The 137009-nt window shown below is 39.8% G+C and overlaps 36 protein-coding genes across 36 annotated transcripts; 19 read left to right on the top strand and 17 right to left on the bottom strand.

Annotated features, from left to right (window-relative positions):
• Positions 1-14712: 14712 nt before the first annotated feature.
• On the top strand, positions 14713-16397 carry PSV08DRAFT_410763 (Alpha/Beta hydrolase protein; the record flags this gene model as incomplete). The annotated part of the gene is made up of 6 exons (XM_014216999.1): positions 14713-14963; positions 15010-15194; positions 15263-15408; positions 15456-15969; positions 16017-16283; positions 16333-16397. 6 exons carry the CDS (start codon positions 14713-14715, stop codon positions 16395-16397), a joined length of 1428 nt encoding a protein of 475 aa, XP_014072474.1.
• A 22364-nt stretch (positions 16398-38761) lies between these two features.
• On the bottom strand, positions 38762-39309 carry PSV08DRAFT_410762 (uncharacterized protein). Its single transcript, XM_014217298.1, has 2 exons — positions 39152-39309; positions 38762-39091 (listed from the first exon to the last, which is right to left on the bottom strand). Exons 1-2 carry the CDS (start codon positions 39225-39227, stop codon positions 38895-38897), a joined length of 273 nt encoding a protein of 90 aa, XP_014072773.1. The 5' UTR covers positions 39228-39309; the 3' UTR covers positions 38762-38894.
• An 822-nt stretch (positions 39310-40131) lies between these two features.
• Positions 40132-41111, top strand: PSV08DRAFT_353153 (uncharacterized protein; the record flags this gene model as incomplete). Its single annotated transcript, XM_014217303.1, has 2 exons — positions 40132-40237; positions 40285-41111. 2 exons carry the CDS (start codon positions 40132-40134, stop codon positions 41109-41111), a joined length of 933 nt encoding a protein of 310 aa, XP_014072778.1.
• A 269-nt stretch (positions 41112-41380) lies between these two features.
• PSV08DRAFT_248877 (glycosyltransferase) lies at positions 41381-43003 on the bottom strand (the record flags this gene model as incomplete). The annotated part of the gene is made up of 1 exon (XM_014217299.1): positions 41381-43003. The coding sequence occupies one exon, from the start codon at positions 43001-43003 to the stop codon at positions 41381-41383; it is 1623 nt and encodes a 540-aa protein (XP_014072774.1).
• Positions 43004-44920: 1917 nt separating this feature from the next.
• PSV08DRAFT_226104 (uncharacterized protein) lies at positions 44921-45861 on the top strand (the record flags this gene model as incomplete). The annotated part of the gene is made up of 3 exons (XM_014217304.2): positions 44921-45327; positions 45381-45468; positions 45534-45861. The coding sequence occupies exons 1-3, from the start codon at positions 44934-44936 to the stop codon at positions 45859-45861; spliced, it is 810 nt and encodes a 269-aa protein (XP_014072779.1). The 5' UTR covers positions 44921-44933.
• A 437-nt stretch (positions 45862-46298) lies between these two features.
• Positions 46299-48839, top strand: PSV08DRAFT_410758 (peptidase S8/S53 domain-containing protein; the record flags this gene model as incomplete). The annotated part of the gene is made up of 9 exons (XM_014217287.2): positions 46299-46404; positions 46453-46753; positions 46796-47198; positions 47248-47594; positions 47683-47714; positions 47769-47928; positions 47995-48081; positions 48149-48210; positions 48274-48839. Exons 2-9 carry the CDS (start codon positions 46461-46463, stop codon positions 48837-48839), a joined length of 1950 nt encoding a protein of 649 aa, XP_014072762.1. The 5' UTR covers positions 46299-46404; positions 46453-46460.
• A 483-nt stretch (positions 48840-49322) lies between these two features.
• Positions 49323-50043, bottom strand: PSV08DRAFT_183031 (uncharacterized protein; the record flags this gene model as incomplete). The annotated part of the gene is made up of 2 exons (XM_014217305.1): positions 49323-49857; positions 49910-50043. 2 exons carry the CDS (start codon positions 50041-50043, stop codon positions 49323-49325), a joined length of 669 nt encoding a protein of 222 aa, XP_014072780.1.
• Positions 50044-52850: 2807 nt separating this feature from the next.
• PSV08DRAFT_182740 (uncharacterized protein) lies at positions 52851-53423 on the bottom strand (the record flags this gene model as incomplete). The annotated part of the gene is made up of 3 exons (XM_014217306.1): positions 52851-52923; positions 52978-53087; positions 53139-53423. The coding sequence occupies 3 exons, from the start codon at positions 53421-53423 to the stop codon at positions 52851-52853; spliced, it is 468 nt and encodes a 155-aa protein (XP_014072781.1).
• A 4800-nt stretch (positions 53424-58223) lies between these two features.
• PSV08DRAFT_182709 (uncharacterized protein) lies at positions 58224-59266 on the top strand (the record flags this gene model as incomplete). The annotated part of the gene is made up of 4 exons (XM_014217307.1): positions 58224-58304; positions 58401-58508; positions 58563-58936; positions 58990-59266. The coding sequence occupies 4 exons, from the start codon at positions 58224-58226 to the stop codon at positions 59264-59266; spliced, it is 840 nt and encodes a 279-aa protein (XP_014072782.1).
• A 3827-nt stretch (positions 59267-63093) lies between these two features.
• Positions 63094-63761, bottom strand: PSV08DRAFT_248871 (uncharacterized protein; the record flags this gene model as incomplete). Its single annotated transcript, XM_014217308.1, has 3 exons — positions 63094-63232; positions 63305-63577; positions 63643-63761. 3 exons carry the CDS (start codon positions 63759-63761, stop codon positions 63094-63096), a joined length of 531 nt encoding a protein of 176 aa, XP_014072783.1.
• An 889-nt stretch (positions 63762-64650) lies between these two features.
• On the bottom strand, positions 64651-65148 carry PSV08DRAFT_353145 (uncharacterized protein; the record flags this gene model as incomplete). Its single annotated transcript, XM_014217296.1, has 2 exons — positions 64651-65040; positions 65086-65148. The coding sequence occupies 2 exons, from the start codon at positions 65146-65148 to the stop codon at positions 64651-64653; spliced, it is 453 nt and encodes a 150-aa protein (XP_014072771.1).
• Positions 65149-66902: 1754 nt separating this feature from the next.
• PSV08DRAFT_392942 (major facilitator superfamily domain-containing protein) lies at positions 66903-68633 on the bottom strand (the record flags this gene model as incomplete). The annotated part of the gene is made up of 3 exons (XM_014217309.2): positions 68346-68633; positions 68182-68293; positions 66903-68128 (listed from the first exon to the last, which is right to left on the bottom strand). Exons 1-3 carry the CDS (start codon positions 68595-68597, stop codon positions 66903-66905), a joined length of 1590 nt encoding a protein of 529 aa, XP_014072784.2. The 5' UTR covers positions 68598-68633.
• Positions 68634-69433: 800 nt separating this feature from the next.
• On the top strand, positions 69434-71510 carry PSV08DRAFT_226094 (uncharacterized protein). The gene is made up of 4 exons (XM_066092200.1): positions 69434-69810; positions 69866-70494; positions 70547-70783; positions 70843-71510. Exons 1-4 carry the CDS (start codon positions 69687-69689, stop codon positions 71287-71289), a joined length of 1437 nt encoding a protein of 478 aa, XP_065948969.1. The 5' UTR covers positions 69434-69686; the 3' UTR covers positions 71290-71510.
• Positions 71511-72079: 569 nt separating this feature from the next.
• Positions 72080-72607, top strand: PSV08DRAFT_353142 (uncharacterized protein; the record flags this gene model as incomplete). The annotated part of the gene is made up of 1 exon (XM_014217311.1): positions 72080-72607. One exon carries the CDS (start codon positions 72080-72082, stop codon positions 72605-72607), a length of 528 nt encoding a protein of 175 aa, XP_014072786.1.
• A 12-nt stretch (positions 72608-72619) lies between these two features.
• Positions 72620-73678, top strand: PSV08DRAFT_182690 (uncharacterized protein; the record flags this gene model as incomplete). Its single annotated transcript, XM_014217312.1, has 2 exons — positions 72620-72932; positions 73005-73678. The coding sequence occupies 2 exons, from the start codon at positions 72620-72622 to the stop codon at positions 73676-73678; spliced, it is 987 nt and encodes a 328-aa protein (XP_014072787.1).
• Positions 73679-76627: 2949 nt separating this feature from the next.
• On the top strand, positions 76628-80027 carry PSV08DRAFT_410754 (Dynamin family-domain-containing protein; the record flags this gene model as incomplete). Its single annotated transcript, XM_014217313.1, has 4 exons — positions 76628-77383; positions 77439-78718; positions 79156-79598; positions 79659-80027. The coding sequence occupies 4 exons, from the start codon at positions 76628-76630 to the stop codon at positions 79991-79993; spliced, it is 2814 nt and encodes a 937-aa protein (XP_014072788.1). The 3' UTR covers positions 79994-80027.
• Positions 80028-80352: 325 nt separating this feature from the next.
• On the bottom strand, positions 80353-80875 carry PSV08DRAFT_392931 (uncharacterized protein; the record flags this gene model as incomplete). Its single annotated transcript, XM_014217314.2, has 2 exons — positions 80353-80600; positions 80675-80875. 2 exons carry the CDS (start codon positions 80873-80875, stop codon positions 80403-80405), a joined length of 399 nt encoding a protein of 132 aa, XP_014072789.1. The 3' UTR covers positions 80353-80402.
• Positions 80876-81503: 628 nt separating this feature from the next.
• On the bottom strand, positions 81504-84692 carry PSV08DRAFT_410753 (homoisocitrate dehydrogenase). Its single transcript, XM_066093868.1, has 4 exons — positions 84373-84692; positions 83722-84319; positions 82888-82919; positions 81504-82752 (listed from the first exon to the last, which is right to left on the bottom strand). Exons 1-4 carry the CDS (start codon positions 84527-84529, stop codon positions 81704-81706), a joined length of 1836 nt encoding a protein of 611 aa, XP_065948968.1. The 5' UTR covers positions 84530-84692; the 3' UTR covers positions 81504-81703.
• Positions 84693-84885: 193 nt separating this feature from the next.
• On the bottom strand, positions 84886-86541 carry PSV08DRAFT_226080 (uncharacterized protein). Its single transcript, XM_014217316.2, has 2 exons — positions 85117-86541; positions 84886-85063 (listed from the first exon to the last, which is right to left on the bottom strand). Exons 1-2 carry the CDS (start codon positions 86501-86503, stop codon positions 84942-84944), a joined length of 1509 nt encoding a protein of 502 aa, XP_014072791.2. The 5' UTR covers positions 86504-86541; the 3' UTR covers positions 84886-84941.
• Positions 86542-87629: 1088 nt separating this feature from the next.
• PSV08DRAFT_182979 (uncharacterized protein) lies at positions 87630-89711 on the bottom strand (the record flags this gene model as incomplete). The annotated part of the gene is made up of 1 exon (XM_066091894.1): positions 87630-89711. One exon carries the CDS (start codon positions 89709-89711, stop codon positions 87630-87632), a length of 2082 nt encoding a protein of 693 aa, XP_065948967.1.
• A 1225-nt stretch (positions 89712-90936) lies between these two features.
• On the top strand, positions 90937-91941 carry PSV08DRAFT_410751 (uncharacterized protein; the record flags this gene model as incomplete). The annotated part of the gene is made up of 3 exons (XM_014217300.2): positions 90937-90965; positions 91052-91322; positions 91371-91941. 3 exons carry the CDS (start codon positions 90937-90939, stop codon positions 91755-91757), a joined length of 687 nt encoding a protein of 228 aa, XP_014072775.1. The 3' UTR covers positions 91758-91941.
• Positions 91942-92044: 103 nt separating this feature from the next.
• PSV08DRAFT_372292 (uncharacterized protein) lies at positions 92045-94414 on the bottom strand (the record flags this gene model as incomplete). The annotated part of the gene is made up of 2 exons (XM_014217318.1): positions 92045-93090; positions 93382-94414. 2 exons carry the CDS (start codon positions 94412-94414, stop codon positions 92045-92047), a joined length of 2079 nt encoding a protein of 692 aa, XP_014072793.1.
• A 474-nt stretch (positions 94415-94888) lies between these two features.
• On the bottom strand, positions 94889-95603 carry PSV08DRAFT_372291 (uncharacterized protein; the record flags this gene model as incomplete). The annotated part of the gene is made up of 3 exons (XM_066093218.1): positions 94889-94985; positions 95045-95130; positions 95250-95603. 3 exons carry the CDS (start codon positions 95601-95603, stop codon positions 94889-94891), a joined length of 537 nt encoding a protein of 178 aa, XP_065948966.1.
• Positions 95604-97097: 1494 nt separating this feature from the next.
• On the bottom strand, positions 97098-99406 carry PSV08DRAFT_311256 (uncharacterized protein). Its single transcript, XM_014217288.2, has 4 exons — positions 99310-99406; positions 98890-99250; positions 98584-98838; positions 97098-98534 (listed from the first exon to the last, which is right to left on the bottom strand). The coding sequence occupies exons 1-4, from the start codon at positions 99356-99358 to the stop codon at positions 97310-97312; spliced, it is 1890 nt and encodes a 629-aa protein (XP_014072763.1). The 5' UTR covers positions 99359-99406; the 3' UTR covers positions 97098-97309.
• Positions 99407-99789: 383 nt separating this feature from the next.
• PSV08DRAFT_205343 (aspartic peptidase domain-containing protein) lies at positions 99790-101748 on the top strand. Its single transcript, XM_014217319.2, has 2 exons — positions 99790-99961; positions 100026-101748. The coding sequence occupies exons 1-2, from the start codon at positions 99897-99899 to the stop codon at positions 101536-101538; spliced, it is 1578 nt and encodes a 525-aa protein (XP_014072794.1). The 5' UTR covers positions 99790-99896; the 3' UTR covers positions 101539-101748.
• A 25-nt stretch (positions 101749-101773) lies between these two features.
• PSV08DRAFT_205340 (uncharacterized protein) lies at positions 101774-102993 on the top strand (the record flags this gene model as incomplete). Its single annotated transcript, XM_014217301.1, has 2 exons — positions 101774-101818; positions 102073-102993. 2 exons carry the CDS (start codon positions 101774-101776, stop codon positions 102952-102954), a joined length of 927 nt encoding a protein of 308 aa, XP_014072776.1. The 3' UTR covers positions 102955-102993.
• A 48-nt stretch (positions 102994-103041) lies between these two features.
• PSV08DRAFT_363557 (S-adenosyl-L-methionine-dependent methyltransferase) lies at positions 103042-104379 on the bottom strand. Its single transcript, XM_014217294.1, has 2 exons — positions 103255-104379; positions 103042-103202 (listed from the first exon to the last, which is right to left on the bottom strand). The coding sequence occupies exons 1-2, from the start codon at positions 104309-104311 to the stop codon at positions 103048-103050; spliced, it is 1212 nt and encodes a 403-aa protein (XP_014072769.1). The 5' UTR covers positions 104312-104379; the 3' UTR covers positions 103042-103047.
• Positions 104380-104733: 354 nt separating this feature from the next.
• On the top strand, positions 104734-105976 carry PSV08DRAFT_311203 (S-adenosyl-L-methionine-dependent methyltransferase). The gene is made up of 2 exons (XM_014217289.2): positions 104734-104937; positions 105000-105976. Exons 1-2 carry the CDS (start codon positions 104777-104779, stop codon positions 105937-105939), a joined length of 1101 nt encoding a protein of 366 aa, XP_014072764.1. The 5' UTR covers positions 104734-104776; the 3' UTR covers positions 105940-105976.
• A 526-nt stretch (positions 105977-106502) lies between these two features.
• On the top strand, positions 106503-107726 carry PSV08DRAFT_226062 (Manganese/iron superoxide dismutase). The gene is made up of 3 exons (XM_014217295.2): positions 106503-106817; positions 106869-107327; positions 107386-107726. Exons 1-3 carry the CDS (start codon positions 106662-106664, stop codon positions 107530-107532), a joined length of 762 nt encoding a protein of 253 aa, XP_014072770.2. The 5' UTR covers positions 106503-106661; the 3' UTR covers positions 107533-107726.
• A 210-nt stretch (positions 107727-107936) lies between these two features.
• PSV08DRAFT_392921 (uncharacterized protein) lies at positions 107937-108473 on the top strand (the record flags this gene model as incomplete). Its single annotated transcript, XM_014217320.1, has 2 exons — positions 107937-108196; positions 108269-108473. The coding sequence occupies 2 exons, from the start codon at positions 107937-107939 to the stop codon at positions 108471-108473; spliced, it is 465 nt and encodes a 154-aa protein (XP_014072795.1).
• Positions 108474-109264: 791 nt separating this feature from the next.
• PSV08DRAFT_363553 (Sodium/hydrogen exchanger family-domain-containing protein) lies at positions 109265-111107 on the top strand (the record flags this gene model as incomplete). Its single annotated transcript, XM_014217291.1, has 2 exons — positions 109265-109526; positions 109618-111107. 2 exons carry the CDS (start codon positions 109265-109267, stop codon positions 111105-111107), a joined length of 1752 nt encoding a protein of 583 aa, XP_014072766.1.
• A 575-nt stretch (positions 111108-111682) lies between these two features.
• PSV08DRAFT_182160 (glycoside hydrolase) lies at positions 111683-112661 on the top strand (the record flags this gene model as incomplete). Its single annotated transcript, XM_014217321.1, has 3 exons — positions 111683-111996; positions 112089-112301; positions 112382-112661. 3 exons carry the CDS (start codon positions 111683-111685, stop codon positions 112659-112661), a joined length of 807 nt encoding a protein of 268 aa, XP_014072796.1.
• Positions 112662-112892: 231 nt separating this feature from the next.
• On the bottom strand, positions 112893-114273 carry PSV08DRAFT_49014 (Asparaginase/glutaminase). The gene is made up of 2 exons (XM_014217302.2): positions 113994-114273; positions 112893-113944 (listed from the first exon to the last, which is right to left on the bottom strand). Exons 1-2 carry the CDS (start codon positions 114149-114151, stop codon positions 112918-112920), a joined length of 1185 nt encoding a protein of 394 aa, XP_014072777.1. The 5' UTR covers positions 114152-114273; the 3' UTR covers positions 112893-112917.
• A 942-nt stretch (positions 114274-115215) lies between these two features.
• PSV08DRAFT_311158 (uncharacterized protein) lies at positions 115216-116247 on the bottom strand. The gene has a single exon (XM_014217290.1). It carries the CDS (start codon positions 116204-116206, stop codon positions 115277-115279), a length of 930 nt encoding a protein of 309 aa, XP_014072765.1. The 5' UTR covers positions 116207-116247; the 3' UTR covers positions 115216-115276.
• Positions 116248-116368: 121 nt separating this feature from the next.
• On the top strand, positions 116369-118772 carry PSV08DRAFT_226050 (NUC091 domain-containing protein). Its single transcript, XM_014217292.2, has 5 exons — positions 116369-116520; positions 116573-117158; positions 117214-117372; positions 117692-117734; positions 117792-118772. The coding sequence occupies exons 1-5, from the start codon at positions 116423-116425 to the stop codon at positions 118715-118717; spliced, it is 1812 nt and encodes a 603-aa protein (XP_014072767.1). The 5' UTR covers positions 116369-116422; the 3' UTR covers positions 118718-118772.
• Positions 118773-119038: 266 nt separating this feature from the next.
• On the top strand, positions 119039-120837 carry PSV08DRAFT_403082 (S-adenosyl-L-methionine-dependent methyltransferase). Its single transcript, XM_014217323.2, has 2 exons — positions 119039-119167; positions 119226-120837. Exon 2 carries the CDS (start codon positions 119460-119462, stop codon positions 120702-120704), a length of 1245 nt encoding a protein of 414 aa, XP_014072798.1. The 5' UTR covers positions 119039-119167; positions 119226-119459; the 3' UTR covers positions 120705-120837.
• The last annotated feature ends 16172 nt before the right edge of the window (positions 120838-137009 follow it).

Below are 137009 nucleotides of genomic sequence, written 5' to 3'. Positions count from 1 at the left end.
CTACACGACGCAGCAATAGAAATACAACTAGTATAACGCCCAGTGGCGGTGTCTACAAAACAATGAAGATTCTTCTCCTCACAACGCTTACAACAGAAAGTCATTTCATTCCTCTGCTCTTTCACACGGTTAGCACGAGCGCGGCGCTCGGAAGTTGGACCCTAGGCACGAACACGGCGAGAGGACGGGACCTTGGGCATGGTTAGGAAGGCATGAGGGAAAACGAGCGTACGACACGACGGGCGTACCGAGACCTTATATGCAGCCGGCGCTTCAACACGCAGCACGGGAAAACGTTAACCCTAGGTATTAAGATGATAGCCCTAAGGGGGGAGGTGATATTACAAGTAATAAGCAGAAGGATTCACTCCCCGGGTATGACGATGGTTAGTTGGGAAACCACTTGGGATCCTGACGGGAAGGATGGACATCGCGGGGCTAGGTCACGTAATGTGCCATCATGCTAAGACGGTGCCATCAGTGATGGCAGGACCCGTATGTGATGGCAGCCATCAGAAGTGGAGACGACCATTAGTGATAGCAGGTCAATGTTCTGATAGCAGGACTGGAAGCAACGAGGATATAAGGATGGATGGATTTTATTATTTACTCTCGTTGTGGTCAACTCAAATTGTACTTTCTTACTAGTTACTCAACTTCACAAGATTGATACTTGTTAGTCTATTCGATATAGATTAGGAATTGTCAACCTATTGTTACTTTCTATCTAAGCACGCCCACTCCACTGTATCGCCAGACAAATACCTCACGGCGCTCTTCACACCATCTCACTCACCCTAACCCGGATCGAGCTTAGAGAAGTATCAGCACCATACCCCGTGTAACATTTAGCTAGCTAGGTGTAATAATACTACCTTAGTCTTAAGTTAAATCTAGCTATTCCTATATATTATAAGATTATTATCGGCTAATACTACTTATATTAGCACCTTCTTATTCTAATAAGGTATATTATTTCTCTCTATTACTTAGGGTGAGATAATAGTTTATATAGCCTTACTATTTATAAGCGCTATTACCTTATATTTATTTATAAGTACTATAGCCTATAGCTATAAATCTTACGCTCCTAGTTTATATACTTCCTTAAAAGTTATTTTAGGACTACCTTTACTAGTGTAACTCTATTTCTAGTAGCATCCTAGTTTTTTATCTACTTACTTTTTCTTTTCTTAAGAAAGTAGCCTTCGCCTTTCTTAGTAGAATAGTATATTATATACTAGTTATTATAATAGAAGCTTTAATAAGTATTTTAGTATAGTATATCTTTCTTTATAACCTCTCTCTTTAGGCTTAGCTTCTTTATTCTATAAATTAAGTATCTATCTACCTTATAAATATTTACTAATAAAGTGCTATAGAGGTAATTATTTACTCTATAAGTATTCTTAAACTATTATTAGTAGAAGATATATCTCTTTCTATAATACGTCTATAAGAGTCGTTTATAGCTCTTTTCTTTATTAGACCTTTTCTAACTCTACTTAGGTACCCTAGTTATTATAACTCTTAGTCTTATAGCTCTATATATTCTATAGTTCTTTATATTATATTCCTTAGCGGATATTATACTATAGTAGTAGTTATCTACCTTTTAAGCATTCTATTATTATTCTCTATAGAACTAGTAGTTAGTTATATAGTTAATCTAGTATAGCTTCTTATAAGCTTCCTTTTCTTTTAGCTAGTATACTTAGTAGTACTATACTTAACACTTATTATACTATAAGTTAATATAGTAGTAATTATCCTTATTATTCTTAGTTTTTTCTTACTTCCTTAAGTAATAATTATACTATTTTAGGTAGTTAACTTAACGTAGGCGCTTATATTACTCTATTTATTTCTTAAATATCTAAGGCATCTCCTTATTATTAGATTTCTTAAATCTAGGTTATTCTTAGATAGCTTTATAGGTAATCTCTTCTATATAGGGTCTTATAATTATAATTTATCCTTTAATATTATAATTATTAGCTTAGTACCTAGTATTTTTATAAATTTAGTACTATTAGTGTCTTAGACAGCGTAGTACTTCTACCTCTTTAACTTACTAATTTATTAGTAGTAGTTTATTCTACTTAAAGTCTTAGAGTCTTATTACCTTTTATACTAGCTTAAAGGTCTTATTAGTAGCTTATCTTACTTTATTATATAGGTTTAGGTCGCTAAGAGTCTTATCTAGCTCCTTAGTTAGGTATAGTATTACTATCTATAATATCCTAATCTTAACTACTCTTTACTTAACTTTATTCTTTAGGTAGTCTCTATAAAAGTGTCTAACTTTACTATAGTAGAAGTATACTTTACTATTATAACGCTTCTAGCGTTCTTCCTTAAAAAGACTATTATTAAACTTTTCTTAGACTTTATACTTATCCTTAGACTTATTTTATATCTTACTAGTTATATATATATCTCTATTATAATCCTTATTACTCTAATACCTTTAGGTGTTAATAAAGAGTAGCTCTAGTTAATATCCTCTCTAGGCCTCCTTCTTTTCCTATAATTATATATTAATTCTTATTACTAACTTAATTAATAAGTATAAATCCTTTAGCTTATTGTAATATATAAGTTTATCCTTAATATTTTCTTTTAAACTTATTTTATATACTATCTAAAGTACTAAATTATTCTAATTAATTTATACTTATAGTTACTTAAACTCTACTATATAAGCTAAAACTCTTTTAGTCTACTTTAGGTAAGATATAGCCTTCTCTACTTAGCTTTCTACGTCTACCTCTCTAAAGATACGTCTTAATTCCTCCTTAAAGTTAGCTTAACTACTAAATAAAGTACGTATCTTATTCTTTATTCCTTTATTATTAATATCTATTAGAAAGTCTTCTATATAAGGTTATATCTAGCTTACTACTTTTCTTTTTATATAAGTATTAGCTATAAGTATCTTTTCTTTATTATTTAGTATATTATTATAGCTGTAGTATAACTTAATATTAGTAAGGAACGTTTATAACCCTTCTCAGTTACTATTATATTTATCTAGGGTTGCTATCTTAAGTTTCTTAATAGGCTTTTTATTTAGTATAGCTATTAGCTAACTTATAAGCTAATTAATTATTACTTATATTTTAGCTATTTACTATATATAGATCGTAGCCTAGTGCCTAAGATTCCGTAACTCTCGTAAGTTATACGCGTTATTATCTACTTTGTTATTACTTAGGGTTAGTATCTTGTTGTTAATTACTAGATTAGGCCCTTATTTAAGACTCTAAGCTAGTCTATTAGTGCTAGCTTATAACTAAGAGTAATTATAAGATATTCTTAAATCTTAATTAGGCGTTCTAATATTAATCTTCCTAAGTCTACTAAATCTATAGGTAGTTAAAGTATTATATAGAGTTTAGGGTCTATACTACTCTAGTTAGGTCCGCTACTATAGCTAATAAGCCTTACGTTAGTGTTCTATAAAGTTTATCTAGTAAGATAGTAGAGTAGTATACTTAGATAGAAAGGTAATAAAAGGTTAGATAACTTAATCTATATTGCTATAGACTAATAGGTAATAATCTTATTAAGTAAAGATACTAGTAAGAAAGTATAATTTAAGTTAACCACAACGAGAGTAAATAATAAAATCTATCTATTCTTATATCCTTATTACTTCTATTCTAGTGCTCTCTATTCTCTCTTAGAAGCATATTACTATAAGAGTAGTAGGAGTATAATTCTCCTAAGGCCCCCTATACTCCCTTTCTTAGCAAGAGTATAGCTCTTAGTAGAAGCACCTATATCACGTGATCTCCAGCTCTATAATGTCTATTACCTTTTAACGTAGACGTAGTTGGCCTTTAACCTCGTTATCCTGCGTTAAGGAGAGAATCCTTCTTATTACCTGTAATAAGAGTCTTACTAAACTCTAATTTTTACTATACTATAGTTTAAAGCTTTAACTTTTTTAAAATATATAAATAATCTAACTAACTATCTATTTATCTAACTAATAACTTAGCTAACTACTACTACTCTACTTTATTATATTCTATTATAGCGCGTACTAAAAAATAAGCTAAATATTAACCTATAAAAGGTACTATAAGGAAGATAGTACTAGGTAATAAAAAAGCTAGTAAAGATTTAGTAGAACCTACGCGTAAGAAGTAACGCTAGAAACCTAGTAGTAAGTTATTATAGTATCTTATTATAGCACTTAACTAATAAATAGTAGCTATTATACTATATAAAATTAAAAGGTAGTAGATAAGAGGTAATTTATTACTACTAAAGCTACTATTTTTATGTCTTATATAAGAGATTACTAAAAACTTTAAACTATAACTATATTTTTAATAGTATTATTATTATTCTATTATAGTCCTGTATTAGCCGTTGGTAATGTAGGACTTTAGCCGACGGCTGTTCTATCTAACTAGTTATAATTTAATACTTTGTGCTGTATTGCGTAACTATAGTGCTTTAGCCTATATCTAGCTAAGCTGTTGCTAGCTTTCTAGACGCCTAGTGCTTAAGAGCAGTTTAGTAATAGGGAGAGATGTAGGGCAGCTAGGCTTCCTTCTAGCGAGCTCTCTTAGGGAGAAGGAAATAGTGCTAAATATTTTAAATTTTTAACTATTCTTTTTTTTCTTTTTTTTTCCTCTTTTATTATTGTTTTTCTTATTTTTCTTTCTAGCCTTCTTAGCTAAGATACTACTTTCTTATTCCTATCTGCGTGCTAGTAATAAAAGCTAATATAGCTTCTATACCGCCTATAGTATAGAGTAGTTATAGGAGTTTAAGTATTTTTTAGTTTAGAGTCTTTTTAAGCTAGTTTCTTTCTACGCTATAAAAGCTATAGTATTAAAGTAGGTGCTTTATAGTTTGCAGTTTCCTATATCTATAAAGGTTATATTCTCTTCTCTTTACTCTCTTTAAGTAGGAGTTAAAGTATCTATACTCTATCTTAAGAGAGTAGAAGGAGCTTAAAATATCTCTTTTCGTGCCTCTAGGGATTATTAGTTAGTTTTTAAGCTTTAGATTAAAGATAGCTCTATAGCTAGTCTTCTTCTCTCTTACTTTTTCTTTATACTTTCTCTACTCTTCTACCTAGCTAGCTTATTAGAGGAGCTTAATCTTAGTGCCTAGGAAGGCTAGGCTTATTTATAATTTTTTTAGTATTTATTTTATAGCTTCCTTTACTAGAGCGTTTACTCTTTTATTTCCTTCTATATCTATATAGCTTAGTGCCTATTTTAAGAAGATCTTTGCTTTTCTATTAAGGATAGCTTTAGCTACTTTTTAGTACTAAATTACCTATTATTAGCTTAGCTTATCTAATAGACTTTAGAGCCTATAGATAGTAGCTTAGTTATTAGTATAAACGTGGATATTCTAGTCTTTTTAGGCTGTTTTAGTAGTGTATTTCAACGCTACTATAATACTCTTAAGCTCTCTATTATAGACTAGTTATTACTTACCTATATTCTTTATCTCTATATAGATTTCTTCTTAGTTAGGGTTATAGACTACTAGGCCTACTCCTATTTTATTTTTATCTTTAGTTTTAGAGGCGTCTAAGTAGATTACTATAGAGTTATCCTCTATTATTTAGATATAATCTTTATAGGCGGCTACCTCTTCTTCTTTAGATTTCTTTAATATAGAGATATTATAGTTAAGAGAGTTCTATAGTCTAAACTTATATAAGATAATCTCTTCTATCTCTTTAGTAGATAGAATAGAGCTTATAATAGCGCGTAGTTATCTTAGTTTATTTAGCTATTTTAATTACTAAAGGGTTGTTTTTTGTAGCCTTATAATAGCTTTTATAATTAGATAGGTTAGAGCTAGTTATATAGCTTATAGAGCGTATTTTTAATTTATTTAGCTTAGCTATATAGCTAGTAACAGTAAGCTAGCTTTAATACTTATTAGGATAGCTAGAGCTGTTTTAAATACTTCTAGTACCTTTCTATAAGCTATATTATATAGTAGTTAAAGCTAATCTTTAATAAAGCTCTAGTTGCGCTAATAGATTAGCAACTTATAGTCTGCAATACTAGTAACGTATACTAGGTATAGTTATCTAATAGTAAAGGGAGATAGCCTGCGGTTAATGTTAGCTAGTCTCTCTAGTCTATTAAAAGCTATTTTTGCTTAGCTAGCTCTAATAGCTACGTGCTCTCTAAAGAATAGCTTATTATTAAGGTATACTCTTAGCTACTTAATTATATCCTTATAGTATATTTTCTTCTTTCTAAGGAGTTCTAAAAGTATTTCTTTTCTTCTTTTATTTTTTATATAGTAGATTAGCTTTATTTTTACTATATTAAATTTAATTATTAGTTATTTTCCTTTTATAACTAGTTTATTAACCTTACGTTATAGTATCTTTACATTTTTCTTAATAGACGTTAATAAGGTTATAATTAAGATATTGTTAATATAAGATAGCTAGAATCTATCTATTTAAGAGAATAGGTCTCTAATATAAATAAGAAAGAAGATTAGTAAGACTAGGCTGCCTTGAAGAATACCTACGTTAATCTTACTAAACTCTTCTATTTAGCCGCTAAAGGTAAGCTTTAGAGATCTATTAAATAGAAAAGTTTTAGCCTAAGTAATTAGGCTAATAGGTAGGCCTAGTCTTTTTAGTGTATCTAGAAACTAATTATACAAAATATAGTTAAACGCTCCTTTAACGTCTAGAAAGACTATTAATATAGTATAGCCTTATTATTTTTAGTACTAGATCTAATCTATAAGAAGTAGAGCTGCGTCTATAGCTAATTTCTTTAGTCTCTCTTCTATCTACAAGTTATATAGGAGGTTAATAGTCTTAGCTAGGTAGCTAAGTCTTTTAGCTATTATCTATTCTATTACTTTCCCTAGGTAGCTTAGTAGAGTAATTACTCTATAGGCCTTTAGGGTAGAATAGTTAGGCTTAGACGGCTTCTTTAGAATAGCTCTTATAGCTCTTCTCTAGTAGGTTAGATAGTATCTATAGTTAAATAGTAGAGAGTAAGCTTTAAAGAACGTATTTAGCTAAGCTTAGTAGACTACTATAATAATATTCTATAATAAAGCGTCTAGGCCTAGTAAGCTACTTTTAACCTTATTAAAGTAAGCGCGTTCTAGCTTAGTTATTAATAGCGCTAGCTACTTCTACTCTTTCTCTTAGTAGTTATTAAAGCTTAGTAGTGCTATACTTAGTAGTAGTAAGAATAATGCTTTTTAAAAGGCTTTGCACTTTCCTTTAAAAGAGGTTTCTAGCGTCTCTTCTTAAATAGAAGGGATTTTTTCTACTCTCTTTTTCTTTATATAGTCTATAGCTTTAAAGATAAATTATAGGTCTTCTTTTTCTAGAAAGTTACTCTAGTATTCTCTTTTAGCTCTCTTAATTACTATTTAGTACGTTATTCGCGCTAGAAGGAAGTCTCTCTTAAAAAGATAAGCTTCTTCTATAGAGGTAGCTTAAAGTTATTATATAAATATTTTTTAGTAGTAAGATACGTTTCTTCGTAGCTTAGTTAACTCCTAGTTCTACTAGGGCTTTGCTTTTAGCCCTTCTTTTAGTTATAGAATAGCTTTATCTATAGCTTATTAAATTACTAGCGTAATAGCTTCTCTAATTACGTCTAGTTATAGCTTTAGCTTATTATTTTAGCCTAGGAGTAGGTTTCTTAAATCTACTTTTCTTAATTAGTAGATCTAGTCTAGCGATTATAGAGCTACATTACTCTAGATAGCTTTACCTAGCTCTTCTCTAAATAGGTTCTAGTTTACCTTTTTTATATTATATCTTATTTAGTTAGTAAAGCTATTAACTAGGTCCTTTATTATCTAGATTAAGAAGAGTATCCTATAATAGTTAGATCCTATTTTTATTATTATTTACTAGTCTCTTACTTTCGCGGCTAGGTCTAGTATAGTAATAGTTAGATCTAGCGTTGTTTCTCTAGATAAGTATAGTCTAAAGAAAGTAGCTGTTCTTAGCGTATTAAGGAGGCTAAGGTCCTAGTCTTCTATCTAATCTGCTAATAGCTAGCCGTCTTAGCTAGTTTTATAGCCTAGGTCCTACTAAGAGTAGTACTTATTAGTGTCTATTAATAGTAAAGTAGATATTAGTAGCTAAGTATTAGTAAGTAATCTTTAAAAGGTTTTTATATTTTCTACGTTTTTTTAGTTATATACGTTATAAATATTAAACTTTAAGCGTCCTTCTTAAATTATAATAGTAATAGCGTTATAGTTACTTATCTTCTCTTACTAGCTAACCTCTACTATTAGAGATCTAGATATATAAAATAGAGCTCTTATACGAAGGTTTAGGTCTACTTTTAGAAAGATTTAGTAGAAGCTCTAGTAGGCTATTAACCTTAGGGCTTTATAGTTATTACTACTAGAAGGTGCAATCTACGGCTCTTAGATTGCGATAATATCTACTTTAAGTTTAATTACTAGTTATAGCGTTAACTCTGTAGCGTATATACTTTTATTTAGGTTTACTTATAGTACTTTAAGGTTTTCTACTATTATTTAATAGATAGGAATACTTTATAGTCTTTACTATTAGTAAAGTAAGGTTATTTATAGTTTTTATATTTTAGTAGGGTATAGTTATAGGCCTTCTTTTTAGTTTTATAAATACTATAGTTATACTAAGTAGTTAGGTAGTTTTTAGTGTAAAACTAGCAGCTAGCTAGGTTTCTATACCTACTATAGTTGTGTCTAAATCCTTAGCACTTACTATATTATATAGTTAGTAGGATTTAGTGGTATTTCTCTACCTAAAGAGATTAGCTAAGAATTATTATTCTACTACTAATCTTCTTCGCCTCTTCTTTAGATTTAAAGGCAATTATAATAGAGCTTATTTACTTATTCTTCTAGCTTCTAGATAGCTAGTATAAGTTACTAATAATTATTTAGTTCTTATTATATATTAGGATTTCTATATAGAGTAGCTAAAGGTTTTTAGCTTTATTAAAGGTTGTTAGTACTCTATATATAATAAGCTTAGTCTAGGACTCTAGCGGCTAGGCTTTCTTAATTAGAAGCTAGCTTTGCTATATATTAACTTACTTTAGAAGAAATTCTCTTAAGTATCCTTCTATAGTTATTAAGATAAAGTTATTTCTTCTACTTATTAAAACTTACTAGATAACTAGGCTAGCGATGCCTACCTTTTAGAAGGCTTAGTTAATCTTATTTCTAACTAGTAGAGGGCTAATTATTTAGCCGTCTTCTAGTATAACTAGCGTCTAGTAGTAAGATGCTAGTTTTTTAGCCTATTGTGCTTGCTTCTTCCTTAGCTATACTATTATCTAGGCCTAGTTTAAGTTGTTTACTATAATAGCTGCGTATAAGCTTTAGGCTAGTTTTTAGGTAGGTTACGTAGCTATTAGTTGTACCTTATTTAAGGCTGCGATTGTCGCTTATTTAAGCGTCTTTGTTACTTACTATAAGGCGTTTGCGAGCGTGGCTAAGTAGTAAGCTAGTTTAGTAGATAGCTTTTCTATAATTTAGTTAGCTACTCTACCTATTTTAGTATAGTCCCTAAAGACGTCTAGTAGCTCTAGTAGCTTATTTTAGGCTATATAAGATTCTTCTATTATAAAGACCTAGAGAATTAGGTCTCTAGCCTAATAGATTGCCTATTTAGCGTTCTTAGCAATTAGTTTTAGGCTAGAGGTGTTTTAGTATAGGTTTCTACCTCTATAGGTAGTCTCTAGCGAGAAGTTAGCGTATCGCTTATTTAGTAGTAGTATTAGTATTTTAAACACGCTTAGTATTTGTTAGTTTTAGGTAGGGGTGGCTAGTAGAGACTCTACGTCTATTTCTCTATTAATTTAAGCTTCTAGTCCTTAGCTCTCTTACTTATTTTCCTGCATATTTACTATAATAGTATTACTATTAGGCGGCATTTTATTACTAAGCTTTTTCTCTTAGTAAGCTATAGAGTAGTCTATATATTCTTGTTTTCGTGAGTAAGACGTATTTAAATTAGCTACTTTACTAGCTTCTAGCTCTATAGCGCGTGGGCTGCACGACTTAGCACTAGTTGCAATTAATTTCTTAGGATAGATTTATATATATTAAGCTAAAATTATACCTATTCTAGAAAACTTAAAGTTAGTGTGTATTTTTAATAGTAGGCTCTTAATATACTTTAAGAAATAAGTAAATTATTTCTTATTAGTTACTTTAAAGATATTTATTATAAATATTTATTATATTATTATAAAATCTAACTTTAATAAACTATAACTAAAATACTATTTATACTAAGAGAGTTACTATTTAAGTAAAAGACTCTATTCTTACTAAGTACTATCTAAAGAAGTTTACTAGTAATAGAGTTTAATAGTAATATATTAGCTATAGGGTAGTTAGTAACTTAAATAGTAATATACTAGCTATAGAGTAGTTAGTAACTTAAATAGCTCTAATAATAATATATAGACTCTACTTTATAATAAGTATTTATAATAAATAACTCTACTACTTTTAATAACTTAACTATAACCTAACTTAAACTCTTAGTAACCTAACTATAACCTCTACCTAATAATTTTACTAAGAGTTAGGTTAAGTTATAGTTAGGTTGCTAAGAGTTTAGGTTAGATTATAGTTAAGTTACTAAAAGTTTAAGTTAAGTTATAGTTAGGTTACTAAGAGTTTAGGTTAAGGTTAGGTTAGGGTCTTATATAATTATAACCTAAACCTAACTTTAACCTAAACTCTTAGCAACCTAACCACAACCTAACCTTAACCTATTTGCTAGTCTAGGTTAATCTTAGTAAGCTTATACTTATTTATACTTAGACTAAAGAGTTTTTTTATACTTTATTATTTTTTATCTAGCTTAAGTCTAAGTAGTATTCTTAAGTATTTATAAATTCTTCTTTTTTAGCTTTAATCTCTTTTACTTTAGAGATTAGATAATTACTTATAAAGTATCTAAGCTTACTATAGTTATAATAGTTATTATAGTTATCTTTTTTAGAGTTTAATATCTTAGAAGATAGTCTTAGAGTAAAAGAAATAGTATAAGAAAGAGTTAGAACTAAATTATATCTAGTATTATAATAATATAAATAATATTTTAAATTTAGTTAAAGATTTTATTTTATTAAAAAGAGTAACTCTAAATTAGATTAATAGTCTAAGAGTAGCTTAAATAAAGTATTCTTTTATTTTATATTAAAATTAGTTAGGTATTATATTATCTTTTTAAATAAACCTACTTATAAATATATAAATCTTAAATTTAGTATTCTTAATACTAGTATAATCTTTTTCTATAAGTAAAAGAACTATTCTAACCTAGATATAGACTTTTTTATAGCTATACTAATAAATTAAGCCTTAAATTCTAGAAAAGTCTATTTTTGTTCTATTAATAGTTAGTAGAAAGCTACTTAATTCTTTACTTATTTATTACTATATATAAAATACGTTTTAAGAAAGAAAATTATATCTTTAGTAGTTTTAAACTAGTTCTTACCTAATTTAGTAAAGTACTATAGTTCTAAGTATTCTTTAGCTATATCTATAGTATAACTCTATATTAGAGCTATTTTTACGCGTTTACTCTAATAGTAATCTAAGTTAATATCTAGTTAGTCTTATATAGATACTTACTATTAATAAAATATTAAGTTAATTCTATTACTAAGGTTTTTAATAAGTAGAGTATGTTTACTTAGTTTAATACTAAAAGAGTCTAGTATAACTAATAAGAACCTTTCTAATCTAAAAATAGATTATTGAGTTATTATTAGAGAGGTTTTAGTTAAGTAAATAAGAATATCTCTAGCTAGAGTATTTTTATATATTAACTATTTAACTTATATATTTAGTCTAGTAATCTTAGCTTATATAGCTCTTACCTAATTATCTTTTAAATCTTCTTTATTAATCTTAATAACTAGCCTCTTTTTAGTTACCTTCTCTTAAGGGTATAGAGTTTAGTATATAACTTACTTTAAAGGTTCTACTAAACCTAATAGGTTTTAGTTAGTTATAGTAGTTATCTCTTAGGCTAATAGGTTCTTAATAGTCTCTATATCTCTATTTTAGCGTATTTTACGTAACTTTTCTAAAAGTAATCTATTTTATAGAGAGTATAGAAGTTCTAAACTTAAAGGCTTTAGTTAATAGAAGATTTAGAGAATTCTATTTATATAAATATTTAAAGTTACTATAGAAGGAACTATAAGTTAGCTCTAAGAGTTCTTAGTCTTAATAAGGCCTAAATAGACTATTATAATATTATTTAAAATACTATTACTAGTAGTAGTAAGTTTTTTAATATAATATAATAGTGTAGGTAAGATAAATTAGATCTAATTTAGACGTAGGGTCACTTTAGAGGCATATAGAAGTGCGTAGAATATAAGTAATCTAAGATTTAATTTAATACCTATAGGCCTTATACAAAAGGATATTAAAAAACTACTAGATAAGCTATTGTAGACGGCGGGCTTTTATATCTTTGCAGTTCCCACTAATCCCTAAGAGAAACTAGTTCAGACCCTATTCAGATATTAGTCGTGTTGGTAGCTCAGCCGTTACAATACGCTGCTAAGAAAGAGGGCGCTAACTACTTTATAAGGTAAAGTAGAAAGGATTCTACTAGATAACGCTTAAACTAGCAGAACTACTAGAGAATATAAAAGTAGTAGATTGCTAGGAGGTCTTTATAAGTAGCTTTTAGGATGGCGAAAGCCGCCTCCTAAAGAGCTTTTAAAGAGAGAGCGCGGTATTAGCCTAAGAAGAGGGGTATTATAATAGGCTTAACGCCCTTAGATAGCTCCTTAATAGAATCTTAGTTAAAGCTATATACGCGTTATCTAAACTACGTTTAGACGATAAGCAAAGAATCTAGGTGTTACTTTAAATACCTAGATTCTACTTACTGCCTAAGCAGCGCTTAGATAACGCGCTTAGACCCTTTAGTACAACCTTTCTCTAATAAGTAGATAAACATTACGCAAGTAGACGTAGATAGCTCTCTATTGAATATAACCTCTTGTATACTAAGCGATTGCTCCCCAGAGCGTAGCCCCTTACAATTAAGGTTAATTTCGACCTTAATCCCTAACAGGATTAAGAATAGAGATTACTCTTTACTCTAGCCTATATTGTCCCCTTACTAGTAGCCTACTTATATTATTTCTACGATATAGAATAGTAAGCTTACGTTTAAGCGCACCGTGACACCGCCGACGCCGCTGCCGCCTCCTCCCGCTCTCACCCCCACCCCCATCTCCACCACCCTCACTACCCTCGCGGGCATGTCGCGCGCCCTCGCTGCCGCCACACTCGAGCGTCTAGTACTAGGGTACCATAACAAGAGTAATAGCAGCTACGGGCCTATCATAAGAAACGAAGCCAGTTATCTACTAGCCCAAAATGGCGCAAATAAGGTAGTAAGAGGAGCTAAGAAGAACATATATTTGTACGCGGTCATACAGAGTCGAACCAGTCGAAGCCCCCGCCGCAGAACGCCTATAGGCTAGTAGTTATCGCCCATCATAGGTAATAACTACGATTCCCTACCTTCGCACACAATGCATAATTTACTAACTAGACCATAGTAAAGAGGGCCGCTAGCGCCTTTTAGGCGGCGAGCAGGCTAGTTACCGGTGCCACCAACCAACATGTATGCGCGTAGGCGCTGCCGGGGCAAGGACCCTATTATCAAGACGGTGGTGGATGGTGCGCAGTCGGCGTACGATTGTTACCTGCAAAAGATGATCATCCATCGCATGATACTTGCAGCTGTGAGTTATCGATTTCAGGATTCTAGAGCAGGGTGCGCCAACGGAGCGTGGAGGTCCACTCTATCTGGAAGGAGTTTAGCTGGATTGAATTCACTGAAATTTCCATCGATGTCACTCGACCCCTGTAGTATTTCCGCAACGCGCCGAACAAGGCTTTCTAAAGCGTCTACCCCTTGAGCTTGTATTTTATCTCGTAACTGCATCTATCGTCTTCCGATCATAGTTCTAAATTAAGGCAAGTCGTACATGGGCAATGCTGGGATGTCCCTAGAAGACGTTCCGACCTTCTGCTTTTAACCTAGGACAGCAAAGTGTGCGAGTACGATGCGGAAGGTACAGATAAGCTGGAGAACAGGAGCACAAGCTTTCGTCAAGCTTTCGGCCCAGGCGCCATCACGAATACGGAAGGTTTTAAGCTTTCGGTCAAGCTTTCGGCCTTTGCGCTGTCACGAATACGGATGGTAAAGAGATAGGTGTGCCAGGGCAAGGCGCCAATCACGACTCTGGGCGGGCGTTACGAGCAGCGCAACGTGACCACGCAAGTGCCCCCCCCCCCCCCCCTCCTACACAGGCGAAGTTCACTGCTGGCCAGTCTGCGCACACCATTGCGAGCCCTGCAATGCAACCTGCAGCGTTGACAATCATCAGCCACTAAGGGGAGACTGGCCTGCTACTGCGGCATCCTACTCCCACATCAATTTGCCCATACAGCTCGCTAAGCCCATCGCTGCCTTATCCGTGCATTCCGCTGCGTTCAAACCACCAAACATGCATCGACCTTCCCAATTCCTACCTGGTCCCCGGACAAGTGGTAGAAGCCGTAGAGCTCTGTTTGGTAACACCGAGCTATGCGCTGCGATATAAAGTAGCTGGGCGACTGCCTATTCGCAAACATGAAGGTCGTCGGATCCATTGACGTACTAGTACCAAAATGATGGTGTTGAATACCCTCACGACAGTCTCAGCGCTGCTCGCTGGACTTGCCACTGCTGCGCCATCGACCAAAGTGGACAAGCGATACGTGGAGGAGCGCGATGGCGTCGTACACAACGTCTTCGAGCATGCGGCCACCGGCGCCAAGCTATCCTACGTCAAGAACTCTGGTATTTGCGAGACCACCCCAGGCGTAAACCAGTACTCCGGATATCTCTCGGTCGGACCCAACATGAACATGTGGTTTTGGTAAGCCGTTCATATATCGCCGTCGATCAAAACCTAAGACTTGCAGGTTCTTTGAAGCTCGCAACAATGCCTCCACTGCCCCTCTGGCCTCATGGTTCAACGGAGGACCAGGCTGCTCAAGCATGATTGGCCTATTCCAGGAAAATGGACCTTGCCACTTTGTTGACGGTTCGTCGACGCCATCTCTGAATCCTTACAGCTGGAATGAGTATGCAAACATGGTCTATATCGGTACGTAAATTCTGCATGATTGTCCTTTTGCTTGGTTGGTGCACTTGTTCTAACTCGATGTGCTATAGACCAGCCGATCGGAACCGGTTTCAGCTACGGATCTGATCCTGTCACCTCCACCGTTACGGCTGCTCCGTATGTATGGACATTCCTCCAGGCCTTTTACGCGCAATTCCCTCAATATGAAAACCGCGATTTTGGACTTTTTACAGAGGTACTGCCTCTCAAACACTGATCGCGAAACAAGCTAATACGTCTCAGTCATATGGAGGCCACTACGGCCCAGAATTTGCATCCTATCTCCAGCAACAAAATGCCGCCATTGACAGCGGCAGAGTCCAAGGCGAAAAGATCAATCTCGTTGCTCTCGGTATCAACAATGGGTGGACCGATCCTATCATCAGCTACAAGGCCTACCTCGACTACAGCTTGAACAATACCTACAACCAGATCATCACCCAGAGCGAGTATGATTCCTATCTCAACACGTACAACTCCGCTTGCGTGCCAGCGCTGAACAAGTGCGCGAGCTCCGGAACAAACTCCGATTGCTCTTCTGCAGAAGACACTTGCTACGATGACATTGAGGGCCCCATCTCGGAATCAGCCGACTTTGATGTTTACGATGTCCGAGAGCCGTCGAATGACCCATATCCCCCTGAGACATATGCCACATACTTGACAAACTCTGCTGTGGTCAAGGCCATCGGAGCCAAGAGCACGTATACCGAATGTTCCGACCCTGTCGACTACAATTTCTCATCGACCGGTGACGGTAAGTCTCTCGAGTTTTGCATGGAGATGACTGCTAATCACCACTAGACTCCCGAAGTCTGCTCCCTGCACTTTCCAGCGTTGTTCAATCAGGAATCCAAGTGTTGCTATGGGCCGGCGACGCAGATTGGATCTGCAACTGGATGGGCAATCAGGCCGCCGCAGAAGCTGTAACATATTCTGGATCGAGCGCGTTCAAGAGTGCCGCCATGACACCGTTTACTGTTGGTGGTACACAAACTGGAACGTTCAAGACCCAGGGTAATCTATCATTCTTGAGAGTCTTTGCCGCTGGCCACGAAGTTCCATACTATCGTAAGTTCTAGTGATGTTTCTGGATCTCCAATTGCTAATCCCAAGATAGAGCCAGCTACTGCCCTTCAGGTGTTCAAGCAGACTATGCAGAAGAAGGCAATCTCTTCCACGTAAGCCAGTCCTCTAACGGGATCCAATTTGACCTCACAAGTCTTTCCTCTTATGCTAGCGCTTCAGTGCAAGAGTTGTACAGATACACACTAGTCTAGAAATATCAAATTATAATTTCTTACGACAGCAAGCACAGTGTTAATAGGATCTACCGCCTCTAGCCCACTTTTCCCTTAGCTGGGGTTGCGCATCTCCTGCGCGGTGAGTACGCACTGCCTCTGTAGAGGGAGCGGCAAGAATTGTTGTATTTTTCTACTGATACAGAGCTATCTCTTCAATATTCGTCTGTAACGTGAAGCGAATCCAGTTGCCTAGAGTCACCACCTTGCAAATCTCTTTACACTCTACAATGATTATAGCAAAGTCTTTAAATATAGCATCTTTTAATAATATATAAAGCGGGTGTTAATTAGCTGAACTATTGCATGCACTAACTATATATAGTAGTAACTATGCCACTCTATAGACTTAGTATCTTAGCCACATCTGCAAGTCACCCCGTCTCTAGCTAAAGCAGCTAGTGGCAGCTCAACCTTCCTAAATGTCTACTATATAGAGTAATCTCTAACGAATCTATCTAGATTAAGCGCGACGGACTAGATTATACACTACGACGCTGTAACCTATAAAAAAAATAGGTAGTAGAAGAGAGACTGCTTTGCTGCTAAATCTATAGTACTGGCCACCGTTAGAGGCTATTATTTATAGCTTTTAAGCTATTAGCTATATATATAAACTACTAACAACAGACCTTAACATAATTATCTAAACTGTTATAGCTTATAGCAATAAGTATAGTAGAAAGAATTAGCTCTACACTAGGTGGGAAGCAACTAGCTTAGTATATTAGTAATAACCTAGCTAGACTCTAGTACTCTATCTAGTAGTAATTTTAACTTTCCTATGGGAATTAGGAAAGTAAAACTAAAAGGTAATACTAGTAGATCTAGATATTATCTAGGCTTCTATTAAAAGTACTCTTTAGTACCTATTATTACTATATAATATAGTATAATATAGTGATAGATTAGATATAGTTATTATATAGGAAGATAATAAAAACTAAAATTTATATAAGAATTTTCAGCTATATATTTAATAGCCTAGTAAACTAAGAGTAGATACTTAGTATAGAAGTCTAATATAACAATTCGCTACTAAAGATTAGATATTAGGTAGTAAAGGTACTAAAATTAACTTTAAGGTACTACTAGCTACTTAAGATACAATTTCTACTACGTACTTATAGACTACTAAAGTGCTACTAAAACTATCTATATATAATTAAAACTATTACTTTATTAAAGGGAAACACTATAGAATAGAGGTAGACTATTATACTACCTATATAAAACTAGTTCTTATATTTAATACTAATAATAACTCTACTTTAGACGTCTTAAAGTTAAGCTTATATAGGACCCTAAGTAATACCCTAGAATTCTTTAGCATTAATATTAAGATATTAGTTATAAGTATTATTTAGCTATAGAAATAGTAGGTTTATATTACGACTAGCCTTAGAATATAGAGGGCATCTCGCTGTTATATTTGTTTAACGAGTAAACTACGAGAGAACGGGAATGCCGTATAAAAAGAAATCACGTAACAAGTCCTATAGATCCTACTTAGGCTTAGCGTGCTTTATATACTAGAACTTACTAGAACTACGTGACTAGTCCTACTAATCCTTATAGTCCCCTAACTCTTTACTATTACTAGGACTACTAGGACACTAGGACTATATAAGTATATAGTATTAGGTATTAAGCCCTTATAGCTTAATATATTTAACTTAAATTTTAAGTATAAGTATAATATAGAGAGTTATTCTACTTACACGTTACGTCTAATATTGTACCTTACTACTCTATCTATAAAAACTAACTAATAAGAAGCTTAATACTAGAAGTCTTATATTACTTCTACTTAAGCTATACTTTTAATACTTTAAACACTTTTATAATAAGTAATATTATAATAGACACTTTAGCTACTTTCTAAACTAGAGGAACTATAGTTAACGTATATAAACCTAATCTTTACTATAGTAACTATAATAAACTTAAAGCCTAGCTTCTCTAAGTTAACTATTACTTCTACTTAGCTAGAGATAAGATTAATAAAAAAGATAAAGTTGTCTTAGCTACTAGTTACTATAGAGGTGACGTAGAGAAATAGTCTAACCTTATTATTAGATAATATATAGATAACTCTATTAATAATAATAAAAATACTAACCTAGTTAAAGACTAGGATACTTTTAAAACTAAGATATAATAAAACTTTTTACTCTTTAAAGAATCTCTAATTATAAAATAAAAGATTTAGACCCTATACTAAACTAGGTCTACTACTAATTATATAACTTAATTTTAGTAGTATATAATAAATATTAAATAAGATAATAACGCTCTTATATATATATACTAATAAGGCCTTAAGCTAATAGTGCGTAGAGAACTTATAAGAAGTAGAGCTAATATTACTAACCTTAATAAACTTATAGTAGAAGCTATTTAACTTAATAATAAGCTATATAAGCTTATATTAGAAGAATAACTATTTAACTAAAGAACGCGTAACTAAAATAATAAGAATAATTAGCTCTAATAATAGTATTACTAATATTTATAGTCTAACTAGGGATAATAAAGAAGCTATTAGCCTAGAACACCTAGTGTATACGTAACTAATAGATATAAACCTATACACCTTAATAATATAAATTAAAGAAAGGGACCTAGTAAGTCTTACTATAAAAAGAATAAGAATAATAAGAAAAAGATTAACTACTATATATATAGTAAGAAAGGCTATATAGTATATAACTACCTAAGTAAGAATAAGGTTAAATAATACCTTAACGTTCTACACTACAAATTAGAGCTAGATAATAATAAATTATAAAATATCATTATCTAACTAGAGATTATATACTATCTAGATAATATAGAAGTTATTAGTAGATTAGATAATCTAACTCTAACTATATCTAAGAATATATCTAAAGCTAAACTAGCTAGTAATAAAGAATATAAGATACTAAATAAGGAAGAATAACCCCTTATATCTAAATATAAGAAAATAGTATAATTCTAAAAAGAGAATAGACTATTAATACTTTATATAAAGAGGTAAGATAGCGTAATACTAAACTTACTTAAGATCTATCTAAGAGATAACCTAGTAGAAGTAGATAAATAGATTAATATACTATCTACGCTACTTAAATAACCTAATAAGGCCTATAATAATAATAAAACACTACTTAATAAATATAATACACTATAGTTGTAAAGAAAGTATCGTAGGGAGGATATAATACTTTCTTTATTAAAAATAAAGAATAGCTTATATAAGAATTTTATAAGAATAAGATTACGTAATATATTACTAATATAGTAATTACGTAATTGCTTACTAACGATTATAGAAAATCGATTAGTAATAGCTTAGTAATCAAGCTTAGTAAGTGCTTAGTAATCAGACTTATAATTGCTGATTAATAAAGATAATAATAGGTATAAGAAGATATAATTGTAGCTAGGTAACGATATAACTATAGAACTTAAGCTTCTTTTATAGAAAGCTTACGGACTAAAACTTTCAATTTCGTCCGATATAATAAAAACTTAATATAATCGGCAGTTATCTACCGTTAACTACTCCTACCAATGAAATAACAAGTAGTTAACTACCGTTAACAGCTGACTTACCAGTAGTTAACTACTACCAATCAACTATTAAGTAGTTAACTACTACTACTAGCTTATTTGTCGGTAGTTATCAACTACCAATCAACTATCTAGCAGTTAATCAGCTGTTAACTCCTCTTAACAACTTAGTTTGTCGGTAGTTAACTACTACCAATAAGATAACTATCAGCAATCCAGCGTTGATACTAAGAAATCGGTAGTTAACTTCTACCAATTGATTTCTTAGTAGTTATCTTTCATTAACAACAAGGTTATTAGTAGTTAACTACCGTTAAACAGGGTTAACGGTAGTTAAGGAGAGTTATTAAGTAGCTTATTAGTAATTAATAACAAGCTTAAAACAGCTAGTAAGAAATAGCTTAAAAATAATAAATAATAAATAAGTTATAGAAGTAATTACTAAGTTATTTATATAACGCTATACCTATTATAGCTATTATAATAAATATAATAATAGAAAAATTATTCTATAACTTACAATAGTATCTATAATTAAATATTAACTTCTACTAGATTAAGATAACTTAATAACTACTAATATATATATATATATTATAGCTAATATTATAAGATTAGAATAGAGACTTACGCTCTAAGAAGTAATATAAGTATAGAAGATATAAGAATAAAATAACTTTTATAAACTTATAAAGTACTAGTATAATAGAAGGAATCGAAACTATATAAGTATATTATAAACTACGTGTATATATAACTACTACTTAACTTACTACTTAGATAAGAGAGGAGCTAGATAGAGCCTATAGTATACTAAAGGTATACTTAAGTGTAAATAGCTATAGTATAAATATAAGGATAATAGCTACCTATTATATTTATAAGATAAGTATAAGAAAATATACTTTTTTAGTAAAATAAACTACTAAAATATTATTTAGATATAAATAATATATAAAGTATAGTACTTAAATAGTCTCTTAATAAAATATAAGGAAGACTAATAGTATATATACCTTAGTAGTAAATATAAGAAGTATATAGTAGTAAAAGACTACTATAGATATTAATAAGAAGAGTCTTTTTTAGGCTAATAATAGAGTAATAAGGCCCCTCTAAGGAAATTAATATATTAGAACTTCTAGAATTAATAAAGCTTAAGACAAAGCTTAATAGAATATAGATATAGATACTAGTAAATTTAGAATTATAAGTAAACTATATTTTAGCGTATATAGTAGCTTAAGCTAAACTTAAGGTATAATAGAAATAATAGCTATACTTACTATACGTAGCTAATAGTAAGCTAATACTAAATAAAAATAAGATTATATATAAGGTTAGATAAGTAACACTTAGTATCTAGAAGTATATAGAGGAAATTAACCTAGATATTATTAGACTAGCTACCTATAATATTATTTTAAGACTCTTATAGCTTAGGAAATATAACTTATAGATTAACTAGAAATTAAAAGTATTTTAATTTAAGTACTATAAAATAGACGTAACTATAAGCTAGCCTATATATTAGTAGAGTTTAATAGTAGATAAAAGTAAAATTACTAAGTAGTATAATAACGCTAAGAAGAAAGCGTACTTAAAAGGTAGTTCTTAAGATAGGAAGCTATACTCTATAGATACTAAAACTAGACTAATAAATTATAAAGTAAGAGGAAGAGAGAATAATATAACTCTAGAGTTCCTTAAATAATATAAGGAATATAAATATTTATTTTAGAAAGTAGTAGATAAAATAGTATTATTAGAGTATAAACTCTAGGACTATAAGATATTTCTATAGAAAGAAAAGATACTAACTTTTAGGCCTATATATTAACTATTAAAAAGAGAGCTTAAGGTACTAAGAGAGTATATTAATAAGAGTCTAGCTAAGAGATATATATAACTATTAAAGTTACTAGTAAGATATCTAATTATATTTATACTAAAGAAGAATAGTATAAATTAACTATATATTAATTATTAGCGACTTAATAATATTATAGTAAAAAATTAATACTTACTACTAAATATTATAGAGCTTAGAGATTAATTATCTTATATAAAGATCTTTATAGCGCTATATCTTTAAGATAAATACTACTTTATTAGAATAAAAAAAGGTAAAGAATAGAAAATAGTATTTAGAACTTAATATAGATATAATAAGTATTTAGTTATACTATTTAGGCTTATAAACGCTCTAGTAATATTCTAAGAACTTATTAATAATATACTTAAGCTATACCTAAATATATTTATTATTACCTACTTAGATAATATCTTTATTTATTTAGAAGATAAGAAGGATTATATTAAATATATAAAGATAGTACTTAAGGCGCTAAGTAAATATAGCCTTAAACTTAAGCTAAAGAAGTATAAATTCTATAAGACTAAAGTTAACTTCTTAAGCTATATAGTAGAAGTTAATAGAGTATAGATAAGTAAAGAGAAGATTTAAGTTATTAAGAACTAGCTAATACTAACTATAATTATAGAAATTTTATTATTCTTAAGATTTATAAACTTTAACTAGTAATTTATTTAGAACTTCTTAAAGATTATAATATTAATAATATAACTTACGCGTAAGGACACGCTATTTATATAGAGTAAGAAAGTAAATAAAGCCTTTAATAAGCTTAAGATAGTATATATTATACTATTATACTTTAAGATATTTACCCTAGGCGTACTAATAAAGATTAAAATAGATATATTAGATCTAGCTCTAGAAGGCTATACTAGTATACTTATTAATAATAAATAGTACTTAGTAGTATACTATTTAAGAAAGTTCTTAGAACTAGAAGAATAATATAATATATATAATAAAGAACTACTAGCTATTATAGTATATTTATAGTACTAGAGAGTATATATAAAAAGCTACTTAGAACTTATAATCTATATAGATTATAAGAACCTAGTATACTTTATAATAATAAAAGTACTTAACTAAAGATAGACTAGATAGCCTAAACTACTAAGATAATATAAGTTTAAGATTATCTACACACTAGGAAAAGAAAATAGAAGAGTAGACACTCTTAGCTAATAATATAATATTATAAGAACTAAGATAATAGTTAATAAACCTATACTTAAAATTAATAAAGATAGAATATTAAGACTTATATAAGAACTTAATATTATTATAAAGATTAGAAATAACGTATCTAAAAAAGTATAGTAAACTATTATTAAAGAATATTATAATAATCTTATATATAGATATCTAGGAATCGCTAAAATAATAGAACTTATTTAATAGAATTACTAATTTAAGAGTATAAAAGATATTGTTATAGTATATATTACTAAATATATAAAATACTAAAAGAATAACTATAGTATATATACACTATATAAAGAGATATAAGGTTTAGAACTACTATAAAAATTACAAGTAGATATCTCTATCGACTTTATTATAGGATTACTAGCTTTAAAAGATCTAATAACTAAAGTTATTTATAATATAATACTTATTATAGTAGACTACTTTATAAAGTAAGTAGAGTATATACTATTTAAGAATAACTATATAGTAGTAGACCTAGTATATATTATTTATAACTAGATTATTTAATATTATAGAATACTAAAGTTAATTATTAGTAATAGAGATAAACTATTTATATCTAACTTTTAGACGACGCTACTCATAGTAATTAGAACTAAAAGAAAGCTATTAATAGCCTACTACTTACAAACTAATAGATAAATAGAATAAATAAATTAAATAATAAAGATATATCTTAGAATCTACGCTAATTATAAGTAAGATAATTAGGTATAACTATTACCTTTAGTATAAATAGTATATAATAATAAAATATTAAAAGTAATAAGTAAAATACTATTTTTCGCTAACTATAGATAATATTTAAATCTCTTTACTAGAATTTATCTAAGTTTAAAGATAGAAGTAGCTATTATAATAGCTAAATAACTTAAGAAAATTTATAAAGAACTATAAGAGTTACTTAAATAGGCTTAACGCTAAAGTATTTCCTACTAAAATAAAAAAAGAAAAATAGTACCTTAGCTAAAAAAGAGAGATAAAGTATATCTACTTATAAAGAACCTTTATACTTAATATCTAAGTAAGGGACTAGACTACGTTAAAGTTAAACTATTTTTAATTTCTAAATAAAATAGACTAGTTACTTATATACTTAACTTATTAGCTAATATAAAGATATACCTATAATTTTATATATAACTATTAGAACTAGTAAACTCTAAAATACTACTATAAAAAATATTCTATTATAAACTTAAAAAAGAAGATAAATTTAAAGTTAAAAGAATTATTATATACTAAATTAGAAATAATAAAACTAGATACCTAGTTAAATAGTTAGAATACCTAGATAGTAAGAATATATAAGAACGAGAGACGAACCTTATAAACTACTACTAGCGCCTAGTATAGTATTACTAATATCCTATAAGAAGAACTAATCTATAGTAGCTGCGCCTAAAGGAGCCTCTAGGTTTACTAACGTAACTTTAAAGTTAAACTCCTCTAACTTCTTAAAAGCCTCTAACTCCTCTATTATAGCTAAACTATAATTAAATATCTTCTACTTCTTTTAATATAATAATTTCTTTTATTTTTAAAGCTATAAAAGCTTCTTCTATACTTACTACGCGCGTAATAAAGTTACCTTAGCTATATCTTTTTTAATATAGAGATAAGCTTTCTCCTTATCTTCTAACTACTCTAGATAAGATATTTTCTTATTAATTTTTAAAAAATTAGGTAATAGTTAATTCTCTAGTTTATAACTTATATAGTTTATATAAATATAGTTTATATACTTTTAGTTAAAAGAAGATATCTTATAAAGTAACTACTTTTTAGAATAGTAAGAATAAGAAACTATAGTAAGAACTCTAGTAGACTTAATATAGTTAGTAAGATAATAATAAAACTAAGTAGAATAAGAAAGTAGAAAAGAACTTATTAGGAATATAATACGTATCTAGATAATATAGAGTAAGTCTAGTTATAGCGTGCTACTATATTAAAACCTAATAATATTAGTATAACTAATACTATACCTCTAAAGACGCTATACTTACTATACTAAGCCTATTATAGATAGAAGTATCTATCTCTAAGTATTCCTAGAAACTAAGCGTTTTTAGAAACTTAGTATTTTTAAGAATAAAACGCTTATAGAAACCTCTTGCTATTAAGAATATAGCGCTTATATAAACGCTATAATAATAGTAACTTTTATTTATAATAACTTACTTTTCTTAGTAATAATCTATTTCTATAAATACTCTATTTATAGTAAATATAAAATTAGAATAATATACCTCTCTAACTCTAGACTATATATTACTTTAAGGATAAGTTATAAGAGGAGGAGAATAGTATTATAACTAGCCTTAGAATATAGAGAGTATCTTACTATTATATTTATTTAATAAGTAAACTATAAGAGAATAGAAATACTATATAAAAAGGAATTATATAATAAGTCCTATAGATCTTACTTAGGCTTAGTATACTTTATATACTAGAACTTACTAGGACTATATAACTAGTCCTACTAATCTCTATAGTCCTCTAACTCTTTACTATTACTAGGACTACTAGGACACTACAACTATATAAGTATATAGTATTAGGTATTAAGCCCTTATAGCTTAATATATTTAACTTAAGTTTTAAGTATAAGTATAATATAGAGAGTTATTTTACTTGTACGTTACGTCTAATATTACACTCTACCACTCTATCTACGAAAACTAACTAATAAGAAGCTTAATACTAGAAGTCTTATATTACTTCTACTTAAGCTATACTCTTAATAGTTTACTAAGAGATTAACTAATAGTATTTAGACTATAAAGAGTAGGAAGAGATACTTTAATACTATTAAGAGACTTAGTCTATCTTTAAATATAGCTCTTAGCTAATTAAATCCTAGTATAAATATACTACGTTAGGTATAATTAGGCTAGTAAATTAGGTCTCTACCACGGGATTGTTTTTCTTTATTATCTCTCTCAATACTTACCTAATTAGGAAGGTTAGTAGCTTATTTTATAGCCCTTAATTAGAGCTATATTTTTACCTTATATAGTAATAGGCTACCTCTAATAAGTAAGAAGATATTTAGTAACCTGTCGTGCTAAGAGTTAGGTCTCTACATTTTACTCTAATCTTTAATATCTTCTTATCTATTAGAGTTAGTCTAATACTATATAAGATAAAAATATAGCTCTAAACAAGAGCTATAAAATAAGCTACTAACCTTCCTAATTAGGTAAGTATTAAGAGAGATAATAAAGAAAAACGATCTTAAGGTAGAGACCTAATTTACTAGCGTAGTATAGCTAGGCTAGTCCTAAAAGCTATTAGAAACTATTCTATTTTATAGACCTCTTTACCACCTTAGTTTAGGCCAGTCTACTCTAGCCTCTCTTAGTTAGCTCTAATCTAAAGCTACTTATATAAGCTTTTTAAATACTATCTTAGCTTAGTAGCTATTTATCTAAGTAAATATAAACTATTTACTCTTTAATTACTTATACTACTCTCTACTTATATTTATTTTATTTTAATAGTTTTATATTTAAATTGCTCTTTCTAAAGTACAATTAAGAGAAGTAATAAGTACTACTAATAATAGAAGTATACGCTATTATAGTAGACTAGTAATAACTAAATCTCTAGAAGTATAGTTATAACCTTCTATAATAGAACTTACTTAAGCTACTATAGAAGAACTGGATAACTTTAAAGGGACCTAATCTAGCCTAAGTTATACTAAAGAAGCTTAGTCTAAAACCTCTTAAGTAGAAATATACTTTTAACTCTTAAAACTATATAAATAGCGCTAGGGAATACTAGAAAAGTAAGAACTAGCTTATCTTTAGAAGTTAAAGTAAAGAATAGAATAAGAAAACTTTACTACTTTATAAGAAGACTATTAAGAGTATAGCTTAAGTAGAAGTAATATAAGACTTCTAGTGTTAAGCTTCTTATTAATTAGTTTTTATAGATAGAGTAGTAAGGTATAATATTAAACGTAATATATAAGTAGAATAACTCTTTATATTATACTTATACTTAAAGCTTAAGTTAAATATATTAAGCTATAAGAGCTTAATACCTATACTATATACTAGAGATTAAAAGTAATTATATATAATTAATATAGTAATTATAGATAATTAGGTAGAAGGCGTAGCTCTAATTAGCTATTAAAGTAATTATATATAATTAGTAAAGTAATTATTAATAATCGCGCTCTAATTAGCTAGATATATCTAATTATATATAATTAGTTATATAACTATAGTATAGTTAAAGAATTATAGCGTAGTCTATTCTTTAAATCCTCTAAACTAATTACTTATAAGTAGCTTACCTTAGCTTATAATAAAGACTTCTAAGCCTCTCTTTAACTTATTAAATATTATATTACTTTAAATATAAGTATACTAGTACTAGATAAGCTAATATAATTTATAAAGTATAATTAAGCTAAATTTAACTAATAAGAAGGAGAATATAAAGTAACTTTTAGAGAAAACCTCTAAATCTTTATCGCTTGAATTTTTTCCCTCTGTTTGCTATATAGCGTATTAGATTAATTATCTTAGAAAAGAATGGTAGGCTACACCTTAACCTGCTAGAATTAGGTATTAAAAAAATTAGCTTTATAGTTAAAGTACGTAATAAAAGGATTTAGGTAGACCTTTGCGAGACCCTATTAAACTCTGAAAAACAGGTTAGTATTACTACTAAAGCCTCTTAACAGGTATATATTAAATAGATAAATCTCTATTAGGTACGATAACTAAAATGTGGTTACAACGAAGGTAGTAGCCTAGCGAACTATGGTTGCGACGAAGGTAGTAGAACAGCGAACTATAGTTGCGATAAGATAATGAACTATAGTTGTAATAAGAATATATTACGCAAAGCGCTCTTATGCCTATATATTTACTATATTATATCTTATTAAAGGTATAAATCTATTATAACTTAATCTTAACTCCCCTTACTACTATATTAAGCTTCGTTTTGTAGCTACTATCGCGAGTATTTCCCTACGATAAGCTAAATTTATAATACTAATAACTAATTAAGATTACTACTATAGCTCTAAAGGCTATACTAGCTTTCTTTCGCTAGCTATCTTATAACGTTAAATATAAACTTAGCTACTAGATACTAGATAGGCTATATAAGCTGCGTGTTCTTCGGCTAGACTATACTATACCTAGGGATCTAACTAGTATCTATATTATAGATAAGTACGCGTATATAGATAACGTTAACGCTTATACAATCTACTTAGTAGGCACGCGTATTATGCTTAAACGTAGGTTAGGACTATTAGAGGACACTCGCTGTTAGCTTAGTAGTAAAATTAACCTTATTAATGAGGCTATTAACGCTATAGAACTAATAATTAAGTAGAGAGAGTTTTTTAATAAGTTTTAGAATAAAGAGAGTAAGGCATAGATAGGGTTAATCCTATAGTTCTTTAGTCGAGAGCTGGGTGTTTATAGCTAGGTATGAGCAAGGCGTCGCAGGCTTATTGTTTGTGTAGACGCTGCTGGCGTGTGACGATATCGATGGGCGGGTTACCGTGACGGTTTCGATAGGTAGAGCTAAAAATAAGCGCTTACGCGTGGTTACTAATTTAAATATCTATATAACTAGTTCTAATAAATCCTAAAATTTTATTTTATAAAAATTGTTCTTAAAAGGCCGGAGCTAACTAAATCTTTATAATAAAAATAATTAAAGTTAATTTTAAATAATAATTTATCTTACACTCTCTTAAGATAACTTAGAATATATATATTTATAATTACTAAAGAAAGAATCTATATTAGTAGCTCTCTTAGCTATAATTAAAAGTAAATATACTAGAGGCTCTTAGCTCTATAGAATAATATAAGCTTATAGCCTATAAATACTTAAAAAGTATAAAGTAGAAGTAGACTTAGAATCTAAATAACTTTTTATTAAAGTTAGACACTTTATAAATAGAACTAAGATCTTCTTACTTAAAAAAATAAAATATTATAAACTTTATAAGAGTATTAGTCTTTATAGTTATTAAGAGTATAGCTTAAGTAGAAGTAATATAAGACTTCTAGTGTTCAGCTTCTTATTAGTTAGTTTTCGTAGATAGAGCGGTAAGGTGTAATATTAAACGTAACGTGTAAGTAGAATAACTCTCTATATTATACTTATACTTAAAACTTAAGTTAAATATATAAAGCTATAAGAGCTTAATACCTAATACTATATACTTATATAGTTCTAGTATTCTAGTAGTTCTAGTAATAGTAAAGAGTTAGAGGACTATAGAGATTAGTAGAACTAGTTATATAGTCTTAGTAAGTTCTAGTATATAAAGTATACTAAGCCTAAGTAGAATCTATAGGACTTATTACGTAATTCCTTTTTATATAGTATTCTTATTCTCTTATAGTTTACTTATTAAATAAATATAATAGTAAGATACTCTCTATATTTTAAGGCTAGTTATAATACTATTCTTCTTCTTTTATAACTTATTCTTAAGGTAATATATAGCCTAAAGTTAGAGAAGTATATTACTCTAATTTTATATTTACTATAAATAGAGTGTTTATAGAAATAGATTATTACTAGAAAAAGTAAGTTATTATAAATAAAAGTTACTATTATTATAGTATTTATATAAGCGCTATATTTCTAGAAGTAAGAGGTTTCTATAAGCGTTTTATTCTTAAAAGTACTAGATTTCTAGGAACGCTTAGTTTCTAGGAATACTTAAGGATAGATACTTTTATCTATAATAAGCTTAGTATAGTAAGTATAGTGTCTTTAAAAGTGTAGTGTTAGTTATACTAATATTATTAGGTTTTAGCATAGTAGTACGCTATAACTAGGCTTACTCTATATTATCTAGGTGCGTATTATATTTCTAATAAGTTCTCTTCTACTTTCTTATTCTACTTAGTTTTATTATTATTTTACTAACTATATTAAGTCTACTAAAGTCCTCGCTATAGTTTCTTATTCTTACTATTTTAAGAAGTAGTTACCTTATAAGATATCTTCTCTTAACTAAAAGTATATAAACTATATTTATATAAACTATATAAGTTATAAACTAGAGAATTAACTATTACCTAATTTTTTAAAAATTAATAAGAAAATATCTTATCTAGAGTAGTTAGAAGATAAGGAGAAAGCTTATCTCTATATTAAAAAAGATATAGCTAAGGTAACTTTATTACGCGCGTAGTAAGTATAGAAGAAGCTTTTATAGCTTTAAAAATAAAAGAAATTATTATATTAAAAGAAGTAGAAGATATTTAATTATAGTTTAGCTATAATAGAGGAGTTAGAGGCTTTTAAGAAGTTAGAGGAGTTTAACTTTAAAGTTACGTTAGTAAACCTAGAGGCTCCTTTAGGCGCAGCTACTATAGATTAGTTCTTCTTATAGGATATTAGTAATACTATACTAGGCGCTAGTAGTAGTTTATAAGGTTCGTCTCTCGTTCTTATATATTCTTACTATCTAGGTATTCTAACTATTTAACTAGGTATCTAGTTTTATTATTTCTAATTTAGTATATAATAATTCTTTTAACTTTAAATTTATCTTCTTTTTTAAGTTTATAATAGAATATTTTTTATAGTAGTATTTTAGAGTTTACTAGTTCTAATAGTTATATATAAAATTATAGGTATATCTTTATATTAGCTAATAAGTTAAGTATATAAGTAACTAGTCTATTTTATTTAGAAATTAAAAATAGTTTAACTTTAACGTAGTCTAGTCCCTTACTTAGATATTAAGTATAAAGGTTCTTTATAAGTAGATATACTTTATCTCTCTTTTTTAGCTAAGGTACTATTTTTCTTTTTTTATTTTAGTAGGAAATACTTTAGCGTTAAGCCTATTTAAGTAACTCTTATAGTTCTTTATAAATTTTCTTAAGTTATTTAGCTATTATAATAGCTACTTCTATCTTTAAACTTAGATAAATTCTAGTAAAGAGATTTAAATATTATCTATAGTTAGCGAAAAATAGTATTTTACTTATTACTTTTAATATTTTATTATTATATACTATTTATACTAAAGGTAATAGTTATACCTAATTATCTTACTTATAATTAGCGTAGATTCTAAGATATATCTTTATTATTTAATTTATTTATTCTATTTATCTATTAGTTTGTAAGTAGTAGGCTATTAATAGCTTTCTTTTAGTTCTAATTACTATGAGTAGCGTCGTCTAAAAGTTAGATATAAATAGTTTATCTCTATTACTAATAATTAACTTTAGTATTCTATAATATTAAATAATCTAGTTATAAATAATATATACTAGGTCTACTACTATATAGTTATTCTTAAATAGTATATACTCTACTTACTTTATAAAGTAGTCTACTATAATAAGTATTATATTATAAATAACTTTAGTTATTAGATCTTTTAAAGCTAGTAATCCTATAATAAAGTCGATAGAGATATCTACTTGTAATTTTTATAGTAGTTCTAAACCTTATATCTCTTTATATAGTGTATATATACTATAGTTATTCTTTTAGTATTTTATATATTTAGTAATATATACTATAACAATATCTTTTATACTCTTAAATTAGTAATTCTATTAAATAAGTTCTATTATTTTAGCGATTCCTAGATATCTATATATAAGATTATTATAATATTCTTTAATAATAGTTTACTATACTTTTTTAGATACGTTATTTCTAATCTTTATAATAATATTAAGTTCTTATATAAGTCTTAATATTCTATCTTTATTAATTTTAAGTATAGGTTTATTAACTATTATCTTAGTTCTTATAATATTATATTATTAGCTAAGAGTGTCTACTCTTCTATTTTCTTTTCCTAGTGTGTAGATAATCTTAAACTTATATTATCTTAGTAGTTTAGGCTATCTAGTCTATCTTTAGTTAAGTACTTTTATTATTATAAAGTATACTAGGTTCTTATAATCTATATAGATTATAAGTTCTAAGTAGCTTTTTATATATACTCTCTAGTACTATAAATATACTATAATAGCTAGTAGTTCTTTATTATATATATTATATTATTCTTCTAGTTCTAAGAACTTTCTTAAATAGTATACTACTAAGTACTATTTATTATTAATAAGTATACTAGTATATGTTACACGGGGTTTGGTGCTGATACTTCTCTAGGCTCGATCCGGGTTAGGGCGAGTGAGATGGTGTGAAGAGCGCCGTGAGGTATTTGTCTGGCGATGCAGTGGAGTGGGCGTGCTTGGATAGAAAGTAACAATAGGTTGACAATTCCTAATCTATATCGAATAGACTAACAAGTATCAATCTTGTGAAGTTGAGTAACTAGTAAGAAAGTACAATTTGAGTTGACCACAACGAGAGTAAATAATGAAATCCATCCATCCTTATATCCTCATTGCCTCTAGTCCTGTCCTCCCTGTCCTCCTTTCTCGGCGGGAGGTTTGGGAGGACGTTGGCCTCCCTATCCTCAGTGGCCTCCCGGAGGCCATGTCTTGGCGGGATGCCAAGTCACGTGATCTCGCCCCGCGATGATCATCCTTCCCGTCAGGATCCCAAGTGGTTTCCCAACTTTCTATCGTCATACCCGGGGAGTGAATCCTTCTGTTTGTTGCTTGTAACAGTATAGCCTTCTAGAGCTAGATCTAATATATCTATTTTAATCTTTATTAGTACGCCTAGGGTAAATATCTTAAAGTATAATAGTATAATATATACTATCTTAAGCTTATTAAAGGCTTTATTTACTTTCTTACTCTATATAAATAGCGTGTCCTTACGCGTAAGTTATATTATTAATATTATAATCTTTAAGAAGTTCTAAATAAATTACTAGTTAAAGTTTATAAATCTTAAGAATAATAAAATTTCTATAATTATAGTTAGTATTAGCTAGTTCTTAATAACTTAAATCTTCTCTTTACTTATCTATACTCTATTAACTTCTACTATATAGCTTAAGAAGTTAACTTTAGTCTTATAGAATTTATACTTCTTTAGCTTAAGTTTAAGGCTATATTTACTTAGCGCCTTAAGTACTATCTTTATATATTTAATATAATCCTTCTTATCTTCTAAATAAATAAAGATATTATCTAAGTAGGTAATAATAAATATATTTAGGTATAGCTTAAGTATATTATTAATAAGTTCTTAGAATATTACTAGAGCGTTTATAAGCCTAAATAGTATAACTAAATACTTATTATATCTATATTAAGTTCTAAATACTATTTTCTATTCTTTACCTTTTTTTATTCTAATAAAGTAGTATTTATCTTAAAGATATAGCGCTATAAAGATCTTTATATAAGATAATTAATCTCTAAGCTCTATAATATTTAGTAGTAAGTATTAATTTTTTACTATAATATTATTAAGTCGCTAATAATTAATATATAGTTAATTTATACTATTCTTCTTTAGTATAAATATAATTAGATATCTTACTAGTAACTTTAATAGTTATATATATCTCTTAGCTAGACTCTTATTAATATACTCTCTTAGTACCTTAAGCTCTCTTTTTAATAGTTAATATATAGGCCTAAAAGTTAGTATCTTTTCTTTCTATAGAAATATCTTATAGTCCTAGAGTTTATACTCTAATAATACTATTTTATCTATTACTTTCTAAAATAAATATTTATATTCCTTATATTATTTAGAGAACTCTAAAGTTATACTATTCTCTCTTTCTCTTACTTTATAATCTATTAGCCTAGTTTTAGTATCTATAGAGTATAGCTTTCTATCTTAGAAACTACCTTTTAAGTATACTCTTTTCTTAGCGTTATTATACTACTTAGTAATATTACTCTTATCTGCTATTAAACTCTACTAATATATAGGCTAGCTTATAGTTATATTTATTCTATAGTATTTAAATTAAAATACTTTTAACTTCTAGTTAATTTATAAGTTATATTTCCTAAGCTATAGAAGTCCTAAAATAATATTATAAGTAGCTAGTCTAATAATATCTAGGTTAATTTCCTCTATATACTCTTAGATACTAAGTATTACTTATCTAACCTTATATATAATCTTATTTTTATTTAGTATTAGCTTGTTATTAGCTATATATAGTAGGTATAGCTATTATTTCTATTATACTTTAAGTCTAGCTTAGGCTACTACGTGCGTTAAAATATAGTTTACTTATAATCTTAAATCTACTAGTACCTATATCTATATTCTATTAAGCTTTATTTTAAGCTTTATTAATCTTAGAAGTTCTAGTATATTAATTTCTCTAAAGAGGCCTTATTACTCTATTATTAGCCTAAAAAAGACTCTTCTTATTAATATCTATAGTAGTCTTTTACTACTATATACTTCTTATATTTACTACTAAAGTATTTATACTATTAGTCTTCCTTATATTCTATTAAGAGACTATCTAGGTACTATACTTTATATATTATTTATATCTAAATAATGTTTTAGTAGTCTATTCTACTAAGAAAGTATATTTTCTTATACTTATTCTATAAATATAATAAGTAGCTATTATCTTTATATTTATACTATAGCTATTTATACTTAAGTATACTTTTAGTGTACTATAAGCTCTATCTAGCTCCTCTCTTATCTAAGTAGTAAGTTAAGTAGTAATAATATATATATATATAGTTTATAATATACTTATATAGTTTCTATTCTTTATATTATACTAGTACTATATAGGTTTATAAGAGTTATTCTATTCTTATATCTTCTATACTTATATTACCTCTTAGAGTGTAAGTCTCTATTCTAACTTTATAATATTAGCTATAATATATATATATATTAGTAGTTATTAAGTTATCTTAATTTAGTAGAAGTTAATATCTAACTATAGGTACTATAGCGTATTATATTTATTAAGTAGTATCTTATTATTATTATAGGCCTTATTAGGTTGTCTAAGTAGCGTAGATAGTATATTAATTTATTTATTTACTTCTACTAGATTATCTCTTAGATAGGTCTTAAGTAAGTTTAGTATTATACTATCTTACCTTTTTATATAGAGTGTTAATAGTTTATTCTCTTTTTAGAATTATACTATCTTTTTATATTTAGATATAAGAGGTTATTCTTTCTTATTTTATATCTTATATTCCTTATCGCTAGCTAGTTTAGCTTTAAATATATTCTTAGATATAGTTAAGGTTAGGTTATCTAATTTACTAATAACTTCTATATTATTTAGATAGTATATAATCTCTAGTTAGATAATAATATTCTATAATTTATTATTATCTAGCTCTAATTTATAGTATAGGACGTTAAGATATTATTTAACCTTATTTTTACCTAAGTAGTTATATACTATATAGCCTTCTTTACTATATATATAGTAGTTAATCTTTTTCTTATTATCCTTATTCTTCTTATAGTAAGGCTTATTATATCTCTTTCCTTAATTTATATTATTAAGATATATAGGTTTATATCTATTAGTTACGTATATACTAGGTATTCTAAGCTAATAGCTCCTTTATTATCCCTAGTTAGACTATAAATATTAGTAATACTATTATTAGAGCTAATTATTCTTATTATTGTAGTTACGCGTTCTTTAGTTAAATAGTTATTCTTCTAATATAAGCTTATATAGCTTATTATTAAGTTAAATAGCTTCTACTATAAGTTTATTAAGGTTAGTAATATTAGCTCTACTTCTTATAAGTTCTCTACGCACTATTAGCTTAAGGCCTTATTAGTATATATATATAAGAGCGTTATTATCTTATTTAATATTTATTATATACTACTAAAATTAAGTTATATAATTAGTAGTAGACCTATTTTAGTATAGGGTCTAAATCTTTTATTTTATAATTAGAGATTCTTTAAAGAGTAAAAAGTTTTATTATATCTTAGTTTTAAAAGTATCCTAGTCTTTAACTAGGTTAGTATTTTTATTATTATTAATAGAGTTATCTATATATTATCTAATAATAAGGTTAGACTATTTCTCTACGTCACCTCTATAGTAACTAGTAGCTAAGACAACTTTATCTTTTTTATTAATCTTATCTCTAGCTAAGTAGAAGTAATAGTTAACTTAGAGAAGCTAGGCTTTAAGTTTATTATAGTTACTATAGTAAAGATTAGGTTTATATACGTTAACTATAGTTCCTCTAGTTTAGAAAGTAGCTAAAGTGTCTATTATAATATTACTTATTATAAAAGTGTTTAAAGTATTAAAAGTATAGCTTAAGTAGAAGTAATATAAGACTTCTAGTATTAAGCTTCTTATTAGTTAGTTTTTATAGATAGAGTAGTAAGGTACAATATTAGACGTAACGTGTAAGTAGAATAACTCTCTATATTATACTTATACTTAAAACTTAAGTTAAATATATTAAGCTATAAAGGCTTAATACCTAATACTATATACTTATACAGTTCTAGTGTCCTAGTAGTCTTAGTAATAGTAAAGAGTTAGAGGACTATAGAGATTAGTAGAACTAGTTATATAGTCTTAGTAAGTCCTAGTATATAAAGCATACTAAGCCTAAGTAGGATCTATAGAACTTATTATATAATTTCTTTTTATATAGCATTCCTATTCTCCTATAGTTTACTTGTTAAATAAATATAATAGCGAGATACCCTCTATATTCTAAGGCTAGTCGTAACAATAGTTTAGAAGAAGTTATTACTTATTAATCTAAGCCTATATAGTATAGTAAGTAACTTTAATAGCTATACTAGGCTTATCTAGAATAAAAACTATAGAGATAAACTAATATTTATAAAATAGTTTAGAAAGAAGTAGAACTAGAAGAAATTCTTTATAAAAGAAGAGAGAGAAACTTAAAAAACTTAGAAAAAGCCTAAGTAAAATATAATAAAATAAAAGGACCTAAATTAGACTAAATTAGCCTAAGATAAGAGTAAATATTTTACTTTTATCTATTTTAAGTATAGAAAATCTAGATATAAGTAGAAAAACTATAAATAAAATAAGAAGAACGTCTCTAATATAATAGAAAAAAAGATAAGAAAAGGTAAGAAGTAGAAAGTATAATAGCTACACTTTCTACTTATATCTACTAACTAGCTAAAATAAGAAATACCAAGTCTCTAAAAGTAGGCTAGTAAATTAAGTCTCTACCTTAGAATGATTTTTCTTTATTTTCTCTCTTAATACTTACCTAATTAGGAAGGTTAGTAGCTTATTTTATAGCTCTTAATTAGAGCTATATTTTTACTTTATATAGTATTAGACTAACTCTAATAGATAAGAAGATATTAAAGATTAGAGTAAAATATAAAGACCTAACTCTTAGTATAATAAGTTACTAGATATCTTCTTACTTATTATAGTTAGCCTATTACTATATAAAGTAAAAATATAGCTCGAATTATAGGCTATAAAATAAGCTACTAACCTTCCTAATTAGGTAAGTATTGAGAGAGATAATAAAGAAAAACGATCCCGAGGTGGAGACCCGATTTACTAGCCTAGGTTTAGCTAGCCTAAGGTAGCGGAAAAGGTAATGGAAAAGGGTATATCTTGACAACAGCCTTGTTATCGGCTTTCTCGCTATTCTTAGCGTTTATGTTAAAAGCGGCGGCTTCTAGGACCTAATTTTATATATACCTAATATTTTAGCATTTATTAAGCTGGCCTAAATTTAAGTATTATAAAAGGGGATACGTCCTGTTAATAGTAAACTAATTAACTTCCTAGCTAATATAATTAATAAGATTAAAGAACGGTTTATAGTATATAGAAGCTAATCTCTAATAAATTAGATACTTAAGATCTATTCGTATAGCTGCAAAGTCTAGGATAGAACGACTACCTTAGGATATATTATATAGACAGACAACGGCGAATATCTATCTTATAAGAACTTTGAGCTGTCTATAACTACACTTCGTTAGTTTATACGTAACTAGGTCGAGCTAGCCTAGAAGTAACTCCATGATTTCTTACTACTACTACCTAATAGAGACGTAGAAAGTAGAGTAGACGCTGTTCTACTAGTGCGCTTACAAGAGCTAAAATATAACCTAACTATTAACATCTTAGTTTGGAGTTCTCTTCTAGACAAGCGTAACGAGGATTAGCTAGCTAGTTATAATTGCTAGCTATTCCGCCGTATTAGAGATTATATTTAGCTTAGAAAATAGTTCTTAGATAGCTAGCATTTTACTAAGTAGAAAGAGAAATGAGTAAAGAGCTATCCTAATGCTATATAAACCTTCCTACAACGGCTTCTACTCCTTATTCATATAATAGGCGGACAGCCTGCTAGAAGGACATAATTTCTTACACTATAGTGGTGAAACTCGCAACACGGAATTCAGCGAAGTAAAAATCTTAATAATATCCTAATAACATTTATAACTTCCTACTATAAAGGCTATAGAGTTAATAATACTTAAGGTTCAACTCTAATGTAATTCTAGGCTTATATAGCATACACTAATTCTCTGGTATTTTTTATGATTTACTTATTTTATACATCGAGCACCTGCGTAGAAAGAGGTACATAACGCTTCACGACAGCATTATAAGCTACTAAAATGAGTAGCGTTATTGCCGGTGGATCGTTTAACATAGTCATATTATGATATTTATATAATGGTTGTGAAGTTGGTGGGGTCTTAGCGCAGTGAGCGGTTCGCTATACTAAGCGGCTCGCTGTCCAGATATGTTATGCTATTGATTTGACTAGATACAGAGTATATACTAGCTTATTGATGTATTTTCTGTCCAAAGTCTTAGGTTTCCTAGACGAGTTTGTCTTCGTCCGTTGTAGGAAGCTTGGCATCAACATTTAACCCATCCGGGTAACCACCGCGTTTGACAGCAGGACCGCCAACTCGGCGGACCAGTTTATCCTCGTCAGTCGTTGGCAGCTTGGCATCAACATTAAGTCCGTCTGGATAACCGCCACGCTTGACAGCAGGGCCTTCGACTTCATCAACTACACGTTTTGCGTTAGTCTTTGAAAGTTTAGTCCAGATACAATGGGTTGCAAACGAACTGTAGTTTCTTCCCTCACCAGGAGCGGCGAGTGCGCCACTGGCAAGGAGCGCAATGAGATAGAAGTAGGTCTGCATAATGACAATATGTTGCTGCAATGTAAAATTCGAAGTGTAAGTGCGGGATTGATAGAAATTTGAAGTTTGCTGGTACTCCGATGACGAACTACATTGAGATTACCGCCGATTTAAATACTTCGCTATTGTCATGCTAAATTGTGACAGTACGTAATTCACAGTTGCATTTACGATCACATGATATGTAGTATGTAGCAGCGGCATGACCTGCGACCTTATGTGGGGCAAGCAAAGCAATACCCTGGATGGTATGTAAGCACAGACATTCTAATAAGTACCAATATACAACAGGGAGTATACGAATCGCCGACCGGACGGAATGCATGTAGACGATTAAGTTTAACTGCATGTGCAGTATGCATGTGCCGTGATTGTAAGCACCGATCATGCAAGAGAGACATAGATTTCTATTGACTAATGCAATCTGCAAGACAAGCTTCCTGGCTCTTGCACTAGCTATGCATTCAATCACGTACCACACAAGGTAGATGCAGATTTCTACTAGATTATGCGACATGAAGGACACGACACCCAGCACTTCTCCGAACTCAAAGCTCCCGAAAGCGACCGAATGACGTCACCACCTTCACAGAATTAATTGTCAATCGATGTATGCGACAGACCCTTGCGTGCGGAGAAATGTGTCCGCAACTAATATACCTCAGGTCAGCCAAACCATAATACCCTTTCCTCTGCACTTCTCCGTTGCAACTGATGTCTTATCCGTTGGTAACTGATTCGAACAATGTCTGAACCAAAATATTCATATTCACCTGTCGATTCAGAGACGGCCTTTCTTGAATCTGAGAGTAACGATGGAGAGAGTGAGGTACGACCGCGTTTGAGGTACTTGGGCGATTTCCCTCGCAGCCGTGACTTCGCCAAAAGGCTTTTATGGTCCACCATGCCCTACATCAGTGTCATGTTTGTGGGTGTGTTTGCAGGACTTCAGCTGGGGAAAATGGGGATGGAAAAAGAAAGGCTTTGGGGAGCTGAAAACCCTGACTTCCGTGAGTCAACCTTGACGCAGTTGGATAATCTACTAACGATATCATAGTACCTGCACAGGTCAGAGATGAACTTTTGTTCAGCGGCAAGGTTGCACCTATTCCGACTTACAGCTGGACGCCATTCGTGCGCGATGAAGACCGGAATCTCAGTCAACATCCATGGTATCAACCTCATGGTGACCAACAGGAGGAATTCTTCATGACCAAGATCGGGCAAGGCCAAGGTTTCCTAATCACAAAAGAGGATGTTGAGAAATTGGGTAAAGATCCGTCGAAACTCGTCCGGATCCCCGATGATTGGGGATACGGCGACAAGGTTTACCCGGCCTCGTTTGATATTTCCCACCAGCTTCACTGCATACATTCCTTGCAAAGGGCCATTCACCAGAAGCCCCATAATGCAACACACTTACTGGACGTCATCGATACCCAGCACACTGATCACTGCCTCTGGTCTATGTATGACTACATGAGATGCCACGGCAGTTTAGACGTCATGAACCTCAAGTGGGTCGAGGGTGTTCCGAAGCCCGTACAAGATTTGACTCTTCAACGTCAATGTATAGACGTACAGGCAATTCTTGATTTTCAGGAAAACCATGATTTTGGCCATGATGCGCGAATCCGCTATATGGTAGCGACCGAAGATGACTACATACACCCAGTATCGCCTATGCGGAAGAAGGTCAGAGATGCCAATCTGGCGAGGCAGCGTAAGCTGCTCAAGGGCAAGGACTGGCTCACTGAAAGGAAGAAGCGCTTCGACCGAGCCATGGAGGAGTGGAGAGAGACGGGAAGTATCCCCCAAACAGACGCCAACGTAATCTGGACCGGACCCGGAAGCTTACATTATTGGCATGATGATGAGGAGTAGTGGACTAGCCTAAGAGTAGCATTACTATATGACGGGTCGATTTTGAAATACATATGGTAGCCCCCTGAGATTTGCAGGATATACATTGAAAAGGATGCTCATAAGACTGGTCTTGCTCGATGTATTCGCCAAGGCTGCGATTGATTCATATTTTACTGTCGTCCTATGAAATTGCGCCAATGTTCGGAATGAAACATTGAGATTCGAGTTATCCATAACATGATGACTCAGATGTTGTATTTACACATGTGATATCTCGAGAAGTAATGTCATATCTCCAGTAGCCGGGCCCATTCAAGAAGTAGTCTCAAGAGATAAAGCTCCATATCTTCGCGTCTGAGGACCTTCAAACTCCAGGAGCGCGCTGATTGCGCTATTGCCGCTGCTTTGTCTTCGTGTGCCAAGAAGTATTCCATCACGGTCCAAATATCCCTCCCAAAGCCATTGGACAGAGGTACAAAATGAAGCCAAGGAATGATGCGAGAGTCATGCCATTCCTCGTAGATGGTAGCTTTGAGTACTACAGACTCTGAAAGTAAAAGACCATGAAATCGCCCGCTGAAGCTATTTCCGTCGATATCGAAAACGTATCGAAAAGATGTTAACATGTCGTGCAGTGACATCCATGGTACGGACCGGAAATGAGCATCGGTGTATGAACAAGGAAGATTAGCTCCGCGATAGGCATCGTCATGGCAGGTGAGAACACTGAAACCAGTGTCAAAGTAGTTCTTTGCCATTTGGATATGTCTCTGCTCCATTGATGGAAGGTTTAAGAAGCCCGCCCAGTCTTGTGTCTCGTTGCCCGCTACGGACTGCAAGTAGGTGCTGTTAGTCAAAGCAACGAAGCGATGACGATGAAATTCGTGCCAGTTCCCAGCATCATGTCCTCCTCCGGAATTTGTACCCCTCCAGACAGCCTTGTTTTGTTTGGAAGCCCATGTGGCAGCAGCCTCTGTACCAGCGTGATAATCTTGGTCTTGTGTCCAATAGATAGCGTCAGGATACCGAATGCCGCGCTCAATGCCAGCAGTACGAGCTGGTGAGAATACTGGAAGGATAGTCTGCCCAACGATTTTGTTCAACGGTCGAACTAACGCTCCATGCATCTTTGCGAGCCATGGTTGCTCACACACGTTACGCCACGAATCGGGATCCGTAATCACGCCTTGATTGGTCCACTCAGAATTCGACCATATTCCAGAATTTGGTGGACATGCTTTTGGCCAGAAAGCACGCCAGTCGTCCACGACATAGAGATGTTCATTCCCAGGCTCAAGCCTTCTGAGGCCATTGTCTGACCTATTGTTTGCGAAGCCGTGAGGGATCACAATACGGGGTGATGCGTTGCCGTTGACTGGAATGGTCATATCTGGTAAATAGGGTGCAAGTTTGGCAAACATGTCTCGGATATCGAAGCATGGCCAATTGATGTCTTGGCAGTTACACGTCACGCTCCCATTTTTGATAACCAGCGCTCTCAAAATAGGAGACTTTGTTCTAGCAACTGCTTCTGCAGTGGCACGGATCGTTGTAGCGGGAATACCATCGAAGTCGCGCAGGTCATTATAGATTGGATCGAAGAAGTCTTCAATGATCACCGCACTTGACGTTTTGGCAAGCTCGAACCACTGGTCAAATCCTTTCGGAGGGTTTTTGTTGCGACGTATTTTGTATGCTGCTATGGCTTCCTCAAAGCTATCAGTCGCTTGCAGCAAGATATTGTCGAGTTTTGCCTCTGCCTGGCGAATGAGTGTGTCGATCGGATGGTCGGATGTTGCGCGCTCCGGGCTGCATATTCCAGACCAATGTATACACAAGCTGATGGCTACTGCGACAATAGCGATTACTGATCGCAACCAGGAGGTTTTGTGAATAGCCAGGTTTGTCATATTCGGATTGTTCGCGCTTAGCAACCAGTTGCGAAGGCGAGTGCTTGAGGTTCTGATAGCACCAAATGAGTGTTCACGATGAAGGTCGTGTGATCAATTGTGAATAGTCATTATCCGAGAGTAATAGCGCATGTCAGCGACATAGGGCCTATTCTGCGAACTTTACGCACCACAGCTATTACTTCATAGTAGAAGTCAATAATATTGGGAAACGAAGAGTTGCAATATAAGCACGGTGCTGCCTCGGCGAATGCCGTGTTGAGTGATTAGCTGCAACTAGAACCGGTTGCATTGTTGGAAAGAGGTAGTTGATTGTAGATCGCCAGGACATACGCTGCTACTCAACAAGTTACGCAATGACTATGGCCCATTCAAGCTTGTGATTGCAGTGCTAACTGGCCACCGCCATAATGGGGAATAGGCTTTCACAAGCTTTGACTTTCAGGAATGGTGGAGCTCGCGAACTGTATTTTGTTGAGGTCAATCATACTGTGCTACATGGTAGAATTCATGTATGTGGGCCACTAATAAAGGAACAATAAAGGCCAGGGTGAAAAGTAAGCGCTACACTATAAAGAGCCCGATCTTCACCTTCTAAGTCGCGATTATGAAGAATTTCCCTGTAATTAGTCTGCTATGATCATTCGAAGAAGAGCATGATCTTCATTTTAGCGCGTCTCCACACACACATCACTTGTACCATGTAGGACAGTACTACAAGTCGCTCATCACATTACTGTGCTACATGGCACAAGTTATGTGTGTGGGGGCGCGCTCAAATGAAGATCAGGCACTTCTTTGGATAACAAAACTACATTTATCACAGAGATATTCTAAATAACTACAACCCTATAGAGTATAGATAGTACTCTTTATAGTATAGGGCTTACTCTTCACCCTGGCCTGTATTGTCCCCTTGCTAGTGGCCCACTTACATTATTTCTGCCATGTAGCACAGTATGTCGCCGATTGCCCGAGTAACCAACGTAGGTCAGATATCAGTCTGAATACATGTCTGATAGGCGGCTCTCGCGGAACCGAAATGGCCGGACATCTCAGGCAAGCGAAAGGGCCAGTTTCTTAGCGTTTTACCACTTAATCAACCTAACACGGAGCTATACCTTTATATATAAGGTCTAAGTCTCTAAAAATATAGATATCTATTAAAGTTATATAGCGCTTAATTTTATTTGTTATATATATATATTACTAAAAAAATTTGTTTTACTGATATTTAGCGTTCAAAGTGGCTACTTTTGGTGGTGGTTTGGTGTTGTCCGGCTATTTCAGTTCCGCCAGAGGGCGGTTCTGGTCAATAAGACCGCTTCCCTCAGCGTATACATCTGCCGGCAGGGTAATATAGTTAGTGACTGGTGTGAATGCATGAGCACGCATGCATTCTGACTGCATGTTGCGAAACTACTTAATGCATGTTCTTAATTCCAAAGGCTGCAATCGATTCTACAACCTTATGTTACAATGTCAACTCCTGCCGCTAGTAAGCACTAGACTCAATCAACTTCAACGGCAAGTACGTCCCGAGCCGTCCGAAACCTTAATCCTTTACGTCAAAACTTTCATCGAGCCTAAAAGATTTAGCTTGACTTGTGTTACGTATGTGCTTAACCCGATGTAATATAATGGGATTTCCGATGTAGGCCCGCTCACTCCAACACCCAGAAGATGCCTGTCTTCTTCGCTTCCCCACATTGCAACACTCTCCAAACTTACCCCTCCCTCATCTTACGCTCTTTTCGGACTTTACTCACGTCTCCAACCTTGTGCCATTCCCCAACCAACACTTGTCCCTAACCGCACATGCCCCTCTTCTCTTACACCCCTCCCCGACACCACAAATTTATCATTGCGGCAGCTCCCAGACCACATCGCCGGTCAGCCTTGTGATCCTTCAAAAGTGGTGACTGATGAGATGCAGTTCTCAAGGCAGAAGCAAGAGGATCCAAAGCAGGAGGACGAAGTTTCCCTGCTTGGAAACAACGGTGAAGGTCCTTCAAAAGCTGCCCTACAGAAAACTCTCCACAGTCGCACCATCGTATTATGGCGTTTTACCGCAATCAATGTGCTACTGTCAATTGCTTTCAGTTTCCTGAATTTTGCTACTCTCAAGCATTTTGGGACCTTCATCAGGCCCACTGATCTTCATGATGCTCGCTCTTCAATTGAGTACGAAAACAGACACTTCACTGGAGGTTTGATATATGATGTAAAACAACGGCGGACCATACGTGCTCCAGATGGAGATATTGAATACTTTGGTCCACCAAGTCAAAATCTGGAACAGGCCTGGAAAGATTTACTAAGATGTCTGCTGAAAATCCTCTCAAAGTTTCATAACAATTAATTGACACGGGAACAGACGAATTCCCTACGATGACAGAGCACGAGGCTGGACCATTTCTTCCGCAGCTCAAACGCATGCCGCAAGATAACGAATATCATTTTGAGTAAGTGCAAGAGCAATCGTTAATGACTATCGGAAATGTACATACTGACACATGGTCTCTCACAGGCTGACGGTATTTCACTCGCTTCATTGTATCAATGCGATTCGACTTGAATTGAACAGCGTACTCTACAACGTCAGTGCAACGCACCACATGCACAGTCTTGAAGATGCAAGTGATCCCCACTGGAAAGCAACACACATCGAGCATTGCATGGATCAACTTCGACAGACTGTTCAATGCTTCGGCGACCTTACACCCGCTCCTCTCTGGCCTGAGGCCGATGCGCCGCTGGCGTTGGGCAGATCTGGACCTCACACCTGTCGAAAATTTGGGCCCATCCGCGAATGGCTAGATAGAAGAGCTAAGAATGGGAAGTCTTTGGAGCTTTAGTACAGTTTTGGTATCTTCGTCTCGTTCACATGTGCTCTTACATAGAACAGCATGTCTCGTCAAACTTCCCCTATATTGTTTCATGTCATTCAATCAGTCACGAAGTCTCGAATCGTTGTATTGGCGTAACACATGCGGAACAATAGTAGAAAACGATCGTACTCTCTGCAATCTGGAATTTTGGCTGCATCATTGCTTGATCGTGTCGCCGATAGGCATTAAGATATGACGCAAAGAATGGCCACATCTCTTCCGTGGTGGCCGGGGGCCTTGCAATAGTCTAACCTAATTTTCATGCACGGTTAATGATTGCATTCGTGTCCGGTATTGCCGGTGCATGGACAGTGAGACTGGTACCACGTGATTACGGTCCCGCTCTCTGTAAAAGGTCAGGCTACCTGCCGCCTAGATACATTATCCTTCGACCGAACTTGATTACAGCCAATTCATTTCAGTCTTATATATCTGTCCTGCTCGCTCGCCATACTCCAACCTTTTAAGTCGATTCTCGAGAAGCTGCTGGTCAAAAACCATTTACACCATGTAAGCCGCTTGCATGTTGTTCCAAACATAAAGCTCATGCCCCAGAAGCTTTGATAATGAATATGTTAAGCATCGCAATTTTTCTGTTGTCAAATTTAGCGACATTGGCTTCAACATTCGATACATATGTGCTCCACGAACGCAGGAGTGCAAACTTGCCTGAATGGGTGAAGAGACACAGCGCAGAAGATCTCAATCTAGCAAATTCGTCAATTCCGATAAGTATTGCACTTGCGCAGCGCAACTTGGAGGAGGGCGAGAAATGGTTGTTGGAAGTGTCAAATCCAAACTCCGACAGCTATGGCAAGCATTGGTCACCAAAAGATGTTGCGGCTGCTTTTGCACCGAGGTATGTCGTCGTTCACGTTCAGGTTTCTTGCTAATGCCACAGCAGTCACTTCACGCTTGAACCTGTCAAAACCTGGCTTAATTCAGTTGGTATCATTACTGAACGCATTGAGCAGTCCCAGAGTCTTGGCTGGCTTCGATTCAATGCTACGATTGACCAAGCAGAGCGCCTGTTGAAAACTAAATACCACATCTTTACCCATAAAAAGACAAATCAGCTCCTCTTGGCTTGCGATGAGTACAGTATACCCGCTGGTCTTCGTGATAAAATAGACCTTATTACGCCTACAGTGCACTTCGATGTGCAGTCAGAAGCGAGATACGCTCGCATGACTTTTGGTAAACACAGTGGCAACCCATTAAATCTAAGGGGTCATGCGTATTCCTTGCGACACACCACTCATATACCAAATACGAATGAAGATTCGGCTGATTGTTATAAACGAGTATATTGCGATCCAAGTATTGGAAGAAAATAGACTGATTAAATCTCAGATCACGCCTCAATGTCTGCGACAGCTCTATCAATTCCCCAAAGGATCGAGTGCAAATCCGAACAATAGCCTGGGAGTTGTAGAATTCACTCCGGGAGCATATCGACCTTCTGATTTAGATTTGTTCTTCGCGAACTTTTCTCCGTCGCAAATTGGAGCACGTCCAATTTTTCATCCGATTCAAGGTGGGGTGAACCAGCTGAATAAGTCAGGACCCAGGTTCAACGCCGAAAGTGACATGAACCTCGCATATACAATGAGCCTCGTGTACCCTCAGCAGGTGACGCTGTTTCAGGTTGGAGACATTGTGCAAGGTGGTTCAGGTAATAGTTTCCTGGACGGCATTGAGTGTGTATACCCAATTTTCGTTTTGGTCGTTTTCATTTGGGAATGGCTTTCAGAGACGCATGCTTACCTTGAAATCTTTAATTCTCAGTGCTTCGTACTGTCTTTACGAAGGCGGCGATGGTGAGTGATGGCGCGGGCAACATATCGTTCACTGAATACTCATACCACTACTAGATCCCGATCCAAACAAGGATGAACTATATCCAGATCCTGCACTTGGAGGTTACAAGAGCAGAGATTGCGGAATATTCCCTCCTACCAAAGTCATTTCGACTTCATACCACTATGATGAGATCTATTTGGGCCCTGCATACATGCGGCGACAGTGTTATGAGTAAGTACAGTCGCTGCTTGAGAAACCTTAACAATGAACTACTAGAGAAGTTGCTAACTGCTTCAGATACATGAAACTTGGGTTGATGGGTGTGACAATGCTATTCTCTAGCGGCGATGATGGTGTCGCTGGTGGAGGTGGTAGGTGCATTGAGTACGTTGTGAACCAACGCTCTCTCTAACATGCCGTAACACTGCTGACGTTTCGTCACTCCTTCTAGTGAGCTCACAGGAAAGCTGAGTGATGGAAACTTAGGCGGCCGGTTTGTTCCTTCGTTTCCTGGTGAGTTGGGACTCTCTCCGCAACCAAAGTCAAACACTCCCACGCTGATCTGAAGGATTTTAGGCAGTTGCCCCTACGTTACCTCAGTTGGCGCCACAGAACTGATCAAGAGAAATGAAACATCCCCCCTACATGCTATGCGCGAAAAGGCTTGTCAAACCGAGATTATATCCGGAGGTGGCTTTAGTGATGTATTTCCGATACCGCAATATCAAGTCCCGGCAGTCGAGTCGTATCTGACCAACCACATGCCTTCATATACTGCCCATCAGTACAACAGCACCCAGCAATCGCGCGGATATCCAGATCTGTCTGCTAATGGAGCTGATTACGCCATTGCTATAATGGGGAAATGGACCACTATATATGGTACATCTTGTTCTACACCCACAGTTGCCTCGATTATTACATTGATTAACGAAGCGAGATACAACGCAGGGAAAGTATCTGTAGGCTTCATCAATCCTGTACTCTATGCCAATCCTCAAATGTTCAATGACATCAAGGAAGGTCACAATCCTGGATGCAATACTTCTGGCTTTGCCGCAGCGCCAGGGTGGGATCCTCTCACTGGAATGGGTACCCCAATCTTTCCAAAGATGTTGGAGGTTTTCATGGCTTTGCCGTAAATGCTTTTGAAACAAATTCAGGGTTAATGAGAGATAGTCGCATTTCAGATGCTCCATACTCTCGAAGACTTTTTTCCGTGCGTCGACAAACATTGTAACAAGTGGCATCGCGTGACTTTAGCCTTCGCAGCATTCACTATGAGTATATAACTAGAGTTATATGACATATATACGAACATCACATCTGGTTTTTTCTATTTCAACAAAGACAAGTTTCATTCTCCTCTTGTATTGTAGTGACTCGTAGAACAGATCTTCGCTGTGAGATGAGTTATGCTTTTCACAGAAGTCTAAGACATTCGTCAATGACTGTAAGAACATAGTTTCAGGTGGCTGAAGATACGGAGTGGAGACGAAAGTTAATATCAATCTCATTTTCCCTTATTTTTAATTCTCGCATATCCGAATCTGTATGGCCACACCCCAAGAGCCCATCACCTGATCCACTCATAGGAACCATGGTCGATAGAATGCCACTTCCGATTAGACAAGCTTCAGTGTCCAGATGTTCAATCCAATCTTCTTGCCAGATTCTGCCTGCGGGGGGAGGCCACCATGTAGCAGATCTTCGTTTCCCGTCCCATCGGGCAACAAATTGACCCAGAAGGTTGCACTGCCTGGGGTAGGTTTGACAACCAAGTCAGCTGCATCGCAGTCCACTATTCGGCACCATCGTGGGTCCTCATGCGTCCAGTTTGCCTGAATTCGAGGAAATCGTGTGCCACATTCTTCGCAGGTGGCTTCAAGGATTCCGAAGAAAGTTGTCTCTCGGTTATATGTCCCTGGAGAAATCTCATCGTTGTGTTTGAAGTCGTAATGATCGAGAAACAATTGATCCTTAGTATACTTCGTAAGCTGAAGGGTCTCCATCAGTTTCAAATTCATGTATCCTTGAAATTCAGCTGCTCTAGCTTGGATGCAGATACCAATGGGATCATCTGCAGGAATGTAGGCGGTCGAGCTATTGCGTGTATCGGAAACTCCAACACCGATCGTTGACCGGGTGTATCTTGCTTCACTGCGTGCTTATGAGGCCAATCCCAAACATGTGACTACAGCATGAAACTTACGCAACTTGTTTTAGATGCTCGATCTCTTTTGGAGTGATGAAGTTCTCAATGTGCTGAATCAACGGATAATAAGATATCGTGCGCACTGTGTATACAGCACGTTCGCATGCAAAATGCGTAGGACGGCTCCACATGTAATGTGCCAAAAGGTTGTAAGATTCGCGGAGTAATACGCTTAGCAGCAAACCAAGAGCTAGCATGTGTATTATTTCCCTCTTCATCATTTCGCAATATGAGTTTCTTCGTGTCAAAAATTCTGTAGTATCAAAATAATCTGGTCCAACCGATTGCTTTAAACCACTCCCAACTTGGACCTGAGTGAAAGCTTCTGGTAACTGTTCATGTTGTCGTCTCAGAGAAAGTTAAGCGGGCCGAAATTCGCGCGGGGAAGAGCATGACGCATGTACGCGGATCCAATAGGGCCGACATGTCCGCAAGTTGCAGGAATCACACTTTGGCGTTCACCAATGTTATCTTGAAACATCTTCATATGCAGCTGACGGGCGCATGCACCAAATAAACAGGGATCTTGTTCATGGATAGCTGTATGCGTAAACCTTATTTCAAAAGTCCGAATTACTTCCTGTAAGCACGAAATGCTGAAGTTTGCCCCACTGGTAGGTAATGCAGAGTAGTATTCGAGCTTGGGTTTCAGTTAGCCTTGAGTAGCAGCCGATTTGAGGTAGCAGTTATCTTACACTATCCACAATCCCTGACGGAACTAAGGTCGATTCCGACCTTAGTTCCTTGTTTCTTAGCAATGTTACAACCAACAAGCAGAAGGATTCACTCCCCGGGTATGATGATAGTTAGTTAGGAAACCACTTAGGATCCTAACGGGAAGGATAGACATCGCGGGGCTAGGTCACGTAATATTGTTACACGGGGTTTGGTGCTAATACTTCTCTAAGCTCGATCTGGGTTAGGGCGAGTGAGATAGTGTAAAGAGCGCCGTAAGGTATTTATCTAGCGATATAGTAGAGTAGGCGTGCTTATATAGAAAGTAATAATAAGTTAATAATTTCTAATTTATATTAAATAGACTAATAAGTATTAATCTTATAAAGTTAAGTAACTAGTAAGAAAGTATAATTTAAGTTAACTATAATAAGAGTAAATAATAAAATCTATTTATTCTTATATTCTTATTACTTCTAGTTCTATTCTCTCTATTCTCTCTTCTTAGTAGAAGGTTTAGGAGAATATTAGCCTCTCTATCTTTAGTAGCCTTCTAGAGGCTATATCTTAGTAAGATACTAAGTTACGTAATCTTACCCTATAATAATTATTCTTCTTATTAAGATCCTAAGTAGTTTCTTAACTATCTCTTATTATACCTAGGAAGAGGATCCTTCTTACCTTTACTTATAATATTACCTCCCCCTTTAAAGCTATTATCTTAATACTCTAGATTATTATTTTTCTACGCTATATATTAAAGCGTTAGTTGCGTATAAAGTTAGAGCCTACTTACTTATTATAGCTATTTCTTTCTATAGGCCTTCTTAACTATATCTAAAGTTCTCTCTACTAATTATATTTATCTCTAGAACTCTACTAAATATTATTAGGCCTATACTAACTATATTTAATAGTAAGAGAATAAAATAACTTTTTATTATAAGTATTGTAAAAAGAAAAACTTTTATTATTTTATAGATATTATAATTAGCTATTATACTAATTATATTTTTATAAAGGTAGAGTATAGTCTTTATATTTCTAAGAAAGAGTTAAAAAAAGTTAATATAGATAAGCGCTAGACTAGTTAGCTCTTTTATATACTAAAGCTAAGATTATATATTTTTAGTTAGAAGTAGGCTGGTAAATCGGGTCTCCACCTCGGGATCGTTTTTCTTTATTATCTCTCTCAATACTTACCCAATTAGGAAGGTTAGTAGCTCATTTTATAGCCCTTAATTAGAGCTACATTTTCACCTTATATAGTAGTAGGCTAACTCTAATAAGTAAGAAGATATTTAGCAATCTGTCGTGCTAAGAGTTGGGTCTCCACATTTTACTCCAATCTTTAATATCTTCTTATCTATTAGAGTTAGTCTACTACTATATAAGGTGAAAATGTAGCTCTAATTAAGGGCTATAAAATGAGCTACTAACCTTCCTAATTGGGTAAGTATTGAGAGAGATAATAAAGAAAAACGATCCCGAGGTGGAGACCCGATTTACCAGCCTATATAAGACCCAACCTAACCTCAACCCAAACTCTTGGCAACCCAACCACAACCCAACCTCTACCCATTTGCTAGTCTATACTAGAGAGATCTCTTATAACTTAAGATCTAAGCCTAGATTAAGTAAATCCTTATATATATTTAAAAGATTATTAAGCTATCATATAGTAATAGATATATAGAGGGGAGAGATAAGCCTTAGCTAAGGCGGCCGTATATTAGCTAGATTATTCTTAGCAGACAATACTTTTGAAAGGCACCTCCGTATACATACCTACTTTATCTTAGCTTAGTAGAAGTATAAATACTATAAATAGGCACTTAATCTCTACTATACTATATAGACCTAAGTAATATAATAACTCTTAGCTTCTAATAGTACTCTACAAGGTCTAGCCTATAACAATTAGTTGTTAGAGAGAGCTCCTAGCAGAGCCGAGCACGCAGCTACACGCGCCTACCACGCTACTAAAAAGGCAAGCACAAGACAACAAAGCTCCGTATTGTCTGCGTAACTAATACTTAAGCTTACGTTTAGAGTGTACGGACCCGCACTAAAATATATATATATAAGCTTAACACTAGAAGTCTTATATCACTTACACTCGAGCTATACTCTTAACAGGTCCTTGTTCGATAACATCAAATTCAATACAATTACCTAATACCCAACCAACCGCTCCACTAAGCACAGCCCTTACAGAGACCTAACCTCGAGAGTTTGGATTAACAGTTGATAATTAAGTATCCTAACGCCTATTCCGTGGCGCCTGGAGCTCGCACAATCCGCCGCTTGGGTCGTACATAGCGCAAAAGGTGGATCTTCGTAAAAGTTAGAAAGAGAGTTTCCTCTTATAATTCTTGCTATAAACTTACGTAGTTGGGTTAGGATCAGCGGTGTAGCAATTGCCTACTTCTGGGTTCGGCGTGTCACAAGTAGTAAATACAGCAGCGTACATAGTTTGGTTGTTCCTTGATTGCAATTTCTAATCGTGGTTAGCATACATAACATTCGCATCACATAAGAAAACACTTACGAAAAGTTGAGCGTCCGGACCAGGTACAAAACCATTCACGCACGTCTTAGGGAATTCCTCTTTGCTAACAGGAACACCATTTCCATTGCCGAAGCCGTCCTGGTCTTCCGCAAACTCATAGCGGCTTAGGCCACTGCCATCAGGGCAAACAAAATTGTCACTGGTACTCCAGGTGGGGAAAAAATAGCAGCCTCCGGCCCCATTGCATACATTGAAGTTCCAACCACCTGCTACTAGTACAGGAAAAGCAGTGGCGAAAAGAGCGATGAGAAGATTGGCGTGCATCTTGAGTGAGATACTATGCGATTATGTGGCGAGAGGTAATTGTTGAGAGATGTAGAAGGGGAGATGATAACTACTTCACTTGTGCGAACTGGGTCCTCTTATAGCAACTCTACTGTAAGCGTAGTACAAGAGACCTAAAATGAATACAATAAGCAAATGCATGTAATCGCGGAGATCTAACCTTAAGTAATCTGCGTTTAATTAACACTTATGCTACATATACGTGGAAGTTATGCTATTCTTGATGTTTATATTACCATCATGTTTATACTTTATCTCTTTCCTAAAATAGTCTTTTACTTTCAATGTGCATAATTTAAAACATAATACCTAGCGCTGATAATGGAAGGTGTAGTCTGTAAAGGCCCGACAATGAGGGCTTTAAAATGCGCACAGACTTATAGTAGCGTTATAGTATACCGATGCACGGACTACCTTACTGCGTATGATACTGTTGCCGAGAACTTCCAGCTGTAATAACCTTACCCGCCTCCGCAACGTTCGTAAATAAACTCTATTTAGTTCTTCTTTTACCCCGCGTTTTCTCTGTAAAAGCGCCTTTATAAATTAAGGCAAATAATGCTTAGTTGCTATAATAACTAGAAATATAGGCGAAAGCAGTTACGATAATAATTAGAGCGTGATAACGGGTCTCTGGTAATAACAATTGTTGAGAATGAGTGGTGCGGGATATTTAGGCATTAACGTTGTGGATAAGCGAGTGCCGCAGGCAAGCGAGCGGTCAGGCACCACCAGCCACTTTAGACTCATTTTGGTGCACCTCGCAAATCTACGGTGGGGCCGCATTCTATATTCTTGCATGTGCTACGCTTGATTTAGCCTCGTATTGTTACACAAGAGGGACATGCTGCACATGTCTACACCCTATCCCAAGTGCTCGATATATGAAGAGCCGATGCCGACCCTACCCTTTTGCAACTTTGTAACTACTGGGCCTCTTACGCTGCGCGCAAGCAGCAAACTCTACAATGATGGATGCCCAGCAGGGCGTTAATACGCATTATGCAATCTTGATAGGTATCGGCGCTTATCCAAACAGGCCTCTGAAGGGCTGTGTAAGAGATGTCAGAAAGATTAAAGAATGCTTCGAGAGCAAATTACCCTGAGTTGACATCCAGACTCTGGTGACAAGCCGCGACGATATATCACTCAAATATCTTGACACCTAGCCAACTTTTCGCAATTACATTGCGACTTTTAAGATAGTCACCTTCCAGGCACGGCCTGGATATTTCATCTATGTTCACTATTCAGGCCACGGTACTCGATTCGATCCATGTCATGAGCTACCCAACCAGTCCACAGAAGATTTGGCCTTGGCTCTCTTGGATAAGGATGGCAGCAAGGAAATAAACCTACCTGCGCCGTGACAAGCTGGCCTACTTCAGCTTATGGTCGAGAAGGGATTGATAATCACGGTCGTTCTAGATTGCTGCTTCTCGGCGAGCGTTTATCGCAATACATTCATGATTCTAATCTTCGATATTTGACCTGTAGCCACTTTGGTTTTTTAGCACAACCATCCATTTCAAAATACAACTACACACCTATACACACTCATTCCGCAAACCGCGATGCTTCCATGCGGGAAAATTGGATCTTCAATCCAGACCGATACACCATACTCGCGGCGTGTGGGCCACACGAAAATTCAAAGGGTGAGTGTCACAGGCGACAATGGGGATCGTTACGGGGCTTTGTCGTACTTGCTATTTAAAGCCTTGTCCGAATGCGGGCTTGAAAGGCAGCTTAAAGACGTCCATTGTTATATTTTGTACAAATTTCGGGAAGTTCATCAGCTGCAAAATCCCGCTGTGCACGGAAACAAGAGTCAGCCGTTATTTGACCAAATGGACTATAACCATATTGTGAGATCCACCAGTATCTTTGATCATAAAGGAAGCTTTCGACTCCTAGCCGGTCACGCTCACAGCATCCGTATCGGTATATAGATGGATACAAAGCACTTATAAGAGCACGAACGCACTTTTGAAGTTAAAGTGTGACAAACAAAGCACTTTTGAGACTAGGTTGACACACTTCTGAGGTTGTATGCATTAACTAGCGCATGGGCCAGTTTTCAAGCACCTCAGCTGTCGAAGTAACTAACCTAATATATATATGATATCTGTTAGTCGATCAAATAGTTATTAACTGGTTAATCGATTCTCACGGTCTTTTGTCGCACTTGTTACACGGGTTTAGGCTATATTTCTCTGTTCTCGGTACGCGCTAAGGCGAGTGAGATGAGGGCGGTAGTCCTTGAGATTGCTATCTAGAGAAATAGTAGAAAAGACTCATAGATAGTCATAGCTAGTTAAACAAACTATCAATTCTTTACCATCATAGGATAACGAATAATAATCTAAGAGTTAATAACTTATTGAAAATTACAATTTAACTTATATCCAGTATACGAATAGAATTCAACGTATTCTTATACTTTGTACTTCTAGTCCTACTATCAGAAAACTTGCTGCTAATACTAATCGTTAAACATTTTCTGATGGTTCTACTATTACAGATAGTGCTTGTTGTAGATCGAAACTAGGCAGCTAATCTCAGGTCTCCGACAGAATCCAGGTGCTCAATTACACCCGGATTCTATCATTATTCTACCACCGACTGTGATACAAGACTGTGATACAAGACTGTGATGATATATCAGGTAGCCCACCTAATTTGACAGATTAGGGTTGGGTTATTGTTGTTAAGATATAGATAGAGATTAGATCGGAATTGCTCATATAAGACCCTTACCTAACCTTAAACACTACCTATTTGCTAGCCTTGGCGTGAGGCGAAGAAAGCGTGGGCTGAGGAACTGGCTGTAGCTTGGGAGCTTAAAAAGCGACAGCGCGATACTCCAACCGCACAAAGATTCCACGATACACTTAATAAACCTAGGTGAAATGCCTCATACTGTGCTGCAAAAACTCGGACAAAACGTCGCCGTGTTGTGGCTGCTAGAAGTCGGGACAATGGCTGCACCTGCGCCATTGCCTCCGCCGCGCAAAAGCATTGATCACGGTTGATGCGCCTACCTAACAACTACTCTGAATAGCTAGAAAGCCTCGCAAGCCTCTATGTATGTATCAATCCACCAAAAAATCTCGCGATATCCGCTTTCGTGGGTGGCTACACAGCCTGTTGTAGTATAGAGGTTTTCTTAACTCCGTAAATCTGTGCGACTTAGATATAATGTATTTTACCAATTTTGGTGAACGGGCATTCTGCTAGCTGGGGGGGCGCAGTGGTGATTGCCAGCTTGATGCAAAATCCCTGGAAGTTGATTGCTCAGTCGGAAACCTTGGCACTGCCCACACTACAGCCCATTGCGAAGCTTTCGGCCAGGCTTCTCAACCAGAGAGATGGGTGGCAAACAGCGATCAAGCTATATGATGTCATTGATGCCGCCTCTGCTCTTTCGTTGTACGGGACGCTTTAGGGGGACACTGGCACCGTTCCGCGGACGCTCAAAAAAAAGCATACCTCAGGCGAAGGCTTGGATTCCTCTGTGGCGGCCATTTAGTACAAAGTCCAAGCCTATCCCTGTGCAGCACTTAACTTATACCTGGTACGCTCTTATGATAGCCGAGGTGGCTACGACCATTCATACTACCCCCACCCCGTGTCGCGTGTTTACCTTGGGTAATACCATGGCTATTGTCCGCATTGCATTATTCCGAGCTTACTACAAGCAAAGATTACGCTGAAAAGAGCACAATCAAGTCGCCGACTCCGCCATTTCAAAATCAGTCTGAGTGCCTACTGCAATTCTGCTACACAGCTTCAATTTTCAGTGGGGGATACGACTAGTTCGGAGTGGAGACATATCTTCTTCCAGCATTCGCATTCCTATCTCCTGCGCTCTGAGCACGCGATGCAAAGCTGGAAGAAGATATATCTCCACTCCGGGCCTTGATTCAACGATAATAGTGTCCCAGGCAAAATAGCTCGCAACAAGCATAGGAAAGCTTACCTATGCGGATCGGGTTCTAGAGGCGTCTGACTCGGTCATTGGTGTAGACTTAGTCCCTTACTACTTCCCGAATGAAAGCAGAATGACTCGTCCGCGATCGCGAGGGTGTGGCTTCCAGGACCTAGATCCTGTTCGCTAGTTCTATATGCTGAGGCAAACCAAAATGCTTTGGGCATCACGGAAAAATTATATATCAAAGCACCAGTTTATGACCGCTTTCTAGATGGCGTTAAAGCGCACAGCATCTAACGCACATGAGTCCATTGAGGCCAGCGTTCGAAAGGGTGTGCAGTCATGTGCCCGAGTCAGCCAAGGAGATTGCGTGGCGCCTAGGCAATTCCGTGTGGCGTTAACATTCCGCTCACCCTGACGCCACTGGTGGTCTTACGTAGCGTCTCCAAGCGCATGATTCTGTTTTTATTGGCTGCACCCCGTGCAAGGAATTTGGCTGGGGCAAAGCAACCACATAGCGCAGGCCAATGTAGAGGGCATATCCAACGAGCCGCATGGAAAACAATATAAGGTTTGTACCTGCCCTTTTTATCGTAATGATATTCGGGCGTGTAGATCGATTCATGGTCCACGAAGCTAGCACCATGCAAGTTTCACGAGCTAAGCTAGGGGGTAAATGATGCTGCCCGGCATACAAGCGTCCCCATGATACCAGCCTTCAAGAACCCACAATCTCGCGGGTAGCCGTAGGGGACTCCATAGCACAAATGCTGGCAGATGTGAACGAGAACTATGCCTGGAGGGTGATAGTGGTGGCCACAGTTTGTTTGGTAACCTCGGTCGTAATGGTGGGTTTACGAGGCTATGTTCGACGCAAGATCCTCAGGAATTTGGGCCTCGACGATTGGTTTCTGTTAACAGGGCTGGTATAGTTCCTCAACCTTTGATAGATGCTATTCACTAACAAATCTAGGTTGTTTATATTGTATGCATTGGTCTGTGTTTAGGTTGTAAGTATATAGATACACGGTCGCTTTCAACATTACCCTAACCATTATAAAGCCATACGATATGGACTGAGTCGCCATGTTCACACTACCACTCTCCCAGAGAGATCTGAATTTCTCAAGGTCTGTCAACTCCCAGTGCATTGGGGTCACCGCTGACATATTGTTATGCTGCAGATTATGTGGGTTACGTCAGTTATGTACGGAGCGCTCATAATGATACTCAAGATCACTTTCCTTTTGCAATACCGTCGCGTATTCCCACTCCCTATTTTCCAACAATTATGCGACGCATCTCTTGTTTTTATTGCCCTCTGGGCTACTGCTGCAACGTTGGGTTCTTTACTCAACTGTCCGCCTATTAAATTGAACTGGGATCCTTTACGGTACAAAGACTGTAAAGAGCGGTTGAGATTCTGGTACGCAATGGGCATCCTGCACGTTATCAGCGATGCGGCCATTTTCGCCATGCCTCTGCCGCTGCTGCAAACATTGACTTTGCAGAGACTCCAAAAAGGAGTGCTGATGGGAATCTTTTCTCTGGGTTTCTTGTAAGTCCCGAGTCTCTTGACGATATTTGACGGTGAACTTATACCAGTTCCAGTACTTGCGCCATCTCCATTATTCGCCTTACTACGCTTCGATCGTCCACTATGAGCGATGATCCAACCTGGGCTATGCAGAATACAGTATTATGGTCAACAGTTGAAGTCGCTTGCGCCATTATTTGCGTTTGTATCCCGACTTTGAGGCCTCTTCTACGGCGATGTACAGGATGGCAGAAGCATTCTAACGATATAACCGAGTTAACACCTACACCAAGATTAGAAGAAGAGGGCGGAGAATTCGCAGAAACCAATATAAAAGGAGTTAGGATTTGAACTGAGATTACCTCTAGTAGACGAAATATAGGATATGCATCTCATCTTAACATGGACAATAACTATGCATTAACTTTTATCATTTCAGGATGCCACCTGGCCAGTGTTCTTTACCTTTTGAAACTCTCAAAGTAAGATCTATTACAGTTGCTTAATTTCCTAGCTATCGTTCTGCAGAATTGTAAGGGGTAACTATTCATCACAGATATGTATTACAGCACCACCAACCATGACACCTACCCGATTCTTGGCGACACCTACCCAACCCCAATCCCAAACCCTACCCATTTTCCAGCCTATATATATATATATATAGGGGTACTAGTGCATTATAGATTCTTTTGAAATTTCCATACGCTATCTCTGCTTTATGCGCATTGGAGTCATTTCCAGCTCCGCGTAGTAGGATTAGCGCAGACTATAAGTGAGTGCCATCGATACCGATCGCGCAATTGAGCTAATCAAAATAATTATTGAATGAGCGTACCCGCTTCCTCGTCGTGCACAATGGTAGAATCCTCGCTAAGCGCGGATCGGTTAGGGACCCTGACTGTTATGGACAGAGAGTGAGGGTGTAGAAGGTACGAGTGCATAATGCCTACCTAGTGGTGGGATCACACCAAACCCTGCAGCTGATCGGGTGGAAGCGATTGAGATATAAGTAGAAATATTCAAAGAACTTTTTTATATTGTGGTGTGTAAGATACCTGCCTAGTCTATATTAATAGAACACGTGACTTAAATTCACATAAGTAGTCGACATGCAATTTGGTGTTACGTGTAAACGCGCTTAGCACAACGTTACAATAGTACCGTCAAATAACAGTTTACTACTATGGGAGCTCACTAATTGTATCTTCCAAAGCCGATCGTCCGTGCAGCTACGACTGGGCCGCTCCACCTTAAATTAGTTGGTCAGCCCAACGGAACGCCAAATGCTAACTACCTAGTGAAATTAATTCTCGGAAACACTAAAGGTCTCAGGCCTTTTCCCAACAGTGGGCCTCGGTCGCGGGCAACTGATTGGTCACTATCTGAGTGCTCAGCTAACACAGAATGACTCATATTGAATCATGTACTAGCCACCCATTTTGCATAGTAGGTGTAGTTCGTACTTCATCGACCTGTGAGCTGGAGATGCTATTCTTGTACTATCAGCAGCTTCACGACGTAATTACAACATATCAACACAATATATACCGATAAAGTACAAAGAGAAATAGAGGGAAGGAAATTATTTCAACACTTGTGTTATTGAATCACGTTTGAGCTAGTTAACTTGGTCTTCAGCATGGCGCCGTCTCAGTTGTATTCTCAACTATACAACCTGGGTAAGAAGCACGGTGAAGGCGACGACATTTAAGCATTAGGAGCCCGGACGCGAAGCATGACTGGGGCCACAACCCACTCGTTTCTCTGAATCCGACTTTGCAAAGCGTCATGGATAATGAAGCATTTGCCGCTCACCTCAAATCCACTTGACGCTTATCAACCGTTTTCGATCCCAAATCCATGACATTTCCGTCGACGAACACCAACACATGGCAACGATCACGATGAGCTGTTACCTTTCAACTATAACCTCGGACGAAGAGAACGATATGATATGGACACTAAAGTTTAAAAAAGCAAGGAAAGATATAGGGGGACCCTAATGTGGTACTCATCAAGGAGAGTACTGAGTTCGTTGACGCCACGGCTAATGCGCATTTAGGTATATTGATCGAAGATGCGCAAATTGAAATAGGAAAGGATATCCAGGGGTGTTTAGGCATTGTCTCACTAAGACTTAGAGGCAAACCAATCAATAGATTCTAGACGAAGAAAACATACTAGAGGAGAGAGATAAGTTAATCATGTAAGCGATCAAGTAATCTATTAGATGGATCGTGTGTGCTGTGTGGGCTATACTTCTCTTAGCCTCGATCCTGGTTAGGGTGAGGAAGATGCTTAGTAGTAAGCCGCATCATTGCCGAGAAATTTGGATAGAAAGGAGCTATTGTTAGATGACTCTGATATAGGACCAGAGGCTAACTCTTAGGACCTTATCGGAGACCCCTCGGGCCAACAGCGCCCCAGAAATATGTAGCATATATATCTCATTACTTAGGGCTAGATTTTTTGCTTTACCGCTCAGACAGGACTTGCTATCTCTATAGCGTCAACGCTAGGAACTCCATTAGGGAAAGACTGGGAGGTGTCGTATTTTACGATCATCATACGGGATGCCACGGAAATAACGTACGAGCAGATCTGTCAGCTCGAAAATCTCACCATCATCCTAGATGGCCGTTAAAATTTGCAATATATTCATGCTTCCGAAGTTTATTATCCTCTAGGAGAGCTGCCAGAAAGGTGACTCTGAAACGGGGAGATAGTAGTACCTCCTGCGATATCAGTCCAGGAATGACTCTCACCGGACAAAGACATACCATCGCAAAAACACTACCTAGAGACGTCTTGCACTTTGCATTCTAGGTCCTCTTCCAGCCCAGTTCACGAAATATCGCCATGGATGAAGCAAGTCATGATGAAGCATACAATGCAAGAAAGCCGAAATGATGATCTCCACATGTGGGGATGCTTGTGGATCCTATCTGAAAAAATATTTTCTTCACTCTACAACTCTTCTCGTATATGGTCCGCCTGATATGGCAAGAATTTTGTAGCAAAGTGTTCTGTCGAGGTCATTCGCTGCAGTCATGTGCTTGATCGGAAGAATAACGTGACCTTTTCGTTCCAACAGTTACCATGTCCTCTATTCCAACAATCGAGCATTAGGTCTATTTTACTAAGATACACCTACACGTAGGAGAACTTTTAACACGGTTACAGACCTTGTAGCGTGTTGGCCGGCGCAGTCAAAGTTCAACATCACTTTGGGGACACCTCAACTATGTGTGCACTGTCTTCATGATTCGATGAAGTAGATCATGGTGCGAAGCTCAAACCTACATGCGGTAAGTGCTGAGGCGTCAAAGCTTTGATCGAGGCAAAGGTCGAGGAGAGAAGCTGGGTTTGAATTTGTTTTTGAGAACTCCTAGAGTTTCTCAGAATGTGTAAGCAATATCTAGATAAATGCATTGACATGATTATTTGCGACGCTTCAGCGGTGGTGGTGGCTACTGACATTTCTGGACGTCGAGATAATTGCGGTTACGTGACTGCTTTTGTGGAGAACGCTATACGTACGTGGCGGTGACTTTGCTGTCATGCATGATGCAATTGTTTCTTGTTCTAGTCTTTGAATCGTACCACGAAATGCTCGGCGTGTAGCGATTTAGCTTATCGCACCAAACTGAGTCATCTTACTCTACCCAAAGTTACCTGCATGTTATTCGCCTACGACGTGTTGGCTCTACCCATTCTACATCTTCAGCCAGATCGCACGAGAGCCTTCAAAGTTTCATCCTGAATATCACTTTCCTCTCATGAGTTAACAGTAAGATGAATATTTTTCGACGTATCGTTGTATCAAGTATGGCTTCTTCGTGCAGTGGGTCTATGGTATTCACAGTCGGGTAACTTGCATCCGTAAACTCGGGTGTTGTTTGTTATCAAGAGTGTGCTGATTCGAACTCAAGAAGTAAAATGCATGGACTGTGAACATTACACTAGTGCTATTCTTGCGCAGGCCAAATTCACGGCAAAAAAACAACGCACACCATCAGATTTTTTTTAGTAAAGTTGCTTGGCGACATTTACCATGAACATGTCGTCTGCATTGCATTCTTCGATCCAAAAACAACCAGATAGTTTAAAACCTAGCGTAAAATTTGATTCCATCAAGATAACTCATAATTCATTCCTGCCTTCTGAATCGTGCACTAAGCTGTGCAGGGTATGTCGGTCGGCGACTTCGGCGGACTAACAACGAAGTCATCATATGCGACGAGACTCCCACTGTGGGGAGTGAGGTTTGGTGAACCGTTGGTACCTTTGGTCACAGTGAAGCGACTCGAGTAGCTGCAATTTTGAAGTTAGCATGATTTCATGAAACTGCCATGGTGCTCGATGGGTGGCGGAGGTGGAACGTACTACGCCAGAGAACAATTGCCACCATCAAAAGTTATCTCAATGACACCAAGCACCTGGTAAGTTTTTTGCGCAGCCGTCTCCGAGGAAACAGTGGTCACATTAGGCAAATGATCCCAATGCTTGTTGCCCGCTGTCGGGAGTAGCGCCTGTTTCAACGCGACAATCTGCTCGGCCCCGGTGGCAGTGTTCTCAAGAACAATGAGCTTTCCATCCGCGGTAAAGAAATCGGTGAACTTTGTTGTAGCAGCGGGGTCCTCAGCAGACGCATAAAGCCTATAAAGGAAAATTAGTGATCTACCCTCTGAATGTACATGCAGGGGACTTCTCAGGGAGCATACTCTTGCAGAAAGGGCTTGAAAGCTGCATCAACTCCAGTTCCTGCCGAGTATAGAGACATGTCAACTGAAGCAGCCATGCCAACAAAATACGCAGGAGCGATGATAGATAGAAGCTTCATTCTGGTGACTCTTCGATTGATGGTAAAACAAGACAAATGTGTAATGCATCATCATATGTTTGGGGGCTGGGAGTTTTTATACCAGGCACGCCAATACCGCCGCTGAATTACTCCATGGAAAGGATTCCTTCTCGACTCACACCGGCTCCTTTCAGCATCATTAAGAATGGAGTAATCTAAAATATCACCGCCTGGGTTTCGCCCGCTAACCATCCAGACTATAGTCGGGCCGAATCGCCTAATCGGGCCGGACAAATTGTGTACTTACACTTCACCATGTGACACTGGTAGCCCGTGAAGGGTCTTGTCGAGACGTTTGGGCTATTTTACAGTCTAATCTTCCTACTCATTACTATAAATATCACTGAATCATTGGTCTTTATTTGCTTCTACTACTTCTTTGGTTTTTGTGTATGGAGTGATGGTACAAGACTTCCAAACGTGGTAGGGCTGCGCGTAGGAATAACGGAGATTACTCTTTTCGTACTCGAAGGATGATAGAAGTGGAACTGCTTGAATCATGCATCAGTGGCACTATTCTATTCCGAAGTTAACTGGGGCAATTTTTGCACACGGTACAAGGAGTACCCCTGACAGATTTAGCTTTTGAGATCTAGTGCGTAATGCTACCGGATTTACCGGTGTTCTGATACAAATATAAAGGATTCTGTGAGTGAAGCTTTGGTTTTGGTAGTCACTAGTAAACATTCTCGTACACTACTAGACTTCGGAACTTTGAGTATCTTTCTGTACTGTTGTACTAGCTACTGTGGTTTTTAAAATATGGGTGGGATAGACAGTATGTCTCTCCCAGGCAATGCACCTGGCTCTAATTAGTATCTGTGAGACTATAGCTACAGATCGGGACAAAAGAGCCCAGACGCTATCTTTACTCTACCCTAAAATACCCTGTATGGCATGAGAAGTCATTTTGAGACGGAGGCTGCTTGATATCTTTGAAAAGAAAATGATCAATAAAGCTAGCAGATTCTGACTTGACAAATGATCCGCCCTGGACGCTGAACTCCTCAACCCAGGTCACTGGTGCCTGCATTTTCGCACTTGCAATCTCAACAAATGTCTTAACAAGCGCAGTAATCGCACCGTCGACCATATCTGTAAAGGCATAGTCGATTTTGAAGTCGGTCAAATAAGCGGGGCCGTCACTGTGGCCAAGGCGTCCCCTCAATTTGCCCCATGTGCCCCCACCAGTGGCGGGATACCCGTAGATGGTGTTCCAAGTCGAGGCCATGCTCGCAGAAAGACCGTGCACTCGTCTCTTTGAGGTAAGTTTGAATGCTCGCCTTTATTGTGGAGAACTCACAATGTAGCGATTGTCTACAAGGATATCAGTGGCAACGTCGCGCTCAGTGATCGCACGAGACATGACGAGGTGCCAATAATGAGGATATCTGCAAGAATAAGAGCTGGAGGAGAAATGATCCCATTCCCACAACACACCGTTGATACAGTTGAAAACACAAGTCCTTATTCACAACGCTTTGCTCGCCTAATCGGCGATGCCACTCCTTCCACGCCCAGGCGTCTTGAACGTCATGGACTGCACCTGTTGCTCCACCAGTCCGGCAAGCGCTAGTGTATCCTTCGGATTAACCACAGACTGCTATTGGGCTAATTGGGCTGGAACTAAGGGCGCTTACTTTAACGGCTATTGTGCTGCATGCAAGGGAAAATGACATCCACGTCTTGGTACTAGTTTGGAGCATCTTGCGTAAGAGAACATTTAGTGGTATGATGATCGTGGCAACGATTAATTCCTGAAGCGGCTGGTTCTGAAAGTGGGTTATGATGCAGGCGCTATCGAACAAGTATGGCAATATTGTTTGACTCCCATGCTTGCATAGTCTTCACTGCCGCACTCATGGTTGCTCTTCTGCATAATTGTCTTTTGTTGCTCGTCGCAAGCACTAGTGCATACAAAACTACATATGTAAAGTACGGCCAGTCATCTTTCAAAATATGTCGGCTAAAATTCACATCGCATCCAGTTGACACTCCAATCGATCAGAACACACGGATCCTACAGTAATTCATTATGGAAAATATATCTGCCATTGATGTTCACACACGTTGTACTACGGAGGGAGAAAAGGAAATTCAATCAGGATTTATCATATCCACATTGACTCAACTCTGTGAGTCTCATTAGGTGGGACTGTGGGCACATCGTAACAACGATAATTTGGAGTCTTTGCAACCAGGTCTGAGAGCAGAATAGAGAGATTTAGTTACGCGCACGTGATGTGAGCAATGAAAGATAAATAACTGCCTCAATCCTAAAGTGTTGACATGGATTACTTTCTAGTTATAACAATTACGACGTACTTCCAGCATTATTGCCTGGCATATCGCAATATCTAGATAGCTACTAGTTTATGACTTCCTCATGTCTCCATCCTTACATCCTTCATTTTCGCCGTTGCAAACACTGCTATGCTATGCTTGATGCTGATGCCACTTTGGAAACCCACCCTATCTCGCAGATACAGACCCAGCACAGCAATGCAACTAACCAAAAGTTGGGATTATTAGCGATTATAAGGGTTTCCAAGTACTTGCATGTAAGTAGAGTGTTCTGGTAATCTCTTGTTGCAGGATTGGATATCTATAAAACTACGTATCTAGGAATGATTACTAGGAAAAGTGCATGAGACTAAGACAGGTGATAGTACCTGCTAGCCCCTTCAACCACGCAGTGTAATCTAGATCGAGTTGTATTACGTTTGAATATTTACCCTTCTTTAATGTGTTCAAAAACAGAATTAAAGGTATACAATTCCATGTCGTACACGAGTGTTGACAGTCATTGTTCGTCTCAACGAACATACCCGTTGGCATTACTGTGTGGAGCCGCTTTAACAAATGGTTGAATCACAACGGCGGAATGCGAAAATGCGTATTTGGCTCGAATGTGCTGCTCGTGGAGGTTCCTAGTATCGATTTATCTCTCACCATCTCTTTTCTCTTAGACACTTCGCTGACCCATGCTAGGTTTTCTTATCGCCTCGCTACATTCACAAGTATCATTCAGCGTCTATCCCTTTGATGGGCTCTTTTTTTCATTGATAGCAACTAGGATCATGCAATAATGATGGATGGAAAAGATCAAGTCGATGCTACCTACTTGTTGTTTCCGGTAGCGACACCCCAAAAGTACGCCGCCCATGCACCAGCGATGAGGAACAGAAGTGCAGTGAACAAAGTTAAGCTGACGCGTCGGTTCTTCCTGCCTTGGGCCCCACTGGCAAAAGCTTCCTTCCGCTCATTGATGAGATCACCTTTGGTTAGTCTATTTCTTCGAGTCCATTGTAGATGACCGATGTCTGGGTTGAAGACGCCGCATGCCACCAGGGCAGCCGCAACAACAACAGATCCAGCAGCGAGTATCACATACACAATGACCACGTTATCATAGGAGTTGTCGTCTCGATCTTGAATGACACCGGTGATGATGCGGATAATGATGTTCATGCTATTGTTCACAGCAATCTTGACCGCATATCCCGAACCAAAGACCTCTTGATACCACATGGACGTGCGGATTGAATCGATGATGACGGTTGGCCCGAACATGGATGCGACACCGAATATGCCAAACGAAGCCGCTGTCCCACCAATGGTCGGACCCCAAGCGGCCAAGCACATGGAAATAAGCATGCCGATACCGCAGAAAAGCATGAGAGAGAGGCGGTTGCCAAGCAGGTCGACGAAGATACCGATCAGCGGTACCAGGAAGAAACCCAGGTATTGCGACATGGCCGAGTACCAACCAGCTGTTACTGCATCGATATTGAAACGTAGTTCGGCCATTTCAGTGGCATTCTGCGAGTAAACGGCTGCTGTGCTTGTCTGGAAAAGTGAAAAGGCAACGATTCCCCAAAAGGGCCAGGGGAGCCTCAGCGTTTTGCCGATTTCAAACTTCTTGTTGCTCTCCGTCAACTTTTCACCCGTTGCTGGATCAGCAGTACCGGCATAAATTTTCATACACCATCGCGCGAAGAACCAGTAGATGAGTGTCATCAAGTTGGTGAAAAGGTTCATGAAGACCGCTGTCCAATACACCCAGCTAAAGTCTCCAGTCTTCTTTGCGATAACATTTGCGGTCGCTTTGCCGACGAAGGATCCAATCTTTCCGATTCCGAGCTCGAACCCAAGCGTGGAAGCGAAACCGTTTGAAGGGGCGAACCATGAGCTGAAGATTTTGTACTGGGCGACCTGGGTAGCGATGTCTCCAAACGCCTGTACGACAACCCCAAATATCATGAATTTGTAAGATCGCACCGTCGTCGCAGCAGCGATGAATATGGCGCCAATACTGTAAATGGCGTTGCCGTAAAGCATGGAATCTATAGTCAGTTGTCAGTCTCGGTAACGTTTACGCGGGGGAAGGGGCACCGACTTGCACCACCAATTCTATCAGTGACAAGACCGCTAACAAGAATGAGAGCCGTTTTCATGAAATCTTCGCTCGCCTCGAGGACGGCATACTTGGCGTTGTTGATGTGCAATTGCTGTTTACTGTCAAACATGCTAACAACAAGCTGTGAGGGTTGTTGATGATACCTTTTTCAGTGTGCTCTTCATTGCCCCTGTCACACCGCTGCTCCAATGGGATCCGAACCCAATCGCCGTGACCAAAAGAACTGCAAACAGCTTCATCTTCATGGGAACGTCAGTAGTTTGGACAACAGACGCGCCGCTGCTTGAAGCTTCCACATTGCTGCTCTGCTCTTCGGCATTGTGAGTTGGGCCAGACTTTTCGTTAACAATGCCATGTCCATGACCGATGGCGGAGGGTTTGGTGTCCATGGTCATAAGACGTGGCAGCCGTCGAGAGGAGGGAGCAGCCACTTGATCAGATAAGATGAGCAGCCGGGGCAGTAGTGGCAGGCGGGTTTTGTATGATTGTCTGGGACGGGTTGAGTTAGGCTAAGCCTATGGCTCCACCATCAGCCCAGTGTGCGTTTCGGCCCTTTCTCTCGTACCGTGGCTTGACAGCCCATAACGCAAGAGTGGTTGAATGTCTCGGGCTCAGTAAGCATTCTCTCAGGTTCATGACAGCAGCAATGGCTGACGGACTCTTGCCCAGTGCCCTCTACACAAGTTTGTCCTGTCGAACTGGCTCCAGTTGCAAATGCTGAACTGTACCGCGTGGGTCTTACTCTACATACATGACGACCCTCACATGCTTGATACCCCAAGCTTCCAAGGCACATGAGGAGCTAACGGCTCGGGGTCGCCAAAGGGCATAGTATCCAGGGCTGTGGACCGTGCCAGTCGAAAATTTTATCAGATCCTGCATGATAAGGTGCCTGGCATGGTGTGTCAGGGAGCGTTGCGATATCGGGCTAGTCATGTGCCGAAAGCGGAAAGCGGGATGCATCTTGGCTGTGTTAATTCGTCTGGCCGTGCTACTGCGTGCATTTGATGCAAATTCAGGCACAAGTTGATACGGATATAGGCAGCCCAATTGTCTCGAACCGACGAAGCAGAGAATGGGTAGGCGATGGATGGACCGACGCGAGCGAGGATGATGAGACGGCCATGGCGAAAACGCGTCGCCAACGTCAAAGCTGGCGGGTTTCCTTGGCACGCTAGCCTTGTTTGACGCCAATCCACTGCGGCCAATCGGTGATGTTTGGCTTCTCACCACCCACACTCCGTCGAGGCGTGCTGTATGGATGGTAACAGCCAGCTGAACAGGTCCATGCGCCGCTGCTATCTTGTCAATCTAGAACGTTGGCAATAGTCCATCGAGTGGACGTTGCTGGGCCAAGCGATACCACTACTACTACGTACATAGCGCGTCTGGCCATTGACACGCAGAATTTGCAGGCAGGTGATTGGGCACTGGCAACATTCGACCAACATTCGGTCATCTCGAGCTTCCACCCAAACGAAGAAATGGCCGATTTCCAGAGTGACAGCAATCGGTTTTTGGCCTGGTTCAAGGAGAACGGAGGCGTGTTCCGCAACGATCTCCTGCAAATTCGAGACCTAAGGTCCAAAAACGCCGGTCGCGGCATCAGTACGTTGAACATCATCGCAGCCAAGGAGCCATGGCAGCGTTGACTTTTGCGCAGTTGCCAAGCAGGATATCCCAGAAGACACCACCCTCTTCACAGTACCAAGGAACATCATCCTTAGCACACAAACGTCGGACCTTGGCGCGAAACTTCCTGGGATATTTGAACAACATGTAGATGGGAATGACGACGACGATGGGGACGGCCAGGACCATGAACCCGAATCATTGGATTCATGGGGCTCACTGATCCTCGTCATGCTATACGAGTACTTGCAAGGTGACGCTTCGCCATGGAAACCTTACCTTGACATACTTCCGCAAGCTTTCGAAACCCCGATTTTCTGGACAGCAGATGAATTAAAGGAACTCGAGGGCACATCTCTCACAACGGAAAAGATTGGGAAAGAAGAAAGTGACCGAATGCTGCGTGAACGCATTCTGCCTATTGTCACTAGCCATCCCAATGTATTTTTTCCGCCCGGTGCCCCTCTCCTAAACGAAGAAGACCTTCTGCCGCTCGCACATCGCATGGGTAGTACCATCATGGCATACGCTTTCGACCTTGAAAATGAAGACGAGCAATCCGACGATGAAGAGGATGGTTGGATCGAAGATCGAGATGGCAAAAGTCTGATGGGAATGGTGCCCATGGCAGACATGCTCAATGCCAACGCCGAATTCAACGTAAAGTTCCCCACCTTTGCATAAGAGTCGCGCTAACACGGCGCTCTCGTAGGCCCACGTCCACCACGGTGACCAGCTGCAAGTCACCTCCCTCCGCGAGAGCATCCCCGCCGGATCGGAGATATTGAACTACTACGGGCCTTTACCTTCATCCGAGCTACTTCGTCGATACGGTTACGTGACGCCTGAACACCACCGTTATGATGTTGCTGAACTCCCTTGGAGTCTTGTCCGCACTGCACTTGCCGAAGAATTGAACCTATCAGAAGATGTCATCGCGGACGTTGAAGTAAGAATTTTCTTGTCATCTGCCAACACTCGTAGAGATATGCGCTGACATCAGTCAAGGGCGAAGTTGAGAGGAAGCTGGACTCGGAGCTGGAAGAGTTTTTCGTCATCGAACGCGACGCGGGCGAGCCGTCGTCATATGGCACGTTTACCCAGCCACCAGTGCTTCGTGAAGTCTCATCTGAACTCGAAGAACAAACAAAGGCTTTTCTAAAGGCTCTGAATAAGCGAGACCCAAAGAGAAAGCGCGGCACGGTCATATACGATACAGTCTTAGAGAAAGCGTTAAGGACAAGGTTGGGGCAATACCCTACCTCAGCCGAGCAAGATGAATCACTCATTAGTAAACAAGATCTAAGCAAAAGGCATCGAATGGCGGTCCAAGTAAGGTTGGGCGAAAAGCGCTTGTTGCAGGAAGCATTAGACCTGGTCCGAGCCGGCAAGAATACGGTGCGTGAGGACGAAGAGGAAGCACGAGCAGAAAAGAAGGCGAAACGCGCATCTTGAGCAGTATCAGGGACAAACATGATTGCCGCCTTATGAATCTGGTCTACACTAAAACTCTTAGATGATCGAGGTCACCTGTTGTTTCATATGTGCCCATCTTGATCGTATACTGACTTGACATGACAAATACGTTCCATCCATTCTATCAGCGGAGACGCTATAGATGCTTCTTTTTACCTCATTCTTTCAACCATCGGAAAAGACACTGGGGGGAAAGAGAGCAGCCGATGTCCAGGGATTGTTCGCTCTCCGACGTGAGCGCGAATTCACCATTACTAGATATATCGTGTCCAGAACTCCACGGCTGCCGAAAATGTGATTGCACGCGTTGAGCATACTTTCAGCAGCAACTATGGAAGGAAGCAGTCATCGCAAAGAAATCTCACAGCAGGCGTAATGCCTAGCGTAATGCAACGTCATTGCATTTTCCTTTTTCACATTTCTGTCCTGACCCATCCAGTGGTTAACAAACCACTCCAGTATTCTTCATCCGTGTACGCTTGTGAATCATTTTGGACTGGACAGCGACGTCAGCAAACATCACCGTTCACTTTGTACAGTACCTTATTCCCCGCTTTGCACCTTCGAAGCAGCATATCAGGCCAATTGTGTTCGAAGATAGCGCACCCAACACCCTTGAACTCCTGCCGATACTCATATCCTTTTCACATCGAAATTCACATTCACGGAGTAGAGGGTAGCAGATTTCAGCGTCGGACGCATTACGCACGATCGCCCACGATCAGAACCCTCTTCAAGGCCTGTTTTTGGGAGCAGAATTATCGTGGCAATGTCGTTGGCAGAACCCACATCGGGTGCCTCCCCTCTGGGATCGTCGGGCTCTATATCTAGCCTTGATCTGGCAAGAGAAGAATCATCGGGCGACGAAAGAAAATCCCCTCATTTCCCCCCACCAGACAAGGACACATTCCCTACCGAGCAAGCATTTTTAGACAGTCTGATTCCCGTACCTTTGGAGACTGTTGAGCATGACGATAGAGAATGCATATTCTGCCAAACGCGTTATGGGGAGACCCCAGATTCAGGATCGGGCACCCCAGAGATGCCAGTCAGATTACGATGCACTCATGTCTTTGGCGAACAATGCGCACGTAGACATTTCGGCCAACGCTTAATTATCGACTTCTCTCTTCGTCCACTAGAACTCCGCCCGAGGACCAGAGGCAACGTCCTGATCTCGAAGCTAGATCGCTACGCTGGAGCGATGAATCAATACCTAGGCGACTTCAACCTCTTCAAAGGTCTCCTTGATAATCTCTATGATACCAGTCGCTTAAATCAGTTTTTTGGACCATAGTGGGGTCCCATCATGGATCAATTACGCGAATACATTGGCGTGGGAGATTGCGACAAGGTTACAATAATGGAAAACGCTGTGTTGGTGCACTGGCAATCACCTGTACCGGACACGGATCCGAACCTCATTGTGGGCGAATACATTCTACGGCTTTCCTCTCTTGGGCGTTTTCCGCCATTTTTCCTTGTTTCGTCTGCAGCAACAGACTTTGCAACGTCACAACATGCCAGTGAATCGGCGGCTGGCAGTGAGGGCACAAATGACAACGTGGCTTCTCATGCATCAACGATGCTTCTTGGAGGTTCTGATGAATTGAAAGAACAGGGTAAGCATTTTCACGTTCAGGATTAGCTCTGGCTGGAGTATCTTCGCACGCACCACGATTGACTTGAGGCAGCAAAGCAGAAACGCTTAAAGGAACGATTTCCTGTGCTGGTCGCCAATGAGTTGGCCAGGATCTACGCAGAATTTCGGCAAAGCCGTAGTGCGACGGCACCTGACGGGGTGGATGCACCAGGTTGCAAAGGTCCTTACCTACGCCCGGTCAACATCAAAGTGCACAAGAACGCGCCTTCACAGTCAGTGTACGAGGTGGAGCAACTCGACGATGAAATGTTGGATTTTCACTTGATGGATGACGACATGGACAATGACGACATGGAAGATGAAGTCAGAATCAGTTACCTGGTCCCATTCATCTGCCGCACAAATTGCCGCGATGCATGCTGCAAATATGATGACGATGAGATTGATGAGATTGAGAGGCTGGTTGATGCTCCGCCGCCATCCCTTCTATGGTGGAAGGACGAAGAGAATCACCCAACTACTTGCCCTTTTTGCCGCAAGGTCTTGTTTCTCAAGGGAGGCGATACCCGCGTCACACGTATACCAGATTCACAAACTGCCAATGATGGTACTGATGATAGCGACCATGCGTCTGCTGATCGCGAAGATGGCCATTCCATCCAAAGCCATGATGACCGTAGTTCACACTCTCGCAATGAGTATCTGAATTCCAGTGACGAACACCGAAATTCCGATTCTAGTGGAGAGTCAGATCCCTCGCTTTGACCCTTTTTCCTCCTCAGGATTTTCTCTCTCTTCGTACAAACACTACACATTGTTTTGGTTGGGGTATCTCCGTGTTTTCAGTACGTTGGCATGGGGTATTGTACATCGGCTATCGGGTTTCCGGTTTGTTGTGCTCTTAAAAATCAAACGGTCAGCGTTATTCCTCCGCCGGCAGAACACGAGTTATGGAAGTAGTAATTTCACCATGCAAGTTAACGAAGAAGCGTGTCCATATGGTGAACTGGTACATGTTTGAGACGGCATGCGGCGCCTGGTCCCCTTGATGATGTCCAAGAATTGATAGAAGAAAACAAAGGCCGGTGTATTGCTTCTGCCGGCTGTAAAGACAACAAGACGTCCAAAACTCTTTCGTGTACCTTTCGCACTCATTACATCTTGCTGCCCCGCTACCTATCCCTCATTGCCCCGTTCCGCTCTGCAGCGCCAATACATTTGCCAGCGCCCACTCTCACCCCTATTCCATCATGCACAACTCCCATGTGCACTCTGATGTCTCTCTTGAGCTCTCTTATCTCTTCCCTCCATTCTTTCATTTTTCCTTCAAGCAATTCCACTTGCGCGCTGAAGACGCGATACATGAGGAAGAAGAATAAAGCGTTGAAGGCGGCGCATACCAGGTTTTCTTTCAAGGTGCTCATTGGTGTTTCGGAATTGGCTATTCCCAAGTCCCAAATGAGGTGGATGAGGGTGCTCGGGTGAGCTGATTCTGCGGATATTGGTAGGGCGATGGAACACTGGAGGGGCCGTCTTTGAACGATGAGCCGATGGTTGTGGAGACTGGAACACTCAGTGCAGTGATGTTGCTAACAGAAGTTCCCTAGGATTTTGAAATTTTCTATCAACCTCTGCTGTGATCCATGGCAGCTTATGTACCCTCTGCTGCCGTGAATCGGGAAACCTGCGGTTACAAATACCCGCAGCAGCGATAATTGCCTCATGCAAACGACAAGTCACAATGCGCAATTGGGTAGAGTTATTTGATCATACCGCAAGACGAGTATCGAGCTTTGTAGAGAAGGGGGATGTTTTGTTTTAACGGTCAAGTATTCCATTACCTAAGCGATTCCCTAGACGAGTAACTGCGTGAAAAGGGGGAAAATGCCGCAACGCAGAAACAAGACTGGTGATGATCAGGCCACCGAACAAAGGCGTATGGTTGCTTGCTGAGTATGGGGTTGATGCAGAAGGAAATACGAGGGTTGATCTTACGCCTGAAAGTTCTAATGTGTGCTTGAGATGGTGGTACTACTATGCCAAGAAATCGACAATGAAGTCCAATCGGGACAAGGCTTACTAGGATACTCCACGGCTGTGGACTATTCAGGACTTTGATTCTCCACAAGATTGACTTCCCAGTCTCATTTCGCATAGTGTTGTTTCCCGTTTTCTGTCACGCCAAGAGGCAACTAGGAATCTGTGGCAGCAGTTGTATGACATTGGCGTACACGTCATGTATGGTGATCGGCGGATAATTGCTTCTTCTGTTCCGTCTTGCCCAAAACGTACACACGAACCTTGCAGCCACGTGGGTGTTGCATGGCCTTCTTTTTCGAGATATGGGGGCTGGTTTGTGTACAAGATTAAATCCCTTGGTGACTGGCGACGGCACAACTACTCCGAGGGATTAATGTACTCCTGTCTTTATCACATACTGCATACCATGAAACATGGCAAGGCTTGCAGATTACTTGCTATCAGATTTCGGCCCCAATCAGGGGGCTCTTTCCCCCACGCATGCGCTTCTTATCCAGCGCAAATACGTAAAACGTGGCTAGTATCACACAAGGATTCTCATCCTAGCCTTGCAGTTAGATAGTCGCGTGTGAAGTCTCGGTGTCATCTAGTTTTGCAGTCTCCTTAGCCGGGCATACTGCCTATCCCGTGGCTCGCTTCGATGCCATCATGGCCTGAGCGGCACCTGGCAGCCCCCAATGCCACCCACCTCCACATTGAAACGAAACATGCCAGGCAACCGCAACATGTCTCCGTCTCCGTCGCATGGCTTCTCCATCCTTCTCCACTGCGGCCCGTCTCTCGTGCTGCGTGCCGTAGTGAGACGAGGGGCCCAATCTTTCTCCGCTAAGTCCACCAGCACCACTCCCGGGCTACTTAGTGTCGCAAGATTCCAGATCCTTTAAGCATCCAGCCGGAATCCCGGCAAATAGTACGGACGCAATACTAGGCCAAAATGAAGATGCACACGACTGAGAATAGATAATCGAAGGACTCCTACATACATACTCAGCGGAAGAAACTCCCCGCTTCGAGCATTTGCCATCATCCCTACTGATCCCACGGACTTGAGCGAAAATAATTCCATCTTCCCCCATGTGTTTATTTGCAACAACGAACCGTCGGTACTCAGCAATGAGAAACATCCTCTAAGACACGGATCGTGTGCACTGTTCACCCACCCTTCACCAGCATTCTCCAAAACAAGACCGCCAAAACACTAGCGAGAACACCACACAGACATGCAATGACTATTCCACACACCACATTGGTGGCATGGAAAGGCATGGGGTGCTTGGCAATGCAATTGCAAATTACTTCTGTCTCATATGCCTGCGAATACGCCATGGATTCTCTGGTAGCAGGGTTCTTTGACTGTGCCACAATCGTGCAGAACTTCAATACAAGTGTGTCAGGTAAGTGTTGGTACCTAGAGAGAACATGATAAAAGTGACCGCAGGGCTCCATAAATCTCGCCATATCTTCAGAACGATCATTGTTGCATGATCCAACACATTGCCCAATCACCATATTGTGCATGTTAAGGTGGGTGTGCACACCCGTATTTCCATTTGGTGCCCAGGTTCTAACGCTAAGAAGCAGACTGTAGAGCATCAAGACGTCATGGCTTCGCCTAGCGTTGCGTCAAAGACCAAAGCTTCGTCGGGGGCAGAGGATGCGTCTTTGCATCCTTCTATGTTCGTTTTTCGCTCTGGAACTACATTTCCCGGCGCGCTAATCGCAGAGAATTTCCTCCATTCTCGCGAATCTACAAAATCTCTTTTCGAAGCCGACGTTCCAATTCCGTCAGTTGAGTGTGAGGACTCTGTTCTGAGCAGCCGCGAAGTCAGTCCAAGCCCCTCGAATCCAACACGATGGAACACCCCGCAAAGCCACTCAACGGTGGACACTGTTTGGGAGCAGATGAAGGCTCTACAAAGCTTGAGAGTGACCTCCACGCTGCCTGCAGACCAGTATTCCCGTTTACAAACGCCAAATCCTTCATTTCAGACTTCATTCTACACGCCAACACGAGACAACGATCTGGCAGCTGGTGATGTGGTGGAAAGCTTGGGCGCCCTTCATCTTCAATCTCGGCAGTCTACCCCCATGCCATCCATCGCACCCTCAATGTATAGCCCATCCCCATCTTCTAAAAGGATATACCAAGTCGAATGCGAAGAGCCACCCAGTAACCCCTTTTATCACTATGAGTTCCAAAAAGCACTCTCGGGAGTTATGTCATGTATCTCCAATATGAACAAGGTCTTGTCTAGTACTAGTATACATCAGGAAGTTGGGTCAGCTGTCCACAGCCTCCAGCAACAAGCCATGAATCTGGGGCGTCAGGAGCTTCCCTCGTCGCGCATTGTTGGTATGATTGGTGATTCTGCAGTAGGAAAGAGCAGCCTCATCAACTCACTACTCGATAAGCCGAACCTAGCAAATTCGGTGAGCAAGATCGTACCAACTTTTGAAACAAGATTGCTAACACGGAATTGTGCAGAGTGGTAATGGTACTGCTTGTACATGTACAGTCACAGAATACGTGTATCACGACAGTGATGAGTATAAGATCCAGGTCCAGTACTTCGACCGAGATGAGCTGGAGCATCAATTTAAAGATCTCCTGAGCGCGTACCGAAACACAGAGGACCCTCATGATAGCCTGGAATCAGGGCAGCAGAACAAAGAAGACCTGCAGGAGAACAAGGAAGCTTTAGTACAGAAGGCCAATCTCGCGAGACAAACTTTTGAAGCCATTTTCACGAGTTATCTCAAAGAAGATCCCGAAGCCCTCTCACGCGAAGGATTCAGTCCTACTATCGAGAAGATGATGCTTTGGGTCCGAGAACTGCTTCCAGAATCCAAACACGAGGAATCCTTTGCTACGCTCCAAGAGTGCGCTGATCGGCTGATCATTTTGACTTCAGGGGCCGGTAATTCGTTCCCGAGTTCACAATCTGGTATGCGGTGGCCCTTGATCAAGAGTATGAAAGTATTCTTGAGAGCAGTCATACTGAGCAAAGGACTCACCTTAGCGGATGTTCCCGGTCTTCGCGACAGCAACCCTGTGCGTTCACGGATTACGGAGCGATACATTCGACAATGCGACCAGATCTTCGCTGTTCTACCTATCCAACGCGCTGCTGACGACAAAAGCCTCGATAACATTTTCAAACTAGCACAAGATGCAAACCTCTCTAAAGTCGACATAGTATGCACGAAGTCCGAAGACGTGGATACTAAAAATGCCGCGTCTCAATGGTCAGAACACAGGGATGAACTTGGAGCGCTTCAAAGTGAGATCGACAGCATACAGGTCAAAGTCAAAAAGATAGCAGAAGCTTTGGCTGAAAAAGAGGAGCTCGCTCCCGATTTCGAGAGTCTCACTTTGAGTGAAGGGTACCAAGCGTTATTAATTGAACAACGTATGTTGGAGAGATACAGGAAGGGCAAAGAGCACGAGTTGCCCCACCGGCTCATTCAGATCCGCAATGCTTCAGTCACTGCTAAACTCCACTACAAATACCGGGAGCTTGAAAAGGAAAAACGCCCCAAGGTATTCTGTGTGAGCAACAACCTGTACGAGAACAATCGTACCGAGACTGGCCCAGTGCATCTTGCCGCGATCCACGTCAGCGGCATTCCAGATCTCCGACGACATTGCATTGGTATCATTGCAGAGAGCCATTACCGAATTTCTCGGCAGCTAATCGATCATGAACTCCCAGCATTCCTTGGCTCGGTGGAGCTATGGATGAATTCCGGAGGCAGCAATGCTACGTTGGAACAACAGAGAATTCGCGAAATTCTGCCCAGGATTGATGGATACTTGCTCAAGGTACGAAACTACTTGACTGTCACATGCTGATAGCCGCATGGCGCATCAACGCAGCCAATCTTCTCGCTTAGCTGTTTCGAGGCAAGATAAAGATTGCGCTGACTTTTTCACGTAGTTTGAGGACGAGGAAATCTTCACAAAGGGCATGTCGTGTATCTTGCTACAGAAGTTCAAAGAGACGATAGAAGATAGTATGAGTACGTTCCGACGCGATTTATTCTACATCTGCTCTCTTCATTAACGTTTTCTCAAGTTTCCTCGGCTGCAGAGTGGTCCAAATATGCCGAAGAGGCCAGCAAATTATGGAGTGGGGTATGTATTTCGTCTCCGGGGATGGATGATACTTGACGGAATATCTGCTGACCAAGTACTAGTGGAGTGCTCCTACGTACTCTGCATTCTGTCGCAATGAAGGGGACCATTTTACACCAGCAGTTGACTACCATAATTGGAACGAAGAAGCGATTGCTTTGTTGCAAAAAGACATGAAATGTGTTTGGAAGGATTTTGTTAAGACTCTGGAAGAGGAGCTATGGAAGCTAAGCAACGACATAAAAAGACTGTTTGAGGATATATATATCTTGGCATTGCCTCAACAACAAAACAGGGAGTCTTGGGTTCAAAGCCGCACTTCTGCAATCCGGGGGCTCCGCAAGACCCTGAGGCATCGCCGGGACATTGTACTCGATGGTGTGGAGAAGAGCCAGGAAAGGTTCTGGACAGAGATGGCCACACTCAAAGTGAATACTCTTGGCTCTTTAAAAACGGCGTTCGTAGGAGAGTGCATGAAGGAGACGTATTACGAAGCCAACAGTAAACATGGTAAGTGCAAATTTTATCAACAGAATCTTTTTGTAGTACAGCCCTGATGTGTAGCTCTAGGCAAGGGGTGCACAGCCAAAAAACGGGCGTTAATCACTGGACGATTCGGCTCCGAGGCGTTGTTCGTGGACATGCGAAAAGCATGCAGGGCTGATTTTGCACGTCTCGCAGGGGAACTGCAGGATAGCATGCAAAATGTGCTATCAGACCAGATTACTCAGATTGAAAGGGGTCTGAAGGTGTTGCGAGAGAGCAATGCAGTGCTGGGCAGTGAACACGATCCAGATTTCAGGGACAAGGTACAAAACGCAATGGAAGATATGGAGGGGAAGGTTGCCGAGGCTCAGAGGCTCATTCGCCAGGTAGAAGCGGAGATGAACGTGCGGGCGCCTTGAATATCGTGTTTTGTCACTACAATAGCCATTGCTTGCAATTGCCGCTTAGCTACGTATTCACTTCATCATTCATGGAAGAGCATCTGATAGAGTAACGTGGTGTCAATATTGGAAATGAGAAACAGAATTTGTACTGTCGTGGAGTGTTGTGCACCTCCATCTGCGCGTGTGTTCGATGCATAAAAGGATTGTATTGTTCAAGTCTGAAAGGTCTTCAGACTTGAAAATAGGTTATGTATCTAATGGTTGTTGTTTTTTCTTATATCCTCGCCTGAATACCATTCGGGCCTTTCCACCAGCATTACGCCCTGCTTACTCGACCACAGTACATGTGTGTTAAACAATCAAATCCAACTACCATGCATCCGACCTATTCCCATCTCAAATTTACACAAGATAGATAACAATTCTACGATGTCAGATCCCCAATAGTTTGGGGGACACCTTGGCAAGGCCCAGTAGGGGTGACTCCGGGAATATTGCATTGGCTGAATGTGACGAAATTGTTGTAGGTCGCAAACCAGATGGACTGGCAAGATTGGAACGTGTAATTAATCTCGGGTACGTACACGCTGTTCGGGCCGTTGCTGATAATGCAGCATGAGGTCTATGATTAAGGGGATGAATCTGTTAGCTTTTGCTTTTGAGGTGGATATTAGTTATGAGGAGATGAAGACTTACGGGACCACCGCTGTATACGCAGCAGTAACTACTGCCAGCCTCGCCATAGATGCCAGGCCATTGTGGGCAGCTGCCGGAAGGAACGGCTGGAGCTGCGGCTGCGGCTGCGGCTGCGGCTTGAACTACAGGACTGTCGGATGCAGGGGCGGCAAAGATGCTGGCGGCGCCGGCCAGGACAAGAACGATAGTGGAGGCGTACATTATGGATATCTTGAGAAAACTGTGGACTGAGCAAGTGACCAGAGATTACAATAAGGCGAAGAGAACGTGGAGTGAGATATGCTGTTCAGTATGAGGATGAATTAATGCCGGAGAAAGATGAGTCCTTATAAGTTTGTGTCTCTCGAAACGCATAAACTACAACATACGTTGTACTATACCGAGCATTAACAGCATTCCAAGAAAGGAAGGACATTGCGATTAGTTTCTTAAAGTTTTAGCAACAATTTTTCGAAATGAACATGTAATCTCCGTTGAAGTACCGCACACTACCGGCGTTTGTAAGTAAGCTTACAGGGATATCCTTGATGGGAATCACAGCAAGTCCACATGGACCAATCTATGTAGTTGGGTTTAGTAGGATTTTCAAGGAACACAGAGTGATTATTTCCCCATGTCCAGAGCTTAGTTGTATTGATTGTGCTCTCTAATAGTGTATCTGTAATCGTAATCGTAATGGCTTTGCTTGTAGGATTGATGAAGTTGTCAGCAACGGGCATGCAGTTGGAAACGAGTTAGAAGAACTACAGAAACACTCGAGCTATAACAGGGATATCACTATAAATATCGGTAGCGTTAGTAAACCCCAAGGATAATTCTGCGGGCAAGTGTAAGAAAATCACCAGAAGGGGTCGCATGGCCCGTTGCTAACGTGCCCCCTGTTCCCGAAGCTTCCGGACCAATTAATTTATAAACTATAATTAACCGAACTTGTAAGCTAAGCGGCCCAATCAAGCTTTCACTTAACCAATAAGGGGTTGCACCAAACCAGAACATGGTGCGCTAAGCTGTTAGCCAAAAATCATAGGTTTACAGCCTCTTGCAGATATCCTCAATAATCTCATCCGTCTTTGCCTTGCCGCCCATGTCTGGACTCAAGAGCTTACCCTCCTCAAGATTTGCATCGACAGCAGAGTAAATCTTGGCGGCGGCCTCTTCCTCACCAATGAACTCGAGCATGAGCGCAGTAGATCGGATGGTAGCAATTGGGTTGGCAATGCCCTGGCCCTCAATGTCGGGGGCAGAGCCATGGCAGGGCTCACCGATGACAAAGTCCTTACCAACGTTGGCAGAGGGAACAAGACCGAGGGAGCCGACCAAGGCGGCAGCACCGTCGGACAAAATGTCACCGTAGAGGTTGGGTGCGACAATGACGTCGTAGTCTTGGGGTTGACGGAATAGCTTGTAGACCATGGAGTCGACAATCTGCTCCTCAACGCCAACCATTTGGTACTTTGCATCTTGCAGAGCGCGGCGCGAGGTCTCGCGGAAAAGGCCGTCTGTCTGAGACAGAACGTTGGATTTGTGGGTGATTGTGACGAGCGGGCGGGAGTGGATGGAGTTGCCACCAGCATCGCGGACACGCTGCCTTCGCAGGGCAATGTCGCCGGCCATGGCGGCAATGTTGAACGAGGCTGTCTCGGAGATGCGCTTGATAGCCTCAGCAATTTTGGAGCCGTCAGGGGCAGTGTATGTCTTCTCCTCCTTGACATAAAGGTCCTCGGTGTTCTCGCGCACAATGACCAGGTCTACGTCGCGCAGACCTCCCCGAACGCTCTTGACGGGACGCACGTTGGCGTAAAGCTTCATCTTCTTCCTCAGCGCCACAATGGGGCTTGAGTAGCCCTTGGTCTGGACCGTGGGCGAGCTGACGGCGCCAAAGAGGGCGCCATCGCAGTCGGACTTGAGCGCCTCGACCGTCTTGTCGGGCAGAGCAGCGCCCGTTTTCTGGAATGTCTCCCAGCCCGCCTCGTGGTGCGAGAAGGAAAACTTGAGGCCCAGAGATGAGGGCAGGGCCTCGAGAATGCGACGGCCGGCGGGGATGACTTCGCGGCCAATGCCGTCACCGGGAATGAGGCCTGTGGAGGTTTGTGAGCGAGTGAGGAAGCAATTGGTGTTGCTGTAGACAATGTTGTGGGGGAGAAGAAGCACCAATTGGCTTCTGCAAGCCAGGCTCAATGTTTTTTTCGGGGTGCTCTATGGGAACTTCTTACCAATCCTCAGCGTGCGTGCGGCCATTGTGAAGCTGTGACACAAAAGCAGTCGATGTTATGCGGCTGGAAATTTTTGGGGTTGCAGTTGCAGTCCGCCGAACTTCGGAGCCCCGGGTTTATCCGTGCTCTCCGCGGCATGCGCACTGCAACAGGACTTGTGTGGTCGAGGAGGTGAGAAGATCAACCTGGGACACAGAAGATGGCCTACTGTGACAATACGCCAAAGAATTACCGATTTCAATCACTCGTCACTTTGTGGATTTTTTAAGGCGGTGCCCTTGACCCGGCTGTTGATTGGACAGCGGGTACACCCAGCGACGCTCGTACCCCGTGGGGGAAGGGCCAGTCTCATTCGCTGTAGTAGTAACACGAGTAATACCACATACAAAACACCGCCCTTGGCAATTCCATCCCAACCCAAACCAGTCATAGCCGTGTATATCTATCATACATTCCCATCCCATAACGCCGCGCTGATGCATACCCCCCAAGACACGCTGCGCATCATGCATGACTGCGTCATGTCCTAGTCCAGCTCATCGTCTTTGCTGGCTTTTCCCGTCTCCTTCTCTCCCTCTTCACCATGGACTTGTGCAAACCTTTGCTCCGCATCCTCGACGCCCTCCTTCTTGGCCTGCTCCGTGGGCAGCAGCTCGATGACCACGACAAAGAGCTCCTGGTTGGTTTCGCGGTTCTTGAGCACATACCTAAGTGTGTGCGAACTGATTAGTGAATGGTCGCGTCAGCTCCTCGTTCCGATCCAAACAAACCAGTGACGTGTGATTACGTTCCGGAACAATAAATCCAAATGGCTGTGGGAAAGGAGGCACTTACCGCAACGGTTGTCCGTCCCAATGCCTGATCATGGAAATATTCGGCAATCCGTACCCAATCTTGAGCGCAAACTCGTTGAAATCCAGATACGGGTTGAAAAAGTCGCACTGGTACTCCCTGCCTGCTTCAAAGGTGAAGTCCTTGCGATTTTGCTCACTGAGGAAAAACTTCTGCCGGGCGCCCGCCTTATCAGGTATGCCCTTTTCCTTCCTGACCGTAGCGCCGTCGCCATCTGCGCCCTCTTCGTAGACAACGACCTCGTCCTCTGAGCCGCTCTTGTCTTCGCATTGTTCGTCCTTCTTACTACCAATGCGAAAGACGTTGATGGATGAAAGCAGGGCACCGTACAGATACGGCTCGTCCGCGTATACATCGCCATCCAGGCCGGGGTCAATCCACCACTTGACTATGCCAAACGCCTTGTCAAACAGGGGCGGTAGACGATCGCGAATCGGGTGATCAAAGTCGTTTCCAAACACGAGCTTGTCGCCTGCAATGTCCTGCTTCGGGCTAAAGGAAAACGATATCGAGTACCGGTCGTATGGGTGCTGGGGCGTGGAAAAGTATGGTGACGTCGATGGCGAGCCTTCTGGTAGTCCTTTGAAGTGTGAGTTTAGTCGCTGATGGGCGGGGCATGAGGGGCAAATGTACCGCGATAGTCCTTGATGCGCATGTGCACTTTCGCGTCAATAAGGTCCGACGATATGCTCACTGGCTTCTCGCGATTCACAGGCACAGGCTCATGCTTGGACACATCGTATGTCGGCCCTGCCGTTACGCGCAGCATGTACTGCTCGTGGCTCGTCATGTCGTCTGGTATATTCGTGGATGTGCAAAGACGTTTGTTTGGATTTTTTTTCTTCTGATTCGAGTGCGAAAAGATGGATGACCCGGTGAGTGATGAACAATGACAAAAATGGCGGGTATGGCTGAGAAGGAAAGCTGCGATGGTGAAATGCCGCCCGCGCTTTCGGCGCCGCCCAAATTTTGGTGATGGATGATGACGTTCCAAGGGTGCATGGCCAGGGATCGACGCGCTAGTCCAAATGCGGCATGGGCTCGTCTGCCTCGCAGATCATCACATCCTCCGCACTCCACGGCGCCCAGAACCCGCCAACACCAGACACACTCGGGACACGCCAACACGGTTCGAAGCATGGAAACACCAAAGAAGCGCTAGTATAGAGACTCGCTCAAACCTACACTCCATAGCCCTACCGTTAAACCCTCGTGAATGAATCAATGTCTACTCGCTCATAAAACGACACGTGACCAAACGTCTCCCAGTACTGCGCGATCCGATCATGAGATATCAGAATCAGCTGCGATGCCATGTAGTTATCTGGCCACTAGTTAGCAATCGGCAACAGTCATTTTGCAGTTGCAACAACCTACCATCTCGAAATCCCGTCGCTGCAATATGTCCTACACTCCGCACTATTCGCGCGCCTTGAAAGATTTCCTCGCTGGCCACCCTCAACAGCCCGCTGGGGCCAATGTCAGGCGCAATGAACGTATACTCTCCTCTTGGTATGTTTGGGTCACCCGTTAACTTGACCGCTTCAATCCGGCCTTGGTAGACTGCATCGCCGTCATGTCGTGCGTCACCTTGGCCGCGACTTTCCGACGCCCGTTCGTGGTACGACTGTTGCAGAGTTGCCACACTGTCTTCCAGATCATCGACAGTTTCCATCGGAGCGTCTTCGTCGTCGGAATGCGCTGCGTCGGTAGGTGCAGTAGTCCATGATCCCTCGCTGCTTACACTCTCCTCGCGCTCCGCTGCTAGCAGAGCCCACTCGGCTCGTTCTGGAAGGGGTCTTGGATTATCAGGCTGCATGACGACCAGGAACTCGCAACCATGCCCGGCATAATCGCCGCACCAGATGCCCTGCCATGGCTTTTGTCGAGTCGGAGTGTAGCACTCCTGGGGCAGTGTCGCCCATGTTGAAATGTTCTCGCCAATTCGCATGTTGAATCTTATTGATTGAGTCGCAAACTGCATCCACTTGCGCAACCTAAATGTCGAAGTAGACAGCTGATTGAGTAAACTAGGCTTATGTCCAGATTGCGTGAAGCCAGAAGGCGACTGGTCGTTGCGAGTGCGATGAACACTGGGCACTGTGAGTGGAGGCCATACAGGTGTCGCTTCTGTCGTGATAGTCTCGGGCCAGGGTCTGGTCAGCAGCAGGTGTGAGCGCAGTACTGTGTGTCGGGACAAGTTCATTGGTATCTCCTTCTGCAGTCGGTGACCCATGCGTCCGATTGCTTCTTCATATGCGCTGCTGTTCAGTCGGACTACGGGCACATTCAGATCCAACTGCACTCGAGGACTAAAGGTATGGATAATCGCATCTGGATGCTGGTCCCACGACAGAGACTCGGGTATCCGGCGTTCGGCAACAAGTTCATATGCTTCAATTGCATTGAGTCGATGATCATAGCGCGCTACAATGAGCTTCCCAGTGTGCACGTTGTCCGCGAACCACAATTTGTTCCCAGCAATAAACCAGTAGGGGTGGTGCTCCTTGAACAGTTCCCGCCAGGTCCGATGCGCTGGCTTGGACACAGCAGGCCCTGGAATCTCCGCCTGGACCAGTCGCTGCCAAAGAATGTCCTGGTTTGTGTGCTCTTGCAACGCCCGGCTTACCAGACCTACCGAGAGGAGGTCTGAAAGACACAGGTGACCGAGGATTTGTTGCAAGAGCTCGGCAGGGAGTCTCAGCAATGGGGGTGTCATTGTCTGTGGGACTGAAATCTGGTCCCCGGATATGGGTGAATCCATCAGTCCAGAAAGCGGGAGGTACTGGAGTATGGTACCTCTGTGCTGGCACGATGTGAAGAAGGTGGCAGCGATTGATGAATTGCTATTCAGGCCGAGGTTGGAGGTTAACTACGCACAGGCTACTCCAACACCATGTACCACAGCCCAGAGGGAAGGGCTTCGAGATATTGGTTTTGTTCCGTTTGAGGTATGATGCGAGCAGCTATCTCCAATTGGTGGTAATGCAACGGTACACCCGGTCCGGTACGGAGCTTGGTACACTCCCTCTTGGGAACGCCTGGATATCACCTTCCCACCTTTGCCTAGCTGCGCCAGTGCTAAACAAGATTGGTGCTCCCGGCCGACGAATACAATTGCTATGCAAGATCGAGATGGTCTCGCCAATCTGTAAAAATAACAATTACCTGCTCCTTTGGGCTGCTTACCCTGTGCGGAGCTGATGGCCAGCGTGCGGTATCGGATATCGGATCGTGTGGCACAACGTAGGGGGTGTGACTTGTGATCGGCTTGCGTGTAGTTGGAGTAAGACGGTCAAAACCAGGATAGGCCGGGACGCAGTGCACTGTATACACACAGGGCGAGAAAGGCGGATAAAGAGGTGTACGTGTAGACTAGGGTGTGGAGTGGTGGGTGGGCATGGTGTCCACTGTACATACAATCACGACAGCATGACGCGTTGACGCACAGACTCGCATGGCCCGCTGGCTAGCGTCGCCGCCAACCATGTGGCTTTTTGTGGGGTGAGGCAAACTCGACTTCCCACGTACATGCAACACCAAGTAGCTGCTGTGAATACAGACATGTCCTTCTTCGAGTCCAATCCCATCACCCCACCCATGGGCTGTTCCGCACCAGCCGTGCCTGCTGCTCCTACTGGCTGCAAGAATAACCATGGCAAAGCTAGTCACGCGAGCGGTTCCCCTCCTAGATATCACACATCATGTCCATGCATCGTCGTCACCAGCAAAGATTCAAGAGCAACATGAATAGTATTGAGAGATTACTGCTGCGTCGTAACATTACGTGCGATACCAATGTCGCTGGCTCGACTACACCTCCACCATCCTAGTGACACTAACACATGCTGAGTACAAGAATCGTCCGAGGCACCCTTTTTCTTCCTCCCCTAGAACAAGCCCTCAAACAAATCATTACTGAAGCCATCTCCCGAAACTGGCACAGCAGGATTGAAGATATCCGCCATCTCAGATGCGTCGAAAAGTCCGCCTTGGGAGCCTGCGCTCAGCTCCACAAAACCCAACCCCTCCTCCCCCACAACCGGCGCGGCAAAGCTTGAAAAATCTGCCAGCTCGGAGGCGTCGAACATGCCCATTTGAGGGTCGCCGCCCAGCGCTGCCAAATCAGAGCCGTCCCCTGAAACCGGCACGGCAGGATTGAGGATGTCTGCCAGCTCAGAAGCGTCGAAGAGTCCGCCTTGGGGAGCTCCACTCGCTTGTTTCAAATTGGAACCATTGTTGCCATCTTCGTCCAGTGGCTCGCCAAACAAAGCGACATCCGTACCTTCATCCCCGTGATCTTCGGCCATGTTCTCTCCAGGCGTCAAGATTGGCTCCTCGGCCTTCTGCTGCTCAACCTCCTCATCTTCGGCCTGAAGGGAAACCCGATCTGGCTGCTGACGCCCCTCATACACCTCCGTGGATATAGCAGGGGAAGCTTGTCCACCTCCTTGGCTTCCACTCTCTTCAGCCGCTCCGACAACCTTCTGCGTCGTCTGCGATATCGCTTCTTCTATCTGCCTCTCTTGCTCCTCCCTTTGCCTCACTTGCAGTCGCTCGAGCGCAGATCGAGGCTTTGAACGGGTTTTTTTGGCAGGAGCTTGTCGAGGATCTGACGCACGCTGCGCAGCCGCATTCACTCCTTCCATGCGCGGATCATGCTTCCACTCCAGTGGTGGCATGCAAGCCTTGACGCGAGTCGAGTCTCGATCCCGCATCACCTTGCTGAACCAATTCTCCCACGTCTTGTACCTCTGGTCCAAATCGCCATGCATAAAAGCATGTTCCTCAATCTTGGAACAAACCCTTTCGTATTTGCGCTTGACGGCGCCCTCGAGCTGGCGGAGAGTAAAGCCGTTGCGGCAACAGTCATGGTTGTGGCAAGTGCAATCCTTTTTACCTCCGCATCCCGTGTCCACGTGAAGACACATGTACCTGTCTGGTGTCTTAAGTGGGTATGATGCCAGGTCGCGGGATGGAAGCTGGAAGCGGCCGTCTCGATCTGCCAATCTCGGTTCATCTTCCTCGGGCGATGACTGTCGGCGTTTCTTCTTTGGCAGAGGGATTTGCTTCGCGGCCTCAAAGGCATCGAAGGCGGCTAGCTTCTGCCATATGGGATCTGTTGATTTTCGCGAGCGATCGCCATCAAGGTAGATACGGTCAACAAACTCCTTTTGGGCGAGATATCGCTGGTGTTCCGCCTTAGCTTTCGCCTCTCTTTCCAGTCTCACTGACTCGTCCAATTCTGGTGAAACTCGTTTGGCGGTTCGGCAGTCTTCCCCAGCTTCTGGCCCCGGCGCACGGCGCTTCTGCCCGCGCGATGGTCTTGGAGAGCTGTCTTGCTCATCGTCAATGATAATCGCAGTGTCGTTATCCGCACCCGGCTGCTTTCCTGCTAAGGCAACATGCGTTGAAGAAGAGGCGCTGCTTGCCTGAGGAGCAGATCGAATGTCAACTGCGTGCATCTGTTCTACCACAATGTCTTTGAATCGCTTGGTCTGCTGCTCACGAGTCCCTCTCCGCTTATCTGCAAATTGAGCATACCACTGTGCCTCCTTTTGGGCAATCTCTTGGCTCATTTCTTTGATAAGATCAAAAGCACTAGTATATTCTGGAGAGCCAGGCTCATGACTTTGCATCGTGCGGCCGAATACCCCGAAAGAGACATAAAGCTCGTATCGCTCCGCAGGCGACAAATACCGAACATTCCACAAGTCTTTTGGTGTATATACACCCTTGACATTTTTGGAAATGAGGAAAAGCTGGTTGGGGTCGATCCCAGGCACGATCGATGTCGGATGTTCATTCATCAAGTCCGGGGCTGATTCTTTTAACCAACCTTGGGCATCACCCAACGAAACTTGTGGGGCGAACGAGCAAGGTGGGTGGTAAGGTTGGTATGGAGTGGGTTGTATCGCCCTTCCCGAGTAAGCCGTGTATTGTGTTGTTTGGTGTTGGATAAAGAAGGACATTTTGCCCGGTTCTTGAGCGAAAGGAAGCGACTTGAGTGTAGTCGAGTTTGAAGTGATGATTTTGCCTTGAGTGCGATTGAAGGGAAGCGATGATTGTAGCTTGAGAGGAAATATGGCCGTGTCGGATCGAATGAGGGTATCTCTTCTGCGGTTTCAGTGATGATGGTATTCACTCTGGGTGTTGATGGACGAAAGTTGTGGCTGTGATGGAGTTGTTTTGGTCTGGTATCGAGAAGAGAGCAACGAGCTTCTCATTTTATACTCACTTTCACTACCTGGGAGGCCGTGCAATCATCTTTCACTGCCCACGGTCTTCCACCCGCTCGTTGGATAGGCCATGAATATCGCTTGTAGCGATAGATGTGAGAGTGATCGGATTTGCAAATGCTTTCATCTTCACTGGCTCAAAGTAAGTGCTATGGGCACGCGAACCACGGTTAAGACGAGAAATCCACAAAAACATCTGTTTTGATCATGTGGCTTTGGCGCCACATTGCTGTCGCGAGTAGAACTCTGTCGAACCGGAATAGCAAAAACGTGGACAGAGTGCGTGAATTGGGATTCGTCAGGAACACTGCGTCATCGCTCACATTACACAAAGGTTGACGATACATATGAGAAGCATTTCCATTGCCATCATCTGTCTCTTTCATACAACGTCTTGCTCATGAGACTCCTCATATGCGCATCCCAATTATTCCATGTTACCACCGCCTTGTGCCTCGGAACTACATAGCAGTGTTGCTCTTTCGAGCTTGGATCGTCCGTGTTTTTCCTGCATTCACCCAGACCACTAGAAAAAAAATTTGACCATTCTTGTGAATGAACAATAAATAGCTGTGCAGTGTGTGTAAACCACTGCAAGTAACGTCATGCCTTTGTGGACACATATGGATTGAGCATGTCACGTGACAAGCACTGAGCGCAAAGGGTTAATTGGTAAAAGGCCCTCTCCTGTAAGTCAACGTGACAACACCAAGTTGCATCCCAAAAGAAAACACTTGCCATGTGTCGAGATGCACTCAGGCCGGTCCGTGGCCATGACATTGGTAACCATCAATGTTGTGGGGCCGTCGTGCCTGTGCATACCGCAACCTTAAAGTAGCCTAGCGCGCTGATAATAAGGGTGCGAGTGGGTGCATGATTCACGGACCACTCCACTATTCCCCTCCCACTATTCCCAATAATAACAGCACATCGTGTTTGGGCCCTCTGTGAGCGCGCCATGTTCTGGTCGGATGGTGATAGCGACGGGTCCGTCCTACGTATATTTAGGCTTTGCTATCGTCTGGGTGAGCTGACAACACCAGCTCCAACTTCCGGTGTACCCGCTGCAACAGGGAGTTTTCAAACCAATACGCGCTGCGACAACACCGCCGTGACGCCTCGGGCCACCATCCATGTGATTCCTGCGACTTTGTTGGAGCAACTCGCGCGGACTTGTTCATACATCACGGCCAAACAAGACACGCGGCGGTTTGCCGTGGCTGCAACAATGGGAGAGGGCGTATCTGGGAATGGGAATCACAGGAGTACCTCGATCATCTGGAGGACGAGAATGTTTGCGGGCTCTGTGAGACGCATTTTCAAACTCCGAGCAACCTTGAACATGTGAGCTGAATTGAATCTTGGCCGGATTAACATTGACAGGGTGCGCAGCATGAAATGACACATCTGGAGCGAACAATTGAATGTTATGGCTGCTATAGGAAGTTCCCCACATATCCCGCCATGATTATTCATCTCGAGGCCGCTACGTGCGCTTCCGGAATCAACATACGTGATTTAAACCAGTCCGCTGCCATGTGTTTCCAGTGGAAGGCGTACCTTGAACGGGAATATCGCCAGGAACTACTCGAGCGCGTTGATCTAGAAGCGAAGTATGGACGCGTATACCCATTTCGATGTCCAGGCTGCGAGTTGAGCTTCACAAAGCTATCGGGCCTTTTCCAGCACGTGTACAGTAATGCATGTCGCCAGGATTTGCATGAGGGTAAGATGGCCAAGTTGATCCATTGGCTAGAAAATCGCCATGATTCATCATGACTTTGGTCGAAGGGGCATGTGGCAACAACGCGCAACAAGCTTTTGTATTTCTATCAACGCTTGAATATTCGTTACTTGAGGATGTGAAAATATTCTTAACATATGGCAATACTGCACTTCTTCCATATGCAGACCAAGCAACAAGCTGCTGATGTTTTGGTATCATGAAAATACAAATTTTGGTGAAGTTTGATCTCTTTTGACATATTATCCTCTAGTACACAACTTCCTGACCTTGCGGGTCAAACCACCCACTTCTGAAACAATCTCCTACTCATAATCGCCTTCTATGTGTTTCTTCCAATTTCTATCGTCATCGTTACAAGGTACGCCGCAATCATATCACAGCCCAGCGCCTCAAAGCGACTAATCTTCCAGTCTGTCTTCTCCTTGTCATAAATAGCCTTGGCCTTGAAGAACCGACAATGCACCTGCCCGAGCTGGCTAAACATGACCTTCTCGCCCGGTTGGCGCTGCATCATCGTCCAAGACTGGTTCATCAAGCGCACTAGCTCTCCCCAAGCAACGACTCGAAGAAACGACTCTTGAGACATGGAGAAGAGGGTACGAAACGAGCGATTCCATCCCATGAAGATTTTAACAGCAGGTTGGATCACACCTGCGTTCCAGTTAGGCGTAGCGTCATCGGCATTCCAGCGACTGAACACCTCTTCTGCATTAATCCCGACGTGATCCTTGATCAGAGCGAGCTGCGTAACCGCCAACTCTTCTTCCGACGAGCACTTGAATGCATCACTGCGATGGGGAAACTCGATTGCAATCTCCTCTTTCAAGGGCGTGCGTTGCGTACCGAAGATCGCCATTAGATCTTGCCCGATGCGCTCCGCCAACGTTAGATTAGATTGGAAAACAGACATCAAATTTATACGCGGCTCTTCACAATGCTGAAAAGATTCAGAGACTCCGGGAGTCGAATCAGCGGCATGTAGCAGTTGTTCGTCATGATCAAGGGTCGTAGAAGAGCCCAGATACGAAACCTGTTCGAGGAGTGAGTCTATTAATCCAGAGTTGTAAGTGTAACCAGACATGCAGACCGGTACTTTCTCACCTTTAAAATTCGAGTCGGTCGTCTTTGCCTCCATCTCGGGGACAGTGCCCCGGTCGCGGCCCTCGAGGGCATTCAGCGTTGGTGTGTGTCGTTGGCGCGGCGCATGTGTCGGCAACTCTGCTGCGGGAGTCTCGGCAGGAAGCTCGCCGGTAGTATGGACATTCGATCCCTTGTTTTGATTATCATGACCAGCAGGAACAGCATGCTTATCGCCATGGTAGTAGGTTTCTGGCGATAGTTCTGCAATATCTGTCTGGACTGCTTCTTTGTGACTGTTGTCGCTCAAGTAATTTTCGTAAAAAAATGGTAGCGATTGTGAGCTAGCGTTAGAAAATGGTGTAGATCGCCTCTGGCCTGCATACTTGACATACACTGCGCTGGTGTTAGTTTCATCCTCGTCGGCGATGCTAAAATATCGATCAGTGGTAGGAGTATAAACATCCGCACCATCCTCGCAGTTTTGTGAATTCGGAATACTCTTGCTTGGCTCGATCTTCGAAGAGCTTTGAGAGCTGCTTGTGGATGACTTACTAACTGGTATAGTTCCTAGGCCACTATGCATTGAGCGCATGTCAAAACCACTATCCGCCCGGGTATGATCTGGCTCATGGCTTTTGGAACGACTGTGCATGCCTCTAACGCTTTCAACTCGTTGTCCTTGATGTTGGGTTGTAGATAAATAGCCGGAATCCGAGCCATTCCAAGGAGCGGGTCGGTTTTCGAGTGGAGCAGTTGCTGGTACACAAGGCTCCTCCGATGGAACGAAAAACGACGAACCCAAGGGTGTGCTTGCTGATGAAGAGATACCATCAGGATGTTTCCACAAAGAGGGGCGGGCATGCTGCCAAACTTGGGGAGGCATCTCTGACTCTTGCTGTGTTGCCGCGCCATCTTTGTGCGGCCCAACGAAGCGAGGTGTCAGTGGCTCCGCATTGCCGCGCATTCCCATTTCCGACTTGGGAATCCTCCGAGATGCCTTGCTAGTATGCCCATTCTGGTTTGGACGTTGGTATTGCTGATGAGAATATTTCGACTGGGATTGTGCATTGGGTGAGTAAGGGGGTGGCAAATCTTGATCATAACACTCCCACTTGTCTTGCGACACCGTTATTTCATCTCGATGAAGAAGAAAATATTCTGCACATTGCTCCAATTGCACTGTGTCCTTGGGAATACCATGCTTGTAACAAGTACTTTCGGCACAACGGCACACGAACATCCTTGCAGAATCCGCCCAGTGGAAAGAGCGGATATATACGCCAGCGCTTTCCCACAACTTTTCGCGTTTTAGCTGGTAATCCAAATACTCAGCTACTGTACATGTCTTGTATTTCATGCGTTCCATGTAGAAATTTAAGCTTGCTTCTAGTTCTGGCCATTCTTTGCAAAGACGGAAAGTTTTCTCCCGATGTCGTGCAGGATGGCTACACCGGCAGACTTTTAGCCTGTCCACGCCAACATAATGAAGCCACCAGTCTGGAACAGGCAAACCCGGAAATAAGTGTGGCCAAAGCTCTTCTGTGGTGCGCTGTGTGCGTTTACCATGCGCGAAGAAGAGCTTGTTGTAGCCGCGATTTTCGAAACACATCGTATTGATTGGCTAAGGATAACAAGCTATTGGATATCCTGTGGTTTTAAGGCGTCTATCACTGAGTAAAAATGTATCTCCTCAGAGGGTACTCGAACACTTGGGTGTTGGGCGTGGGAAAGAATCGATCACACGAAATTCTCTTTATGATGGAACAGACCTGATAATCTGTGTCATCACATTGTTGGTACTGCGATAGGACAAAGATAGCAGAACCATTACAATGCGCATGTCTTGAGCCACGTCTATTTTCTTTTCAAGAAAATTGTAGCGTGATGCACAATGTACTTGAGACCAGGCGGCGGTGATCGCATTGTGCGCCAACAACAATGAGATGCGTCGAACCTTTGACAAAGATGACCATGGTGATCTGTTAGAGCTAGCATCCCTTCGATCTTGCTTTCTGTACAAGCTGACATCTACAATACATACGAAAATAGAAAAAAAAACCCCCCGTTCATATTCGCATGACGTCTAAAAATCCAATGTCATAGCTACAGTGCCATCGACTGCAGCGGTTTTTGCAAGACGATCAGCTAAGTGATTGTGCTTCCTCGGGACATAGCAAAATCTAACCTAGATCATATTCGGCCTCGTATGCACTCATGTTCTCGTTGATGGCTACTTAACTTGGTGATCTTTGCCTCGAGCTCTGTGACCAAGGCATCAAATCTTAAGAACAGATCCAAATTTGCAGGTTTCTTTCCTTGAGACGTCTGCTAATTATGTCGCTACACAATCAGCCACAAAACTCTCCTTAGCGCCCACGCCTAATTGCCGCAAGATACATACATTCCAAGTTGGAAACCATACGGTTATTCCTTTACCAACATACCCTGAATCGGTCACCACAATCCAGTCCCAGCGTCACCGCGATGAGTTCCGCTCGTTGGTTTGATCCAGCCGGAAAGTCGACTAGCACTTTGTCAATGGATATAGACAGCTGACCTTCAGTATCACTGCTATAAGCTATGCCGATTCCGGATTTGGCTGTAGGCTCTCCGTTATTTGTACACGCGCCGTCAGTGAAAATGATGCGGGTATGATCGCAGGGCTGGGGTGTTTCTTCGTATTGAGAGTCACGGGCAGATCGTCTGGTGCATTTACAGCAATACGCGAAAAAGTGCCCACACATGGGACATTCTTGGATGAGGTCTTGGAAAGGCAAACCTGTGGCTGCTAGGCACATGTAAAACTTTATGTTGCTGACTCTTTGTCCTTGTCCTATTGTTGAGATTGTTCAAAGGGAGAAAAGGCGTTGGATTGGAAGTTGCAGGGGAGTCGCAGGTAGAATGCACTAGAGGCGATGGCCACGTACTTGGGTGCCTACGGCGAACTTTCGTGTACCTGGTTCGAGCCGTTTGCCCAAAACAACAACCTGAACTATCATCCGCCATCTTCCGAGTCTATATGCCAGTTTCGGTAAAGCCAATACTGGTAGGTACCGTTGATCGAAGCCTTTCTGGGTCTGCGCGTGACGGCTGACATCTGAGGTTTGTTATCGTGATGCATTGTTCAAAATAGGCAAATAGCTAAGACACGATCTTTTTGCGCTCGGTGGAAGAATTGCTACTGTTTGATACTCATATCCTGCTTGAGGAGGAGCCATCGCGTGATTAGGCCAATTGTTCTCAGGCTCGTTTGACCAAACCACAATCAATACCCCGATCACAGTCGCAATAACATCAGCATGACAATCTCATCGAAAAACACAATTTGGGTGGAGTGTAAATACTATCTAAGAGCTGGACGGAAATAAATTGCGGCTTCCCGGACACAGCAGAATATCATGGGTCTTAGACATATATTCCACACGTCTTCCATTACCATCCTCGCGCTGTGGAACCGAAAAGATGTCTTCTATAAAAAATATATTCCATCCCTATGTCCCAGATATACAGTGCATATGACCACTGTCAGCAGCTATCTATCCCGATCCATCATCATGTACAGTAAATGAATATATATCATTCGGTGCCAAACCTCGGATTATTTTTCTCAGCGCCCGGCGATTGCAATGGACGGGAGAACGAGACGGAAATTTGACTCCTTACAGAGAGCCTGTGTTCCAGACACAGTGCGAGGCTATGTGTTTTCTTCCGCTACGAAGAAAAACACGTAGTCTGTGCAAGACTACTATCGCTTGCACCACCACCCTCTCCGAACTACCCTCAGCTCCATGTACCGGCAACATATCCGTCATGCTTCTCTAATCCGCGCTTTCTCTTGACTTGGTTTCAAAATGCCGTTTTGCATCTAGTAAAATTAGATAGTTCGATTCGGAACCAAGTTTTCTCTATTCTCGATGCGGGAAGAGATGCACTTGACCTCAAACCAACCAACCCACCACTTGTGTGAGTACGAGTGCTGAATATAGCTACCTCTGTTTTGATGCTAGTAGCCTTTCGACACACACATATTCCATGATTTGTTATGAGGATTACGATGCTTTTCATTTACTGGAACTGGCGATAGTCATCAGCGTCTCCATCGAAACGGCGCTTTTGTACTGTCGCTACAGTCGTGCAGTGGGGGAGTCATTTAAAATCTTAACCTCCATCGTTTCTTTGTAGTCTCCGTTGCCCTTCTTCTAGCAGCACCTTTCTCACAAGTCTCGTTTTAGCAGTGAACATCAACTCAACCGCAAACTCAGGACCAAGGTCATTGCTAATGTGCTTCATATCGCTGGAAATTGTTTTATTTGATTTTTTCCATGCAATGCATACGGTTTCCAAAAGAGCTTTTTCTCCTGGCTAAAATTAATTCTCGGCTCAATGAAGAGCGAAATCCTCGTTCCCATGTGAGAAAAAAAAAACATTGAAGGTAAAATGCAACAACATCATTATCATACAAAACATTATGCTTTCAATCCCAAAGATGATGCCCAATCATCATTTAAGCCCAGTGGATAAAAACGCCAACAAACATGCTTGCAAAAACAAAGTCGGACCACTTCCCACTCAATAAAACATCCGCTGACGAAGCTGCGGTATTGTCTCCCGTTGGGCTGGTCAGCGTCCTGGTTGGCTGACCGCATGTTAGGCCACTGCAAGAGGATGATGCAGTAGTACTCTCAGGAGTCTCGGTCGCTGTAATAGATATTGAATCCTCGATAACGGCAACAGGTGTCTCTCCGGGCAAAAGCGAAACTTCCATGCCATCAATTGTCGTCTCTCCACCTGGCAATAGTGTGTTGCCGTTGGGAAGTAGCAGGCCGCCGCCAGATGCGGTTGGTATAAAGGAGAAGCCAGATGGGAGTGCGTCGGGGGATATCGTTGTGCCTCCTACGACGATCTCATCTGTTTTCGTTGGGAGAGGGATGGTAGTAGTACCGACGACCAAGCCGACATCATCGCGTGAAACAGTTATGCTTCCGATGACGGTTGTTTCGCCAACGTCTAGCTCTGTAGCGAGCTGTCCCACAGGGATGGGTACTCCGTTAACATCGAGTGTGGAAGTACTGGGTATGGATGTTTCCTGATTTAGCGGGATAGAACGCGTGCCATCTACTATGAGAAAAGAGCTAGATTCGTCGAGCGAGATGGTATTGGTACCAATGGTGGTTATTTGACCAGGCTGCAGTCCCGGTACTAGATCATCAATATCCACGGTCGTACCGCCAATAACAACGGGTGCTGCAATGGGCGCTGGGGTCATTGGCGGCAGTCCAATTGTTCTGGTACCACCAACCACCACAAATCCGGCGGAGCTGTCAAAGGAAATTGGCACGTTGTTGATAGTTGTTTGTTGGCCTGGATTGAATCTATTCGTGGTTCCGCTAATCACAATTTCAGAGCGTGACGGGTCAATTACGATAGGACCGGCTCCTGGTAATGTGACAATCGGTGGATGTGTGGCGTCATTGGTAGGTTTGGGTCCCGGTGCACCGGTGATGGGTGGTCTCACAACTACTTTAGAAAAGGTCGGGTCTACTGGGTTAACTTCCGGGAGACCTTTGGTGGACTCCTGAGGGTGTGCGGGTGGGTTCGCAGGCGAAGGTCCAGGTTGGGCCGGGCTATCTTGTGTGGTACCTGGCGGAGTCTTTGATGTGGGGCCAGGCTTGAATGGTGGACCGGTCTTTGAAGGGCCTGGTGGAGAGTCCAAACCTGGGTTTGGCGTGCTGCATATCTGATTAATTTTTCATATCATGCGACTGGGATGTCACTTACGCTGTTGGTGTTGGATTCACAATGGGGGTATGCGGAGTAAGGTAGTCATAGTCGAAGAGAGTTGATACCGTGATTGCTGTCGCGGTTACGATCTCAGATGTTGGAGGAATGTATGGATGTAAAGTAATGGTGAAGGTTGTTGTAAATGAACAAGACTCTGTGGTCAAACTCGGCACTGGATTTGGTTTTGTAAATGTGGAATATGGCGTGGAATATTTGGTATACGTCGTAGAGCTATTCGAGACTCTATACTGACTTGGCCATGTTAGTAGGCCTAAACTGTCTTTTTTTTTCTAAAATACGTACTCTTCAGTGGTAGATGCGCTGGCTGTAAATCCATCGGTGGGGGATTCATTGGTTGGCAAAGCCATCATCGCCTCGTCGCTCGTTGTCATGGCCTTGTCACCAACAGTTTCAAAACGGGTGGCTGTAGTACCGTTTGGAAAGGGAGTGACATGCATGAGCACAGTGAGTACTGCTGTTTCCGTGACACTGATTACGACTGGGGAGTACGATGGCATGTAATACTCTGAGGTAGTTTTTGTACATGGTTTTGTAGAGGTTGGGGGTGCTGTTGTGTTGTGTAGGGTGGGCGGCGCTGTTGTCTTGTGTACAGTGTACGAAGGCGTGATGTCGTCGACAGCGTGGGTGAATGCCGCACACACAGCTATTCAAAATATGCTCATCAGCTACCGGGTAAGCAGAGAGATTCTATTTGTTACATACCAATGAAGCACGAGTAGGCAAGTAGTACCAAAGCGCTCGCCATTGTCATCGTGACTTGGGCTAGAAGTTAGGCTCTGCAGCCACCAAAAGTTGGAGTGTTGAAGAGGAGGGGCGCCCGACAAGACAGAAACGAAAAGCAAGACAGAAGGATCAGAAGATCAATCCGAGTGCTCGATTCCGCGCAGCGAATCCCATGTCAGCTTGGTGTGTTGTCGCTCAGCCTCGAAGTTGGCCCCCAAAGCTGTGCTCTTGGCGCAGGCTCGGCGATGGGACCATGATTGGGTGGGTGGATATGCATTGCCTCAATGGGGCAGGCTGCAATGAGGTTTGATTGCACGCGTAGGTTAGGCGTCCGATCTGCGTACCCTCTAACGGCAGGGATGCTCCCGTTAATGTGCACTCAAGATGTACACCTGATGCAGGGCTTTGGGGCTGGCGTGGCTGCTGTTGTCTAGACTCAGCCCGCAGTCCTGGCATCGCACTCCATCCACCTTTGTGGACCTGTGCAACTTCCATACTGCTTGCATACTTTCCAAGACACTCGACCTCTGCGAGCGTGAGCGTTTCGCGAGGTGGGTAGCAGCCAGATGGCCAAACCACTCTCCCTTGCGGGATCTGGACGCTGGTATGGGAACGATGGGAGCTGGACAGGGTACTTGCTACGTTCCACCAGCCTGTCAAAGGCACTCGCATACTCAGTGCGCTGACAACGACAGCTTCTCAGTCCAAGTGGGAACGCCACCACAAACCTTCGAAGTATTCCCATCTTTTCAGTCGCAGAATGTGTGGCTGCCCATCGGCGAGGAGTGTTCGCGGCTCCAAGCCGATGCGGGATCGTGTGGTAGCTCTCGCGGTGCAGCACCTTTTGAACAAAGTCAAAGCCCCGGCTTCCAGCCAAACATGTCTTCGTCCTGGCAGGCCATCGGTCTCTACGAACTGGGGCTTGAGAAAGTCCGGGGTATAAATGGCAACGGGTTTGTTGGGTTTGACGACGTCCAAGTAGGGAACATCTCGATTGACAAATTTCCCGTCACTGCATACGCCTCGCCCGGCTTCTGGGTAGGGCAACTCGGCCTTTTGCCATTGTCGATAAACTACTCGTCAACTGTCAATTCACCATCGTTTTTAGTCGCCCTGAGAGACGGGGGGCATATACCGAGCGTGGCATACGGTTACCAAGCAGGCGCTCCATATCGGGGTACCAAGGTGCCAGCAAGTCTGGTGCTCGGAGGTTACGACGGCTCGCGTGCATCAAAACCACTTACTGTTAACATCAACACCGACATGAGCAAAGCGTTGTTAGTTTCTATACACGGCATTGTAGCAACTGGCACTTTGAACGGCACACTGTCTCTAGTCAACAGCGAGCGGATTCTCGCGCCGCTCGACTCGTCGGTTCCTGAACTATGGCTTCCCAAGTCGGTGTGCGATCGCTTTGAGTTTGCATTTGGGTTGGAATACCATGAAGCATCTGGGCGCTATCTTCTAACAGACGCAAAGAGAGATCGACTCCGGTCAATGAACCCCGTTGTGACGATGACGATCGGCTCAGACACATCCATATCCGGCAACAGTACCATTATTCAACTTCCGTATGCTGCTTTCGACTTGCAAGCTGGGTTTCCAATTTTTGCAAACGAGACCAATTATTTCCCGATCCGCAGGGCTGACAACGAAAGCCAATACGCAATCGGCAGAGCTTTTCTCCAGGAGGCGTACATTGGCGTGGACTTCGAATCGGGAACTTTCAACGTCAGTGCAGCAAGATGGGACAAGCTGGACCCAGAAATCATTCCGATACTATCAGCAGAAAGCAAATCCGAAGCTGAGAAGACGGGTGGTTTGCCAAGTGGCGCAATAGCTGGGATAGTGGTCGGATGTGTAGTTGGAATAGCTCTGCTCATTGCATGTGCATGGTTAGTGGTGCGGAAAAGAAAGAGAAAGAATATTACACCACATGACGCAGTGGAAACAGGGGCGAACGAGAAAATAAGATACGAGATGCAGCCCCCTTCAGAACTGGAATCGAACGCTCCAAAAGTTTCCGAACTTCCGGGGAAGCAAGGAAAAAGTGAGCTGTACGAAAGCAGGGCGGTGCCTGAGCTGGGCAGCCGAGATTGCATTTACGAAATGCCGGCAGAGTCTGTTCCCAGATTGGCAGCCAAATATGACGAGGGCGCAGACCAAAATGAAGCCAACGAAAGGAAACAGGAGAGGAAGGATCAATAGGGCAGTTGGAAGGGAAAAGAGAAGAGATGGCCAAAGCAGGCTAGTGCATTCTACGTTGGAGCATGTTCGGAAGCATTATGAGATGCATTACGAACCACGTTAATCATTGTAACATATATACCCTGCAAAAGTGCATTTTAAAATAGTAAACTAGCAGACTTGATAACGAAAGCACGTGCTCTATTGCATATGCATTAACCCGGCTAGTGTCGTATGGATGTCCATGGTGCGAAACATGTCAAGTGCTCCTTCTTCCCTAAACAGTCGCATTCTAATTCAGGTAAGCACAAGAGGAAAGAGTACCTAGTCGCTCGACTCATTTTCGCCTTAGCCTGGTCTTCCGACTCTTGCCTTTCCCTCGTCCTCACAATTCGACATGAACGATCGCAAAGAGTCAATCGCAGTACCGTCAGACGCTGAATGTGCTATCTCGAGCATCACTGAACTACAATAAGAGTGGTTGGGGCACGAAGGATATTTTGCCTGACACGTTGACATGCTTTACAGGATCACAAAGCAGCTACGATATGATAGAAGGATGGTTCCAAACTTGCTACTACTCCACGCCCGAGCGATCTCTCCAGAGCATGTACTTGGAACTTGTCTCATTGGGCGAGGATTGGAGGGAGCCCGCTACGTATTACAAACTACGCGAGCTGTGGGGAACCGTGGTCTACCGGTATTGCTTCCATGTTCGAAAACAAGTTCAGCATGCATGCTTCGTTTGGGCTGTGGCTAGAACTCTTCCTGGATGAGCTTCTTTGGTCTCGCGATAGTCAAACGGAAGGAGAAACAGTCCGACATGACCTCGCACATTCGTGGGATTGGGCCAGTTTGAAAGGCCTCTCAATTGCTGGCGCAAGCACGTTATATTCCAGTGAAACGGGCGAGGAGCGTCATCTCATCGACTCATTTTCTGCAACAATGGTATCTATGCCTCGGACCACGGGGTTCACACCTCTGAATCCCATTCTTGGCCATGAGATAAGCAACAGCTTCCGTCTCCACGGGTGCTTGATGCGCTATGTCCATCGTGTCGCCAAATTACGATCTGGTGAAGGAACCATTGATTGCCTTGATCCTGTAAACTGCGGCCCAGACACCCGACGAGATGTAAGGCAATACTACCCCGACACTAAAGATGAGAAGGGGTTTTTCTGCTTTTTGGTGAGGCGAGAACATCGGAGACGCCGAACTACTAGTGTGACAGAGCCGATGGGTAGTGACACGTTGTGGGATCATTACTTGGTTCTGTCACCATTGGAGGGATCACAGAATCGATTTGGGACTGGCACTTATACAGAAATCTTTGATGTTGCCCAAACCACAAAGGATGCAGCAGATACAAGGCTGGACTCGATACGCACTTACATCTTCACAGGCCCGTTGGACTCGCAAGAGATTGAAGTTTGCTGAGCGAAGGAAGGGATTGGCTGTGAAGGGGGGGGGGGGGGGGGGTGGATTGCTGCACGGCAAAGCGCCAGCAAAGTTATGGAGAAAACGCTTTGTTCAAGCCATCTCCAGCTCGATGAGGCAGTCAAGACTTTGTGGGTGTCGCCAGATGCCTATCATCTTCAAACCCGCACCCTCGTACATTTTGCGATGTTCCTCCTCGGTCCGGTGGCGCGCTCCAAGAACGGCCATAAGCTCCCAGTCAAGAGAGGCTACTTTTGGTCAGAACATGGACAGGGTAGGACGGGCATGCGAACGACTTACTCTGCGCCCAATGCGCGCTCTGGCTGGGAACGACAAAGTCATTGACAAGAATCTTGGAGTAGCCCTTCTTCATTGCGGGGACAATGGCTTTCAGGATATCCGTGTTGACCTGGTCATTCCAGTCTTGGATAATGGAATGCAGATAGTATGCACGGGCGCCTTTGATGGGCTGCTCGGTCATGAAATCGTGAGCCATCTTGTCGGCGCCTGGACCAAGCTTCGCGAGCTGGACGATCTCGGGACGATCTTGCAGAAGCAGCGGGCCAGGAAGGTTTTCCTCAAAGGCTACGCGCAAACCTTCAATGTCGTGGCCGGAGCCGCCGCCAACATCGACTAGGAATGGCTCGTCCTTGTCGGCTCCGTGGATCAGGCGCTCTTGGACAGGGTAGTAGTCTTTTTCAAACCACCGGGGTCGGCCCTTGCTCCACGAATCCATCATGCTGGCAAAGCGGCGGCCCATTTCGGGGTGTTTCTCAAAATACTCAAAGTAATGGCTTCCCTTGCAGTTGTAGCAGTGCTGGAAGGGGGCGTCAAGGCCAGAGTCGGGGCATTTCCAGTTGCGCTGCCCAAAGTACGACTTCATGCAGTTGTGTACGGGCTGCATGGTCTCGGCAATGTACTTGATCGAGTCCTGGTAGGACTGCTGGGCAAAGGCGGTAGAGGTGGGCGTGCTGGCAAAGACGCCGGGCCCAGTCTCGCGCACAGTATGCATGGCGGCGAGATGGCGCAGCATGCGGCCGACGATGACAGGGTCGACATTGTTGTCGCACTTTGCTGCGATTTCATCGATGGACGCGCCCGTGCCAGGGATACTCTGCATGGCCTGGAACAGGCTGACTTCGGCAGCCATCCACAAGACGTTGAGATGGGCAGGCTGGGCCCACAGCAGGTCGAGCATCGTCTCCGAGGGGTGGCTGATCTCTGCTATGAGGCCTCTGCACGCATCCAGCAGCTCTTTGCGCGCGCCGGGGCTGCCATTGCGGAAGTCGTTGCCCAGCGTGGCGACATTGTCGAGGAGCGCCAGGGCAGCCTGTGACGGCGTGGGATCGGCGGCCATGGTAACGTCTGAACCAGTGGGGAGGGAATTGATCTAGGAGAGGAGGGAACGCCCGCTGGATGGTGTGTAACGAGCAGCGAGTGGTTGGCCTCGGGTCTGTTCGCCTCTCAGTCCTCGCCCGGGCGGATGTGTGCCGAGAAGGGACGGGCTGGGTGGGCATGGGGCGCTGGTGCATGCAGGCAGGCGGCGACGGCGACGGCGACGACGACGAGCTTGTGCTTGGAGGATGCAGCAGAAGCGTCATCGTCTCCTGGGCCACCGCCGTGAGGATGTGTTCTGGCTCCTCGATGCATCTCCCCCTCCCCCTCGCCGTCCTGCCGCACGTTCACCAGCCTCTCCACCCGCTGCCCGGCTAGCCCCCCCTGCGCGGCCCGTTTTTTGTCACCGACATTGCCTGTTTGGATCGTAGGCGATTACGAGGCAGCGCTGCAACCGTCCGTCCTCGATTAGCAGCAGCCGTGTACCATGTCGACACGCCATGTCGAGGCGCATTCCCCCCACCCTGCTGCGGCCATAGACTCTGGCATCGATGCAGGCTCGTCGTCCGAGTTCGACCAGGACAACAGCGCCGGCCACGCGCTCGTCGCCCATGACGACGACACGAGCGAGGCGTCGACGGATGAAGGGTAAATTGGCGCGCTGACCGCATCCCACGGCATCGCACCCATTGTTAACGCCGTGTGCACAGCTATGCCGACTCGGACGCCTCGTCGTTCCTCTCGTCCATTCTCTCCGAAGTGCGCCGTGGAGTGGAAATCGAAGGCCGCCTGTACCCCAGCTACGGCAAGCATGCCTACGGCATGCCCATGGACGAAAAGGAGCTCGACCGCAACGATCTCCAGCACCACAAGTACACCCTCTTGCTGCGCGACCGCCTCTTTGTCGCGCCCGTGCCAGAATCGACGTTGGAAGACGCAAACTGCCGTGTCCTCGACCTGGGGACCGGCACTGGCATCTGGGCCATAGACATGGCGGACAAGTACCCCAACGCAGAGATCCTTGGTGTAGACATTGCAGCCACGCAGCCGTCGTTTGTTCCGCCAAACTGCATCTTTGAGATTGACGACGTCGAGGAAGACTGGCCCTATCGCCCTGCCCATTTCGACTTTATCCACGGCCGCGACCTCATGACGGCTATTCGCGACTGGCCCCGCGTGATTGCGCAGGCGTATGCGCACCTCAAACCAGGCGGCTGGATACAGCTGGCCAGCACCATACCTGGACCGCGCACCGACGATAACACGATACCCGAGAACAGCGGCTACGTGGAAACGGCCCGAGTGTACTTTGAAATTGCGGAGAAGATGGGGGCGCCACTCGCCGCGCCACGCGACTGGAATGCGCAGATGAAAGAAGCCGGCTTCATCAATGTTCAAGATGAAGTATACAAGTTGCCCATGGGCCCCTGGCCTCGATCAAAGCGGTTGCGAACTGTCGGCAAGCTGGAGCAGATTATGATTCTCGAAGGCGGGTTTGAGGCGTACATGCTGCGCGGATACACGCAGGTGTTGGGTGGCAAGGTAGAGGACCTGCAGATTATTTTGGCTCTGGCGAAAAGAGAGGTGAGGGATCCGTCGGTTCATACCTATGTGCAGTTTCATATTACATACGGGCAGAAGCCACTGTAGGTGTAGTGATTAGCAGAATTTCATTCATGACACAAAGCAATGGTTTTGTAAGCCACCAAAGCTGAGCGACTGTCTACATTACACTATTTACAGCAGCAATACACAAAGCAAAGTACTGTGTAAAGTCTCCAGTCATTTGTACAGGGAGGCCCTTGCAGGACAGACAGGGGGGGGGGGAACATGGTTTGGACGCTAGTTTCAAACAGCCTAGCGCATGTCCTCGCTGTCTCGGGAGCTTTCCGCGCTGACAGCATCCATCCATCCATTCATCCATTCGAGAAAGCCACGGCCACGCGGGACATTATACACACCACTCGGAGCCATCTTACACAAGCACAATTCTCATACCGCTGTGAAATAGTTGGGTTTGTAATTAACCCTATACCATTGTCACCCTTGGGCGCTGCAGCTCTCGTCAGCCCAAAACTACACCACTCCCGCCTCTGCCAGCCCTCACTTCTTCTCCACTGACATCCGCCAAGAGAGAGCACTGCATCAAGTCCTCTACTCTATTCGAAACCAACATCTTCTTTCTTTGCTTCAAGTCTGCTTCGACTCGGTTGCATCCCCACCGCCAAGTAGTGTATTCGCGCTCAATTGAGGCAGTTTCCAGGCCCTATACCCGATTAGGCAGCGCATATCCAGAGCACCCTGTTGGAGACAGCCAGTCTATCCGACAAAGAGACGCGTCTTCGGGGCCATCGATTGCGTGAGAATCACACATGATGCGGGGCACTTTGACATTGAAGCTCTTGAGCTTGCTTCTTTTCTCCCTCTCCCCCGTCTCTTTAGTTTGCGCCTCAGAACAACAACCGTTTGAATTCGGCGAAATGTCTGCACCACAGTACACGCTTCCTCCGCTTCCCTATGCATATGATGTTAGTATTTCCATCATCATCCATCTCATTGCCGTACTCATAGCTTTGCAGGCATTGGAGCCGCATATTTCTGCCCAGATCATGGAGCTACATCACAGCAAGCACCATCAGACATATATCACCAACCTGAATGGTCTTCTCAAGACCCAGGCTGAGGCTATCTCGACCCTCGACATCACATCCCAGGTTTCGATCCAGCAAGGCATCAAGTTCAACGCTGGTGGTCACATCAACCATTCCCTCTTCTGGCAGAACCTTGCCCCAACCAGCTCAAACGAGGCCAAGAGCTCTGCTGCACCACAGCTCATCAAGCAGATCAAGGCCACCTGGGGCGATGAAGACAAGTTTAAGGAGGCCTTCAACACTGCTCTGCTGGGAATCCAGGGCAGTGGTTGGGGCTGGCTTGTCAAGACTGAGGTTGGCAAGGAACAGCGACTCTCTATCGTGACTACCAAGGACCAGGATCCTGTGGTTGGCAAAGGCGAGACTCCCATCTTTGGCGTCGACATGGTATGTTAACATTGCGCTTTGACATTTTGATGAATGTGTGACTGAGTTGATATCGTAGTGGGAACATGCGTACTACCTGCAGTACCAGAATGGCAAGGCAGCCTACGTGAAGAACATCTGGAACGTGATCAATTGGAAGACGGCCGAGGAACGCTACTTGGGATCGCGCGCCGACGCGTTCAGTGTGCTCAAAGCGTCGATCTGATTACAACCCAACTATCGTGCATTGAAAGAATAAAGTGTTGAGAACATGGTAGTGTCTCGATGTGTACTTAGACGGCCTGTTTTGATTTGGAAAAAAAGTGAATCCATAGCACCGTGCTGGCTGCGCTCAGTCCGCCTCGGTCCAATTGGGTACTCCCGAAACAAACTTGCTCAAAGAAACTACCTCATTCACCCTCAGAATGTTTGACCTCCCTTGGCTAATAAATTAATCGACGCGCAATCTCCAAAGCGACGTCATTTCGTGAGCACCTAAAAGTCTCCATGTTTTCCGATTTTTTTTATCTTGACTTCTTTTCTCGCCATCGCATCCATTCATTCAGTCTCTACCATCTCATTCAATCACCACACCAAAATTCTAATCGAAGCACCACACACCTGTCCAACATGTGCAACGGAGAATCCACCCGCGTAACCCAAGGCGGCTCCATCGCCGTCCTACATCCAACCCCGCCCTCCCCACTCCTCCGCCGCACACACTCATCCTCTTCTTCCTCCTCATCCGTCTCCAGCTCCTCAGACGACGAAATACAACAAGAAGAAATCCTACTCTACTTCACCAATCCTCTTTCCAAAACATCCAGCACAAACGTTGAAATGGCTGGGTTCGATCATCAAACAACACATGCGGCCTGGGTCGTGATACAGTACGTTTTTCTTTTCCTTTGCACACTACATACACTAGTACGACCTATGGAATGCTACTAACGCACATGTAGCCGCGACGGCGATCTCTCGTCTTCTTCCTCTACACAACGGTCCAGCGCATTCTGCTCCTTCCCAATCAAATCGCAAAACGGGCAGTGGGAACTCGAACGCAAACTCGAGCTGGGTGTTGGAGAAAGGGGCATTATCGGGAGGAGGGTGTCGGTGTTGAGTGGGGCGCAGGAAGTGCTTGCGCAGGGTGTCATTGGGTGGAACTGATAGGAGGGGCATGCAAGTACTGTTACTGCCATGTTTAATCACTATCTTTGGGTTCATGGATGCATTGGGACGGTGTTTGATTGGGCATTTTGGAGGCATTGGACTGGAAATGGTATTTTTTGGTCTTTGGGTAGAGAATGGATTACTATTTTTGTAAGAAGGCTATCTCGTTGATACGTGAATTCTGGAAACTTGGACTAAGCAGGCTACTAGCCTAGTACAAATAGTGGTTTTTACTACGAAATACTGGAAAAAAAAGCATGATGAGTTATGCAGAAGGAATGCAAAGTGTTAAGCGGGCTTCATGATGTCTGTATTGGGCGCTCCTTTTTCCACCTTTTCCCGCCGACTGAGAGGTATTTCAGGGGTGTAGGCTAGGACTGATAGTTACTAGACGGCCCACGTGACGTCATCGATATCCCGAACCTACTATGTACGTAGATCAGCACTACTGCTCGGCCGGAAAATAGTCTGCGTTCCACCTTTTCCGCGCACTGTATAGAGGTAGTAGAAGCTTGATGCAAAGACCACAGCATATGTTAGCAATGGGAAAGATTTTCTTAGTGGGCAGTGCTAGGCATATATTCGAGTCGGTGAAGAGTCGAGTCCTCGCAATTATGCATACGGTGTAAAAGTGCCAGTCTCCAAGTCACGTGCGAGCCACGGCCTCGGCCAAACGTCGATTAAAAGCGCATCTTGCTGCGTGCCAACTCCTCACATTCCACACCAAAGCAACGGTAATTTCATAGATCCAACAATCAGTTACATATCTGCGCGCCTCCTCTCTCACCATGGCTGCCGACTCTGCCGAAACGGCGCCTTCTCTACCGTACCACGAACCAGACATCATCACAATCCTCATCCTCACTTCGTTCCTGCTGCTACTCAACGTCATCAATTCCATATTCGACAAGTTCCTCTACTGCGGCCTCCTCGGCCAAATCGCTGTCGGCATCGCATGGGGCACTCCAGGCGCGAAGATACTTTCGTCCAACGTCCAAGATGCCGTGGTTCAGTTGGGATATCTGGGGTTGCTACTACTTGTATTTGAAGGTACAAACAATATTCCCTTTTGCATCTTTGCTTTTAGCGCGTTTCCTAAACGCGAAGATTTCGTCCTGCACATGCTAAGTCGTGTGGAAAGGTGGCCTACATACCTCGTTCCAATCGCTAAAAGCAAATCTACTGCTATCATCCGGTGTCGCGTTGACGGGAATCGCCTTGCCCGTGGGCTTGTCGTATACCCTCCAAGGCCTACTCGACGCGACGCCGTTGCAAGCTTTTGCCGCTGGAGCAGCATTGTGCTCAACCAGTCTTGGCACAACATTCACCGTTCTAGCGTCGAGTGGTTTGTCGGCGTCCAGACTGGGTGTTGTGCTGACGAGTGCGGCTATGATGGATGATGTTGTGGGACTCGTCATGGTGCAAGTGATTTCTAACTTGGGTGGAAGCAACTTTAGTTGGGTTGTTGTTGTGCGCCCGGTTCTTGTGTCGGTAGCATTTGCGCTGGTTGTACCTGTTGCTTGCCTCTTTATTGCGAGACCAGTCACTATACAGATTAACAAGTACCGCGAAACGCATTCAGATGAGACCTTGGAAAACCTTCTGCGGAAGCCCCAGACAGCCTTTGTGCTGCACACTCTCCTTTTGGTTGGCTTGGTTGTTGGTGCAACCTATGCTGGGACTTCGAACCTTTTCGCCGCGTATGTCGCCGGAGCAAGCATTAGTTGGTGGGACTCTGAAGTGGCCCATCCAGTTGTTAAGACAACAGTACAAGGAGCTGCAGCTGTTGGTGAAAAGAGCACGATGCCTACTGATCCTTCTCCAGAGCCGTCGAATGGCTCACAAGGCTCCGATGAAATCCAAAACTCTATGCAGAGTACATCAACCTCCAAAGCCGAAGAAGCGCCCCAGGATCCATCGGAAACACAACCCGTTGAAACATCAAGTACATTCAATGGCGACGAAGCCACATCTGGATCCGCCATCTATCACCGATACTACCACCCCGCTGTTTCCAAAATCCTCCAGCCCTTTTTCTTCGCTTCTATCGGATTTTCTATCCCAATCACCCGCATGTTCAGAGGCGCCATTGTATGGCGCGGTCTCGTCTATACCATTCTCATGCTCCTCGGCAAGGTCGCCTGCGGCCTCTGGCTCGTCCGGTTCCCCATTGCACCAGCCAAAGGCAATGTAAGGCGCGTATTGTCCAAACTAAAACAGCTATACGTCCCGCATTTTTGGTCTACAAGCACAAGCACAGCAACGCCTAGGCCGAACAGCGCAAGAGAAACGACCACGAGTGCATCGACGCGCGCTTCGCCGAACCCATCAAAGCCGTTTTCACTTCACCCTCCCCTCATTATCGCTCTTGCAATGTGTTCACGTGGCGAGATTGGATTCCTTATATCTGGTGTTGCAGAATCAAAAGGCATCTTCGCCTCACCAAATGATGTCTCGACTGACTCGTCGAATATCTTTCTCGTGGTGACATGGGCGATTGTTCTGTGTACGATTATTGGCCCCTTGGGTGTTGGAATGTCGGTTCGGAGGGTGAAGATACTGGAGGAGCGCAAGAATCGAGCGCATCAGGGAAGTGGGAGGAACGTACTTGGTGTTTGGGGGGTCGAATGAAGAGAGTGGGGTGTGTTTGTCTCGGGAGATGTATGTAAACAAGGGGTTTCTTTTGGATAGATACATTACTTGTTTGTGAAAAAGTACGAAGTAAGATCTTTCGAAGCTAGTGTACATGCTACTACCTGGGGATTGCAACGTGACAGATTCCAAACGTAATGATATAAATATCAACCAAATTTGTCCAGAAAAACTGTCCATCATTCGATACAGATTTCATCCAAATGGAGTTCATCGGTCGTTTACATGGTGAGAAGAGAGCAATATATAATTTCCATCGCGTGATCACTCCAGTCACGTGTGTTTACTATTATAGCATTCACCATGGCACATTCACTTCAATCTGAGATTGCCTTGGCAATAATTTCCCGTGTACCATAAAAATACCCTCTCGACTATCATTCTGTCGGTTTTTGTTCCGCCTCGATTCAAGTCACTCGTTTCTGTAAGATCGACTCGCGAACACTCTCAAACAAGTCACTCCTTTCTACATCTCTCATCCCACCTCCAAGATGAACTCACTCTCTTTCCTCCTCCTCTACCTCTCCTTTATATCCTTCTCAACTGCCTCCCCCATGACCCACTCGACCAACCTAACCACCCGCTCCCCCCCTCAAATTCCCACCCACGAGCGCCGCGGCATTGCCTACAACAACGCCAAACTACTCTCCCTCTTCGCCCAACCCGGCTCACACATCACCTGGCGCTATAACTGGGACTCGTCGACCGCTTCATCCCCAACGACATTCGACTTCACGCCCATGCTGCACTCTGTGCGGTCCGACCACACAAAAGTCTGGAAGACCAACGCCGAAGCCGTCGTACAGAAGAACTGGGAGCAGGGACGAGCAACGTGGGTCTTGGGGTTTAATGAGCCGGATAATTGCATGTACGTTGCCCCCCCTCTTTCCTTTTCCTTGCCACTACTACTCTTTCCGACGATAGTAGGGAAATATGAAACTGACAGGCGCGATACAAAAGACCCAACACGGGCGGTTCCTGCATCGACGTCGCAACTGCCGTCGCAGCGTGGAAACAGTACCTGCAGCCGCTTGCAGCGTCCAGTCGCAATGTCTATCTCGGATCTCCAGCTGTTACAAATGCGAGAGCGACGGATACCGCGGGGTTGGGGTGGTTGGCGCGGTTTCTGCACGACTGTGCTGGGTGCAGTGTTGATTTTGTCAATATTCACTGGTACGTCTTTGCCCCTATCATCATCATCATCATCATCATCTCTCTCGAACTTGCCAACAACTAACATCCGGCGTGTAAAGGTACGGCGTCGCCAACGTGCAGTCCTTCAAAGCCCATATCGATGCGACAAGAAAGGTAGCGCAGGGCCGGCCGATTTGGATTACAGAGTTCAAGCCCGAGGGGACGGTGGAACAGATTCGCCGGTTTCTAGAGGAGGTGATGCCTTGGATGGATGAGAGTCCGGATGTGCATCGGTATGCGTATTTCATGGCTACGCCGGGCGAGGGATTCTTAGTTGATGGAAATGGTGGAGCGTTGAGTGAGATTGGGAGGACGTTTGCTTTCTTCCATCGGCACTGAATTCGTCGTCGTTGTGGTACAGATGGTGGATTATATAGCCATGGGATATAGTATGCGGGATACATGGAGGTGGTATACACGGGATATTCTGGAAGAATCACCATAGATTAGTGGGTAACACCTCGAAATGTGTTCTGAGCCTACTGCTTGGTATCGAAAAGGAAGAGAGAGAAAAGAAATTCAAATCAAATGGAGACATCGATTGTAGCATTACTACATCTCTTATGATGTATGCGTTTCTACACCATATGCACCCTCATCCCCCCGGGGTCCAAGGCTGACCAATAGCCTTCCTTAATCCACCCTCGAAAACATCAATTGTCTCATTCATACCCATGCCACTCGCAATGGCCAGCTGCAACATGATCCTCGCCTGGGTCGGATGTACGAAGCCAGATTTGGCGAAATTGGGTCTGCGCGCCGGGCTCAACGGGCCATATGGGCTTCTCGTCCCGACTACAATCTGCAAGCCCTTTTTCAAAGCTTCAGATATCTCATCCTGACCACTAGGAATGCCGCCATTGCCCGTTCCGGCAATGACTACGCCCTGAGCGCCATTCTCTTGCGCATTGAGTACAAGCTTGCCGTCGAATTCACGGGCTGCGTACAAAATATCGACTTTGGGTAGACGAGGAAAGGATGCATGTGACGACACAGTGTTGATGTCAAAGTAATGCTTGAACAACGGTTGACTAGGCGAATTGTAAAAAACAGGTAAACTGTTTGTGAACAAGCCCAGGTCGCCGCCGGCATTTGCACCAAAAGCATCGGGATTCGTAGAATGCAGCTTCGTAACCCAGTAGCCGGGTATGATGCGCGCGTTGAAGGCGACCATGACACCTCGGTCACGTGAGGCAGGGCTTGCAGCCAGCATGACTGCGTCGAAGAAGTTTGCGTCGCCTTCATAGGAGAGGTGCGTGAAAGGGCGCATACTGCCGGTGGCTACGATGGGCTTGCCGCAATTTACTAGACTGTCCATTAGGAAAGCAGTTTCCTCCAGGGAGTTGGTTCCATGTGTGAATACGGCGCCCAGAATGTCGCTGTCGGGGGAGCAGAGAGCATCATGTGCGAAGCGCGTCATGTTCATGACGAGGGCGTCGTTGGTGCCTGTAGACCCATTGCCTTGAGTTGTCCAATTCGACACAGCGAGCTGTGTGTGATTAAGTAGGTACGGGTTTCGGGCGACGATGTCTTCTCCCGTTATGCCGATTTGTCCGTATTGAGTGTCATCTAGAGCGCCGTAGATGGATCCTCCTGATATGGTTCCTCCCGTAAACAGGATGCTGTGAAATACAATTAGTGAGAGCCATAGCCTCAGACGACTATACGCACAGAACTTTGGGCAAGGAGCTGTTTCCACCAAGCCATGTTAGACCAAGGCGTTCGCTCGCTGTAGTTGTCTGGCGTCGTGCAATGGGCTCGGCAGTTGTAGGTACAGCACCGAAGATGGCGCTGAGGGCAGCAGCAGCAACCAGACCGGGAAGCTGCATTTTGAGGATGACAAAGTGCTCCCAACAATCTGATATCCCCTGACATGAAGTCAAGCTTTATAGATTCCTATGCTCATTCCACAGACTCGGCCAAGTTCCCCGCAACGATCCAATGTTACAGTATCGCTGACAGGTAATGGCGTGTCGTAAGCATTGAGAACGACATCATGCATACCGAGTTGTGGCGCTATTGTCAATGGGGAAGGTGTATGTATCGTGGTGAAAGGGTGCTGATAAAAGCCGTTATCGTGCTTGGGATGCAGTGCTCGGAGGAGCGAGGCTACCAAGTAGTACGCTGCAAGCCCCACGTATGCCAAGAGCGGGGACCATCAAGACTGCCGGGTGCCTGCATGCTTCATCTTGCCAGGGTAGGATGGCGTCTGTGATAACGAATCGAGTTTTGAGAAGATGCTGTAAAAGCTGGCCTATCTTTGGTTGAGACAGTCAAGTCCAGGCTTGTGGCCTTGGCGTTTCCATGTCTTCCTGCGGAATGCTTTGCCAGCGTCCGAGTAAAGACGCTGCCAAGACTCCATCCACGTGACCCACGCCCGCGAAGCAAAAAACAAAAAGCTACATCAAAAAACATACAACAGCGGGGATTCGCCAGTGGTCACCCACCTGACTACTAGTCCGCCGGTCGAAGACTTAACGTACGGAGAACGAACGGGATCCAGTGCTAGATTTCGCCGATGGTCGTATGTGCCAGAAAAATAAAAATGACCGAGTGTCATTTTTGAGTAGCTTGATATTTCGCGGACTTGCATATTCAAGAGGGCTCACGTGATGCTATCGATAAGACAAAGCTTGGCACTATCACACGGCTCACTCCATTGAGAATTCAGCCAGGATAGTGGACCAGATAGATATTAGTAAAGGACGTGTTCTTGCAGCATGGCAGTTACTTGGGGGTATGGATCTAGAATCCATTTCTTATCGTGATAGATAACATCGATGAAAGGAGATCTATATTTCGCACAAGAATCTTGCTCGTGCAAATACGGTATGGGTTGCAACAAGCAACTCGTTGGGTTGAACATTGAACAGCAGCCGGACACAGAACTTGATGATCAATCTCTTTGTGGGAGGGTATATTTGGCCATATAATACACAACTCTTGTACATTGGTTACATCTTGCCTCCAGTAAGCTCCTCGGCAAGCTTCTTGACTCGCTCCTTGGCGAGACCAACGCCCTCGCCGCCCTTGAGCTTTTGTAGCATATCGCCCACACCCTCGGGCATAGGTCCGTGCCATGGACTGAGCCCCTCGTTGCCTGCATGTCTGGGGCCCATGTTGCCTCTCATATCCCAGCCCATGGGCGACTCTTCTGTGCCAAAAGCCTTGTCAATGGCTTCGTCCAGCTGTTGTTCGTCTACAATGAATTCGCGTGCATTGGTGTACAGGTCGTGGAGACGCGATGCGCGCATGGCGTCCACCTTTGCCATTCGACGTTGGTAGGCTCTGCTGCGGGCCTTGGAGATGTCTTTTCGCGGGGGCAGGCTGTCTGTGAGAAAGTCGCGGATGCCCTTGGACACGGAGTTCTCAGTCAAGATGTCGACTTCGCGGCGGGGCGCCATGGCTAGCTCGCGCCTCTGCGCACCAATGGCCTGGATCTTGGCCATGTACTGTGCCTCTGATGTCACTTTTCGCTCGTGCAGCTGCTTGACACCCTCTTTCAAGTTTTCTCTCCTCTTTTCCGCCAGCCGTTGCTTGTACAGCCGGTACTCGGCATCTCTGCTATATGGACCCGGCACTTTTACTTCCTTGGGCTCCCGCGCCGTCTTTCCCAGGAAAACATCTGATTCCTTCGGGTGCTTATTCCTCGTCTTGAATATATCGCGTGGAATGGGCAGGTGGCCTTTTACTGTGGGTTTGGCCGGGTAGGTGGGCTGCAATGGCTTGGGGACTTCGACATAATTTGGAGATTGCGGGCCGAGGGCGAGTGACGGTGGTGTAGAGGAAAATGCGCGGCCGCCCAGGCTGGCACCGGACCCATTGAGGGCCGGGGTGGGAGAAGGAGACGTCCAGGCAAAGCGGACAGGTATCCGCGGCGGCATTGCGATGGTAGTGAGGGAGCCAAAGCAATGCGGAGGTGCGGGCGTGGTGTTGGTCGGCCTGGCTGTCTTCGAAAATGTCGGTGCCAAGCCGGCTTAGCTCCACCCAGACTAGCTCCGCCTCTCAAAAAAAGTTGTCCATTCCCATATTCGCGATCTTCCTTCACTCTTCGCCCTTCCACCTCTTGTCAATCCCCACCCAAAGGAAGCAGAGCCAACATGGGAGTTCACAAGAAAGAGAAGAGCCGCCGCGAGCGCGAGGGCAAGGCGCACGATGGCATGGCCAATGTCAAGGTCAAGGGCACCAACTTTTATCGGTATGTATACATCCACACTACTATGCGCCCTGTAGATGCTAACAGCTCACAGCGATGCGAAAAAGGTAAAGGTGCTCAAGCGCCTTACCGATGGCAAGGCCGAGCGCAATGCCAAGGGAGACATCACAAAGGCCGCCGTCTACCAGAGCCGTGATGCGCCCGTCGCCCGCGTCGAGCCCAATCGCAAATGGTTCAACAACACGCGAGTGATTTCTCAAGATGCCCTCGAGAGCTTCCGGTCCGCTGTTCAGGCTCAGGCTGCCGACCCCAGCACATATCTCATGAAGCGCAACAAGCTGCCCATGAGCCTGATTGAGACGCCGGGCCAAATTCCTGGTCTGAAGCAGCATGCGGCCAAGATTGCTGTCGACAGCCAGCCCTTTTCAGACACATTTGGCCCCAAGGCCCAGCGGAAGCGACCAAAGCTTGACTTTAGTTCCATTGAGGATCTTGCCGGCCGAACTGACAGCATGCACGAAAACTACGTCGAGCGCCTTGAGCAGGCCAAGCTGTTGTCAGGTACCTCGGGCGAAGAAAAGGAGGGCGACAATGATACTCCCAATGGCGAGCTCACATCAGCTCGAGAATTCATCTTCATGAAGGGAACCTCGAAGCGCATCTGGAACGAACTCTATAAGGTAAGAGCCTTCACTCAAGGTGGCCCTAGCTCCCTGCTGACCCTTCTCTGTTCAGGTCATTGATTCCTCCGATGTCATCTTACATGTCCTCGACGCCAGAGATCCCGACGGTACACGGTGTCGATCAGTTGAGAAATACATCCGCACAGAAGCCCCCCACAAGCACCTAGTCTTTGTCCTTAACAAGGTTGACCTGGTGCCCTCCAAAGTAGCTGTAAGTTCCCTCTTAACAACCCTTCCCTCTATTGTCCACACCCTCCTTAAGTCAAGGACCTTTTCCTCTGCTATGATTACGGTTCTGTTACAAGTTGGGAAGAGCAAAAGCGGCTCGCCGGCCCAAGATCGTCTTGATTGCGGGTCGATTGGCAACCGTCCTGGTTGTCAGTCAATAGAGTCACGCGTGATTTGTTTGAGTTGAGGACCGTCTCTGCACTCGCAGCTTCATGGCGGTACTCTTAGTAATATTTCACACATTCCATTGTCGATATACAAGACTTCTTGTTTCACGAATGGACAAAGCTAACACCGCTTAGGCCGCATGGGTACGCCATCTGAGTCGTGAATTCCCAACACTTGGTACGTTTTGTTGTTACTATATTATGTACCTGGTCCATGGACTAACCACAAGGACAGCTTTCCACGCCTCAATCAATAACAGCTTTGGCAAGGGATCCCTCATTGCTCTTCTCCGTCAGTTCAGCTCTCTTCACAGTGACCGCAAACAAATTTCGGTTGGCATGGTTGGCTACCCAAATACTGGAAAGTCATCCATCATCAACACACTTCGAAAGAAGAAGGTATGCGTTGTCGCGCCTATTGCTGGTGAGACCAAGGTGTGGCAGTACATTACTTTGATGAAGCGCATCTATATGATCGACTGTCCGGGTATTGTCCCACCGAACCAAAACGACACGGACGAAGATCTTCTGCTGCGTGGTAGTGTTCGCGTAGAGAATGTCGAGTACCCGGCGCAGTATATTGAGGCTGTCTTGAGGAAGGTTCAGCCCAAACACCTCCAAAGAACTTACGATATCAAGGAGAAGGACTATGAGAACGACGCTGTGCGATTCTTGGAAGTATTGTGCAGAAAGAGTGGTCGTCTGCTCAAGGGAGGCGAGGCTGACATTGACGGTGCTGCCAAGATGGTTCTTAACGACTGGATAAGAGGAAAGCTCCCTTGGTTCACTCCACCACCCTTCAAGGAGGGTGAAGAGACTGGACCTGTCAATGAGAAGCGTGACGGCAAACTTGGTGAGATGAGCAAAAAGCGCAAGCGTGACGGCGAAAGCCAAGCTACCGGAAGTGTGGCAGCGACTACCGATGCAAGCGGCGCAGCTCAAGACCAGATCGACGACGATGATGACGACGATTTTGGTGGCTTCAGCGAGGATGATGATGTGGAAGAAGATGATGATGAAGATTCGGAAGATGAAGAGGGCGGTGCCACACTCGAGGGTGCCGAGGATGACGCAAGCGAAGATGATGAGGCTGTTGAGCAAGAGCTTGCTGCCATATCAGAAGCGCTCACAAAAGCAAAAAAGCGTCAACGGAAAACATGATGACCATTAAAAGAAGAATAATTTTGATTCAAATGATACCCCAACATTACGACGCATCATCACAATGCATAGACCAAGTTCGCCGATTTCATCCTCGTCCCTCAGAAAGTGTGAGTTCACGCGTAGTCACGGGTGATAATATTGCTATTGAGAGAGAAAGTGTACTCATTCAAACATAGTTTTCCATTGGAAGCGTTGCTATCAAGAGACAATCAAGGAATTAAGGTTTACGTCGCGCCCTCGGGCCGACTACAATCCGGTGTGACATCGATGAGTGTCTACTCTAAAACCAAGGCAACCTTTTGTTTCAGCATAGACTTCAATCCTTCTAGGTGATATCATAAAAACAGGTAAAGAAATGGTCTTCGATCCGAGAGCCCCGTACTCTACCGACATGGTAGCACTTAGTATCTCGTGATGGCTTTGTCTTACTGGTAGGTGGTGTTTCGCGTGAGTTCTCTTCGTGACACATTGGTGTTTGCTGTCCCAAGCTGATTGGAGTTTGTAGTACCTTGCGTGCTTTGGTGTCGCTTTCTCACGTCGAACACGTCCAACATCATCTCTGCAGTCACTTGAGCAGGGCGAACAGAAAATATCACCGTGTGGGACACATACGCGTCTGACACAACTACCGTAGTACACATAATGTTCTGCTGCGGGGCAGAGTAATATGTAAGCCGTGCCCTTCCGGTACATATATCAAAGACACTCCGGTCCCTGCATATATAAAACTAACAGCAGTATGGACAAGTCAAGCTCTTTAGTCAAACTTGCGCAAAAGATCCTTGAAGAGGCAGAGAAAGTGGAAGCTGGTGGTAATGGCGAGGGGTCCACTGATGCTCTCTTTGGAGCAACGCAGGAGTTGCAAACGTCTCTACTGACAGCACCGAAGCTACTTGAACAGCACCAGATCCGCTGCCAATGTCTCGCTTGTTTGAAATGGTTGGCGAGATTTGATATCTTCAGTCATGTCCCCGCTGATCTCAGTCCTATTGCCTATACGGACCTCGCGGCCAAAGCGAATGTGCCCGTCAGGCGGCTGCAGTCAGTCGTGCGGATGGTCATGACGGATGGGATTTTTTTCGAACCCTCACCAACGGAAATTGCACACACCCAACTATCAGCATCGTTCGCAGCAGATAGCTCCCTTCTAGATTGGGCTTCCTTTATATTGAGTTACCAAGCTCCTGTGGCATATCAGTTCACTGAAGCAACAGTCAAATGGCCCAACCCGGTAGCCAAGCACGAGACAGCGTTCAACCTGGCCCTCAACACCGACTTGACTTTTTTCGAGTACTTGGAAGCCCATCCAGACATGACAAAGGCCTTCGCAGGCTACATGCGTGGTTTGCAAAGAAGCCGAATGGGCAAACTCCAGCACGTTGTCGATGGCTTCGACTGGGCCAACCTGGGCGAAGCAAACATAGTCGACGTTGGCGGTTCGACTGCACACGCATCTATTGCACTAGCCTCCGCCTTTCCAGACCTCCACTTCACCATCCAGGATCTCCCCGAGGTAGTCCAAGAAGGCAAAGCCAAACTACCCCATTTTGCCGACGCCTCTGTAACCTCACGCATCAACTTCTCGGTCCATGACTTCCTCACACCTCAGCAACCCCTACCCAATGGTCTCAAACCCGACATCTTCTTTCTCCGCAGAATCCTACACAACTGGCCCGACCACCAGGCCCGCGAAATCCTCAATCACCTCGCCGTCGCCCTACACGATAGTGGTAATCCCCACGCCCGCATTCTCGTCATGGAGTCGATTTTACCTCTCCCCGGCACCCTTCCTCGCTTCGAAGATGCCTATTTGCGCGTACGTGATCTGACCATGAACCAGCTGTTTAATAGTAGGGAGCGTGAGTTGGAGGAGTGGAGGGGACTTTTTGCGAGTACGGAGCCGAAGTTGGAACTCAGGGGGTGGAAGCACCCGCCTGGAAGTGACATGGCGGTTATGGAGGTGGCTTTGGTCGGAGGGGAATGAGTGTTTGAGGTAATGGTGATGGGGTTGGGTAGGGCCAGTAATAATGCGGAAATGTTGGTAGTTTGAGACTTGCTGTGCGTGAAGGATTGGCGTGTCTAGAACATAGAAAGAAAAATCCTAATCTATTGTTCTGCGGAGATAACATTAGTGAAATGACTCCTAAAATGCCTTTGTTCACTTCAGTGTGGGACGTCTCACTATCTCCTTAATGGGTGATATGCTTTGTACACCTGTATTACTCCCTCAGTACTTTGAACTAGATCAAAAAAAGATAGTAATCTCCCCACCCCCCCCCCCCCCCCCTCCCGCGGTGGAAACGAAAAACCCACACGTGGCGATAGGAACGACAGGTACTTTAACCTTGCCTCAGCGTCGCCCTTTGTCTATAAAACATACATATACAGTCCAAACGCTTGTAATTAGCTCTAGCTATAAGCAATTCTCTGTTTAGCTTAGCATACATATTATAGAATTATAAAGTATTTATTACTAACGTAGTTCATAAGCGAGCGGGCCACCTAAGCGAGTAGGCTACTTTGCACTAGCGCGTTAACGCTAATATAATAACGCGTGATATCTTAATAACGTAATACTTAAACTATCTTTACTAAATTAGATCTTTAGCTTACTTTATTAAATTTTAAATTATAACGTATTTAAAGCTAAAAATATACTACTACTATCTATAATATCTTATAAATAACGCTATAGCGTAGAAATGTTAGAACGCGTTTCTAATATAACTATAAAGCAAATTTAAAGCGCCTAAATAAGCTAGAAGAGGAAATTATTATTAAGCGTATTCTTAAAGAGTCTACGCGAGGATTTACCCCTATAAAGGCTAACCTTTAAGTAATAACTAATAAACTATTAAAGAAACGCGCTAGTAACTCTATTAGTAAGAACTAAGTTAATAACTTTATTAAGCGTACTTCTAAGCTCTATATATACTAGAGCTATCTCTATAACTACTAGTAAGCTACCTATAAAGATCTAGTAGCTATCTAGTACTAGTTTAATCTAGTTAAGATAATAAAGTAAAAGTAGAGTATTATAAATAATAATATCTATATGTAATAGCTGAGCTACTGACACGACTGATATCCGAACAGGGTCCGAACTAGTTTCTCTTAGGGATTAGTGGGAACTGCAAAGATATAAAAGCCCGCCGTCTATAATAGCTTATCTGGTAGTTTTTCGATATCCTTTCGTACAAGGCCTATAGGTGTGAATTAAATCTTAGATTACTTATGTCTTACGCACTCCTATATGCCTCTGAAGTGACCCTACGTTTGAGACAGATCCAATTTATCTTGCCTGCGCCGTTACACTATAACTTTAATAAAACTAGCTTTATAATAAGTAAGATTTTATTATAGTTAGTTATTATAAGCTTAGAAGAATATAGTAAAAAGAAGTAATTATAACTAAGTAACTATAAGTAAGTTACTATAATCTAAGGCGTTATTATAATCTATAATTAGTAATAAAGAAAACTACTTACTAGTAATTAGTTTTAAGGATCTAAAGGATGTACCGCACTATATATTATAAGTAATAAGAAGAATTCTCTTCTTAATGTAGAATAATAAGAGTTAGAGGCTAACTATATTTACGTTAGAAGGTAATAAACACTATAAAGCTATAGTTACGTAATATATATACTCTTACTAAGAGCTCTACTCTTAAAGTATAGGTAGCCTTAGAAGAATTATACTTCTACTACTTCTATAGAAAAGGAAGAATAGAAAGTACTAAAATAGAAGTAATAAGAATATAAGAATAGATAGATTTTATTATTACTCTTATTATAGTTAACTAAAATTATACTTTCTTACTAGTATCTTTACTTAATAAGATTACTACTTATTAGTTTATAGTAATATAGATTAAGTTTATTAAACCTTTTATTACCTTTCTATCTAAAGTATACTACTCTACTATTTTATTAAATAACTTTATAGAATACTAGTATAAAACTTACTAGCTATAGTATAGAACTTAGTAAGAGAAGTATAAATCTATACTTAATATAATACTTTAAATACTTATAAATTTAGTAAACTTAAGAAGATTAATATTAAAATACTTGTTTAAGATTTAAAGATATCTTATAACTAGGCTTGGTTATAAGTAAGTATTAGTAGACTGGTTTAGAGTTCTAGACTAGTACCTACTCTAGTAATTAATAATAAAATATTAACTCTAAGTAATAATAAGGTAGATAATAATATATATAACTTATAAGAGTTATAAAATCTTAAGTACTAAGCTATAATTTATATATAGTAGATAGCTAAAATATAAGTAATAATTAATTAGCTTATAAGTTAGCTAATAACTATACTAAATAAAAAGCCTATTAAGAAACTTAAGATAATAACCTTAAATAAGTATAATAGTAACTAAGAAGAGTTATAAATATTTCTTACTAATATTAAGTTATACAATAGCTATTATATTATACTAAATAATAAAGAAAAAATACTTATAGCTAATACTTATATAAAAAGAAAAGTAGTAAGCTAAATAAAACTTTATATGGAGGACTTTTTAATAAATATTAATAATAAAGAAATAAAGGATAAGATGCGTATCTTATTTAGTAGTTAGGCTAACTTTATAGAGGAATTAAAATATATCTTTAAGAAGATAAATATAAAAAGCTAAGTAAAGAAGGCTATATCTCGCCTAAAATAAACTAAAGTAGTTTTAGCTTATATAGTAGAGTTTAAGTAACTATAAATATAAATTAATTAAAATAATTTAGTACTTTAAATAATATATAAAGTAAGTTTAAAGAGAAATATTAAAGATAAACTTATATATTATAATAAGCTAAAAGATTTATACTAGTTAATTAAGTTAGTAATAAGAATTAATATATAATTATAAGAATAGAAGAAAGCCTAGAAAGAATATAGACTAGAGCTACTCTTTACTAATACTTAAAATTATTAAAATAATAAGAATTATAATAGAGATATATATATAACTAGTAAAGTATAAGATAAGTTTAAGAATAAGAATAAAGCTTAAAGAAAGTTGAATAATAGTCTTTCTAAAAAAGAATACTAAAAGTATTATAATAATAAAGTATACCTTTACTATAATAAAGTAAGACACTTTTATAAAAACTACTTAAAAAATAAATTTAAGTAAGAAGTAGTTAAAATAGAGATACTATAACTAGTAATACTATACTTAACTAAGAAGCTAGATAAGACTCTTTATAACGGCGTAGGTAAGATAAATTAAATTTATTTTAGATATAGAGTTACTTTAGAGGTATATAGAAATATATAGAATATAAGTAATCTAAGATTTAATTTAATACTTATAGACCTTATATAAAAAGATATTAAAAAACTACTAAATAAGCTATTATAGACAGCGGGCTTTTATATCTTTATAGTTTCTACTAATCTTTAAGAGAAACTAGTTTGGACCTCATTTAAATATTAGTTATATTAGTAGCTTAGCTATTATACTACCCCCTCTCTTCTTTAATAGCTTATTTTAAGCCATTAAGAACTTTTACTATAAAACTATCTAAACTTTTTACCTATAATATTACTACTTACTATTTTACTTAAATTAAAATAGAAGCTAGTATTTTTCTACATGCGTAATATTAGTCTATTTATTTACCTATAAGATATATTAATACTACGCTACCTTACCTCTATAATAATAATAATAATAAAACTTTTTCTATATCTTTATATATATATATATATATAAATATATATATTATACTACTTTACTATCTTACTAGTATATTACTAAAGGTATATTACTTTATTTATCTTTATTTACTTTATACTTTTATATATAGTATCTTTAATATTAATTTTAATTTTAACTTAGAGAAGTCTAAGAAGTATAATTATTATACTTAGTAGAAAAAGAAGTACTTACTTATAAGTTTAACTACTCTAATTAGTAATAATAGTTTACTAACTTAGTTAGGTCTTAGAGTACGTTACTAATAAGTTTATAAATTTTATTACTACTATAGATTATTATACTACTATCTATAAGAGTAAGAATCTAAATACTAATTATTACTCTACTAAGAAAGTAATAAAGAAAGCTACTTTAGTTTTTGCTTACTAAGTTTAAGTAACTTATAATTAGGAGAAAAAGTTATTAGTTATATAACTATTAGCTACTAGCTACTAAGTTCTAGTAGAGATTTAGGGCTATCTTAGTTATTTAGAGAATTAGGTAGTAAGCTTAAAGTAAGCTATTACTAGCCTTATAGCTACTCTAGCTTCTATTCTTTATTATTAGTTAAGTTAAGATAGAAGAAGAAGTAGTAAGAAGAGAGAGGATTTAGACGTAGTTACGTAGTCTATTTCTAACTATTATAGTTTAGAAGAGAATAGTACTACTACTACTACTTCTAAGTTAGAGGTTTAAGTAATAGTAGAGAGTCTAAGAGGTTTAGGTTCTTTTTATAAGAGTTTTTAATCTATTTTAAATACTTATTATTAATTTTAATTTTCTTATTCTTTTCTTTAAATTTAATTATCTTATAGTAAAGTTATATTATCTTTACCTTACTTCTAAGCTTAAATCTATCTTAATAGAGCTTAAAGTAGTTCTAGTTTAATTAAGTTTTATTTATAGAAGAGTTTAAGTTTATAAAGTACTTTTATAAAGTTAAAAATAAAGTACTAAGTAAAGTATAAGTTATATCTAACCTACTTCACTTAATACTTTAACTTTAAGTAATATAACTTACTAGCTAAGATTTTTTTAACTTTCTACTTATTTATACTATAGATTAGAATACTTAGAAGTTTAAGTACTTTTTATTCTAAAAGAAAATTTTAAGAGTCTTTATATAAGAGTTCAAAAGTAAAAATATTATAAATTTAAAACCCCTCTAGTAGCTAGAGCTAATAAGAATTTTCTACCTATTCTAATACCTTAAATAGTTCTTTCTATTTATTAAATAGCTTTTAGCTAAGATAGCTTAAATTAAGATTATAAATATCTAAAAAGACTTAATCTCTTATCTTCTAGTTAATAAGATATTAGTACTAGTTTACTATAATTTATATCTATTTTTAAGTTTTCTTAAGTTATTTCTTAGTAATCTTCTAAGTTTTATATATTTAGCTAGCTAATATAAGAGTCTTTACTTAATTTAACTTATTAGAAGTAGAAAAAAGTTTTAGAGCTTAGTTCTAATTCTAGCTTTATTATAGTTTTATTTTATATAGAATTTAGTATAAAGATATTCTAATAGAGCAATAAAGTAAGAAAATTTAAGCTTTATTAATTAGAGGTAATAACTTACTTTAGTTATCTTAATAGTAGATTATAAATTAGCGTAGTCTCTAATTAATATACTTATTTATAATCTTAGTTTAGCTATTTATCTTCTTATAATAAGTTATAAATAGTTTAACTTTAATACTTAAAATCTAATAGAACTTAGACTAAAATGAAAAGATAAACTATAAGCCTCTATAAGAAATAGTAATTTTAAGTATATAGCTAAAATAGTATACTTATTAAATAAATAGCTTAGTTATACCTCTTACTATAATAGTCTTATAATAAGAGATAAAGATAGCTTACTTTAATAAGTAGTTAATAATAACTATAATTATATTATAATTAGACCTATCTTAAGAGAATTTCTTAAAGTCTATATATAAGTACTATATAGGCTTATTAAGAATTAAAAAGAAGTAAATTATACTAGAAACTTAAGTCTATCTTAGATGTACTTTTTAGTATACTATATAGTTCTAAATATATCTTTAATAAGAAGCTTCTATACCTTTCTAATAGTACTTTTAAGCTAGTAACTAGTAGGTTTTCTTAGTATTAAAGTAAGTAAAAGAAATCTAATTATATACTTCTTATATAAAATAAGTATAAAGAATTAACTTAGAGAGAATATATAGCCTATCTATATATAATAGAAAGTTACTTTAGAATTAATACTCTTCTAGTAGTAATACTCTTTTTTTCTAAACGTAGGAATAGTTAAGTTATAAAATAGCTTTAATAAGTTTAAGAGAGTCTAAAAATATTAACTCTAATAAGAGTTTAATAATAGAAATAGTAGTAAGTTACTAGTACTTTTAGATTATAAAGATCTCTACTAAGTTAGAGTAAATTTAATTATCTAGTTAGTATAGTCTTAGTAGAACTTATAACTTTTTATTAATTTAGGCTAACTTAAGAATTTCTATATTTTATTCTTACTATAAAAGAATATTAAGATAAGCGTTTCTCTTACTAGGCGTATATTAGATCAGAAAATTAAAAAGAGCTAGCTTTTTAGCCTATCTTACTTATCTAGTATTTAAAACTTTAGTACTTATAAAGTATTCTAAAGAATAATAATTTAAATATATATTAACTTAAAATTTAGTAAAAAGTAATTTAAGTTACTATTTACTAAAAGTAGTAACTATAGTAAATAGTTTCTTATTATAGATCTTCTAATTTTATTCTAATCTAGCTAGGACCTTACTAAAGAACGCTATTAAGTACTATTTATTATTAGGCTAAAGTTAAGAGAAAACGCTAATTATAATACTATTAGAAGTATTTATTTCTACCTTTATATTATACTTTAGTTAGTAGTAATATAAGATTAGTATTAAGAAAAGAGTAAATTTTAACTTATTTAAAGTAGCTTAATAATCTAAATCTTATATAAAAGAATATAAGAGACTCTAAAGAGCTAAAAGTAGTTTAGTAACTTATAAATATTTAAGTATAAATTACTAGTAAAACTAAGTAAAGCTTAAGAATAACTTTACACTTATAATAATTATAGGTAGTTTCTAGTTCTTTAAAGCTTCTACCTTTTTAAGATCTACTTCTAATCTTTAGTTTATTAGTATATACTCTAGGTATTTAGTTTAAGTAATATAGAATTTACTTTTCTTAATATTTACTTAAAGTCTAGCTACTTATAATCTTTTTAATATTTATTATATATATTAAGTATAGTCTCTAGGTAACTTAGAGTATATTAAGATATTATCTAAATAAATAATATAGAATAAGTTTAAGAATTTAATTAGTATATTATTTATATAGCGCTAATATATAGCTAGTCTATTAAATAGTCTAAAGAGTAAAACCTTAAATTTATAAGTTCTATAATAAGTCTAGAATATAGTATATTTCTTAGAGTTAAAATTTATTTAAATCTTATTAAAGGCTATATAAATATTTAGTTTTATAAAGATTTTTACTTTATAAGTATAAGCTAATAATTTATTAATATAGAGAATTAGGTAAAAGTCTTTCTATAAATTTAAGTTAAGCCTATAGAAGTTAATATAAATATAAAGGTTACTATTAGGCTTTTAAATATATAGAATAGAGGAGGTAAAGAAGCTACTACTAGAGTTAATATATTTTTTTTATAAGTTCTCTAATATAAAAGCTTTTATAGCTTTTAACTTCTTAGTGCTTTACTTATATAAAAAGCTAAACTAATTTAGAAGAGGTTTAGTAAGTATAATCTTTTAGTTATATTAATAATATTCTAGTAGTTAATCTATAGTAAATTTACTAAATATATTATAGTAAGAATTATATTTAAGTAAAAGCTAGTTCTAAATAAGCTTTATGTTCTTAGAATTATCTTTATCTAATCATTTTTATAAAATCTAATTAATTTTATTAATACTAGTAGTAAAGAATATATTTTTCTTCTATTTTATAGTATAGTAGAAAGTATTAGTAGAAATAACTATAATATAAAAAGATAGAGTTAGAATAAGAGAAGTCTAAATAAGATCTAAAGAGGGTTTAGTTACTAGTAAAAGTAGATATATCTTAAAGAGTTTAAAATAACTATAAATTTATTAAACTTTTCTTTAATAAGAGCTAATATATCTCTAATAGTTATCGTTCTTCTAAAGGGTGTCTTAGCGCTAGATATCTAATTCTATATTTATATTATATATAGGTTATTTTACCTATACTAAGAGAGAAGAGTTAGAATTCTATATAAGAGAATACTTAGCTAGCTATATAATTCTACTCTAAGCTATATTTAGCTAAAGTTAAAAATATTATAACTACTTTATTTCTATAATATAATCTTATAAACCTAAATCTATAATAATAAAAGTATAGTTAAAAACTTTATAACTATCAATATAAATATATAGTTAAATATACTTATTTACTTAAGTTTAGACCTAGTTCTAAAATTCTTTTACTATAATCTTAAGAGTAGCTTTAAAATAGAAATTTAAAAGGATCTTAAAATTAAATAAGTAATTATAATATTTTAGAAAAGACACTCTTTAGCTCTAGTATTAATTAATAATTATAAACTAATACTATAGCTCTTTAAGTATAAAATAATAAGAATATAAAGATACTTTCCTCTAAATAAGTTTAAAAGATAAATCTTAGTAAGATTATACTTATTTAAACTTAGGCTAAAGAGTTTTTTTAAGCTTTATTATTTTCTATTTAGCTTAAGTTTAAGTAGTATTCTTAAGTATCTATAAATTCTTTATTTTTAACTTTAATCTCTCTTACTTTAGAGATTAGACAATTACTTATATAATATCTAAGCTTACTATAGTTATAGTAGTTATTATAGTTAGCTTTTTTAGAGTTTAGTATCTTAAATAGTAGTCTTAAAGTAGAAGAAATAGCGTAAGAAAGAGTTAGAACTAAATTAAGTCTAGTATTATAATAATATAGATAATATTCCTAATTTAGTTAAAGATTTTATTTTATTAAGAAAGGTAACTTTAAATTAGATTAATATTCTAAGAGTAGCCTAAATAGAGTATTCCTTTATTCTATATTAAAATTAGTTAAGTATTATACTATCTTTTTAAATAAACCTACTTATAAAAATTTAAATCTTAAATTTAGTATTCTTAATACTAGTGTAATCTTTTTCTATAAGTAAAAGAACTATTTTAACTTAAATATAAACTCTTTTATAGCTGCGCTAATAAATTAAGCTTTAAATTCTAAAAAAGTCACTTTCTTCTTTATTAATAGTTAGTAGAAAGCTACTTATCTCTCTATCTATTTATTACTAGATATAAAATATAATTTAAGAAAGGAAATTATATTTTTAGTAGTTTTAAACTAGTTCTTACTTAATTTAGTAAGGTACTATAGTTTTAAGTATCTTTTAGCTATATCTATAGTATAACTCTATACTAGAGCTATTTTTATGTATTTACTCTAATAGTAATCTAAGTTAATATTTAGTTAGTCTTATATAGATACTTACTATTAATAGGATATTAGGTTAATTCTATTACTAAGGTTTTTAATAGGTAGAGTACGTTTACTTAGTTTAATACTAGAAGAGTCTAGTATAACTAATAGAAACCTTCCTAATCTAAGAATAAGTAATTTAGTTATTATTAGAAGAGTTTTAGTTAAGTAGATAAGATTATCTTTAGCTAGAGTATTTTTACGTATTAACTATTTAACTTATATATTTAGTCTAGTAATCTTAGCTTATATAGCTTTTACTTAATTATCTTTTAAATCTTCTTTATTAATCTTAATAACTAGCTTCTTTCTAGTTACTTTCTTTTAAGAGTATAGAGTTTAGTAAGTAACTTACTTTAAAGGTTCTACTAAACTTAATAAATTTTAGTTAGCTATAGTAGTTATCTCTTAAGCTAATAAGTTCTTAATAGTCTTTATATCTCTATTCTAGTATACTCTATATAACTTTTCTAAAAGTAATTTATTTTATAGAGAGTATAAAAGTTCTAAATCTAAAGGCTTTAGTTAATAAGAGATTTTAAGAATTCTATTTATATAAATATTTAAAGTTACTATAGAAGAAACTATAAGTTAACTCTAATAGTTCTTAGTCTTAATAAGGTCTAAATAGACTATTATAATATTATTTAGATACCATTACTAGTAGTAGTAAGTTTTTTAATATAATATATACTATTTAGAAATAACTATATAGTAGTAGACCTAGTATATATTATCTATTACTAGATTATTTAACATTATAGAATACTAAAGTTAATTATTAGTAATAGAGATAAACTATTTATATCTAACTTTTAGACGACGCTACTTATAGTAATTAGGACTAAGAGAAAGCTATTAATAGCTTACTTCTTATAAACTAATAGATAAATAGAATAAATAAATTGAATAATAAAGATATATCTTAGATTCTACGCTAATTATTAGTAAGATAATTAGGTATAACTATTACTTATAGTATAAATAGTATATAATAATAAAATATTAGAAGTAATAGGTAAAATACTATTTTTTACAAACTACGGACGATATTTAAATCTCGTTACTAGAATATATCTAAGTTTAAAGATAGAAGTAGCTATTATAATAGCTAAATAACTTAAGAAAATTTATAAAGAACTATAAGAGTTACTTAAATAGGCTTAATACTAAAGTATTTCCTACTAGAATAAGAAAAGAAAAATAGTATCTTAGCTAAAAAAGAGGGATAAAGTATACCTACTTATAAAGAACCTTCTTATTTAACGTCTAAGTAAGGGACTAGACTATATTAAAGTTAGACTATTTTTAATTTCTAAATAAAATAGACTAGTTACTTATATACTTAACTTACTAGCTAATATAAAGATATACTTATAATTCTATATATAACTATTAGAACTAGTAGACTCTAAAACGCTACTATAAAAAACATTCTATTACGAACCTAAAGAGAAAGATAAATTTAAAGTTAAAAGAATTATTATATACTAAATTAGAAATAATAAAACTAAATACTTAGTTAAATAGTTAAGATACCTAAATAGCGAGAATATATAAGAATAAGAGACAAACCTTATAAACTACTACTAGCGCCTAGTATAGTGTTACTAATATCTTATAAGAAGGACTAATCTATAGTAGCCGCGCCTAAAGAAGCCTTTAGGTTTACTAATATAACTTTAAAGTTAAACTCCTCTAACTTCTCAAGAGCCTCTAACTTCTCTATTATAGTTAAACTATAATTAAATATCTTAACTTAAATTTTAAGTATAAGTATAATATAGAGAGTTATTCTACTTATACGTTACGTCTAATATTGCACCTCACTACTCTATCTATAAAAACTAACTAATAAGAAGCTTAATACTAGAAGTCTTATATTACTTCTACTTAAGCTATACTCTTAATACTTTAAATACCCTTATAATAAGTAATATTATAATAGATACCTTAGCCACTTTCTAGACTAGAGAAACTATAGCTAACGCCTATAAACCTAATCTTTACTATATCAACTATAATAAACTTAAAGCCTAGCTCCTCTAGGTTAATTATTACTTTTACTTAGCTAGAGATAAGATTAATAAAAAAGATAAAGTTGTTTTAGCTACTAGTTACTATAGAGGTAATATAGAGAAATAGTCTAACCTTATTATTAGATAATATATAGATAACTCTATTAATAATAATAAGAATACTAACCTAGTTAAAGACTAGGATACTTTTAAAACTAAGATATAATAAAACTTTTTACTCTTTAAAGAATCTCTAATTATAAAATAAAAGATTTAGACTCTATACTAAACTAGGTCTACTACTAATTATATAACTTAATTTTAGTAGTATATAATAAATATTAAATAAGATAATAACACTCTTATACGCATATACTAATAAGGCCTTAAGCTAATAGTATATAGAGAACTTATAAGAAGTAGAGCTAATATTACTAACTTTAATAAACTTATAGTAGAAGCTATTTAACTTAATAATAAGCTATATAAGCTCGTATTAGAAGAACGACTATTTAATTAGGGAACGCGTAACTATAATAATAGAAATAATTAGCTAAGATAATAGCACTACTAATATTTATAGCCTAACTAGGGACAATAAAGAAGCTATTAGCTTAGGACACCTAGTATATACGCAACTAATAGATATAAACCTATACACCTTAATAATATAAATTAAGGAAAGGGACCTAGTAAGTCTTACTATAAAAAGAATAAGAATAATAAGAAAAAGATTAACTACTATATATATAGTAAGAAAGGCTATATAGTATATAACTACCTAAGTAAGAATAAGGTTAAATAATACCTTAACGTTCTATACTATAAATTAGAGCTAGATAATAATAAATTATAGAATATTATTATCTAACTAGAGATTATATACTATCTAGATAATATAGAAGTTATTAGTAGATTAGATAATTTAACTCTAACTATATCTAAGAATATATCTAAAGCTAAACTAGCTAGTAATAAGGAATATAAGACGCTAAATAAAGAAGAATAACCCCTTATATCTAAATATAAGAAAATAGTATAATTCTAAAAAGAGAATAGACTATTAATACTCTATATAAAGAGGTAAGATAGCGTAATACTAAACTTACTTAAGATTTATCTAAGAGATAACCTAGTAGAAGTAAATAAATAGATTAATATACTATCTATACTACTTAAACAACCTAATAAGGCCTATAATAATAATAAAACACTACTTAATAAATATAATACACTATAGTACCTATAATTAAATATTAACTTCTACTAGATTAAGATAACTCAATAACTACTAATGTATATATATATTATAGCTAATATTATAAGATTAGAATAGAGACTTATACTCTAAGAAGTAATATAAGTATAAAAGATATAAGAATAAAATAACTTTTATAAACTTATATAGTACTAGTATAATATAAGGAATAGAAACTATATAAGTATATTATAAACTACGTATATATATAACTACTACTTAACTTACTACTTAGATAAGAGAGGAGCTAGATAGAGCCTATAGTATACTAAAGGTATACTTAAGTATAAATAGCTATAGTATAAATATAAGGATAATAGCTACCTATTATATTTATAAGATAAGTATAAGAAAATATACTTTCTTAGTAAAATAAACTACTAAAATATTATTTAGATATAAATAATATATAAAGTATAGTACTTAAATAGTCTCTTAATAAAATATAAAGAAGACTAATAGTATATATACCTTAGTAGTAAATATAAGAAGTATATAGTAGTAAAAGACTACTATAGATATTAATAAGAAGAGTCTTTTTTAAGCTAATAATAGAGTAATAAGGCCCCTCTAAGGAAATTAATATATTAGAACTTCTAGAATTAATAAAGCTTAAGATAAAGCTTAATAGATAATAAATATAGATACTAGTAAATTTAGAATTATAAGTAAACTATATTTTAGCGTATATAGTAGCTTAAGCTAAACTTAAGGTATAATAGAAATAATAGCTATACTTACTATACGTAGCTAATAGCGAGCTAATACTAAATAAAAATAAGATTATATATAAGGTTAGATAAGTAATACTTAGTATCTAGAAGTATATAGAGGAAATTAACCTAGATATTATTAGACTAGCTACCTATAATATTATTTTAGGACTCTTATAGCTTAGAAAATATAACTTATAGATTAACTAGAAATTAAAAGTATTTTAATTTAAGTACTATAAAATAGACGTAACTATAAGCTAGCCTATATATTAGTAGAGTTTAATAGTAGATAAGAGTAATATTACTAATTAGTATAATAACGCTAAGAAGAAAGCGTACTTAAAAGGTAGTTCTTAAGATAGGAAGCTATACTCTATAGATACTAAAACTAGGCTAATAAATTATAAAGTAAGAGGAAGAGAGAATAATATAACTCTAGAGTTCCTTAAATAATATAAGAAATATAAATTTCTATTTAAGAAAGTAGTAGATAAAATAGTATTATTAGAGTATAAACTCTAGAATTATAAGATAGTTCTATAAGAAGAAAAGATACTAACTTTTAGGCCTATATATTAACTATTAAAAAGAGAGCTTAAAGTACTAAGAGAGTATATTAATAAGAGTCTAACTAAGAGATATATATAACTATTAAAGTTATTACTAAGATATCTAATTATATTTATACTAAAGAAAGATAGTATAAATTAACTATATATTAATTATTAGTGACTTAATAATATTATAGTAAAAAATTAATACCTACTACTAAATATTATAGAGCTTAGAGATTAATTATCTTATATAAAGATCTTTATAGCGCTAGATCTCTAAAATAGATACTACCTTATTAGAATAAAGAAAGGTAAAGAATAAAAAATAGTATTTAGAACTTAATATAGATATAATAAGTATTTAGTTATACTATTTAGGCTTATAAACGCCCTAGTAACGTTCTAGAAACTTATTAATAATATACTTAAGCTATACTTAGATATATTTATTGTTACCTATTTAGATAATATCCTTATTTATTTAGAAAATAAGAAGGATTATATTAAATATATAAAAATAGTACTTAAGGCGCTGAGTAAATATAGCCTTAAACTTAAGCTAAAAAAGTATAAATTCTATAAGACTAAGGTTAACTTCTTAAGCTATAAAGTAGAAGTTAATAGAGTATAAATAAGTAAAAAGAAGATTTAAGTTATTAAGAACTAGCTAATACTAACTATAGTTATAGAGATCTAATTATTCTTAAGATTTATAAACTTTAACTAGTAATTTATTTAGAACTTCTTAAAGATTATAATACTAATAATATAACTTACGCGTAAGGACACGCTATTTATATAGAGTAAGGAAGTAAATAAAGCCTTTAATAAGCTTAAGATAGTATACATTATACTATTATACTTTAAGATATTTACCCTAGGCGTACTAATAAAGATTAAAATAGATATATTAGATCTAGCTCTAGAAGGCTATACTAGTATACTTATTAATAATAAATAGTACTTAGTAGTATACTATTTAAGAAAGTTCTTAGAACTAGAAGAATAATATAATATATATAATAAAGAACTACTAGCTATTATAGTATATTTATAGTACTAGAGAGTATATATAAAAAGCTACTTAGATCTTATAGTCTATATAGATTATAAGAACCTAGTATACTTTATAATAATAAAAGTACTTAACTAAAGATAGACTAGATAGCCTAACTACTAAGATAATATATGTTTAAGATTATCTACACACTAGGAAAAGAAAATAGAAGAGTAGACACTCTTAGCTAATAATATAATATTATAGAAACTATGATAATAGTTAATAAACTTATACTTAAGATTAATAAAGATAGAATATTAGAATTTATATAAGAACTTAATATTATTATAAAGATTAAGAACGACATATTTAAAGAAGTATAGTAAACTATTATTAAAGAATATTATAATAATCTTATATATAGATATCTAGGAATCGCTAAAATAATAGAACTTATTTAATAGAATTACTAATTTAAGAGTATAAAAGATATTGTTATAGTATATATTACTAAATATATAAAATACTAAAAGAATAACTATAGTATATATACACTATATAAAGAGATATAAGGTTTAGAACTACTTTAAGAACTATAAATAAATATCTTTATAAACTTTATTATAAGATTACTAGCTTTAAAGAATCTAATAACTAAGGTTACCTATAATATAATACTTATTATAGTAGATTACTTTATAAAGTAAGTAGAGTATATACTATTTAGAAATAACTATATAGTAATAAACTTAGTATATATTATCTATAACCAGATTATTTAATATTATAGAATACTAATATTAATTATTAGTAATAGAGATAAACTATTTATATCTAACTTTTAGATAACGCTACTTATAGTAATTAAGACTAAGAGAAAGCTATTAAAAGCCTACTACTCGTAAACTAATAGATAAATAGAATAAATAAATTAAATAATAAAGATATATCTTAGAATCTATACTAATTATTAGTAAGATAATTAAGTATAACTATTATCTATAGTATAAATAGTATATAATAATAAAATATTAGAAGTAATAAGTAAAATACTATTTTTTACTAACTATAGATAATATCTAAATCTCTTTACTAGAATTTATCTAAGTTTAAAGATAGAAGTAGCTATTATAATAGCTAAATAACTTAAGAAAATTTATAAAGAACTATAAGAGTTACTTAAATAGGCTTAACGCTAAAGTATTTCCTACTAAAATAAAAAAAGAAAAATAGTACCTTAGCTAAAAAAGAGAGATAAAGTATATCTACTTATAAAGAACCTTTATACTTAATATCTAAGTAAGGGACTAGACTACGTTAAAGTTAAACTATTTTTAATTTCTAAATAAAATAGACTAGTTACTTATATACTTAACTTATTAGCTAATATAAAGATATACCTATAATTTTATATATAACTATTAGAACTAGTAAACTCTAAAATACTACTATAAAAAATATTCTATTATAAACTTAAAAAAGAAGATAAATTCAAAGTTAAAAGAATTATTGTATA

Source organism: Bipolaris maydis (genome assembly GCF_028858645.1).
Source record: "Bipolaris maydis strain C4 unplaced genomic scaffold PSV08scaffold_9, whole genome shotgun sequence".
Taxonomy (NCBI): Eukaryota; Fungi; Ascomycota; class Dothideomycetes; order Pleosporales; family Pleosporaceae; genus Bipolaris; species Bipolaris maydis.
This window is presented reverse-complemented; position numbering and strand designations above follow the sequence as displayed.

Coding starts and splice junctions, on each gene's coding strand:
- PSV08DRAFT_226062 (XM_014217295.2), top strand. CDS start 106,662: ATGATGCGGGGCACTTTGACATTGAAGCTCTTGAGCTTGCTTCTTTTC. Junction 106,818..106,868: donor CGCTTCCCTATGCATATGAT/GTTAGTATTTCC, acceptor ATAGCTTTGCAG/GCATTGGAGCCGCATATTTC. Junction 107,328..107,385: donor CCATCTTTGGCGTCGACATG/GTATGTTAACAT, acceptor TTGATATCGTAG/TGGGAACATGCGTACTACCT.
- PSV08DRAFT_205343 (XM_014217319.2), top strand. CDS start 99,897: ATGGCCAAACCACTCTCCCTTGCGGGATCTGGACGCTGGTATGGGAAC. Junction 99,962..100,025: donor AACGATGGGAGCTGGACAGG/GTACTTGCTACG, acceptor TGACAACGACAG/CTTCTCAGTCCAAGTGGGAA.
- PSV08DRAFT_403082 (XM_014217323.2), top strand. CDS start 119,460: ATGGACAAGTCAAGCTCTTTAGTCAAACTTGCGCAAAAGATCCTTGAA.
- PSV08DRAFT_363557 (XM_014217294.1), bottom strand. CDS start 104,311: ATGGCCGCCGATCCCACGCCGTCACAGGCTGCCCTGGCGCTCCTCGAC. Junction 103,203..103,254: donor GAGCGCGCATTGGGCGCAGA/GTAAGTCGTTCG, acceptor GACCAAAAGTAG/CCTCTCTTGACTGGGAGCTT.
- PSV08DRAFT_49014 (XM_014217302.2), bottom strand. CDS start 114,151: ATGCAGCTTCCCGGTCTGGTTGCTGCTGCTGCCCTCAGCGCCATCTTC. Junction 113,945..113,993: donor AGCTCCTTGCCCAAAGTTCT/GTGCGTATAGTC, acceptor TGTATTTCACAG/CATCCTGTTTACGGGAGGAA.
- PSV08DRAFT_226050 (XM_014217292.2), top strand. CDS start 116,423: ATGGGAGTTCACAAGAAAGAGAAGAGCCGCCGCGAGCGCGAGGGCAAG. Junction 116,521..116,572: donor AAGGGCACCAACTTTTATCG/GTATGTATACAT, acceptor AACAGCTCACAG/CGATGCGAAAAAGGTAAAGG. Junction 117,373..117,691: donor TGGTGCCCTCCAAAGTAGCT/GTAAGTTCCCTC, acceptor AACACCGCTTAG/GCCGCATGGGTACGCCATCT.
- PSV08DRAFT_311203 (XM_014217289.2), top strand. CDS start 104,777: ATGTCGACACGCCATGTCGAGGCGCATTCCCCCCACCCTGCTGCGGCC. Junction 104,938..104,999: donor GAGGCGTCGACGGATGAAGG/GTAAATTGGCGC, acceptor CCGTGTGCACAG/CTATGCCGACTCGGACGCCT.
- PSV08DRAFT_410753 (XM_066093868.1), bottom strand. CDS start 84,529: ATGACGAGCCACGAGCAGTACATGCTGCGCGTAACGGCAGGGCCGACA. Junction 84,320..84,372: donor GCGCATCAAGGACTATCGCG/GTACATTTGCCC, acceptor CACACTTCAAAG/GACTACCAGAAGGCTCGCCA. Junction 82,920..83,721: donor TGGGACGGACAACCGTTGCG/GTAAGTGCCTCC, acceptor TTTGTGTCACAG/CTTCACAATGGCCGCACGCA.
- PSV08DRAFT_311256 (XM_014217288.2), bottom strand. CDS start 99,358: ATGACAATGGCGAGCGCTTTGGTACTACTTGCCTACTCGTGCTTCATT. Junction 99,251..99,309: donor TGCCTACTCGTGCTTCATTG/GTATGTAACAAA, acceptor TATTTTGAATAG/CTGTGTGTGCGGCATTCACC. Junction 98,839..98,889: donor AGCGCATCTACCACTGAAGA/GTACGTATTTTA, acceptor AACATGGCCAAG/TCAGTATAGAGTCTCGAATA.
- PSV08DRAFT_311158 (XM_014217290.1), bottom strand. CDS start 116,206: ATGCCGCCGCGGATACCTGTCCGCTTTGCCTGGACGTCTCCTTCTCCC.
- PSV08DRAFT_226094 (XM_066092200.1), top strand. CDS start 69,687: ATGGCCGATTTCCAGAGTGACAGCAATCGGTTTTTGGCCTGGTTCAAG. Junction 70,495..70,546: donor ATGCCAACGCCGAATTCAAC/GTAAAGTTCCCC, acceptor GCGCTCTCGTAG/GCCCACGTCCACCACGGTGA. Junction 70,784..70,842: donor ATGTCATCGCGGACGTTGAA/GTAAGAATTTTC, acceptor ACATCAGTCAAG/GGCGAAGTTGAGAGGAAGCT.
- PSV08DRAFT_226080 (XM_014217316.2), bottom strand. CDS start 86,503: ATGGATTCACCCATATCCGGGGACCAGATTTCAGTCCCACAGACAATG. Junction 85,064..85,116: donor AGCGACGGGATTTCGAGATG/GTAGGTTGTTGC, acceptor ACTAGTGGCCAG/ATAACTACATGGCATCGCAG.
- PSV08DRAFT_410762 (XM_014217298.1), bottom strand. CDS start 39,227: ATGCAGACCTACTTCTATCTCATTGCGCTCCTTGCCAGTGGCGCACTC. Junction 39,092..39,151: donor TGGTGAGGGAAGAAACTACA/GTTCGTTTGCAA, acceptor CAAAACGTGTAG/TTGATGAAGTCGAAGGCCCT.